The 144,179-nt window shown below is 50.5% G+C and overlaps 2 protein-coding genes across 3 annotated transcripts; one reads left to right on the top strand and one right to left on the bottom strand.

Moving 5' to 3' along the window:
• Positions 1 to 37,570: 37,570 nt before the first annotated feature.
• Positions 37,571 to 84,436, top strand: LOC119974266 (CD276 antigen homolog). Its single transcript, XM_038813037.1, has 8 exons — positions 37,571 to 37,864; positions 41,726 to 41,808; positions 50,612 to 50,664; positions 62,956 to 63,300; positions 65,361 to 65,663; positions 71,032 to 71,157; positions 72,133 to 72,189; positions 84,043 to 84,436. Exons 1-8 carry the CDS (start codon positions 37,571 to 37,573, stop codon positions 84,078 to 84,080), a joined length of 1,299 nt encoding a protein of 432 aa, XP_038668965.1. The 3' UTR covers positions 84,081 to 84,436.
• A 5,414-nt stretch (positions 84,437 to 89,850) lies between these two features.
• Positions 89,851 to 143,875, bottom strand: LOC119975234. Of its 2 annotated transcripts, none has more exons than XM_038814891.1 (8): positions 143,364 to 143,875; positions 131,736 to 131,828; positions 123,846 to 123,956; positions 122,592 to 122,714; positions 112,557 to 112,682; positions 111,542 to 111,598; positions 111,207 to 111,384; positions 89,851 to 90,007 (listed from the first exon to the last, which is right to left on the bottom strand). In XM_038814891.1, the coding sequence occupies exons 2-8, from the start codon at positions 131,782 to 131,784 to the stop codon at positions 89,926 to 89,928; spliced, it is 726 nt and encodes a 241-aa protein (XP_038670819.1). In that variant the 5' UTR covers positions 131,785 to 131,828; positions 143,364 to 143,875; the 3' UTR covers positions 89,851 to 89,925. The 2 variants fall into 2 exon arrangements, with proteins under 2 accessions (XP_038670819.1, XP_038670820.1); XM_038814892.1 differs by lacking the exon at positions 89,851 to 90,007 and adding an exon at positions 106,542 to 107,087.
• Positions 143,876 to 144,179: the final 304 nt, after the last annotated feature.

Below are 144,179 nucleotides of genomic sequence, written 5' to 3'. Positions count from 1 at the left end.
GATGTTGTTTAATTGGAACAGCATTTCCCACATCTACATCATGTATAGCCATTTTCGTACTTCCCAATTTATCTCCACAAACTTGCACATGTGATATCAATAATTCTCTCGGGTCAGTCCGTTTTTCCTCTGGAAGGTAACTCAACAATTTATCCCAATTTTTAAAAACATCCTCATTTTCCAATTTAATTTGAGGTATGTCAAATTCGAATTCGTCTGGATTTGGTTCGTCATTTTGAGTTAGAATCATTAAAACCTCCTCCTTTTGCTCTCCTTCCTTTTCAAAGTACCTTTAAGCATATTCACATGACACACGCGGTGAGTTTTCCTTCTATCGGCGTTCTTACCACACAATTCACCTCACTTAATTTCCTTTCAATCTGATAAGGTCCGCAAAACCTTGCTTTCAAAGGTTCACCTACTACTGGTAACAATACTAAAACTTTATCTCCATTGGCAAAACTAAGAACTTTGGATTTCTTGTCTACCACCCGTTTCATCGCATGTTGTGCAATTTTTAAATGCTGTCTAGCCAATTCACCTGTTCTATTTAATTGTTCCCTAAACTTTGACACGCAATCCAATAATGTAAGTTCCGATTTCTCACTCACTAATTTTTCCTGAATTAATTTAAGTGGTCCTCTTACCTCATGACCAAAGATTAGTTCAAAAGGACTGAATTTGGTTAACCCATTAGGTGCATCCCTAATTGCAAACAGTACAAATGGAATTCCTTTATCCCAATCCTCTGGATAATCTTGACAATAAGCCCTCAACATTGTTTTTAGTGTCTGTTGCCACCTTTCTAACACTTCCTCCGATTCTAGATGTTACACAGTTGATTTAAATTGTTTCATTCCTAAGCTATCCATAACTTCTTGAAATATCTTTGAGAAAAAATTTGATCCTTGATCCGATTGTATTTCTGTGGGTAGTCCATATCTAGTAAAGAATTTAAGTAACTCCTCCACAAACCTTTTAGCTGTAATATTACGTACTGGGATGGCCTCTGGAAATCGAGTGGACACATCCATTAGAGTCAAAAGATATTGATTCCCACTTTTTGTTTTAAGAAGCGGTCCTACACAATCAATTAGGACCCTTGTAAAAGGTTCCTCAAAGGCTGGAATGGGTATTAAGAGCGCTGGTTTTATCACTGCTTGAGGTTTCCCTATCACTTGACATGTGTGACATGATCGGCAAAATTTAACTACACCTGTATGTAGTCCAGGCCAATAAAAATGTTCTTGTACTTTAGTTTGAATTTTACTTACTCCCAAATGACCGCCCACTGGTACCTCATGTGCTACTCACAACACCTCCTTTCTATACCCGACCGGCAATACCACTTGATGAACTTCTGCCCACTTTTCATCCGCCTGCATATGTAAAGGTCTCCAAGACATCACTTTTACAGTAATAACACTCTGGAATACACTCAGATTCCGCTTCCATGTATGCTTTCTGATACATCGGGTTTATTTCTACATCTTTCTGTTGTAACTCCGCCGATTTTCCTCAACTAAAAATATCTGCCTCATCCTCCACCTGTTCTTTTCTAACCATCTGATCAAAAATTGTTTCTGATAATGGCACTTCAACTTTATCTTCACTCTCTGATTTCACCTCTTGTCTTAACCTCTGAGTTTGCGACCTTGTTACTACACAATCCGGAAAAATCCTAGGATACCCGTTCTTCAACACTTCACTTGTCTGATTTTCCACTGGCTTATCAATCATAGTAGGCATCACTCCCACCTGCGATCCAGCTATATTATTACACAAGATAAACTGTATTCCTGGACAAGATAGTTTCTCTATTACTCCTACTACCACTTCACCACTCTTCTCTGGACTTTCTAACCTTACCTTATATAATGGAACACTACTCTTCTCACCCTGAATTCCACATATTACCACCTTTTCTGGCAATATGCTTCCCAGACTACATAACACCTCATCTCTTACCATTAAAGATTGACTAGCTCCCCTATCTCTTAAAATTGTGACTTCTTTACCTGCTCCTTCTGGTACACATGAGTTAACTCTACCCACACAATTAAATTCTTGAAAGAGATCTGGCACCTTCTTATCAATCGCCTCTTTATCAAGCTGTACAATCTTTTTTACCTCCTTCGCTTCACTTGGGCTTTCCTTTACCACTTTAACAAACCCCACTGTCTTATCCCATTGTACCACATCAGCCTTCCCAGTGCTTTGCTTCAACCATCAACACTGTGACTTTATATGGCCTAGTTTATTACAGTGAAAACATTTGAAACTTTTAATTTTCTTCCACCTTCCTGGATTTCTTTTTTAATCTGAGGTACACTCCTTATTATCTTCCATCAGATCTCCTTTACCTCTACCACTTGAGTATTTCTCTTTTTCCCAGTTTCTTTCCCTCACAGATTGAAACTGATGTTGGAAACCAAGCTTCGATTTATGAACTAATTCATAATCATCTTCCACTCCTGCTGCTAACCTCACAGTTTTAACCCTCTGCTCTTCCACATGAGTTCTCACTACATCAGGAATTGAATTTTTATACTCCTCCAAAAGTATAATTTCTCTGAGAGCTTCATACGTTTGGTCTATTTTCAAAGCCCTTATCCACCTATCAAAGTTACTCTGTTTGATCCTTTCAAACTCCATGTATGTTTTACCAGGTTCTTTCCTTAAATTTCTAAACCTTTGTCTGTAGGCTTCAGACACTAGTTGATATGCACCTGAGATTGATTTTTTTCACCTCCTCATACGTCCCAGATACCTCCTCTGATAGTGATGCAAACACTTCACTATCTCTACCTACAAACTTTGTTTGAATCAGTAACACCCACATGGCCTGTGGCCATTTCATTTGTTTAGCTACCTTCTCAAATGAAATGAAAAAGGCTTCTAACTCCTTCTCATCAAACCTTGGCAATGCTTGGACATATTTAAATAGATCTCCACCAAGCCTTCGACTGTGACGCTCTTTCTCTTTATTCTCATCACGATCCTCAAACTGTACGTTTCCCTTTACATACACCAATTTTAACTGACTGTCATGTTTCATGGCCATTTTCTGAAGTTCAACCTCTCTCTCTTTTTCCCTTTCCTCTTTTTCTCTTTCTTTGTTTCTTTCTTCTCTCTCCTTTTCTATTCCCCAGATCTGTATCTCCCTTTCTCTCTCTTTTTCTCTTTCCTCTTTCTCTTTTTGTTCTGCTCGGGTTATTCTTACTTTGTTTCTTTCTTCTCTCTCCTTTTCTTTTTCCCTGATCTGTAACTCCCTTTCTCTCTCTTTTTCTCTTTCCCTCATTGCGTATTCAAGCTGCTTTAATTCTTTCTCATGTTCCAGTTGTTTAATATGTAACTGAATTTTAGTCAGTTCTAATGAGTCAGACTGTATGTCAAGCAATTTTAAATGCTCAGTTAGCGCGTACGTACCTCTTCTTTTCGTATTCTGTCAAGTAATTTTAACTGCAATGATTTTGCCAAATCTAAAAACCTGTTTTTAGTCTCTGTTCGTAAGGTACTGCGTGTGACCGTCTCCACCCCTAAAAACTTCAAGCCTCTGAAAGAGCCATTGTCCACAACAAACTTCCTAATTAAACTGGAATACCATACCTGAAAAGCAACCACAATATGCTCATCTCTCATTGTCTTTAAGTTCACAAAGCCAATCCAATCATGAAAGATCGACTTTTGTCCCTCGAGCCGCCAATTTGTTATGGGCCAGGGTTTAGAGAAACCCAAAGTGTACCATGGAGTTCACCTGACCCACAACTTTGAATAGATTGTGGTTCTGGGGAGCACAAGGGCCTACTTTATAGGTGTGGTACTACAGAAATCTAAAGTACTTTTAAAGCAAAACCATGTTTATTTATGAATCAATTAACACTTTATAAACCGACAGTAAACATCTTAACAACTATCAACACCAATAATCACCGCAGATACAATATTCTATAAGTAACTCTTCATAACTTTCCCAACAACATCCATTCGACCAAAAGTCCATTTCAACAGAAAGACAGCAGGTTTAAATTCTCTACAGAAACAGGTATTACTTTGAAATCCTCAAATGATCTGGCAACAGTCTTTAGATTGCAGAGAGAGATCAATGCAGCTTCTTCAACTCCAAATCGAAACTAAAACACACACCAGCTTTTTTGCTCAAAGTGAAAGTACAAGTACTTTGAAATCCTCAAATGATCTGGAGACAGCTTTTAGATTGCAGAGAGAGATCAATGCAGCTTCTTCAACTCCAAAATGAAAATAAAACCCACAGGCACACACCAGCATTTTTGCTCAAAGCGAAAGTACAAGCAGAGTCACAGCTCAGCTCCACCCACACACTGACATCACTGCAGCTATTTGATAAACTCTCACTTCTTAAAGGTTCATCCACTACAGCTATTTGATAAACACCCAGTTCTTAAAGGTACTCTCACATGACAATTCTCATTAATCGACTGAGAAATGTGAAGTGCTGTTAATGCTAAGCACAGGCAAAACAACAAGATTGGGACCTTTCACAGAGGAAGTGAAACCATTCTTGCTGAGGTGAATAAGTCACTTTGACAGGAGCGGCTGGTGTCATGGCAACCAAAGAGGATTCTCCACAAACAGCCATCCCTGTCTCGCAGCTCCAATTGTGAGGAATGACAACTATCACAAAACACATCAAAAGCATTCCTCCATCACAGTCGCTGCCGCACCTAGACATCCCAAAATGTTACACAGACAATGAGGCACTTCTTCTAAAGTAAGGTCACTGTGATAAGGTAGGAATCGCAGCAACTAATTTGTGCATAGTAAGATCCCACAAACAGCAATGTGATCGTGACCATGATCATTTGCTGTTTTCAGTGACGTTGGTTGAGGAATAAATATTGGCCGCAAGACACCGGCGAGAATCTCCCCAGCCCTACTTGCCAACTGCTCATCTTCTAAATGGTGACCGAGTGATCTGTCACGCCCACCAGACAGGGCAGCCAGGGCCACATTCATGTCTCATCTGACAGTTTGGCACACCCTCCACACTGACCCTCTGACAGTGCAGCACTCCCTCAGTACTGACCCTCTGACAGTGCAGCACTCCCTCAGTACTGACCCTCTGACAGTGCAGCACTCCCTCAGTACTGACCCTCTGACTGTGCAGCACTCCCTCAGTACTGACCCTCTGGCAGTGCAGCGCTCCCTCAGTACTGACCCTCTGACAGTGCAGCACTCCCTCAGTACTGACCCTCTGACAGTGCAGCTCTCCCTCAGTACTGACCCTCTGACAGTACAGCTCTCCCTCAGTACTGACCCTCTGACAGTGCAGCACTCCTTCAGTGCTGACCTTCTGACAGTCCAGCACTCCCTCAGTATTGGCCCTCCAACAGTGCAGAACTCCCGCAGTACTGACCCTCTGACAGTCCAGCACTCCCTCAGTACTGACCCTCTGACAGTGCAGCACTGGCACGGTACTGACCCACTGACAGTGCAGCAGTCCCTCAGTACTGACCCTTTGACAGTGCAGCACTCCCTCAGTACTGAACCTCCAACAGTCCAGCACTCCCTGAGTACTGACACACTGACAGTACAGCCCTCCCTCAGTACTGACCCTCTGACAGTGCAGCATTCCCTCAATACTGACCCACTGACAGTGCAGCACTCCCTCAGTACTGACCCTCTGACAATGCAGCACTCCCTCAGTACTGACCCGATGACTGTGCAGTACTCCCTCAGTACTGACCCTCTGACAGTGCAGCACTCCCTCAGTACTGACCCTCTGACAGTGTAGCACTCACTCAATATTGACCCACTGACACTGCAGCACTCCCTCAGTACATAACCTCTGACAATGCAGCGCTCCCTCAGTACAGGCCCTCTGACAGTGCAGCACTCACTCAGTATTGACCCTCTGACAATGCAGCACTGCCTCAGTACAGGCCCTCTGACAGTGCAGCACTCACTCAGTATTGACCCTCTGACAATGCAGCACTCCCACAGTACTGACCCTCTGACAATGCAGCACCCCCTCAGTACTGGCCCTCTGACAGTGCAGCACTCACTCAGTACTGACCCTCTCACGGTTGAGAGCTCCCTCAGTACTGACCCTCTGACAGTGCAGCACTCCCTCAGTACTGACCCTCAGACAGTGCAGCACTCCCTCAGTACTGACCCTCTGACAGTGCAGCACTCCCTCACTACTGAACCTCCAACAGTCCAGCACTCCCTGAGTACTGACACACTGACAGTGCAGCCCTCCCTCAGTACTGACCCTCTGACAGTGCAGCACTCCATCAGTACAGCCCCTCTGACAGTACAGCACTCCCTCAGTACTGACCATGTGACAGTGCAGCATTCCCTCAAGACTGACCCACTGACAATGCAGCACTCCCTCAGTACTGACCCGATGACTGTGCAGTGCTCCCTCAGTACTGACCCTCTGACAGTGTAGCACTCACTCAATATTGACCCTCTGACACTGCAGCACTCCCTCTGTACTGACCCTCTGACAGTGCTGCACTCCCTCAGTACATAACCTCTGACAATGCAGCACTCCCTCAGTACTGACCCTCTGACAGTGCAGCACTGCCTCAGTACAGGCCCTCTGACAGTGCAGCACTCACTCAGTATTGACCCTCTGACAATGCAGCACTCCCTCAGTACTGACCCTCTGACAATGCAGCACCTCCTCAGTACTGGCCCTCTGACAGTGCAGCACTCCCTCAGTACTGACCCTCTGACAATGCAGCACCCCCTCAGTACTGGCCCTCTGACAGTGCAGCACTCACTCAGTACTGACCCTCTCACGGTTGAGAGCTCCCTCAGTACTGACCCTCTGACAGTGCAGCACTCCCTCAGTACTGACCCTCTGACAGTTTGGCACACCCTCCGTACTGACCATATGATAATGCAGCACTCTCTCAGTACTGACCCTCCGACAGTGCAGCACTCCCTCAGGACTGACCCTCTGACAGTGTAGCGCTCCCTCAGTACTGACCCTCTGACAGTGAAGCACCCCCTCAGTACTGACCCTCCAACAGTGCAGTACTCACTCAATACTGACCCTCCAACAAGGCAGCACTCCCTCAGTACTGACCCTCCAACAGTGCAGCACTCCCTCAGTACTGACCCTCCAACAGTGCAGCAGTTCCTCAGTACTGACCCTCTGACAGTGCAGCGCTCCCTCAGTACTGAACCTCCAACAGTTCAGCACTCCTGAGTACTGACACACTGACAGTGCAGCCCTCCCTAAGTACTGACCCCCTGACGGTGCAGCACTCCTTCAGTACTGACACTCCAACAGTGCAGCGCTTCCTCAGTGCTGACCCTCTGACAGTGCAGCACTCCCTCAGTACTGACCCTCTGACAGTGCAGCCCTCCCTCAGTACTGACCCTCTGACAGTGCAGCACTCCATCAGTACAGCCCCTCTGACAGTACAGCACTCCCTCAGTACTGACCCTGTGACAGTGCAGCATTCCCTCAATACTGACCCACTGACAGTGCACCACACCCTCAGTACTGACCCTCTGACAATGCAGCACTCCCTCAGTACTGACCCTCTGACAATGCAGCACCCCCTCAGTACTGGCCCTCTGACAGTGCAGCACTCCCTCAGTACTGACCCTTTGACAGTGCAGCTCTCACTCAGTACTGACCCTCTCACGGTTGAGAGCTCCCTCAGTACTGACCCTCTGACAGTGCAGCACTCCCTCAGTACTGACCCTCTGACAGTGTAGCACTCACTCAGTATTGACCCTCTGACACTGCAGCACTCCCTCAGTACATAACCTCTGACAATGCAGCACTGCCTCAGTACAGGCCCTCTGACAGTGCAGCACTCACTCAGTATTGACCCTCTGACAATGCAGCACTCCCTCAGTACTGACCCTCTGACAATGCAGCACCCCCTCAGTACTGGCCCTCTGACAGTGCAGCACTCCCTCAGTACTGACCCTTTGACAGTGCAGCTCTCACTCAGTACTGACCCTCTCACGGTTGAGAGCTCCCTCAGTACTGACCCTCTGACAGTGCAGCACTCCCTCAGTACTGACCCTTTGACAGTGCAGCTCTCACTCAGTACTGACCCTCTCACGGTTGAGAGCTCCCTCAGTATTGACCCTCTGACAGTGCAGCACTCTCTCAGTACTGACCCTCCGACAGTGCAGCACTCCCTCAGGACTGACCCTCTGACAGTGTAGCGCTCCCTCAGTACTGACCATCTGACAGTGAAGCACCCCCTCAGTACTGACCCTCCAACAGTGCAGCACTCCCTCAGTACTGACCCTCTGACAGTGCAGCAGTCCCTCAGTACTGACCCTCTGACAGTCCAGCACACCCTCAGTAATGACCCTTTGACAGTGCAGCACTCCCTCAGTACTGAACCTCCAACAGTTCAGCACTCCCTGAGTACTGACACACTGACAGTGCAGCCCTCCGTAAGTACTGACCCCCTGACGGTGCAGCACTCCTGCAGCACTGACACTCCAACAGTGCAGCGCTTCCTCAGTACTGACCCTCTGACAGTGCAGCACTCCCTCAGTCCTGACCCTCTGACAGTGCAGCATTCCCTCAGTACAGCCCCTCAGACAGTACAGCACTCCCTCAGTACTGACCCTCTGACAATGTAGCACTCCCTCAGTACTGACCCTATGACAGTGCAGCGCTCCCTCAGTACTGACCCTATGACAGTGCAGCGCTCCCTCAGTACTGACCCTCTGACAGTGCAGCACTCCCTCAGTACTGACCCTCTAAAAGTGCAGCACTCCTTCAGTACTGACCTTCTGACAGTCCAGCACTCCCTCAGTATTGGCCCTCCAACAGTGCAGCAGTCCCTCAGTACTGACCCTCTGACAGTGCAGCACTCCCTCAGTACTGACCCTCTGACAGTGCAGCACTCCCTCAGTACTGACCCTCTGACAGTGCAGCACTCCCTCAGTACTAACCCTCTGACAGTGCAGCACTGGCACGGTACTGACCCTCTGACAGTGCAGCACTCCCTCAGTACTGACCCTCTGACAGTCCAGCACTCCCTCAGTACTGACCCTTTGACAGTGCAGCACTCCCTGAGTACTGACACACTGACAGTGCAGCCCTCCCTCAGTACTGACCCTCTGACAGTGCAGCACTCCATCAGTACAGCCCCTCTGACAGTACAGCACTCCCTCAGTACTGACCCTGTGACAGTGCAGCATTCCCTCAATACTGACCCACTGACAGTGCAGCACTCCCTCAGTACTGACCCTCGGACAATACAGCACTCCCTCAGTACTGACCCTCTGACAGTGCAGCACTCCCTCAGTACTGACCCTCTGACACTGCAGCACTCCCTCAGTACATAACCTCTGACAATGCAGCACTGCCTCAGTACAGGCCCTCTGACAGTGCAGCACTCACTCAGTATTGGCCCTCCAACAGTGCAGCAGTCCCTCAGTACTGACCCTCTGACAGTCCAGCACTCCCTCAGTACTGACCCTCTGACAGTGCAGCACTCCCTCAGTACTGACCCTTTGACAGTGCAGCACTCCCTCAGTACTGAACATCCAACAGTCCAGCACTCCCTGAGTACTGACACACTGACAGTGCAGCCCTCCCTCAGTACTGACCCTCTGACAGTGCAGCACTCCATCAGTACAGCCCCTCTGACAGTACAGCACTCCCTCAGTACTGACCCTGTGACAGTGCAGCATTCCCTCAATACTGACCCACTGACAGTGCAGCACTCCCTCAGTACTGACCCTCGGACAATACAGCACTCCCTCAGTACTGACCCGATGACTGTGCAGTACTCCCTCAGTACTGACCCTCTGACACTGCAGCACTCCCTCAGTACATAACCTCTGACAATGCAGCACTGCCTCAGTACAGGCCCTCTGACAGTGCAGCACTCACTCAGTATTGACCCTCTGACAATGCAGCACTCCCTCAGTACTGACCCTCTGACAATGCAGCACCCCCTCAGTACTGGCCCTCTGACAGTGCAGCACTCACTCAGTACTGACCCTCTCATGGTTGAGAGCTCCCTCAGTACTGACCCTCTGACAGTGCAGCACTCCCTCAGTACTGACCCTCAGACAGTGCAGCACTCCCTCAGTACTGAACCTCCAACAGTCCAGCACTCCCTGAGTACTGACACACTGACAGTGCAGCCCTCCCTCAGTACTGACCCTCTGACAGTCCAGCACTCCATCAGTACAGCCCCTCTGACAGTACAGCACTCCCTCAGTACTGACCCTGTGACAGTGCAGCATTCCCTCAATACTGACCCACTGACAGTGCACCACTCCCTCAGTACTGACCCTCTGACAATGCAGCACTCCCTCAGTACTGACCCGATGACTGTGCAGTACTCCCTCAGTACTGACCCTCTGACAGTGTAGCACTCACTCAGTATTGACCCTCTGACACTGCAGCACTCCCTCAGTACATAACCTCTGACAATGCAGCACTGCCTCAGTACAGGCCCTCTGACAGTGCAGCACTCACTCAGTATTGACCCTCTGACAATGCAGCACTCCCTCAGTACTGACCCTCTGACAATGCAGCACCCCCTCAGTACTGGCCCTCTGACAGTGCAGCACTCACTCAGTACTGACCCTCTCACGGTTGAGAGCTCCCTCAGTACTGACCCTCTGACAGTGCAGCACTCCCTCAGTACTGACCCTCTGACAGTTTGGCACACCCTCCGTACTGACCATATGATAATGCAGCACTCTCTCAGTACTGACCCTCCGACAGTGCAGCACTCCCTCAGGACTGACCCTCTGACAGTGTAGCGCTCCCTCAGTACTGACCCTCTGACAGTGAAGCACCCCCTCAGTACTGACCCTCCAACAGTGCAGTACTCACTCAATACTGACCCTCCAACAAGGCAGCACTCCCTCAGTACTGACCCTCCAACAGTGCAGCACTCCCTCAGTACTGACCCTCCAACAGTGCAGCAGTTCCTCAGTACTGACCCTCTGACAGTGCAGCGCTCCCTCAGTACTGAACCTCCAACAGTTCAGCACTCCCTGAGTACTGACACACTGACAGTGCAGCCCTCCCTAAGTACTGACCCCCTGACGGTGCAGCACTCCTTCAGTACTGACACTCCAACAGTGCAGCGCTTCCTCAGTGCTGACCCTCTGACAGTGCAGCACTCCCTCAGTACTGACCCTCTGACAGTGCAGCCCTCCCTCAGTACTGACCCTCTGACAGTGCAGCACTCCATCAGTACAGCCCCTCTGACAGTACAGCACTCCCTCAGTACTGACCCTGTGACAGTGCAGCATTCCCTCAATACTGACCCACTGACAGTGCACCACACCCTCAGTACTGACCCTCTGACAATGCAGCACTCCCTCAGTACTGACCCTCTGACAATGCAGCACCCCCTCAGTACTGGCCCTCTGACAGTGCAGCACTCCCTCAGTACTGACCCTTTGACAGTGCAGCAGTCCCTCAGTACTGACCCTCTGACAGTCCAGCACTCCCTCAGTACTGACCCTCTGACAGTGCAGCACTCCCTCAGTACTGACCCTTTGACAGTGCAGCACTCCCTCAGTACTGAACATCCAACAGTCCAGCACTCCCTGAGTACTGACACACTGACAGTGCAGCCCTCCCTCAGTACTGACCCTCTGACAGTGCAGCACTCCATCAGTACAGCCCCTCTGACAGTACAGCACTCCCTCAGTACTGACCCTGTGACAGTGCAGCATTCCCTCAATACTGACCCACTGACAGTGCAGCACTCCCTCAGTACTGACCCTCGGACAATACAGCACTCCCTCAGTACTGACCCGATGACTGTGCAGTACTCCCTCAGTACTGACCCTCTGACACTGCAGCACTCCCTCAGTACATAACCTCTGACAATGCAGCACTGCCTCAGTACAGGCCCTCTGACAGTGCAGCACTCACTCAGTATTGACCCTCTGACAATGCAGCACTCCCTCAGTACTGACCCTCTGACAATGCAGCACCCCCTCAGTACTGGCCCTCTGACAGTGCAGCACTCACTCAGTACTGACCCTCTCATGGTTGAGAGCTCCCTCAGTACTGACCCTCTGACAGTGCAGCACTCCCTCAGTACTGACCCTCAGACAGTGCAGCACTCCCTCAGTACTGAACCTCCAACAGTCCAGCACTCCCTGAGTACTGACACACTGACAGTGCAGCCCTCCCTCAGTACTGACCCTCTGACAGTCCAGCACTCCATCAGTACAGCCCCTCTGACAGTACAGCACTCCCTCAGTACTGACCCTGTGACAGTGCAGCATTCCCTCAATACTGACCCACTGACAGTGCACCACTCCCTCAGTACTGACCCTCTGACAATGCAGCACTCCCTCAGTACTGACCCGATGACTGTGCAGTACTCCCTCAGTACTGACCCTCTGACAGTGTAGCACTCACTCAGTATTGACCCTCTGACACTGCAGCACTCCCTCAGTACATAACCTCTGACAATGCAGCACTGCCTCAGTACAGGCCCTCTGACAGTGCAGCACTCACTCAGTATTGACCCTCTGACAATGCAGCACTCCCTCAGTACTGACCCTCTGACAATGCAGCACCCCCTCAGTACTGGCCCTCTGACAGTGCAGCACTCACTCAGTACTGACCCTCTCACGGTTGAGAGCTCCCTCAGTACTGACCCTCTGACAGTGCAGCACTCCCTCAGTACTGACCCTCTGACAGTTTGGCACACCCTCCGTACTGACCATATGATAATGCCGCACTCTCTCAGTACTGACCCTCCGACAGTGCAGCACTCCCTCAGGACTGACCCTCCAACAGTCCAGCACTCCCTGAGTACTGACACACTGACAGTGCAGCCCTCCCTAAGTACTGACCCCTTGACGGTGCAGCACTCCTTCAGTACTGACACTCCAACAGTGCAGCGCTTCCTCAGTGCTGACACTCCAACAGTGCAGCCCTCCCTCAGCACTGACCCTCTGACAGTGCAGCACTCCCTCAGTACTGACCCTCTGACAGTGCAGCATTCCCTCAGTACAGCCCCTCAGACAGTACAGCACTCCCTCAGTACTGACCCTCTGACAATGTAGCACTCCCTCAGTACTGACCCTCTGACAGTGCAGCACTCCCTCAGTACTGACCCTCTGACAGAACAGCACTCCCTCAGTACTGACCCTCTGACACAATCGAAATGTGGAGTTTTTTCAAGGAACAGCTACTGCGTGTCCTTGATAAGTATGTACCTGTCAGGCAGGGAGGAAGTTGTCGAGCAAGGGAACCGTGGTTTACTAAGGAAGTTGAAGCACTTGTCAAGAGGAAGAAGAAGGCTTATGTTAGGATGAGATATGAAGGCTCAGTTAGGGCACTTGAGAGTTACAAGTTAGCCAGGAACGACCTAAAGGGAGAGTTAAGAAGAGCGAGGAGAGGACACGAAAAGTCGTTGGCGGATAGGATCAAGGAAAACCCTAAGGCTTTTTATAGGTATATCAGGAACAAAAGAATGACTAGAGTAAGATTAGGGCCAATCAAGGATAGTAGTGGAAAGTTGTGTGTGGAATCAGAGGAGATAGGGGAAGCGTTAAATGGATATTTTTCGTCAGTGTTTACACTGGAGAAAGACAATGTTGTCGAGGAGAACACTCAGGTTCAGTCGACCAGGCCAGATGGAATTGAGGTTCAAAAGGAGGAGGTGTTAGCAATTTTGGAAAATGTCAAAATAGATAAGTCCCCTGGGCCAGATGGGATTTATCCTAGGATTCTCTGGGAAGCCAGGAAGGAGATTGCAGAGCCTTTGTCCTTGATCTTTATGTCGTCTTTGTCGACAGGAATAGTGCCGGAAGACTGGAGGATAGAAAATGTTGTCCCCTTGTTCAAGAAGGGGAGTAGAGACAACCCTGGTAATTATAGACCTGTGAGCCTTACTTCGGTTGTGGGTAAAATGTTGGAAAAGGTTATAAGAGATAGGGTTTATAATCATCTTGAAAAGAACAAGTTGATTAGCGATAGTCAACACGGTTTTGTGAAGGGTAGGTCGTGCCTCACAAACCTTATTGAGTTTTTTGAGAAGGTGACCAAACAGGTGGATCAGGGTAAAGCTGTTGATGTGGTGTATATGGATTTCAGTAAGGCGTTTGATAAGGTTCCCCACGGTAGGCTATTGCAGAAAATAAGGAAGTATGGAATTGAAGGTGATTTAGCGGTTTGGATCAGTAATTGGCTAGCTGAAAGAAGGCAGAGGGTGGTGGTTGATGGCAAATGTTCATCCTGGAGTTCAGTTACTACTGGTGTACCGCAAGCATCTGTTTTGGGGCCACTGCTGTTTGTCATTTTTATAAATGACCTGGAAGAGGGTGTAGAAGGATGGGTTAGTAAATTTGCAGATGACACGAAGGTCGGTGGAGTTGTGGATAGTGCTGAAGGATGTTATAGGATACAGAGGGACATAGATAAGCTGCAGAGCTGGGCTGAGAGGTGGAAGATGGAGTTTAATGCGGAAAAGTGTGAGGTGGTTCACTTTGGAAGGAGTAACAGGAATGCAGAGTACTGGGCTAATGGCAAGATTCTTGGTAGTGTAGATGAACAGAGAGATCTCGGCATCCAGGTACATAAATCCCTGAAAGTTGCCACCCAGGTTAATAGGGTTGTTAAGAAGGCATATGGTGTGCTAGCCTTTATAAGCAGGGGGATTGAGATTCGGAACCACAAGGTCATGCTGCAGCTGTACATAACTCTGGTGCGGCCGCACCTGGAGTGCTGCGTGCAGTTCTGGTCACCACATTATAGGAAGGATGTGGAAGCTTTGGAAAGGGTTCAGAGGAGATTTACTAGGATGTTGCCTGGTATGGAGGGAAGGTCTTACGAGGAAAGGCTCAGGGAATTGAGGTTGTTTTCGTTAGAGAGGAGAAGGCTGAGAGGTGACTTAATAGAGACATATAAGATAGTCAGAGGGTTAGATAGGGTGGACAGTGAGAGTCTTTTTCCTCGGATGGTGATGACCAACACGAGGGGACATAGCTTTAAATTGAGGGGTGATAGATATAGGACAGATGTCAGAAGCAGTTTCTTTACTCAGAGAGTAGTAGGGGTGTGGAACGCCCTGCCTGCAACAGTAGTAGACTCACCAACTTTAAGGGCATTTAAGTGGTCACTGGATAGACATATGGATGAAAATGGAATAGTGTAGGTCAGATAGGCTTCAGATGGTTTCACAGGTCGGCGCAATATCGAGGGCCGAAGGGCCCGTACTGCGCTGTAGTGTTCTATGTTCTATGTTCTATGACAGTGTAGCACTCCCTCAGTACTGATGCTCTGACAGTGCAGCATTCCCTCAGTACATCCCCTCTGACAGTACAGCACTCCCTCAGTACTGACCCTCTGACAATGCAGCACTCCCTCAGTACTGACACTCTGACAGTGCAGCGCTCCATCAGTACTGACCCTTTGACAGTGCAGCACTCCCTCAGTGCTGACCCTCTGACAGTGCAGCACTCCCTCAGTACTGATCCGCTGACAGTGTAAAACTCCCTCAGTACTGACCCTTTGACAGTGCAGCACTCCCTCAGTACTGACCCTCTGACAGTGCAGCACTCCCTCAGTACTGATCCGCTGACAGTGTAGCACTCCCTCATTACTGACCCTCTGACAGTGCAGCACTCCCTCAGTACTGATCCTCTGACAGTGCAGCACTCCCTCAGTACTGATCCTCTGACAGTGCAGCACTCCCTCAGTACTGATCCTCTGACAGTGTAGCACTCCCTCATTACTGACCCTCTGACAGTGTAGCACTCCCTCAGTACTGATCCGCTGACAGTGTAGCACTCCCTCAGTACTGACCCTCTGACAGTGTAGCACTCCCTCAGTACTGACCCTCTCTCTGGACCGCATTCCCTCAGTGCAGCCCCTCTGACAGCACAACACTCCCTTAATACTGACCCTCTGGTGAATGCTGAGCATCCTGATCTAGTTGGGGACTGCTGACCATGCCGGTCCAATCCGGCCGGCTCTAGTTGGGGATTGCTGACCATGTTGGTCCCAATCCGGCCGGCTCTAGTTGGGGAATGCTGACCATGCCGGTCCCAATCCGGGCCGGCTCTAGTTGGGGAATGCTGACCATGCTGGTTCCAATCCGGCCGGCTCTAGTTGGGGAATGCTGACCATGCCGGTCCCAATCCGGGACAGCTCTAGTTGGGGATTGCTGACCATGCCGGTCCCAATCCGGGCCAGCTCTAGTTGGGATTGCTGACCATGCCGGACCCAATCCAGCCGGCTCTAGTTGGGGAATGCTGACCATGTTGGTCCCAATCCGGCCAGCTCTAGTTGGGATTGCTGACCATGCCGGTCCCAATCCGGCCCGGCTCTAGTTGGGGATTGCTGACGATGCCGGTCCCAATCCCGGCCGGCTCTAGTTGGGGATTGCTGACCATGTCGGTCCCAATCCCGGCAGGCTCTAGTTGGGATTGCTGACCATGCCGGTCCCAATCCCGGCCGGCTCTAGTTGGGGATTGTTGACCATGCCTTCCCAATCCGGGCCGGCTCTAGTTGGGATTGCTGACCATGCCTTCCCAATCCGGGCCGGCTCTAGTTGGGGATTGCTGATCACGGCGTTCCCAATCCGGCCGGCTCTAGTTGGGGAATGCTGACCATGCTGGTCCCAATCCTGGCCGGCTCTAGTTGGGGATTGCTGACCATGCCGGTCCCAATCCGGCCGGCTCTAGTTGGGGATTGCTGACCATGCCGGTCCCAATCCGGGTCGGCTCTAGTTGGGGATTGCTGCCATGCCGGTCCCAATCCGGGACAGCTCTAGTTGGGGAATGCTGACCATGCCGGTCCCAATCCGGGCAGCTCTAGTTGGGGAATGCTGATCATTCCGGACGCAATCCGGGCCGGCTGTAGTTGGGGAATGCTGACCATGCCGATCCCAATCCGGGCCGGCTCTTGTTGGGGAATGCTGACCATGCCGGTCCCAATCCGGCCGGCTCTAGCTGGGGATTGCTGACCATGTTGGTCCCAATCCGGGCCGGCTCTAGTTGGGGATTGCTGACCATGCCGATCCCAATCCGGGCCGGCTCTAGTTGGGGATTGCTGACCATGTTCGTCCCAATCCGGGCCGGCTCTCGTAGGGAATTGCTGACCATGCCGGTCCCAATCCCGGCCGGCTCTAGTTGGGTAATGCTGACCATGCCGGTCCCAATCCGGCCGGCTCTAGTTGGGGATTGCTGACCATGCCGATCCCAATCCGGGCCGGCTCTAGTTGGGGATTGCTGACCATGCCGATCCCAATCCGGGCCGGCTCTAGTTGGGGATTGCTGACCATGCCTTCCCAATCCGGTCCGGCTCTAATTGGGAATTGCTGACCATGCCGGTCCCAATCCGGGCCGGCTCTAGTTGGGGATTGCTGACGATGCCAGTCCCAATCCCGGCCGGCTCTAGTTGGGGAATGCTAACCATGCCGGTCCCAATCCGGGCCGTCTCTAGTTGGGGAATGCTACCCATGCCGGTCCCAATCCGGGCCGTCTCTAGTTGGGGATTGCTGACCATGCCGGTCCCAATCCGGGCCGTCTCTAGTTGGGATTGCTGACCATGCCGGTCCCAATCCGGGCCGGCTCTAGTTGGGGATTGCTGACCATGCCGGTCCCAATCCGGCCCGGCTCTAGTTGGGGATTGCTGACCATGTCGGTCCCAATCCCGGCCGGCTCTAGTTGGGGATTGCTGACCATGCCGGTCCCAATCCCGGCCGGCTCTAGTTGGGGATTGCTGACCATGCCGGTCCCAATCCGGCCGGCTCTAGTTGGGGATTGCTGACCATGCCGGTCCCAATCCGGGCCGGCTCTAGTTGGGGATTGCTGACCATGCCGGTCCCAATCCGGGCCGGCTCTAGTTGGGGATTGCTGACCATGCCGGTCCCAATCCGGCCCGGCTCTAGTTGGGGATTGCTGACCATGTCGGTCCCAATCCCGGCCGGCTCTAGTTGGGATTGCTGACCATGCCGGTCCCAATCCGGCCGGCTCCAGTTGGGGATTGCTGACCATGCCTTCCCAATCCCGGCCGGCTCTAGTTGGGGATTGCTGACCATGCCTTCCCAATCCGGGCTGGCTCTAGTTGGGATTGCTGACCATGCCTTCCCAATCCGGGCTGGCTCTAGTTGGGGATTGCTGATCACGGCGTTCCCAATCCGGCCGGCTCTAGTTGGGGATTGCTAACAATGCCGGTCACAATCCGGGACAGCTCTAATTGGGGATTGCTGACCATGCCGGTCCCAATCCCGGCCGGCTCTAGTTGGGGATTGCTGACCATGCCGTTCCCAATCCGGGCCAGCTCTAGTTGGGATTGCTGACCATGCCGGTCCCAATCCGGCTGGCTCTAGTTGGGATTGCTGACCATGCCGGTCCCAATCCATCCGGCTCTAGTTGGGGAATGCTAACCATGCCGGTCCCAATCCGGGCCGTCTCTAGTTGGGGAATGCTGACCATGCCGGTCCCAATCCGGGCCGTCTCTAGTTGGGGAATGCTGACCATGCCGGTCCCAATCCGGGCCGGCTCTAGTTGGGGATTGCTGACCATGCCGGCCCCAATCCCGGCCGGCTCTAGTTGGGGATTGCTGACCATGCCGGTCCCAATCCCGGCCTGGCTCTAGTTGGGGATTGCTGACGATGCCTTCCCAATCCGGGCGGCTCTAGTTGGGGATTGCTGACCATGCCGGTCCCAATCCCGGCCGGCTCTAGTTGGGGATTGCTGACCATGTTGGTCCCAATCCGGCCTGGCTCTAGTTGGGGATTGCTGACCATGCCGGTCCCAATCCCGGCCGGCTCTAGTTGGGGATTGCTGACCATGCCGGTCCCAATCCGGCCGGCTCTAGTTGGGGATTGCTGACCATGCCGGTCCCAATCCGGGCCGGCTCTAGTTGGGGATTGCTGACCATGCCGGTCCCAATCCGGGCCGGCTCTAGTTGGGGATTGCTGACCATGCCGGTCCCAATCCCGGCCGGCTCTAGTTGGGGATTGCTGACGATGCCTTCCCAATCCGGGCCGACTCTAGTTGGGGATTGCTGACCATGCCGGTCCCAATCCGGCCGGCTCTAGTTGGGGATTGCTGACCATGTTCGTCCCAATCCGGCCCGGCTCTAGTTGGGGATTGCTGACGATGCCAGTCCCAATCCGGGCCGACTCTAGTTGGGGATTGCTGACCATGCCGGTCCCAATCCCGGCCGGCTCTAGTTGGGGATTGCTGACCATGCCGGTCCCAATCCGGGCCGGCTCTATTTGGGGATTGCTGACCATGCCGGTCCCAATCCGGCCGGCTCTAGTTGGGGATTGCTGACGATGCCTTCCCAATCCGGGCCGACTCTAGTTGGGGATTGCTGACCATGCCGGTCCCAATCCGGCCGGCTCTAGTTGGGGATTGCTGACCATGTTCGTCCCAATCCGGCCCGGCTCTAGTTGGTGATTGCTGACGATGCCAGTCCCAATCCGGGCCGGCTCTAGTTGGAGATTGCTGACCATGCCGGTCCCAATCCGGGCCGGCTCTAGTTGGGGATTGCTGACCATGCCGGTCCCAATCCGGGCCGGCTCTAGTTGGGGATTGCTGACCATGCCTTCCCAATCCGGCCGGCTCTAGTTGGGGATTGCTGACCATGCCTTTCCAATCCGGCCGGCTCTAGTTGGGGATTGCTGACCATGCCTTCCCAATCCGGCCGGCTCTAGTTGGGGAATGCTGACCATGCCGATCCCAATCCGGGCCGGCTCTAGTTGGGGATTGCTGACCATGCCGGTCCCAATCCGGGACAGCTCTAGTTGGGGAATGCTGACCATGCCGGTCCCAATCAGGGCCGGCTCTAGTTGGGGATTGCTGACCATGCCGGTCCCAATCCGGCCCGGCTCTAGTTGGGGATTGCTGACCATGCCTTCCCAATCCGGGCCGGCTCTAGTTGGGATTGCTGACCATGCCTTCCCAATCCGGGCCGGCTCTAGTTGGGGATTGCTGATCACGGCGTTCCCAATCCAGCCGGCTCTAGTTGGGGATTGCTAACAATGCCGGTCCCAATCCGGGACAGCTCTAGTTGGGGATTGTTGACCATGCCGGTCCCAATCCGGGCCGGCTCTAGTTGGGATTGCTGACCATTCCGGTCCCAATCCGGCTGGCTCTAGTTGGGATTGCTGACCATGCCGGTCCCAATCCATCCGGCTCTAGTTGGGGAATGCTAACCATGCCGGTCCCAATCCGGGCCGTCTCTAGTTGGGGAATGCTGACCATGCCGGTCCCAATCCGGGCCGGCTCTAGTTCGGGATTGCTGACCATGCCGGCCCCAATCCCGGCTGGCTCTATTTGGGGATTGCTGACCATGTTCGTCCCAATCCAGCCGGCTCTAGTTGGGGATTGCTGACCATGTTGGTCCCAATCCGGCCTGGCTCTAGTTGGGGATTGCTGACCATGCCGGTCCCAATCCCGGCCGGCTCTAGTTGGGGATTGCTGACCATGCCGGTCCCAATCCGGGCCGGCTCTATTTGGGGATTGCTGACCATGCCGGTCCCAATCCGGCCGGCTCTAGTTGGGGATTGCTGACGATGCCTTCCCAATCCGGGCCGACTCTAGTTGGGGATTGCTGACCATGCTGGTCCCAATCCGGCTGGCTCTAGTTGGGGATTGCTGACCATGTTCGTCCCAATCCGGGCCGGCTCTAGTTGGGGATTGCTGACGATGCCAGTCCCAATCCGGGCCGGCTCTAGTTGGGGATTGCTGACCATGCCGGTCCCAATCCGGGCCGGCTCTAGTTGGGGATTGCTGACCATGCCAGTCCCAATCCGGGCCGGCTCTAGTTGGGGATTGCTGACCATGCCGGTCCCAATCCGGGCCGGCTCTAGTTGTGGATTGCTGATCATGCCGGTCCCAATCCGGGCCGGCTCTAGTTGGGGATTGCTGACCATGCCTTCCCAATCCGGCCGGCTCTAGTTGGGGATTGCTGACCATGCCGATCCCAATCCGGGCCGGCTCTAGTTGAGGATTGCTGACCATGCCTTCCCAATCCGGCCGGCTCTAGTTGGGGATTGCTGACCATGCCGGTCCCAATCCCGGCCGGCTCTAGTTGGGGATTGCTGACCATGCCGGTCCCAATCCGGGCCGGCTCTATTTGGGGATTGCTGACCATGCCGGTCCCAATCCGGCCGGCTCTAGTTGGGGATTGCTGACCATGCCTTCCCAATCCGGGCCGGCTCTAGTTGGGGATTGCTGACCATGTTCGTCCCAATCCGGGCCGGCTCTAGTTGGGGATTGCTGACGATGCCTTCCCAATCCGGGCCGACTCTAGTTGGGGATTGCTGACCATGCCGGTCCCAATCCGGCCGGCTCTAGTTGGGGATTGCTGACCATGTTCGTCCCAATCCGGCCCGGCTCTAGTTGGGGATTGCTGACGATGCCAGTCCCAATCCGGGCCGGCTCTAGTTGGGGATTGCTGACCATGCCGGTCCCAATCCGGGCCGGCACTAGTTGGGCATTGCTGAGCATGCCGGTCCCAATCCGGGCCGGCTCTAGTTGGGGATTGCTGACCATGCCTTCCCAATCCGGCCGGCTCTAGTTGGGGATTGCTGACCATGCCGATCCCAATCCGGGCCGGCTCTAGTTGGGGATTGCTGACGATGCCAGTCCCAATCAGACCGGCTCTAGTTGAGGATTGCCTACCATGCCTTCCCAATCCGGCCGGCTCTAGTTGGGGATTGCTGACCATGCCGATCCCAATCCAGGCCGGCTCTAGTTGGGGATTGCTGACCATGCCAGTCCCAATCAGACCGGCTCTAGTTGAGGATTGCTGGCCATGCTCTTTCCAGGAGCTGGTGCAGACTCGATGGGCCGAATGGCCACCTTCTGCACTGTAAATTCTATGATCTATGCTTATCCCAATCCGGGACAGCTCTTGTTGGGAATGGCCAATCTGCCGGGCTGACTTTTTAGAATTAGTGTCACAAGCTGCCCGACGTGGGAATTCGCATTCCACAATTGGAGGTCGAGTGGGTTGTCCCCGTGGATCTCAAGCAGATTATTCCACTATTTATTCTGTTTCCCCCATCCTTTCCGGCAGCGCCCTCCAGCTAGGGTTGGATCTCTGCATGGAATCGTACTCCAGCTGCTGGAATTCTGTCAGTTTAATTTCACCACGTTCCTGCTTTTGGTGGTGCTCGATGCCCATTTTTAGAGCCCATGATCCCGAGAGCAGGTGTCCAAACATTTGAAAGAGACAGGCTGAAACTGTTGGTGATGATTGAAGGCCTCAACCAATCCTGGGACTGAATTTCTGAGGGGGCCCGGCCAAATGTTCCCTGATCCTCGGAGCACCCCATGTCAAGTTTCTCTCCCCACCCCCACACAACCTCAGGAGGGCAAAACTGTTTGGAATTGAAAAACAAAATCCCCCAAAACTACCTGGAAAGGCCCTGTTACTCATTTTCTCGGGCAACAGGAAAGGTATTTTTGTATCTGACCTGATGACATCATATTGGAACCAGTTGATGAGTTCTGTGGACAAAGTTCACAGTGATTGTTTGTTGAGCTGTGTTAGGGGTTTGGAATAGTCCGGGAATTGGGGAATTTATTTTGCAAGAGGACGCTGTTCTGACACAGGGGCCTATAGCATCCAAGCTCCAGGGCTGATCGCCGTAAGTGCCGAACAATGGCCATCTCCAACAAGAGAGGATCTAACTATCGCTCCTTGGCATTCAATGACATTACTGTTAGATTACTTGAAGTAATATATGTTACTCATTTGTTTATGCTGAGAAGTTCTTAAACTTGATGATAATGAATAGTCGAAATCATCCAGTGATAACAAGTAATTTGTTGAGTAATTAATCAATTAACTTGTGAGTTTGATTCTTTAATACTCTTACTATCAAATTAAAGAACATGATTAAAAATGAACATTATATTATCCTTGCACTCTGAGCTAACTCTACACCTCTATTCTCCAGTCACAACACACCCGAAGAGAGCGGGAAAACAGATTGAGCTTGTATTTATGCCCCCTGTTAGTGTTGCCCTCTCGTGATCATTTAACTGGAATAACTATACATCAACCCCTTATGTATATACATATACAGAGATCACTACAATTACCATCGCTGAGTCCCCCACAATCAACATCCTGGGGATAACTATTGATCACAAACTGAACTAGACTAACCATATTAGTGAAAGCAAATTACTACGGATGCTGGAATCTGAAACAAAAGAGAAAATGCTGGAAAATCTCAGCAGGTCTGGCAGCATCCGTAGAGAGAGAAAAGAGATAATGTTTCAAGTCCGATGACTCTTTGTCAAAGCTAAGCTTTGTCAAACCACATTAATGCTGTGGCCAGCAGAGCAGGTCAGAGACTAGGAATCCTATGACGAGTAACTCACCTCATGACTCCCCATAAGCCGTCTACAAGGCACAAGTCAGGAGTGCCATGGAATACTCCCCACCTGCCTGGATGAGTGCAGCTCCAACAAACTCAACACTAACCAGGACAAAGCAGCCAGCTTGATTGAAACTCATTCCACAAACATTCACTCCCTCTACCACCGACGCACAGTGGCAGCCGGGTGTACCATCTACAAGATGCACCAAGGTAACTCACCAAGGCTACTTAGACAGCACCTTCCAAACTCACAACCACTACCATCTAGAAGGACAAGAGCAGCAGATACCTGGGAACATCACCACCTGTAGACTCCCCCCCCAAGTCACTCACCATCCTGACTTGGAAATATATTGCGTTTCTTCGGTGCGGCTGGGTCAAAATCCTGGAACTCCCTCCCTAACAGCACTGTGGGTGTACCTACATCTCAGGGACTGCAGCGGTTCAAGAAGGCAACTCACCACTACCTTCTCAAAGGGCAGTTAGGGATGGACAATAAATACTCGACTGGCCAGTGACGCGCACATCTTGTGAGAGATATATTTTTTTAAAAGCGAACCCTCTGAAAAATCTTGTTATTTGATCGCAAAGTAGACAAAACCGGACACCATCACGGGAGACACTGTTATGATCTGGAAGGAGCTGCCTGACAGGGCGGTGGAAGCAGGTTCAATAAAATCTTTTGAAGGGGGCAATAAATTCTTGAAGAGGGAAAATTTGCAGGACTATGGGGGGAATAGTGGGGATTTTGGGTAGATTGGGGACTCAATGGAGAGATCTCGCATAGAGCTCGAAGAAACGATAGGCCCAATGGCCTCCTCGTGTGCCATGTAGTCCGCCAAACAAATTCCCTCACAACTTGGCACCTTGTCACCAGCTAACAGGAGAGATTTAGGAGTTGGATCCCAGGTCTGTAGGCACAGTTCGTGTCTCCATCCCTTGTGTGATTCTGCTGCCATCGCGCCGATGTAACCCAGCAGGGTATACGCAACCACACGCACCGGAATCGGGGAGCAGTGAGGAACAGAAGGACATTTGGCCCATCCTGGGTGGACCAGCTCTCCAAATAAGCACTTCACCTGGAGTGCCACTTAAACCTGCCTCCTCCGCATAACACTGCACATTCCTCCTTCATTGGCAGTTAACCATCGAATTCCCTTTGGGAATCTTCGATTGAACCAGCATCCGTACACTCTCAGGCAACGCAATCCAGACTCACTGCGCAAGAAAGGTTCCCCTCCCCAACATCACTTTTAGCTCCTTTTACTTTGTGGGGGGAGGGGGGGGCGGGGGGGGGGGGGGGGGGGGGGCGGTGGGGAGAGGGGGGGGGAGGTGAGGGGTGGCCGGGGGGGGGAGGGGGGGGGGCACAGTGGCGCATTAGTTAGCACTGTGGCCTCACAGCACAGAGACCTGGATTCAAGTCCCAAAAGACATGCTATTAGGTGAATTGGACACTCTTAATTCTCCCTCAGTGCACCCCGAACAGGCACCGGAGTGTGGCAACACAGTAACTTCATTGCAGTCTTAATATAAGTCTACTTCTGACACCAATAAAGATTATTATTAAATTCCAGCCTTGGGTAACTGTTTGCTTGGAGTTGGCACATTTCCCTGTGTCAGCGTGGGTTTCCTCTGGACACTCCGAGTTTCCTCCCACAGTCCAAAATTGTGCCGGTTAGGTGGATTGGCCATGATCAATATGCAGGGATACGGGGATAGAGTCAGGGAATGGGCCTAGGTAGGCTGCTCTTTCAGAGGGTCAGTGTAGACTCGATCGTCAAAATGGCCTCCTTCTGCACTGGATTCTATGGAAATCTGTTGTCCTCTCTGGTTATCCATCGCTCCCCCAATGGGAACAGCTTCTCCCTCTATTCACTCGGAATCCCCCGTGATTTTGAACAGTTCAATCAAATCTCCTCTCCAACTTCTCTGAGGTTCTAAGTGAAATGGGGTTGCTCCATCACATCACAGCAACTCTGTACCTATTTGAAATTGAAATGAAATGAAAATCGCTTATTGTCACAAGTAGGCTTCAAATGAAGTTACTGTGAAAAGCCCCTAGTCGCCACATTCCGGCGCCTGTTCAGGAGGCTGGTACGGGAATTGAACCGTGCTGCTGGCCTGCCTTGGTCTCCGTTAAAAGTCAGCTCTTTAGCCCTGTGCTAAACCAGCCCCTTTGCTAAACCAGCCCCTTGCTAAACCAGCCCCTTTTATGTCGACAATTGATACCAGTCAATCATTGCAGCATCTGATACTGCAGCTGCCTGACAAAAACAGGTTTTTGCCTAGTGTGTCAGGTTTCCGCAATCCACACCCACAATTGGGCTCTTTTATTAACAGTCAAAACCAGTCTCCATCTCAGCAACTTCCTTCCATTTCCGGATCACCATGGCAATCATCCAATACCAACAACACATCCATTTGGTATCGTGAGCAGAATAAAACATTGATCCAACATATTAGGATTTTTGATCTCAAGTTGCAAATAGGTTGAACACAAAACAAACTGTCAGAAATCTCGGGTAAGACGAGGAAGCACCTCACAGGAGCCAGTCAGACAAAAATTTGACCGAGAGATCCATATAACGAGATGTTAGGGACAAATGACCAAATGATCAGTCGGTTTTTAAGTAGGGAGGGCGAGAGGGGACTCAGGGTGGGAAATCCACAGCTCAGGGCCCCTCGGAAGCTGAAGGTACGGCAGCCAATGGAGGAGCGAGAGGAAACCGGGGGCTGAGAGGTCAGAAATGGAAGAGCACAGAGATCGCGGAGGATTCTAGGGGCTGGAAGAGGTCACAGAGATAGGGAGGGTTGTAGGAATTGGAGGAGATTACAGAGATAGGGAGGGTTGTAGGGGCTGGAGGAGATTACAGAGATAGGGAGGGTTGTAGGGGCTGGAGGAGATTACAGAGATAGGGAGGGTTGTAGGGGCTGGAGGAGGTTACAGAGATAGGGAGGGTTGTAGGAGCTGGAGGAGGTTACAGAGATAGGGAGGGTTGTAGGGGCTGGAGGAGGTTCCAGAGATAGGGAGGGTTGTAGGGGCTGGTATAAGGTTACAGAGATAGGGAGGGTTGTAGGGATTGGAGGAGGCTACAGAGATAGGGAGAGGGTGGGGAAGGATTTCGCAATAAATATTTCAATGGCCAAACACTTCCTTGTGTTAACAATGGAACTGGCTGAAGCTCGTATAGTTACTGGGCAGTCGCAGCACAGAAAGAGGCCATCAGGCCCTTCGATTCCCTGCTGTCTCCCTGCACACCAATCCAGTTGGCCCCCAATCCCCCTCATCCGCTCTATCCCCATATTGCTGCGAGTTAATTTCCCTCCAATTCCCCTCCAATTTCCTTTTGAAATAATTCACTGTCTCTGCTCCCATCTCCCACCCCGTATTCCAGGCACACTCGCTGAGTGAAGAAAATTCTTCCCCAAAACCACACACAAAACCTTCAATCTGTTGTCTCCCTCCCCTGATAATGGGAACAGCTTTCACTACCTGATCCAAACCTTCTCACCACCTTATCCACCTCAGCCAGATCGCCCCTAAATCTCCATTTCTTGGCTGTTCTCCATCTGACTCATCGTTAATTGGGTGATGATGAATCATCCTTTGATCTGACATTGACAGAACATCTCAGTGCGGTTAAATTCTCTCTTACTCCCTCTCTCTATCTCTTTCATCCCTCTCTCTCTCACCTGCCCCTTTCTCCCTCGAGTCGAGAGAGAGAGAGAGAGTCGCTGATCTTCTTCGCACACCCAGGCTTTGCACGTGAAGAGATTTATTTTCCTTGAATCTTTTTTGTAATAAATTTAGAGTACCCAATTTCTTTTTTTTTCCCGAATTATGGGGCAATTTAGCTTGGCCAATCCACCTGCTGTGCACATTTTTGGGTTGTGTGGGGTGAACCTGAGCAGACAGGGGTGAATGTACAAGAATGTGCAAGATTCAGTCCAGTGAAGTCTTGTCATTCCCCCACACCTCCTTCCCCCACCTCCCCCCCCCCCCCCCCCCCCCCCCCCCCCCCCCCGGCGAATACTACAAATATGGAGAGAGACCATTTGACCCATCATGCTTGTGCTGGATTGAGGACTGAGGGGTGACCGGGTCGAGGGGTTCCAGACATTAAGGCAACTTGATGGGTTGGACAGGAATGGAGGGGAACATAGGGATGGGGCGGGAAATTGGGTTTGATATATAAGGTCAGTCAATGCAGCGAGACCTGGACAATTTCCAGACTTGGGATGACAAGTGGCACGTAACATTTGTGCCAGGCAATGACCGTCTCTACAAGAGAGGATCTAACCATCGCCCCTCAATATTCAATGGCATTACCATCGCTGAATTCCCCATAATCAATATCTTGGGGGTTACCATTGACCAGAAACTGATCTGGATCCATACATATAAATACTGTGGCTACCAAGGCAGGTCAGAGGCTGGGAATCCTGCGGTGAGTAACTCACCTCCTGACTCCCCACAGCCTGTCCACCATCTACAAGGCACAAGTCAGGAGTGTAATGGAATACTCTGCACTTGCCTGGATGAGAGCAGCTCCAACACTCAAGAAGTTCGCCACCATCTAGGACATAGCAGCCCCGCTTGATTGGTATCGTTTCCACAAACATTCACTCCCTTCACTACCGACGCACATATCAGCGTGTGTACCATCTACAAGATGCACTGCAGGATCTCACCAAGGCTCCTCAGGCAGCACCTTCCAAACCCACCACCATCTAGAAGGACAAGAGCAGCAGATCCCTGGGAACCCCACCACCTGGAGGTTCCCCTCCAAGTCACTCACAATTCTGACTTAGAAATATATCGCCGTTCCTTCGCTGCAGCTGGAAATCTTGGAACTCCATCCCTAACAGCACAGTGGGTGTACTTGTGTGTCAGGGCCTGCGCTGGTTCAAGAAGGCGGCTCACCACCACCTTCTAAAGGGCAATTAGTGATGGCCAATACATGCTGGACTGGTCAGCAACATCTACACCACCTAAATGAATTTTAAAAGCAGTGATCTGGGGCATCACGGTAGCACAGTGGTTAGCACAGTTGCTTCACAGCTCCAGGTTCAATTCCGGCTTGGGACACTGTCTGTGCGGAGTCTGCACGTTCTCCCCATGTCTGTGTGGGTTTCCTCTGGGTGCTTCGGTTTCCTCCCACAGTCCAAAGATGTGCACGTTAAGTGGATTGGCCATGATAAATTGCCCTTAGTATCCAAAAAGGTTGTGTGGGTTGCTGGGTTACGGGGATAGGCGTGGGCTTAAGTGGGGTGCTCTTTCCAAGGGCAGGTGCAGACTCGATGGGCCAAATGGCACCCTTCTACACTGTAAATTCTATGATTGATTGGGCGAATAGACCAGAATGGCTGAATGTCCTTTCCCTGCACCTATTCCCTCAGTTTCCCATAAAATTCTTAAAGTCTGAGCCAGGCAGTTCAGGGAGTGATATCCATAAGACCATAAGACATAGGAGCAGAATTAGGCCACTCGGTCCATCGAGTCTACTTCGCCATTCAATCATGGTGGATTTTTTCTCATCCCCATTCTCCTGTCCTCTCTCCATAACCCCTGATCCCCTTATTAATCAGGAACCTATCTATCTATCTATCAACCTCTGGCTGAAGAAATTCCTTCTCATCCCTGTTTTAAAGGATCGTCCCTTTAGTCTGAGATGGTGGCCTCAGCTTCTAGTTTTTCCTACAAGTGGAAACATCCTCTCCACATCTACGCTATCCAGGCCTCGCAGTATTCTGTAAGTTTCAATAAGGTCCCCCCTCATCCTTCTAAACCCCAATGAGCACAGACTTAGAGTCCTCAACCGTTCTTCATACGACAAGTTCTTTATTCTTGTGAACCTCCTCTGGACCCTTTCCAAGGCCAGCACATCTTTTCTGAGATACAGGGCCCAAAACTACTCATAATACTCCAAATGAGGTCTGACCAGTGCCTTGTACAGCCTCAGATTTACATCGCTGGTCTTGTCATGAAGCACTTCCTCACACAAAGGGGGAGAAAACCTGGGACTTTCTCCAGCCCCAAAAAATACTGTTGAGGTTGGGTGAGGCCAATGACAATTTCAAAACTGAGATATAGATTTTTGTTATGTTAAGGGGATTAAGCATTACAGAACTGAGGAGGGGAGATGGAATTAAGATGCATGGCAGGAGAGGCTCGAGGGGGCTGAATGACCTCCTCCTGGTCCTGTGTAACAGGCTCGAGGGGGCTGAATGACCTCCTCCTGGTCCTGTGTAACAGGCTCGAGGGGGCTGAATGACCTACTCCTGGTCCTGTGTAACAGGCTCGAGGGGGTTGAATGGGCCTCCCCCTGTTCCTGTGTAACAGGCTCGAAGGGGCTGATGGGCCTTGCCCTGTTCCTGTGTAACAGGCTCAAGGGGGCTGATGGGTCTTGCCCTGTTTTTTGTATCAGGCTCGAGGGGGCTGACGGGCCTTGTCTTTTCCCTGTGTATCAGGCTTGAAGGGCTGAATGGGCCTCCTCCTGTTGCTATTGGCCCTCCCATTACCCCACCTAAGTGCATAATCTCCGTGTCCTCTGTTCCGCACTCTTGTCTTTCCCCTCTATTTTTCATTCATTTCCTGCTTTGCTTCTTTTTCAATTTTGAATCGAAACGTAGCCACCCACACCTTGGTCGCTGGTTTCAACATGTGTTTCCTCTCCCGTGCCAAAACACAGGATGTGCCAGATACCAAAACTAAGGAGAGAGGATGATGTCTGTAAAGCGAAAGCCACAATGTTTTGCCACAATGCTGTACGTCACCACAGCCCCAGGCCGTACCTTCCTTATCAAGGAATTGCGTAAACTACTGCTGCTGTTTCTATCAATTTGGTGACAGTCTACACCCCTGACAGGATTAAACTGGCTGCTTCTCTTAACGATTTCACAGAACTTCCTTTTAAACTCCAGTATAGTTTTTTTTAGAATCAAATACAGCAGGAAGGAAAGAACCACTGAGTGATTGGATAAAGCCTTTGAAAAGCAATCATGACCTTGTCAAGCAGCTTTGCAGCCAATGCTCTGCTTTAGTCATTTTCGAAATATCGGAAATTTTGCCAATCCTTCGTCCCCTAACTCTACCATCGAAGACCATCCTTCTAATCCCCTAACTCTTTCATAGAAGATAATCCCTCTAATCCCTTACCTCTCCCATTGAAGTCCATTCTTCTAAACCCTTAACTCTTTCATCGAAGATAATTCCACTAATCCCCTAACTCTCCCGTCGAAGACCCTTCCTCTCATCCCCAAACATTTAATCGAAGACCATTCCTCTAACCCCCCAACTCTCCCATCGAAGACCATCCCTCTAATCCCCTAATTCCCCAATCAAAGGGTGGCATGGTAGAGCAACGGTTAGTCCTGCTGCCTCAAACGCTGAGGACCAAGGTTAGATCTCAGCCCCGTGTGACTGTCCGAGTAGGGTTTGCATATTCTCCCTGTGTCTGTGTGGGTCTCACACCGACAACACAAAGATGTGCACGGCAAGATAGGCCATGCTAAATTACCCCTTAATTGGAAAATAAATGAATTGGGTACTTTAAATTATAACAAAACTCTCCAATCGAAGACCATCTCTCGAACCTTTAACTCTCCCATCGAAGACCTTCCCTCTAATCCCCTAACTCTCCCATCGACGACCATCCCTCTAATCCCCTAACTTCCCCATTGAAGACCTTCCCTCTAAACTCCTATCTCTCCCATCGGAGACCATCTCTCTAATCCACTAACTCTCCCATCGAAGACCATCCCTCTAGTACCCTAACTCTTTCATTGAAGATAATCTCTTTAATCTTCTAACTCTCCCATCAAAGACCATCACTCTAATCCCCTAACTCTCCCATCAAAGACCATCACTCTAATCTATCTCTTCCATCGCACATCATCACTCTAATCCCCTAATTCTCTCATCGAAGACCATCACTCTAATCCCCTAACTCTCCCGTCGAAGACCATCACTCTAATCTCCAATCTCTCCCATCAGAGACCATCCCTCTAATCCCCTAACTCCCCCATCGAAGACCATCACTTTAATCCTTTAACTCTTTCATTGAAGACCTTCTCTCTAATCTCCTAACTCTCCCATCGAAGACCATTACTCTAATCGCTTAACTCTCTCGTCAAAGATCATCACTATAATCTCCTATCTCTCCGATCGGAGACCATTCCTCTAATCCCCGAACTCTTTCATTGACGATAATCTCTTTAAACTCCCAAATCTCCCATCAAAGACCTTATCTTGAATCCTCTAACTCTCCCATGGAAGACCATCACTCTAATCTAATTGTTCCATCGAAGACAATCCCTCTAATCCCCTAACTCTCACATTGCAGACCATCCCTCTAATCCACAAACACTTTCATCAAAGACCTTCCCTCTAATCCCCTAACCCTTCCATCAAAGACTATCCCTCTGATCCCCTAACTCTCCCATCAAAGACCATCCCTCTAATCCCCCAACTCTCCCTTTGAAGGCCATCCCACAATCCCCTAACTCTCCCAGTGAAGACCATCCCTCAAATACCCTGACACTCCATCAAAGACCCCATCCCTCTAATCCTCCAACTCTTCCATCAAAGACCATTTTGCTAATCCCCTAAATCTCCTATCGGAGACCATCCCTCTGATCGGATGCTTTTCGGTCGGAGACCATCTCTCTAATTCTTAACTCTCCCATCGAAGGCCATGCCTATAATCCCCTAATTCTTTCATCTAAAACCATTCCTCAAATCCCCTTTTGGCCCATCAAAGACCATCATCTAATTCCCTAAATCTCCCATCAAAGGCCGTCCCTCTAATCCCCAACTCTCTGTTGAAGACAATCCTTCTAATCCCCCAACTCTCAATCAAAGACTGTTCCTCTAAACGCCTAATTCTCCCATCGAAGACCATCCCTCTAATTCCCTAACTCTCCCATCAAAGACCATCACTCTAATGCCCTAACTCTCCCATCAAAGTCCATCCCTCTAATTCCCCAACTCTCCCTTCGAAGACCATCCCGCAATCTCCTAACTCTCCCACTGGAGACCATTACTCCAATGCCCTAACTCTCCCATCAAAGACAATTCTTCTAATCCCCTAACTCCCCCATCCACATTCCCCCCTCTAATCCCTTAACTCTCCTATTGAAGACCATTCCTCTAATCCTCTAACTCTCCCACCGATGACCATCCATCTAATCCCCTAACTCTCACATTGATGACCATCCCTCTAATCTGAGTTGGTGTGGCCACAGGCAGTGGCTCTGAGGACTCTGAGCCCTCTCACACCCTTGGGGTGTCCCAAGTGGAGGCCACCCTGGGCTATCCAGCTGATGCACATTCTCCCTGTGGGTGCTTGAGCACCCCAGTATGAGTCCTGGAGAAGATGGGGCACCTGGAGGAAGGTCACGGTGCTCCGTCCCTGTGTGGCCCACATCCTGATGGTGCCCACCAGGGTTTGTGGCCATGGGGTGCAGGGTGGAGCGCAAATCCAGCAGGACCTGCTGGACCAAGGTCTCTGAGGTACTTGTCAATCTTCCCTTGGTGGCCTCAAGGTAATTGCATGCCGGAGCCAAGACATCAGACAGAACGCAGAGTGGCCATCCATTGGGCCCTCCACTCTGAAACTCTACCCGATGTTCTGCTGCCTTTCTTCACATCTTCACCAGTGAGCTGGCAGCCGCTTCGAGAGGCTCATCATCTGGCTAGGACTGGGTGGGTGGCTGGGAGCCAGCAGTTCCCCCTACACTCCCCCCCCCCCCTCCCCAGATGTCAGAGATCTGGGCTGTCCCTACCTCTGACTACTGCAGCGAGGTGTCAGTGAGGTATTCTCCGGAGTCTGATCTAGAGCTGCCCTCCAGGTGTGTGGCTCTGCATATCTCTTGGTTAGATCACACTTATTTTGTAAATAAAGTAACCCGGATATGGTTTCCAAGTGGGTGGATTGTGCAAACCGGACATGTCCATTCTCTCAGTCGCCGTTGTCGCAATATCAGATGTTGCAATGACCATATTGGCATCTCGTGAACATAAACAAGCACCGGAAGTTCTCTCTGCTGATGTTTCCCTCACTCGGTTATGTCAGCGAGACAGGAATACAATCACACGAGGGCTAATGAGACTTGGAGGCATGAGCTGACATCTGAACATCCCTGCACCAATCAACCAACATTGAATATGTTAATAGATGCTTCAAGGGGAAGATGCAGCGCTTGCTCTCCAATTCACCCAGCACAGGGAAAAGGCCATTGTGCCCATAAAGATCTCTCCAATTAGTCCCCACTCTTACCCCACCCCCACTCTCTCGCCCTGATTCCTGGTGGATTGGCCTCTCTTTTCAGATCCACCAACAAAACAGAAGAAAGGAAACAAACTGAGGGACTAAGCAAAAAAGGGCCGCTCCTGTTAGGGGCATTGCCCAAACATAACAAAGATCAATGGAAACTTAAAAACACATCAAGTAAGAGTGCAATTAAAAGGGATCAATAAAGCACCCCAGCCCCTGCGGTGCCCATGGGCACGGAAGGCCTCGATGGTGCCCGTGGACACCGCATGCTCCCTCAAAAGATTGGTTAGAAAACTAAAAAGGGAGTGCAGCCTAAGACATGTAAGATTGACATGGTCCACGGACACCACAAGGCCGCAGAAATAGCAGGCTTCTTGGGTGTCCGCGAATCGGTGCAATCCGTGTTTGTACAGCACTGCTGGTGGATAGGCCATGCTAAATTGCCTCTTAATTGGAAAATAAATGAATTTGGTACTTTAAATTAAAAAAAAACTCTCCAAGCAAAGATCATCTCTCGAATCCCCTAACTCTTACATCGAAGACCTTCTCTCTCATCCCCAAACATTTTCATCAAAGCCCATCCCTCTAATCCCGTAACTCTCCCATCGAAGACCATCACTCCAATCTCCTAATTCTCCCATCGAAAACCATTACTCTAATCTCCTAACTCTCCCATCGAAGATCATCACTCTACTCCCCTAATTCTCCCATCTAAGACCATCACTCTAATCTCCTAATTCTCCCATTGAAGACTAGCCTCTAATCCCCTAACTCTCCCATCAAAGACCCTTCTTCTATTCCCCTAACTCCATAGTCTAGAGCTGCCCTCCACCGAGGTGTGTGTCTCTGCATATCTCTTGGTTAGACCAGTCTTATTTTGTAAATAAAATAACCCGGATATGGTTTCCAAGTGGGTGGATTTTGCAAACCGACATGTCCATTCTCTCAGTTGCCGTTGTGGCAATATCAGATGTCGCAATGACCATATTGGCGTCGCGTGAACTTAAACAAGCACCAGAAGTTCTCTCTGCTGATGTTTCCCTCACTCGGTTAAGTCAGCGAGGCAGGAATACAATCACACGAGGACTAATGAGAATTAGAGTGATGAGCTGACATCCTAAACAGTCCCAGCACCAATCAACCAGAATCAGACATGTTCATAGATGCTTCAAGAGGAAGTCACAGCGCTTGCTCTCCAATTAACCCAGTACAGGGGGGAGGCCATTGGGCCCATCAAGATCTCTCCATTTAGTCTCCACTCTCCCCCATTCCCCGCTCTCCCCGATTCCCGCATTTTCCCCCTTTCAATATTTCTCCAATTCCCCCCTTTCAGGCAGCACCTTCCAGATCTCAACAACTCTGTGTAAAATAAAAATTGAATTGATTGATTGATCTGATTTATTGTCATGTGTACCGAGGTACAGTGAAAAGTATTGTTGTGTACAGATCAGACAGATGAAACAACATAGGACACACATAAATACACAAAGTAAATGCATAGACACAGACATCGGGTGAAGCATATGGAGTGCAGTACTACTCAAGAGAACATGTGTGAAGAGATCTGTTCAGTCTATAAGAGGGTCATTCAGGAGTCTGGTAGCAGTGGGTAAGAACCGTTTTGAATCTGTTAGTGCATGTTCTAAGACTATGTATCTACTGCCCGATGGAAGAAGTTGGAAGAGAGAATAACCCGGGTGGGAGGGATCTTCTCCTCTCCCCCTCTCAGGTTCTATTTCCGATTCTCTTCAATCTGTGTCCCTCTGGTTACTGAGCCTCCTACCGCTGGAAAATCTTCCACCTCAATTTCTCCGTCCAAACCCCCCATATGATTTTAAATGCCTCGATTAAAGACCATAAGTAAGAGCAGTAGGCATTTAGCCCATTGTGTCTGCTCCGCCACTGAATGAGAGCATGGCTGATCTGTTAAGCCTCAATTCCACTTGCCTGCCTTAACACCATGACCTTCGATTCCATTACTGAAAAAAATGATTTTCGGGCAGCACGGTGGTGCAGTGGTTAGCACTGCAGTCTCGCGGCGCCCGAGATCCCAGGTTCAATCCCGGCTCTGGGTCACTGTCCGTGTGGAGTTTGCACATCTCCCCGTGTTTGCGTGGGTTTCGCCCCCACAACAGAAAGATGTGCAGAGTAGGTGGATTGGACATGCTAAATTTCCCCTTAATTGGGAAAAATGAATTGGGTGCTCTACATTTTTTTTTTTAAATCTGTTTTTCTCAACCTTGAACATACTTAATGATCCAGGCCCTATCTACAACTTTCTGCGGTAAAGAATTCCACAGATTTATTACCCTCTGAGAGAATAAATTCCTCTTCATCTCTGTCTGAAATGGGCAACCCCTTACTCTGAGATTATACCCTCTGGTCCTAGACTATCAGAATCTACCCTGTCAAGCCCCCTGAGAATCCTATATGTCTCAATAAGGTCACCCCCTCATTCTTCTAAACTCCAATGAGTACAGACCCAAGCGATTCAATCTCTCTTCATAAGAAAATCCCTCCATACCCAGGATCAACCTAGTGAACCTTCTCTGGACTGCCCCCAATGCCAATATATATTTTCTTAGACATGGGGACCAAGACTGTTCACACATTCAGTCTCCCCCTTAACCTTCTCTGCTCTAAAGAAAACAATCCCAGCTTCTAATTATCTAATTGGGGGATATAAGATGCTAAAGGATGTTGTGTTTGGTCCTTTATACCTTACAAAGGAATCTGCCAAACACTTTGACTTGTCCAAACCAGAATCTTTTATTGAGTCTCATGTGGTAAGATAGCAATCTGATACAGAGCCGTTATCATGGAGTCTGCTTATTACTCCTCTGAATCTACACCTAACACTGACCACTCACTTGTATGTCTGATTACCCTCTCAATCTTCTTCTGAAGATGGACGAATGTGTCTCCCCTTATATGGGAGTCGCTGGTCACATGACCTTGGCCTAGAGACTGCATGGTGTGTCTGCACTGCCGCCTGCTGGTTGGAGGTCGGCCACCATCCCTCTATGATATAGCCTAGAGGCATATCACCACAAAGGGTAGACATGGACATTCTAGAACGAGAGGCCATAGTTTCAGGCTAAGGGATGGCAGATTTAAAACAGAAATGAGGAACAATTGATGCATTTACAGGATTGTGAATCTGTGGAATTCCCTACCCCAGAGTGTGGGAGATGCTGGAAAAATGAACAAATTTCAGGAGTAGATAGGTTTTTAATGAGTGGTGGGATGATGAGTTGTGGGAAGTGGGCAGGAAGATGGAGTTGAGACCGAGAGGAGATCAGCCAGGATCATAGTGAATTGCGGAGCGGGTTCGGGGTAGGGGGGGGGGGGGAGCTGAATTACTGACTCCTGCTCCTAGTTCATAAGGTTTTCGTTCTTAAAGGAACAATGGGATTCTCGGTGTGCATACCCATCAATCAAAGAACAATACAGCACAGGAACAGGCCCTTCAAGTCTGTACCTGGCATGATCCCAACTTTGGCCAAACACCTCAGCACTTCCTTGTGTCGTATCCCTCTATACCCATCCTATCCGTGTATTTGCCGAGATGCCTTTTGAACGCTGTTAATGTATCTGTTTCCAGAACCTCCCCTGTCAACGCGTTCCAGGCACTTACCACCCTCTGCGTAAAAAAACCTGCCTTCCACACCTCATCTAAACTTTGCGCCACGGACCTCAAGCGTATGTCCCCTGGTGACTCACCCCTCATTAAAAGTTATGCTCTTCTGTTCTGTTTACTGAAATCTCTCACACCTGGAGCCTAGTAAATCTCCCCTTCATTCCTGTCCAACCAGGGGAATTATAAATTCAAGCTTTGGGCAAATTCGACCTCCTTTGACTGTTCTCAACCATTTAGGGCATAAATTGTTGCCGAGGGTGGAAAGGCTGATTTGAAGGGATACCAGTTTTTAACTCTGCACAATATTCCTCGCTCTGCAGTGTCTGACGATGATTCATACCTCTGCCAGTTTGTCCAGAGGAATCATTTTAGAAGTAACCTCAACACAAACGCTGCACACGTGTTGGTTGGTGATGTCAGAGGAGGGAGGAACCGTCAGAGAGGAGCGGGGGAAAGTCCAGGATGATTGTTCGGTTTCGGTTCTATATGTCCAGGACTCCAGTGGGGGGGATCGATGGGATAACCTGGTCCACATTTCAGTTGCTCCTGAACAGAGTGAGTGGCTCTCCCATTTCACTCCTGCTCGGAGCGGGAACAATCCCTCAGCTCTCTACCCGCCCGAGGTAAGTCAGACCGTCAGAAATTAGTTCAAACCCCCTGCGATAGCGAAGAGAAAAAAATTCTCGTGGGAAACAGCTTGTTAAATTTCTTTGGGAATTTGAGGATATACTATTGAAAGTAAGCTTAAAAATGGAGTCAACTCCAACAACTTCAATCCGAACTTTTGCAAAGTGCTCAGAATGTACTTTAAACCTGAGAGGATTATTTCCGATGTAAATTCAAATTGTTTGATCATTTTCCTGGGCGCGATCATTTCTATCGGGAGGGATAGTTTAATACTTGGGTGAAGGCTTTTTTTTTTGAGAACCATTTAAATCTGAAGATAATCTTTTGTGCACACTTTAAAATTGAAGGTAAACTTTTGACTTGCATCTGAAGCTAAATTTGTGGGAATGGTTTCAGGCAAAAGATTAAATTTGGGGGGTTATTTTTTTAAGACAGGTATATTTTAAAATATCTTAAAACTTTTGGCAAGTCGCTGGATTAAAAAAAATAGATTTGTCGTGCAAAGTGAATGGGTTTTGTTTACTATTTTGTGGGCTGTGGGCATCGATTGCCACTCCAGCATTTTTATGCCCATCTCTAATTGCCCCTTGAGAAGGTGGTGTTGAACCATCTTCTTGAACCGCTGTTAGGGAGGGAGTTCCAGCATTTTGACCCAGCGACAGTGAAGGAATGGCTGACATACTTCCAAGTCAGGGTAGTGAGTGACTTGGAAGGGAACTTCCAGGTGGTGTGGTTCCCAGGTATCTGCTGCTCTTGTCCATCTAGATGGCAGAGGTCATGGGGTTGGAAGGTGCCTTGGTGAATTCCTGCAGTGCATCTTGTAAATGGTACACACTCTTCGTCGGTGGTGGAGGGTTTGAAAGTTTGTGGAAGGGGTTCCAATCAAGCAGGGCTGCTTTGTCCTGGATGGTGTCGAGCTTGTTGAGTGTTGTTGGAAACATGGTATAATTGAGAATTACTGACTGGGAATTGAATGAGAGATGGCCTCGTCTCCAAGTGTTTGAACCCCATTTTTTTGGTACTGCTAACAATTGTTTTGATTTTGCAGTTGATAAACATTCCAGTAAGGGGAAGCAGGAAGGAGTCCAGACAGGGCTTTAATGAGACCACACCTGGAGTACACTAAACCGTTTTGGTCTCCTCATCTCATTATCTCCCTATCCGAGAGGGGCAGCATGGTGCCACAGTGGGTTAGCACTGCTATCTCACAGTGCCAGGGACCTGGACCCAACTCTAACGCTGAGTGTCTGTGTGGAGTTTGCACTATCTCACCGTGTCACCGTGTCTGTGTGGGTTTCCTCTGGGTACTCTGGTTTCGTCTACCTGTGCAGGTTAGGTAGATTGGCCATGCTAAATTGGCACTTAGTGTCCAGGGATGTGCAGGTTAGGTAGGGGCTGCGGGGACACGGTGGGGGTGTGGGCCTATAAATTTGCTACAGAGCATGTTATCATGCTCTTTTAGAGGGTCAGTGCAGACTTGATGGGCTGAATGGTCTCCTTTGCACTGTAGAGATATCTATTCTGTAGATGGAGTGCATTGAAAGTTCATCAGATTGGTTCCTGGAATCTGAGGGTTGTCCTTTGAAGAGAGATTGAATAGATTTGGCCATTGGTTTCTGGAGTTAAGATTGAGAGGTGATCCCATTGAAAGATATAAAATTCTGAGAGGGTGAAGGGTGGGAGAGGTCTCAGGATAAAGAGGTCGGCCATTTTGCAGTCAGATGAGGTGAAATGCCTTCACTCAGAGGGTTACGAATCTTTGGAATTCTCAACCCCAGAGAACTGTGGGTGCTCCGTCACTGGATGTATTCAAGATTGAGATCGGTAAGATTCTTGGGCCCTGAGGTGTAGGGTGGGAATGTGGAACAAGGTGGAAAATCAGCTATGATCTTATTGAATGGAGGGGGAGCAGATGCGAGGGACTGAATGGCCTGATTTTTCTTTATTCCCTCATGGAATGAGGGCCCAGCAATTTTCCCATTCCTAATTGCCCTCAAGTCGAGTGCCTCACTAAGCCATTTCAGCGGCAATCACATTGCTGTGTGGGATCTGCAGTCACACTTAGGCCAGACCAGGATAATGAGGCAGATTCCCTCCCCTAAAGGTGAACCGGATGGGTTTTTAAGGGGAGAAAATCCCATCCCCTGTCACACCCGGTAAGAATTTTGTAATTTTTCCAGTGAGGTTGTCCCTCGTTCTTTGAAATTCCAGGGGAATTTTGGGCTGGCCTAGTATCCTCGATCGAGCTCTCATAAGGACAAGGAGACTAAAACTGTACACAGTACTCCAGCCGAAGGCTCTAAGCAACTGCAGCAAGACATCTTTACTTCGAGCAGAGAAGGTTAAGGAGGAGATTGAATCGAGGCATTCAGAATCATGAGGGGGAGTTTGGGTAGAGTAAATGAGGAGAAGGTTTTCCAGTGGCAGAAGGCTCATAACCAGAGAGATACAGATTGAAGAGAATCGGGAAAAGATCTGGGGGCCGGTGGGGGGGAGATGAGGAGGATTTTTAAAATCTCTCAGCGAGTTTTTGTGATCTGGAAGGCACAAAGGGATTAAAAGCAAATGAACCCTCAGTTCATTTCAGCTATCATGTAGAGAGAGAGAGAGGGAAGGAGGTGACTGAAGATTATAGGGACAGAAGGAGGTCACTAAGGCCGAATGGCCTCCTACTATTATTGTGAATCCATTCAGCCTGCCATTCTGTCAGATCCTGGCTGCTCTATCTTAACCCCATCGCCCCCTCCTCTGTTCAGTAATCCTTAATCCCCTTAACTCAACAAAAAAAAAATCTATCGATCTCGGTTCTGAAATTTCCAATGGGTCCCTCCCAGCCTCTACAGTATTTTTGGGGGGATGGAGAAAGTTCCGGATTTTCTCTCCCCTTTGTGAAAGGAAGTGCTTCTTGACATCACCTGGATGGCCTGGCTCCGATTTTGAGGTTCTGCCCCTGAGTTCCGGTCTCTTTCCCCCACATTCCCACCCACCAGAGCAAATATTTTCTCTCTCTCGACCCTAGCGAATCCTTTAATTATCTTCAACCCCTCTTGATTTGTTCACCCCCTTGATCTTCTTGACTCGAGGGTACACAAGCTGGGTCTGTGCAACCCGCCCTCAGAATTTAACCCGGGTACCCTTCAAAAGGGGGAACTGGGAAAGCAATTGTAAGGAAGGTATACTATTGGGCGAAAATTTCCTAAATAATAGCTAGCAGTCTCCGGCAACCGCGGGACAAATTAATCTGGCTAGTATTGCTGGACTAACATGTTAAGCTGCAGCCAGCAATCCGGACCGATCATGCAGTCCGTCGCTTTGTGGGATCTGACTGTGCTGCAGTTCGTTACCTAACGACGGCGACTGCACCTTCCAAAAAGAGAATTTTCTTGGTTTTATTAATCCAAATTTATCGAATTGAATTTACCTCTGCCAGCTGCCTTGGTGGGATTTGAATCTGGGACCCACTCCCCCCCCCCCCCCCCCCCCCCCCCCCCCACCACAAAGCTTCGTGGCCTGCCTCTGGATCGCTCTTTGCGATATCCTGCGGTGGGGAAAGGCACTATAGAAATGCAAATCCTTCTTTCATTCCATGTTAAATCTGGGATGCTCGATTACAATCTCCAGAGGGAGACCACCAACTATTTAAATAAGAAATTTGAACTCCTGGTTGTTGAATGAAAGAATTCGGGCTGCAATGTTTCATGTTTTATGAAAAACATTTACTCTACAAGAACCAAACAAAGCAAGTATCGCTTATGTCACATTACAGTTTATAAACACTAATCTTTTTAGTCTGAAAAGCTCAACAGGATACTCTGTTTTTTAAAAAATCAGTCTAAGAATTTCCTTGTATTCTACAGGACTTCAAGGATCAACCCAAGGTGTGCCACAGCTCTCTGGAATTCACTTTGATTCTCCTCCGTGTTCCTGCTATACTCTCGAGGTATGAGATTTCTTAGGTTCTTCCAGTAGCATTCAGGCAGGCAACACATTGAACATCTTCTGAAGCATACCACGATTGTGAAGATCCCAGTTTAATCATGGGCTTCACGCTCTTCTTGCCGAGTGAGCTTCTTCTCCAGCCAGCTTTCTTTCTTTTTGCTTCTTTCCAATCTGTTCCAGCTCCAAACATAAACTGCTTTGATTTGATATGTATGTGGATACTTTAAGACCTTCCCTTGTTTACCAGTTGCTATTGTTGATCTAGGGAATTACATGAATAATTCAAACCGTTTATGAAGACAACTGCAGGCATTTTGGGTGGAATTCTCTCAGAGAATGACTATGGGTGGGATTTTCCGTTTCACCGCACCCGTTTTCCGGTGCAGCCCCCCCCCCCCTTGCCGGCAGCAGGATCCTCTGCCCCACCAGCCGGCCAATGGGGTTTCAGAAAATCCGTCAGTGTGAATGCACTGCCAGTGAAGCGGAAGATCCTGCCGATGGAGAGTCCAGCCTCTGGTGTCATTTTGGGCAGGATTCGCAGGGTGATTTCTGCCGGGTGTATGGACGTGATACAGGTCGCAATTCACTCACACTTAGTCATTTTGTTTTGTAGCTTGGCGAGATTCTCAGTGAATCATCCCACTGGAGTGGGAACTAAACTCGCTGGCAACACCAACTCCTCGGAGATTGGGACCCAGGGTGCCCAAACATCAAAGTAAAGTTGAGGGTCCCCCACAACCACCCACCCACAACACTTCCAGATATCACAATCCCCGCAAACATGAGCAACACCTCCAACCCTGGAGAGGCAACTACTCCCCATCACTAAATGTCCACATCACACACCCCTACCCCATACCACCCAGGCATGGGGTGACCCAGCCTCACCCCCATCCATCCACGTCAACATCGGGGCATTACCCCCACCCAAATGAGCATACCCTGCTACAGGGTCAGTGACCCCCCCATCCTGTTTTTCAGCCATCCCGTTCACTTCCCCCCCCCCCCCCCCCCTTCTTCAGCCCCCACTTTCAGTCACTCCTTTCAGTCCCCCTCCCCCGTTCAGGCCCCCTGGTCAGCCTCCCCTCTCAGCACTCCTTTTCCAGCTCCCCCACTCCTTCCAGCCTCACCCCTTCAGCCCACTCCTTTCAGACCCCCTCCCCCCCCCACTAGCCCACTTCAGGCCCACCCTGCACTCCCGCTCGTCATACAACCTCTTCAGCGCTCCTCCCACCCCATCACGTCTGGTACAGATTGGCATTGACCTCTCACTGTGCCGCTGGGGTAGGTGAATCCTGCAAGCCGGAAGACTCCGGTCTCAAATGGGCTGCGCATATTTATATGAGTTTTAAGACTCATGTAAATATGCTGACCTGGTTCACATCCAGTGAGGGTGTGACCCAGATCGCATCGGGTACTGCGGGTCAGGAACATTGCGATCGGTTCGGCGCCTGGCATGAAACCCGCTTTGGGGCTCTCCTACTATTCACCAGGAATAGTGGGATTGGCATTGGGCGCAATGCAGCCAGAGAATCGCACCTTTTGTCTCCATCAAGGAACGCAGAAAGGGATTCTGCTCCACTGTTTAATGCTTTCCCACTTCTAACTCTGACCTTATTAAATAAACAGAGGCTTTCTTTTGAATTGCAATCACTTTATCAACTCCAGTTTTTTTGGGGGGGAATGTTGTTGTAGGCCAGAGGCCTGACGTAGGCCAGAGGCCTACACAGGATAGTGCCTTGCAGTAGGGACAGAGGTCTGACATAAGGCATAGGCCTGGTAAGACAAAGGCGTGTGGCCAGTGGTCTGCATAAGTTAGAGGCCTCAGGTAAGTCAGGGGCCTGTACAGGCCTGAGGTCAATAGGGGGCCAAGACCGATGTATAGGACAAAGATCTTAGTAGGCCTGTGAGTACGGGATGGGTGGAATAGGGAATGATTTCACAGTCCCAGGATGAAGTTGAGACTCATTGTTGAGCTGCAGGCCTCCATTGCTAAGGTTAAGATCCTGCCCCACTTTATAGAGTGCCTCCCATATGGCCCCCAAGCCCAGTTTAGCAGCTGGTGGTCAGTGACCAACCGCCTGCTGGCTTTTCTGAGCTAGGAGGGGCCATGTGTTGCGCACAGGCTGAAACTGGGCTGGGGAAAATCCCTCCGCAAAACGTCAGCAACGTATGTAGCTGTCATGTCCCTGGAGAATAATGCAGACAGTTCTATTGTGGGCCTCACGGGGTTAATTAGGGATTATTAATGTCATGTCTCACTCTTTCTCTGAGTCAGAACATTGTGGGTTTGAGTTCCCAACTCCCCCCCCCGCCCCCCAAAAGACATCTGCACATCCTCAAATACAAAGACAAAGTCGAGCATGTGACACTTCAGGATACACTTCTTTACCTCATACGTCGGTCCACGCTACACAAAGGCCCCGATGATGAATTTAGCCACAAGAAGCAGGCAGAGGAGCATCATGGGTTCTAACTTTGGATCAGGAGGTCAGCCGCTGACGCCTGGCCTCAGGACCTTTGCTTCGAAGGGGGAGGAGGGCGATAGGGTCAGAGCTGGGGAGTAAAATCACTTGGGCTGTCCCTCGTTCTTGGCCACTGAGCAACTCTCACCCGTCATAGTGAACCTTGCTAAAGTTGCGATGCCTGCTGTGGTCGGATTGCCAGTTTAGAGCCCTTTTCCCCAGCGGGTTGTGATAGGCTGTGGAAGAGGTAAGAGGAAGAGTGGGTGGGAGGAGGTAAATAAGGAGAAAGCGTTTCCAGTTGGTAGGAGGTTCGATAACCATAGGGACATAGATTGAAGAGAATCGGTAAAAGAACCAGAAAGGGGAGGTGAGGAGAATTTTTTTTTTAAACAGTGAGTTGTTGTGATCTGGCAGGTGCTGCCGGAAACGGCGGTGGAAGGAAATACAATCTGAGGTCAGAAACTCAGCAAATAACACCCCTTTGGTTCAAATAAATATTTAGGTTTTTGTTTAGATGTGGGGACAGGCCCAACGTAACGTGGGGATTTCCCCAACTCTTGAGCAAGACACTTGTGTAAATTCGGTTTTGATTTTACCTGACTTTTAGAACTGCACCTTTATTTACTTTCAGAAAAAATAGCAAAATCTTACAGAGTGTGTAAAAACAAAGGGCGGGATTCTCCGTCAGCCGATGCCAGAATCAGGAAAGGCAATTGGGCTGAGAATCGGTTCCGATGCCAAAATCGCGGCAGGTGCTGATTTGACGCCAAATCACTATTCTCCATCACCTTGACAGTGGCGCCATTGCATTCCGGAACACGCGTACAGTTGCATGTCATTAGCTGGCCTTACCCAATATTCTCCGGGGCCTCTGCGATTCTCCGCCTCCGATGGGCCGAGTTACTGATGGCATGGTTCACTTTTTAAAATGGTGACTGCTGAGGGGAAGAGAGGAGGTAGGACATGGAGAAGAGCGACTGCGGGCTGCTGGGCCGGACACTGGCTGGGGTGGGGGACCCTGCCAGGGTCGGGGGAGGAGGGGGACAAGGCCCCCCCCCCCCCCCCCCCCCAGACTGGAGCAGTGTCAAAGAACAAGGAACAATACAGCACAGGAATGGGCTCTTCGGCCCTCCAAGCCTCTACTGGTCATGATACCAACCTTGGCCAAAACCCTCAGCACTTCCGTTGCCGTATCCCTCTATACCCATCCTATTCATGAATTTGTCAAGATGACTTTTGAACGCTGTTAATGTATCTGCTTCCACAACCTTCCCTGGCAACACGCTCTAGGCACTTGCCACCCTCTTTGTAAAATACCTGCCTTGCACTTCGCCTCTAAACCTTGCCCACGGACCATCAACCTATGCCCACTGGTGACTGACCCCTCCACCCTGGGATAGAGTGCCTGCCCATCCCCTGTATCCATGCCCCTTATAATCTTGTAGACCTCTATCAGGTCACCCCTCAACCTCCGTCTTTCGAATGAAAACAGTCTGAGTATATTCAGCCTCTCCGCATAGCTAACACCCTCCATACCAGGCAACATCCTGGTAACCCTCCTCTGCATCCTCTCCAAAGCCTCCATATCCTTCGGGTAGTGTGGTGACCAGAATTGTGCGCAATATTCCAAGTGCGGCCGTACCAAGGTTCCATACAACTGCAGCATGACTTGCCAGTTTTTATACTCGGTGCCCGTCCAATGAGAGCAAGTAATCCGTATGCTTTCTTGACTACCTTGTCCACTTGTGTTGCCACTTTCAAAGATCTATGGACCTGCACGCCCAGATCTCTGACTTTCTATGTTCCTAAGAGCTTTGCCATTTACGGTATATTTCCCCTCTATGTTAGACCTACCAAAATGCATTACCTTCATTTGTCTGGATTAAACTCTATTTGCCATTTCTCTGCCCAGGTCTCTAACCTATCCATGTTCTGCTGTATCCTCTGAGAATCCTCAACACATCTGCCACTCCACCAACCTTGGTGCCATCCGCACGCTTACTAATCAGACCCACTACATTTAACTCCAAATCGTTGATGTATACTACAAACAACAGAGGTCCCAGCACAGATCCCTGTGGAACACCTCTCGTCACAACCTTCCATTCAGAAAAATACCCGTCTACTGCTACCCTTTGCCTTGTGACCGAGCCAGTTCTGCATCCATCTTACCATCTCATCTCTGATCCCGTGACTTTCCCTTTTGTACCAGTCTGCCATGAGTCATCTTGTCAACGACTTTACTGAAGTCCATGTAAACAACATCCACTGCCCTCTCCTCATCAATTATCTTTGTCACCTCCTCAAAAACAGTGAGTTATGATCTCTCCTTCACAAAACCATGCTGTTGCTTCACAAAACCATCGCTAATGAGTCCATTTGTTTCCAAATGGATGTAAATCTTGTCCAGGCACCGATCGCGGCCTGCAGCCATCTTGCTGCGCAACCCACTAACCACTCACCCTGGCCCCTGGTTCTACAGGGTGACACAGACCATATGAGCACCCCTGCCACAGGACCCCACCACACACCAGCAGCCCATCAATGGCAACACCCAAAATAGCCCCTACGGGGGTCGCAGTGCCTACCCTTGGCAGGGGCAGCAGGGAAGGGTGCCAGGGCCAGAGACCCCCCCACGGTGCCAGCCACCACCTGGCAGGGGTGCGGGGATGATGGGGTGGGGGGGGGGGGGGGGGAGGGAGGGACATTTGGGGGCGGATCCTGGAGTGCCAACTGAGGTCAGCATGGAGCCGGTTGACACCTGACAAACCCTGGCACTGCGGGGGAATAGGGAAGGGCAGCCACTCCTGGTGGCCTTCAGGGCGACAGTCACCCTGAACCTTTATGCAACGGGGTCCTTCCAGGAGCTGAGTGGGGGTCTGTCCGGGATCTCTCCGACCTCGGTGCATAGGTGCATCCGTGCTGTCATGGAGGCCCTAAATGCCCAGGCAGCTCAAAACATCTACTTCAATATGAACCAAACCCACCAGAATGTGCGGGCAGCGGCGTTCGCTGCCATCAACGGGATGCCTCGAGTCCAGGGGGTGATCGACGGGATGCATGTCCCACCCCATGGCCACCTGCAGATGGCAGGCCGATTTACACCACCCAAAAGGTGTTCCACTCGATAAACGTGCAGCAGATATGTGGCCGTCAGATGCGCATCGTACAGGCCTGTGCCCCATACACGGGCAGTGTGCACGCCTCCTTCAACCTGAAGCACTCGACAATTCCTGACATGTTTGAAATGCCCTCTCGGCTGGCGGGTTGGCTTCTGGGTGCCTGGACCACTCTGGAGGGGCCCTCCAGTATGATGCTGAGAGGGTCGCCCGCATTGTGGCGGCCTGCTGCATCCTCCACAACATTGCACACCAGAGCGGCAATGCGTTGGGGCAGGAGGAACGCTAGGCCTCGTCCGATGAGGGGGAGGATGGGCAGGGCATGGAGTCCAGGCAGGCACGGGAGGCCGCACAATGTGTGCAGCAGGACCAACCCACACAGGACGCTCTGGTCACATCCAGATTCACCAATTGGGGGGGGGGGGGGGGGTGTGTTGGGCTGTCCAGGGGCACGGACACTGCACCCCCACCTCACTCCGTTGCAACTCCCTCCGTGATACATACCTGCCGCACGATGAGGTGTAATCCCTGGGTTGACAGTAACAGCGGGTCTGGGCCCTGGGATGGAGGATGATGCCAACCCGCTCTGTGATGAGCTCTGACGGGAATAGGTGGGGGGGGGGGGGGGGGGGGGGGGAGTCCTGGCCACTCACAGGGTCCGCTTATCCTGCCTCGCCCCCGGCCAGCCCACTCCTCCCACCCATCAGACAGAGCACCGGTACAGGTGGGACGGGAGTGCGAGTGGAGCTATCCCGTGAGGCTCCCCTGCCACCTGGCACTGCCAGTCCTGGACACCCGCTTTGATCTCGACCAGGGTCCGAACGCTCGTGGCCATGGAGCACGGGGACTGCACCACATCACGTTGCGACTGTGCCATCACCTTCTGGGTTTGTCACATCAGCCAGTGACTGGGCCACCTCCCTCTGGGACTGGGCCACCTCCCTCTGTGTCTGCGCCACGTCGGCCAGTGCCTGGGCTATGCCGCCGTCATTCTCAGCCATGGCCGGCTGTGACTGGGCCACACTCAGGAACACCGCTGCGATTTCCAGATGGCTCTGGCACATGGTCGCCTGAGCCAGCAACCCTTACCTGGGCCTTGGCCAGCGCCTGCACAAAATGTCCCAGGCCTTGGACATGCTGATCCATAGCCAAAACCATCACCTCCAATGCCTCCAAGCGGATGCGGTCTTGGCCTGGGTGGCATGCATGGTCGGCACCATCTCCTGCTGCTGCAGGACTCCTCCAATTGCAGGTGCTGGATGCTTGCCAACAACCTCGCATGCAATCCCTGGCTCTACAATTGCATCTCCACTGTGGATGGGATTGTTTGTTCCAGCAGCTCGAGACCCGTCGGCAGATACTCCCTGGGATCGGACTGCCCTCCGACCGTCCGCCCCCTCGGGTGCTCCTACCTTCACCTGCCGGGTCAATTGTGTGGTGAGCAGCAGATAGTGTCGATGGAGCCTCTCCACGAAAGTGCCCAACCGAGGGGTGTGTCTCTGGGGTGGTGGAGGGTGTTGGAAACAGCTGTGACGGACAATCACTGTCATCTGTCACTGTCGGGAGACTGTTAGAAATCCAACGCATGCAGCCCAGGGGGTAGGTAGCTGGTGGCCCCAGTGGCCAGGGCACAGGCTACGGCAGCCAGTATGGGTACTGGCATGTGGTTCAGGGTGGGGGTCAGGCTGTGTTCTGGGTGGGGGGGGTGGGGGGGGGGTAGAGGGGTGTGGGACGGAGGTTAGTTCCAAGGTCACAATGCTGCCGACTCGCCCCAGCCCCCTGAGGAGGTCGTGCAGTTTTTCTCCGGCACAGCAGGCCAGTCCAGGCAGTGTTGCCCATGGCGCTCACGGCCTCTGCCGTCTGTGTGCAGGCACCGTGAGCAGCGGCGGCTGGCAGCCTCCTTCCCCGGCCATGATACAGGGTCACCCTCCTCGCCTCCGCGGTGTCCAAGAGGGTCTCAAGCTCTGCGTCCGTGAACCTTGGTGGCTCTCTCCTTACTGCCACCTTGTTGGCTGGGATGGAATGTGTGGGAAGTGAAGTGTGTATATGCCGCTGCAGCTAGTCAGCCTTGATAGATCAAGTGTGAATCGCGAAATGGGCAAATCCGGCACCGTTTCATGTTGGAATCGATTGTGTTCCACGTAGTGCCAGTGCTAGCCCCCTTAAACAGTAGCAGAATCAATGCAGGTGTGGCGGCAGTTTTTCTGTGTTGGAAGTCCCCGAATTCTGCGAAGGCGTCAACACCTAGTATCAGAAATGGAGAATCCTGGCCAAAAATTCTCCTCCTCCCTCTCTCTCTCTCTCTCTCTCTCTCCCCCACTCCCAGTTCTTTTTCCAATCCCCTTAAATCTGCGTCCTTCTGGTTACCGAGTCTCCTGCCGCTGGGAACGCTTTCTCCAGAACACCTTCTCATTTACTCTATCCAATCTTCCCTGATTTTAAATGTCTTGGTTCAATCGTCCTCTAACATTCTCAACAATCCCAGCTTCTGGGACGGTATGGTGGCACAGTGGTTAGCACTGCTGCCTCACAGCACTAGGGACCCAGGTTAGATTCCAGCCTTGGGTCACTGTCTGTGTGGAGTTTGCACGTTCTCCCTATGTCTGCATGGTTTTCCTCCGGGGTGCTCCGGTTTTCTCTCACAGTCCAAAGATGTGCAGATGAGGTGGGTTAGCCATGTTAAATTGCCCCTTGGTGTCCAAAGGCTAGGTGTGGTTACTGGGGTGGGGAATTGGGCCTTGGGTAAGGTGCTCTTTCAAAGGGTGGGTACAGACTTGATGGGTCAAATGGCTTCCTTCTGCACTGTAGGGATTCTATAATTATTGGCCATGCTAAATTGCCCCTTAGTGTTCAAGGGGTTGGGTGGGGTTGCTGGGTTGTGGGGACGGGGTGGAGGCGTGGGTTTAGGTGGGTTGCTCTTTCCAGGGACCAGTGTGGACTTGATGGGCCAAGTGGCCACATTATGCATTGTAAATTCTATTCAAAAAATTCTCCCAGTCTCTCCAACATTCAAATCATTGGGGGTGCTCTCTGGAAGGGAAGGTTGAGGGGGAGATTTAAATGAGATGTTCAAAGTCATGGGGATGTGTGGCAGTGAAGGAGAACCAGACAAAAGCAGACATTTTGACTAAAACAAATACAAAGCCTGATTTTGTATACCAAGAGCAACGTCGCCCAGATTGACACGTCCATTAACATTCTCGTCCCTTCTCTCCATCAGGATGAAGAGCTGGATTATTGGGCTCCACCTTGCTGTGTTCTGCGTGGCAGCAGGTGAGTACAAGGGTATGCCTTCCTGGTGCTGGCTATTAGGTTTTCACTGCAAGGACTCCGGCTGGAGCTGAGGCCCACGGGAATGCAGACACCGCGGCAGGGGACAGTAAATGAGACACATGAAAATTAGTATTTGGAAAACTGGGATGTTGGGAATATCCTTGGCTATATTCAAATTACAACAACCTGTATTTCTGTAGCAGCCTGGACTGAGAGAGACCGAGAAAAAGTGAAAGTGTGGCAGAGAGAGAGAGACAGACAAAGAGAGAGAGTGGGAGCGAGAGGCAGAGAGGGACAGAGCAAGTTAAAGAGGCAGAGCGAGAGAGAGCCAGAGAGAGAGAGACAGTGAGACATTGGCAGCGAGCAAGAGAAGAGGCAGAGCCAGAGGGAGAGAAACAGAGTGCGAGAGAGAGACACAGAGAAACATAGGGCGTGATCTACGGCCTCGTTGCACTCACGCTCAAGCGTAATGAGGTCGGTGAACAGCGGGAGAGGCCAAAAACAAGATCAGCACCGGGCGCCAAACAGTTTGCAATGCAACCGGCCTACTCCCATAGGTGAAATCAGGATCCGGCCTCAGTGAGGCGAGAAACCAATATATCACTACTTGAGCCCAATTTCCATACAATCAACGAGAGCGACCACGTAGTCAACGGCCTCCCGTCATTCAGTGGCCTCACCAGAAAGTGCTCACGCTGGTGCCGATTAGCACTCCTTTTGAAAAATGCAAACCTGACGGAAGGGCTTCTGGTGGGAGCCGACTGTTGAGGCCTCTGGCTGTCCAACCTGACACCCAGCGCCCCCTCCTCCTGATCTGTGCCATAGGGCCCTGGGGTTCATCTTGGGACAGAGGGGTGATGTACCATCAATTGGACTTGAGTCGTGAAGAAGTTCCAAATATCAGGCTTTAATCAACTAGTTGTGTGCCCGGAAGTCGACTTACAGAGAAAGGCCAACTGCCGGGTCCTACGGGTTCTTATACCCCGCCTCGTAGGTGGGACTACTTGCCTCGGCCAATGGGTGAGCAGTCACATAACTAGCCTCAACCAATCAGCAGAGAGGCACATGACTGACCTGAGCCAATGGGCAGTGCGTGCTCAGCACCAATGGCAGATAGATACCGTAAACCTCCTAGTTATACCACCACATTCATCCCTTGTGGAGAAAGAAGCCGGGGGGGGGGGGGGGCGGGCAGGAATAAGAAGGCAGGGGGTTGCTGTTGGACTGGTGGTATGACTAGAGAGAACGAGGTGTACCGAGGTAAATGGTGGCTGCCCACTGGCTCACGACGACTGTGCAGGTACAATGAATGGTAATAAACAGTACACAAATAGAAAAGAAACAAATAAAATATGTGCAACTTGTACATTGAAACTCTGAATGACACGAGGAGTCCGATAAAAGTCCAGTGGAACATCAGATCGACACGATCAGTCTGTCGGGTGCCCTCGATGTTCTGCTGGACCGTCGCAGCGGTGACGTCGGGGCGGTGGCTGTCCTTGACTCCGGGAGCGGCAGTCGTGATCCTGTGTCCGTAACCCTGGTCGGTGCTAGCAAAGCTCTGGCCGGGGAAGGGGGTTCCTGCGTGCTGGGTTGCGGGGGCGCCGGGTGGGGGGGGGGGGGGGGGGGGGTGGGGACTGGGTGGAGGGTGTTGATGTGAGGGGTTGGGGCCGCATGCCGGCGGGTGCCAGGTCTCGAAGGGAGACCATGTCCTGCCGACCGTCGGGATACTCCACGTACGCGTACTGCGGGTTAGCGTGGAGTAACTGGACTCGTTCCACAACGGGTCGGACTTGTGCACCCGCACATGCTTCAGGAGCAAGATGGGCCCAGGTGTGGCCAGCCAAGTGGGGATCCGGAGGACGACTTCCTAGGGAATACAAGAAGGCGTTCATGAGGCGTTTGGTTTGTGGTAGTACAGAGGAGAGACCGGATTGAATGGAGGGCGTCGGGGATGACCTCTTGCCAGTGGGAGATAGGGAGATCTCTGGACCGTAGGGCCAGTAGGACGGTCTTCCAGACTGTGCCATTCTCCCGCTCAACCTGCCCGTTACCCCGAGGGTTATAACTGGTCGTCCTGCTAGAGGTGATTCCCCTGCTGAGCGGGAATTGACGCAGTTTGTCGCTCATAAAGGAGGACCCCCGGTCGCTGTGGATGTACGTGGGGTAACCAAACAAGGAGAAAATGGAGAGGAGGGCCTTGATGACGGTTGTCGTGGTCATGTCGGGGTAGGGGATGGCGAAAGGGAAGCGCGAGTACTCGTCAATCACACTTGAGAAGTAGGTGTTGCGGTTGTTGGAGGGGAGGGGACCCTTGAAGTCCATACTAAGACGTTCAAAAGAGCGGGACGCCTTTACCAGATGCGCTTGCTCGGGGCGGTAGAAGTGCGGTTTGCACTCTGCTCAAATGTGGCAATCCCTGGTCACGGTCCTGACCACCTCAATGGAGATGGGCAGGTTGCGGGTCTTGATAAAGTGATAGAAGCGGGCTACCCCTGGATGGCGGAGGTCCGCGTGGAGGGTGCGGAGGCGGTCAATCTGCGCGCTGGCGCAGGTACCGTGGGACAGGGCATCAGGAGGCTCGTTGAGCTTCCCTGGACGATACAAGATATCGTAGTTGTACATGGACAACTCGATCCGCCATCGCAAGATCTTGTCGTTCTTGATCTTGCCCCTCTGTGCATTATCGAACATGAAGGCCACTGACCGTTGATCCATGAGGAGGGTAAACCTCCTGCCGGCCAGATAGTGCCTCCAATATAACACAGCTTCGACTATGGCCTGTGCCTCCTTTTCCACTGAGGAATGGCGGAGTTCGGAAGCGTGGAGGGTCCGGGAGAAGAAGGCCACGGGTCTGCCCGCTTGGTTGAGGGTGGCCGCCAGAGCTATGTCAGACGCATCGCTCTCGACCTGGAAGGGGAGGGACTCGTCGATAGCTCGCATCATGGCCTTTGCGATATCCGCTTTGATGCGGCTAAAGGCCTGGCGGGCCTCCATCGACAGTGGAAAAGTGTTGGATTGGATGAGGGGCCGGGCTTTGTCGGCGTAGTTCGGGACCCACTGGGCATAATAAGAGAAGCCCAGACAGCGTTTGAGGGATTTGAGGGAGTTGGGGAGAGGGAGTTCCATCAGGGGTCGCATGCGTTCGGGATCGGGGTCTATCACTCCGTTACGCACTACGTAGCCGAGAATGGCTAGGCGGTCGGTGCTAAACACACACTTATCCTAATGACATGTGAGATTAAGGAGTTTTGCGGTACAGAGGAATTTTTGGAGGTTGATGTCATGGTCCTGCTGGTCGTGGCCGCAGATGGTGACGTTATCAAGATACGGGAAGGTTGCCCGTAAACCGTATTGGTCAACCATTCGGTCCATCTCCCATTGGAAGACCGAGACCCCATTTGTGACACCGAATGGAACCCTTAGAAAATGATAGAGGCGCCCATCTGCCTCGAACGCAGTGTACTTGCGGTCACTCGCGCGGATGGGTAGCTGGTGATGGCGGCCTTATGGTCCACGGTGAAGAATACTTTGTACTTCACGATCCTGTTAACCAGGTCGGAAATACGAGGGAGAGGGGACACGTCCAGCTGTGTAAACCTGTTGATGGTCTGACTGTAGTCAATGACCATTCGGTTTTTCTCCCCAGTCCGAACTACCAGCACTTGGGCTCGCCAGGGACTGTTGTTGGCCTCGATGACTCCTTCCTTTAGTAGCCTCTGGACCTCGGACTTGATGAAGGTCCGGTCCTGGGTACTGTATCGTCTGCTCCTGGTGGCAACAGGTTTGCAATCCAGGGTGAGGTTCGCAAACAAGGTAGGGGGGTCCACTTTGAGGAACACAAGGCTGCAGACGGTAAGGGGGGGAATAGGGCCGCTGAATTTAAAGGTCGAGCTCTGCAGGTTGCACTGGAAATCCAGTCCTAAGAGTGCCGGTGCGCAGAGACGGGGGAGGACGAGGAGTTTGTAATTTTTAAAAACCCTCCCCTGGACCGTCAAGTCCGCTACGCAGCACCCAGTGATGTGGACGGAGTGCGAACCTGAAGCTAGAGCTATCTTGTGCTTGACCGGGTGAACGGGGAGCGCGCAACGTCTTACCTTATCGGGCTGGACAAAACTCTCTGTGCTCCCGGAGTCTAGTAGGCAGCTCGTTTCGTGTCCATTGAGAAGGATCTGTGTCGTCGCCGTGGAGAGCGTGCGTGGTCGCAACTGGTCGAGAGTCACTGCAGCGAGTCGTGGCAGGAGGTCTGGGTCGTCTTCGCTTGCGGAGTAGTCGCTGGTGGGGTCCTCTGCATTGGTCCGAAATGGCAGCGCCCGTTGGCCACACGTGGAGTCGGGGCCCCAAGATGGCGGCTCCCAGGACCCACACGTGGAGTCGGGGTCCCAAGATGGCGGCACCCGTAGCCCGCACGTGGGGTCGGGTCCCAAGATGGTGGCGCCCGGGACCCACACGTGGCGTCCAGGACCCAAAATGGCGGCGCCCGTGGATCACTTGTGGTGGCTAGAGGCAGGGGCAAAGGGGTCCGCGGGTCGCTCGTGGTGGCCGGGAGTGGGGGCAGAGAGGCCTGTGCGCCGCGCGGGGCCCTGGAGGGGCATGGGGGGGGGGGGAGAGATACGTGGTCGCTGTACGGAACAGCAGCGACCGACTTTGATTGGCAGGCCACTGAATAGTGACCTTTTCATACCGCAGCTCTTACAGACTGCGGAGTGGGCCGGACAGCGCGGGCGGGGATGCTTGCGCAGGCCACAGAAGAAACAGCGGGGCCCCGTGAGCTTATCGGGGCGTCCCGCAGCGCAGGCCTGGGGGGTGGTCGGAGTCGGCGGGGGACAGGGGGTTGCGTGCCACATCGCCCAAGGGGCTGCCGCGCGGCCGGGGGCATATGCGCGGGCGTTTCGGTCGGCAACCTCCAGAGAGGATGCGAGGGTCCGTGCCTCAGCGAGGCTTAAAGTGCCCTTTTCTAGTAGTCGCTGGCGTATTGCAGAAGGTTGCATGCCTGCAACGAAGGCATCCCGGATTAGCAGTTCAGTGTGTTCTACCGCAGTAACTTGCGGGCAGGCGCAATTTCTCCCCAAGACAACGAGGGCCCGATAAAATTCATCAAGGGACTCACCGGGGAACTGCTACCTTGTAGCCAGGAGATGCCGTGCATAGACTTGTTGGACAGGCCTCAGAAAATGTCCTTTCAGAAGATCCATGGCCGCGTCATAGTCTTGTTCGTCCTCAATCATCGAGTAGATGGCGGTGCCCACGCACGAGTGGAGGATGTGGAGTTTCTGCTCCTTGGTGGGTTGGCTGTCTGTGGTGGTGCGGTAGCTGTTGAAACACGCCAGCCAATGTTTAAAAGTTGCTGACGTGTTTGTAGCATGCGGGCTGATGCGGAGGCAGTCTGGTTTGATCCGAAGCTCCATTTCAAAATTCTAGTTGATTAAATTGATGTACCATCAATTGGACTTGAGTCATGAAGAAGTTCCATATATCAGGCTTTAATCAACTAGTTGTGTGCCCGGCAGTCGACTTACAGAGAAAGGCCGACTGCCGGGTCCTACGGGTTCTTATACCACGCCTCGTAGGCGGGACTACTTGCCTCTCGGCCAATGGGTGAGCAGTCACATGACTAGCCTCAACCAATCAGCAGAGATCACATGACCGACCTGAGCCAATGGGCAGCGAGTGCTCTGCACCAATGGCAGATAGGTACCGTAAACCTCCTAGTTATACTACCACAAGGAGCAGCTGGTTTGAGCCCCGGCAGCCCTGCATCATCTGGTTCTGCCAGACCTGGCGGTTCCAAATAGTCTGCACCATGGTGTTGACGCCCTCAGCGATGCTCCTCGGTGACTGGGCCACGCTCTGCAGTGCCTCAGCCATGCCCACCTGTAACTGGGACAAGCTCCGCAGCGCCTCGGCCACTCCCATCTGAGAGCGGGACATGTCCCTCAGAACCTCATCAAGGTTAGCCTGGCACTGGGTGACATCCCGCAGTGAGTCAGACATTCGGCCGAGACCCTCAGCCTTGGCTGTAACTGACTGCGCCATGCCTTGGACACCTTCGCTCATGATGCTGACATTGTGCACCAGGCTCTCCACTTCGGTCGCCACCCGAGCACTGTTGGCCTCGGTGCCACTCATTGCCGGGGCCATCTCCTGTGCCTGTCGCCTCTGGGACTCCATCAAGAGACTATGCATCTGCTGGAGTGATGCTGACATCTCCCACTGAATGTCCCTGTCATCTCCATCAGCTCCGTGTAACCCTGTTCCAGAGGCTGTGTCAGGCTGGGTTGCATCCTCCGAGCTCTCCTCCGAAGAGTTCTCTTCTGAGTCAGGAGAAGGAGCTGCCCGGGATGGGCCAGTGCCATCGGCTGGAGGACCTGCAGAAGAATGGACATATGATCAGTGGGAGGGCTGCGTCAGTAAGTAAGGCAACTCTCGTTTGACCAGTACCCCGGGTGGAGCCCAGTGGTTCCTCACCTCTGGGGTATCCGTCAGCCTCCAAGTGGGTGACCAATCGGTCCTCGGCCACTCCAGTCACCTCCAGGGCCTTATGGCTTTTTTTGGCTGGCCCCCCCTCCGCCAGTCTGGGCCCTCTCCCGCCGATTGTAGGAGAGTTATTCCTGAGGGGACACAGAGAGAGCGTTAGCCACATGTGTGGTTAAGTGCTGGGAGAGGGGGTGCGAAGGTGGGGTTAAGGAGGGAGGGCTGTGGGTCACTTGGAAAATTGGAGTAGGGTGTGGCGTTGGTGTCTACTCATTCGTGCTGCGCGGTGTAGGTCGTTGACCTTCTTCCTGCACTGATGGTGAGTCCTCGTGGTTATACTGCTGGAATAACGGCTGCTGCCACCTTATTCCAGGCAGCACTGGCTGATTTGTGGCTCACCCTCCGGGACCCCTGGGGGAACAGGACATCCCTCCTGGCCTCCACCACATCCAGGAGCCTCCCCAGGTCAGCGTCCCCGAATCTTGGGGCTGGTCTGCTTGGTGCTATTGTTGCAGGCTGGTTGGGGTTCGCTGAGCAAGTACCGTCTAGTGCTGCTTGACCTTGTTGGGGGGGGGGGGGGGGTGCTGGCGTGTGCAGTCTTGGCGAATCGGATGGCGAGGCATCATTTGCGGCGAGAAGCCAGTGAGGCCTCATTAAGGGAACCAATTAAAGTTAAGTAGTGTTGCCGGTTTCACAGGGCCAAGCGCCGGGAAACGCGCGGTAATTCCCGTTCGATACAACACTTGGAATTTTTTCTGGAGAATCACGCCTACAGAGAGAGAGAGTTTGATTTAACTAAATGGGAACAAAGTCCCATTGCAAACACATTTAGCTGTGTGTTTCCTGGTGCTCGCAGAGCCGAGAAACACAACGCTATCGAACGGCACTCGGGTTAGATAAACGGCCTGAGCAGGGAATGCGTGGCCAAGGTTGCACAGAGCCCCATTTTCTGCATGGAGGAACTTCACTCAGCGGAACCCCTCAATGTAGAAAGAGATCAGTGGCATCCCAATCTCTGGATACCCCGACGCAACCCCTGACTGCCACAAGCTCAAACTCACTATGAGGGGGCCTTGTGGCCCACCCACACAGTGCACGCTGGCCTGATGCACCGTGCGATAAATGCGAACGTAGCACCGCAGGGCACCAGGTTGGCACTACCAGGTTGACCAGGTGGCACCAGCAATGGCAAGGTAAATGCCCCAAAGGGCATGCACCTGGAGTATTCCGATCCCCTGTGAGACCCCCCACAAGTGCTCTTCCATCTAGTCCTCGTTTGTGGAGACCAGTGCTGAACAGCGCTCGTCCAGTCTCCGAGGCAAAGGGGATAGGTCCCAACGCCTCGGGTGCCTCAGAAAACTGCTCATTCGAGTGAGGCTAATGTGCAGATTTGCCAAAAAGTGATCCTGCCCACATTGGCAGGATTTACATCGCAACATCTCGTTAGATCTCACAAGGTGTTGCAAACAAGTTAAGAGGGGCAGGGAGAGAGAGGGGCAGGGCGAGAAAGAGGGGCAGGGCGAGAGAGAGAGAGGCAGAGAAGCGCAGAAAGAGACAGAGAGAGAGAGAGAGAGGGACACACAGAATTAAACAGAGAGAGAGACAGAGGTTTAACAATGGAATTCCAGAGCTCGGGACCCCAGGCAGCTGAAGGCACAGCCGCCAATGATGGAGCGATGGGAATCCCAGGATGGTCAAGAGGTCAGAATTGGAGAAATGAGGGTCATTTCATCCTTATGTGAAGGGCATTGAATTGTAGATTCCGGAACGAGTGGGCAGAACCTTAAATTCGGAGCCAGGCCGTTCAGGGGGTGATGTCAGAATCTGATAGATTGGTGGGACAAACTCGAGGGGCTGAATGGGCCGCCTCTAGTTACAAAAGACATAGGTAGGGCAGCACGGTGGTGCAGTGGTTATCATTGCTGCCTCACGGCGCTGAGGTCCCAGGTTCGATCCCGGCTCTGGGTCACTGCCCGTGTGGAGTTTGCACATTCTCCCCGTGTTTGCGTGGGTTTCGCCCCCACAACCCAAAGATGTGCAGGTTAGGTGGATTGGCCGCACTAAATTGCCCCTTAATTGGAAAAAATTAATTGGATACTCTATATTTTTTTAAAAACAGAAGACATAGGTGTAGGTGAAGGCCATTCAGCCCCTTCAAGTCTGTTCTGCCCATCAATATGATGGTGGTTGATTATTGATCACAGCTCTACTTCTCTGATCCCTCTTCCAACACACAGCCGGGTCTACCAAAGGGTTCAGCAAAGTGTTTATGCATGATTACCCAGAACACAGAAACAGGCCATTCAACCCAAACAGTCCATGCTGGGGTTTCTGTTCCATTCGAGCTGCATCCCATCAATCCTCATCTATACCTACCATTGTAACCCTCTTCCTCTCTCCCCCATGTGTTTATCCAACTTCCCCTTAAATACATAGAACATACAGTGCAGAAGGAGGCTATTCGGCCCATCAAGTCTGCACCGACCCACTTGAGCCCTTCCACCCTATCCCTGTAACCCAATAACCACTCCTAACCTTCTTGGTCACTAAGGGCAATTTATCATGGCCAATCCACTTAACCTGCACGCCTTTTTGGAATGTGGGAGGAAGCAGGAGCACCCGGAGGAAACCCACGCAGACACCGGGAGAACGTGCAGACTCCGCACAGACAGTGACCCAGCAGGGAATCGAACCTGGGACCCTGGCAGTGCTATCCACTTGTGCTACTGTGCTGCTCACATTGATACTATTCACCTCACCCACTCCCCACGGGAGGGAGTCCCGCATTCTCCCCACGGGAGGGAGTCCCGCATTCTCCCCACTCACTGGGTGAAGAAGTTTCTCCTGAAGTTCCTATTGGATTTAATAGTGACTGTCTGATGGCCCCAAGTTCTGGTCTCCCCCCTCAACAGGAAACATTTTCTCTCAATAAGACATAGGAGCGGAATTGGGCCACTCGGCCCATCGAGTCTGCCCCACCATTCAGTCCTGGCTGATGTTTTCTCATCCCCATTCTCCTGCCTTCTCCCCATAACCCCTGATCCCCTTATTAATCAAGGCACTCTCAAACCACTCAAAGTTTTACGACGTAGATTAGGGTCAACCCTCGGCCTTCTTTTCTCAGGACAGAAGAACTCCAGCCTGTCAATCCTTTCCTGATACGTAAACCCACATTTCTGGTATCACCTTTGTAAATCTCCTCTGCACCCTCTCTGTATCCTTTCTGGTGACCGAATATGGTGACCAAATGCACTCTCCTCCCAAGTTGGGTCTAATCTATGTTTGGTAGTGACAAAGCATGACTTCCCCATGTTTCAATCCTGTCCCTACAGGAATAAATCCTGGTGTTTTGTTTGTGTTTTTCTGACCCTGTGAAACTGTCCTGCAACTTTTAATGATTGACGGGTATGAAGTCCGAGAATCCAGTTGTTCCCTTATGAACAAAAGATCTTAAGAACTAGGAGTAGGAGTCGCGAATTCAGCCCCCTCAAGCCTGCTCCGCCATTAAATTCCATCATGGCTGACCTCATCTTGGCATCTCCTCCACTTTCCTGCTCATTCCCCATAACCCTTCATCCCGCTACTCCGTAAAAACCTTTCTACCCCTGCTTAAATTTGTTCAGTGTTCCGGCATCCCCCAAACTCTGGAGGAGAGAATTTCATAGATTCACGACCCTTTGAGTGAAGCAATCCCTGCTCCGTTTTGTTTTAAATCTGCCATCCCTTAGCCCAACAAGGGGAAACTCTGCTGGGCATCAACCCTGTCGATCCCCTTAAGCATCTCCTACACCTTAATTGGACAACTAGAAGCTGGGATTTAGAGCAGAGAAGGAGTTTGAATGTGTGAACAGTTTTGGTCCTCGTATTTAAGGAAAGCTACATTGGCATTAGATGCAGTCTAGAAAAGGTTCACTAGGTTGACCCAGGGTATGGAGGGATTTTCTTATGAGGAGAGGTTGAGTAGGTTAGGCCTGTACTCATTGAAGTTTGGAGGAATGAGTGGCAACCTTTAATGAGACATATAGTGGGATTGACAGGGTAGATACTGAGAGGTTGTTTCCCCTGTGGGAGAGTCGAGGACCAGAGGGCATAATCTCAGACAGTAAGGGGTCACCCATTCAGACAGAGGTCAGGAGGAATTTCTTCTCTCCAAAAGAGTAGTGAATCTGGGGAATTCTTTCCCACAGAGAGCTGTAGAGGCTGGATTGTGACGTATGTTCAAGGCTGCAATAGACAGATTTTTAATCAGTAGGTGAATCATGGGTTCAGGGGGTTAGGTGGGAAATTGGAGTTGAGGATTATCACATCAGATCAGTCATGATCACATTGAATAGCGGAGCAGACTTGATGGGCTGAACGGCCTACTTCTGCTCTTACTTAATATCTTAATCGAGGCATTTAAAATCATGAGGTGGGGTGTGGTTGGGGTAGATGAGGACAAAGTGTTTCCAGCGGCTGGAGGCTGGTCAACCAGAGAAGATTCTGGTTGAAAAGAATCGGCAAAAGAACCAGAGTGGGGGAGGGGGGAGATGAGGAGCTTTTTTATTTTACACAGCAAGTTGTTGTGATCCGGAAGGTGCTGACTGAAAGGCGGTGGGAGCAGATTCAATAGAAATTTTCAAAAGGGGGAAATTTGAGAAATACTTGAAGGGGGAAAATTTGTAGGAATCGGGGCGGGGGGAGGGGGGGAAGAGAGAATGGGATTAATTGGAGAGATCTTGGAAAGAGGTAGGACAAGCTCGATGGGCCCAATGGCCTCACCCTGTGCTGGGTGAATTGGAGAGCAAGCGCTGCGTCTTCCCCTTCAAGCATCTGTGCCCTATAAACATGTCCGATTCTGGTTGATTGGTGCTGGGACTGTTCAGATGTCTGTTCATGTCTCCAAGTTTCATTAGCCCTCGTGTGATTGTAGTTCTGCCTTGCTGACTTAACCGAGTGAGGGAAACCTCAGCAGAGAGAACTTCCGGTGGTTGTTTATGTTCATGAGATGCCGATATGGTCATTGCGCCATCTGATATTGCGGCGACTGAGAGAATGGACATGTCCGATTTGCACCATTGTCCCACTTGACAACCATATCCAGGTTACTTTATTTCCAAAATTAAGTGTGGTCTAACCAAGTGATATGCAGAAACACACAACTCGGTACCGGGAGGGCAGCTCTAGATCAGACTCCGAAGTGGGGAGAATTCCACAGACTATCCACCCGCTGGGAGATGAAATTCCTCCTCCTCTCCATCTTAAATGGGAGATCTCCTTATTCTCAAACTGTGTCGTCCCCCCCCCCCCACCCCCCAACCTCTAGATAACGCCCCCCACATGAGGGAAACATCTTCTCAGCATCCACCCTGTCAATCCCCACCCCCTCCTCAGAATCTTATATGTTTCAATAAGATCACCTCTCATTCTGCAACGGGCACCGACCCAACCTACTCAAACGTTCCTCATCAGACAGGCCCCCTTCATCCCAGGAATCAGCCCAGTGAACCTTTGTGAACTGCCTCCAATTCCAGTATCTCCCTCCCCAAGTGAGAGATGCTCCCAGTGTGGTCTACCCAAGGCAACTGGAGACCAGAACTGTGCACAGTGCTCCCAAGTGTGGTCCGACCAAGGGATATGGAGACCAGAACTATGCACATTGCTCCAGGTCTCTGTACAGTCACCTGTACCGTTGTAGCAGGACCCCCCACCCCCTTGGTAATAAACAATAATATTCAAATTGGCTTCCAAATCGCATGCATGCTGACATTTTTGTGATTCATGTATGAGGCACCCTGATTGCGATTTAATTGATTGTGATGGTTCTGTCTCCTTCAGTCACAGGTTGGCCCTCAGTGGTGGGGATCATAGGCGAGCGGGTGCTGCTGCCATGTAGCTACACTGTGAACAGAGGGACTGATTTACACGTCCTGTGGCAGACGGAGAAAGATCAATTGGTGCACGCGCAGTTAGGGGATCGTGAATATAGCAAGACCCAGGAGTACAGGTACAGGAATCGCACACGGTTGACTGTGGAGAAGATGACTCGGGGCGATCTGTCCCTCGAGCTTGACGCCGTGAACCTGGCAGACCAAGGGATGTACAACTGTATTGTGTTGGAAGCTCAGCCCAACGACGGGAATCGCATGAAACAAAATACCAAAGTCAACCTGATAACAGCAGGTAAAGGGTCCACAAAACCCGTCTCGGTCAACGTGAACTCTCCAAAACTGCTGCACCCCCACCTTTCCCCTGTGGCCTTCACCCGTCTGCATCCCCCCCCCCCCCCCCCCCCCCCCCCCACCAAACCCCTCTCAACCAGTCGCCTGTGTTGCTCGCTGACTGAGATGATTGGTCATGTGCTGCCGTGGGGAACAGCCTTACCTCCTAGCCAGGAGCTACTGCGCCGAGCCCCACCACAGGACTTCATGGTGAGGCAAATCCTTCCCAACACACAGGAGACGGGGAAATGGGGAGAGATTCACAGCTGGGCGGGAGGTGGCAGGCCTGGTTAAAAGATTCTGCCTAGGGCTACGCTCCCTGGCAAACGCCCTCCTTCCAAAGAGGGACAGAGAGAGAGATTGGTGCCTCCTGCGGCAAAAGCTCCATTGAAAATTATGATTGCGGTTTCCCAATACCTCCTCACCCCTCCATATTTCTGTAACCTCCTCCAGTGCTGACAACCCCCCCTTTCTGTGTAACCTCCTTGAGCCCCTACAACACTCCCTATCTCAGTAATCTCTTCCAGTACCTACAACTCTCCCTATCTCTGCAACCTCCCACAGCCCCTACAACCCTCCCTATTTCTGTAAACTTCTTCCGTCCCCACAACCGCCCATCTCTGTAACTTCCTCCCGTCCCGACAACCCTATCTCTGTAACCTCTTCCTGCACCTACAACACCCTATCCCTGTAACCACCTCCTGTCTCTACAACCCTATCTCTGTAACCTCCTCCCGTCCATACAACCCTATCTCTGAACTTCCTCCAGCCCCAGTCCTCCCTATCTCAGTACCTCCTACAGCCCTTACAACTCTTCCTATCTTTATAATCTCCTCCAGTCCCAACAACCTTCCCTATCTCTGTAACCTCCTCCAGCCCCTACATCCCTCCCTATCTCTGTAAACCCCCCTCATCCCTCCAACCTTTCCTTTCTCTGTAATCTCCTTAGCCCTGAGGGAAAATGTTTAACTGTTTTCCCTCTTCAAATAATGACAGTGTCAAAGGTCTCAGCTTAATGTCTCATCAATAAAACAGCCTAGATCGTGGGACTCAAAGATTCTGGAGTGACACTTACACCGACAATAGAGAAGGAGCGACAGAGTGAGAGAGACAGGCAGAGGGCGCAATCTGCCAGCCGCACCACGTCCCCGGTTGGTCAAACGGGGGTGCGGTGTGGCCCGTGGATGTCAGGAGATCCCACTTCCGGGATCTACCCAGCTCACCACGCCTCGTGAGATCTAGCGGGATCGCACAAGACATTGCGATCTATTGGTATCTGGCAAATCTGCATATTTAGCGAGACTGTCTCATTCTAATATGCACTCCCCTTATCTACTGGAGGCTTTGCGATCCAACCCCTTGGCCTCAGTGACCTTAGGTGAGCGCCGTTCAGTACTGGTCCCCAGGTAGTTGACCTCTGGGCAGGGTGGAAACCTGGCACTGCTGGTGCCACCTGGGTGCCAGCCTGGCACTGCCCATGTGGGGTGGTGTGCGGGGGAGGGGGAACCTGAGGATCCCCTTATAGGTGAGTTGGGAATTGCGTCGGGGGGGGGGGGGGGGGGGGGGGGGGGGGCAAGAGATTGTGACACCATTCTCCTCCAGCATTGAGTTCCGCCGAGCGGAGTTCCTCAATGCAAGAAATGGGACTAAGTGCGGCCTTGGTGGGTCATTCCCCGCTGAGGCCTCAGATTGCAACAAAGTCCCGTTAGATAGCTTGGTGTTTTCCGGCATTACGAGCGCCAGCAAACACCTGCCTAAACGTGCTCGACAGCGGACTGTGTTGCAATTCAGATAGATCGTGCCGAGTGAGAGACAGAGACATACAGAGTGAGAGAGTGCAAGTGGGAGTGGGCCAGATACAGAGGGAGAGAGACACGGACACAGCAATTGGGAGAGAAACAGAGAGCAAGAACTAAACGGACAAATGAAGAGACATATTCTTGCTGTCACTGGATTGAAGGACATGTCAGAAGCATGATGAATGATTGCACTGTAACAGCCTGATGTAATTGTGTGTTTCAGCTCATTACAGCACCCCACTGATCTCAGGACCCAGACAGGAATCTATTCAAGAGGGTAAGGAAGTGAAACTGACCTGCACCTCCTCATCTGGTTACCCAGAGCCGACGGTTAATTGGATGGATGGAGGGGGCAACTTGTTACCTTTGGGAAGTCAAGTGAACACTACAGTACAGTCCGATCCTGCCAGCGGCCTCTGGAATGTGACCAGTGTCCTGAGAGTTAATGTGACCATCAACTGCACCTTCCTCTGTTCCATCTTCAACCGGAGTACCCGGGAGACCAAGTCATCGCTTCATTGGAAATGTAATTTCAAACCTCGCCTTGCTTGAGCTTTCCTTGTACAGCGAAGCTGAAATGTAACCTCCTCTAGCCCCTACTACCCTCCTTCCTTATCTAGTAACCTCCAGTGTCTTTAACTCTCTTTATCTCTGTAATCTCCTCTATTCCCTTTAAACCTCCCTATCTCTAACCTCCTCCAACTCTCCCTATCATTGTAACCTCCTCTAGTCCCTTTAATCCTTCCTATCTTTGTAACCTCCGCCAGTCCCATTAACCTTCCTTATCTCTGGAATAACCTCTTCCAACCCCTACAATCCTCCTTATCTCTGTAACCTCCTCCAGCCTGTACAACCCTCCATATCTCTATCCTCCTCCAGCCCCTACAACCCGCCCTATCTCTGTAACATCCTACAACCCTCCTTCTCTGTAACCTCCTCCAACCGCTACAACAGTGCCTATCTCTGTAACCTCCAGCCCCTGCAACCCTGAGATCTCTGCACTTCTCCAATTCTGGCCTCTTGAAAATCCCATTCCCATCCATCCACCATTGGCGGCTGTATCCCTTCCTAAATCTCTCCACCTCTCTATCTCTCCCTCTTCCGCCCCCCCCCCCTCCCTTTTTTATGATGCTCTTTAAAAGCTGTGCTCGTTGTCCCTGTGGTAGTATGACTATGGGTATTACTGTACCTGGGAGTGTGAGCTGCCATTGGTGCAGAGGGCTCGCTGTCCATTGGCCCAAGTATCGTGTTGTCTGTATCCTCATTGGTCGAGAGGAAGGTAGCTCCGCCTACGAGGCGGGGTATAAGAACCCGTGTTCCTCAGCAGCCAGGCCATTTCTGTACTCCTGCTACTGGGCTCAAAGCCTTTCGATTCGGACTACACCTACGTTTCGTGTCTATTGATTGCGCAACAATTTAATCAGCAAGATTTTAAAGGATGGAGCTCCGCATCGAGCCGGAGTGTCTTCGACTCAGCCCCCACGCAGCCAATGCAACAGCCACATTTAAGCACTGGCTGGCTTGCTTCAACAGCTACCTTAGCACAGGGGAAAACGTCCTGATGAAGGAACAAAAACTGCATATCCTCCACTCGTGCGTCGGCACCGCCATATACATGCTCATCAAGGACACGACAGACTACGACGCGGCTATGGACCTGCTCAAAGGACACTTCATACGGCCGGTAAACCAAGTCTACGCTCGGCACTTACTGGCCACAAGGCAGCAGATCCCTGGTGAGTCACTGGACAATTTTAACGGGTGCCCTCCTTATGCTGGGGAGGAACTGCGGCTGCCCACAGGTGTCTGCGGCTGAGCATACCGAACTCCTAATCCGAGAAGACTTCGTTGCAGTCCTTGCAGATCCGCCAGAGACTGTTGGAAAGAGAAACCTTAAGCCTCACGGAGGCACGGGCCCTCGCCCACTCCCTAGATGTTGTGAACCGAATCGCACGTTCGTACGCCCCTGACGGCCCCCTGGGCAGCGTGGAACTCAGCGTCTCTCTCCCCCACGGACTCGGACTCTGCCCAGGCCTGCGCCCAGAGCATCCCAAAAAACCCGCGGGAACCCGTTGCTATTTTTGCGGCCAGGTGAAGCACCCCCGACAACGTTGCCCAGACCGTTCAGCGACCTGCAAGGGCTGCGGGAAGAAAGGCCACTTTGTGGCCATCTGCCAGGCAAAGGCGATCGCTGCGGTCCCAGGCAGCGACCGCGTGACTCCCCCTTCTCTCTCTTCAGGGGCCCCATGTGGCCCGCGGACCTCGCTACCCCCAACACTACGTGCGATCTCCGGGTACTGCCATTTTACACCCCGATGCCTTGTGCGACTCCTGGCCGCTGCAATTCTGTCCACCCCCCACCATGTGCGACCAACGGGCGCCGCCATCTTGGGTCGGCTCCGAGGACCCCGCGGGTGACTACTCCCTGCCTGGTGAAGACTCTGACTATCTGCCACGACTCGCTTCAGTTACGCTGTATCAGTCTCGACCCCGCACCCTCTCTACAGCAACAACGAAGATTTTGCTCAACGGCCACGAGACGAACTGCCTACTGGGCTCCAGGAGCACAGAGTTTCGTCCACCCCACCACAGTAAGATGCTGTGCTCTCCCTGTCTACCCAGTTAAGCAAAAATCGCCCTGGCCTCCGGTTCTCACTCAGTACAGATCACGGGGTGCTGCATAGCGGACCTCGCGGTCCAGTGGAGGGAGTTTAAAAATTACAGGCTATACGTCCTCCCTCACCTCTGCGCGGCAGCACTCCTGGGGTTAGACTTCCAGTGTAACCTCCTAGAGCCTAACATTTAAATTCGGCGGCCCCATGCCTCCCCTCACTGTCTGCAGCCTCGCGACCCTCAAGGTCGATCCCCTGTCCTTGTTTGCAAACCTCACCCCAGATTGCAAACCTGTCGCCACCAGGAGTCGACGGTAGTGCCCAGGACTAGACTTTCATCAGGTCCGAGGTCCAACAGCTTCTGAAGGAAGGGGTCATCGAGGCTAGCAACAGCTCCTGGCGAGCACAGGTTCTGGTGGTTAAGACCGGGGAGAAGAATGGGATGGTCATAGACTACAGTCAGACCATCAACAGGTTTACGCAGCTGGACACGTACCCTCTCTCCCGTATATCCGACCTGTCAACAGGATCGCGCAGTACAAGGTCTTCTCCACGGTGGACCTCAAGTCCGCCTACCACCAGCTCCCCATCCGCGCGAGTGATCGCAAGTACACAGCGTTCGAAACGGACGGGCAGCTTTACCACTTTTTAAAGGTTCCCTTCGGTGTCACAAACGAGGTCTCGGTCTTCCAAAGGGAGATGGACCGAATGGTCGACCAAAACGGTTTACGGGCAACCTTGCCGTATCTCAACAATGTCACCATCTGTGGCCACGATCAGCAGGACCACGACACCAACCTCCGTAAATTCCTCCGAACCGCAAAACTCCTGAACCTGACCTACACCATGGACAAATGCATGTTTAGCACCGACCGTCTAGCCATCCTCGGCTATGTAGTGCGTAATGGAGTGATAGGCCCAGACCCGGAACGCATGCGCCCCCTGATGGAGCTCCCCCTCCCCCAAAGCCCTCCAGCGCTGCCTTGGTTTTTTCCTCATATTACGCCCAGTGGGTCCCCAATTACGCTGACAAAGCCTGTCCCCTCATCTAATCAGCCACGTTCCCCCTGTCAATGGAGGCCCGCCAGGCCTTCAGCCACGTCAAAGCAGATATTGCAAAGGCCATGATGCGAGCTATCGATGAGTCCCTCCCCTTCCACGTCGAGAGCGACGCGTCCGATTGTAGCTCAGCCAGCCACCCTCAACCAAGCGGGCAGACCCTTGGCCTTCTTCTCCCATACCCTCCATACTTCCGAAATCCGCCACTCCTCGGTCGAGAAGGAAGCACAGGCCATAGTAGAAGCTGTGCGACACTGGAGGCATTATCTGGCCGGCAGGAGGTTCACCCTCCTCACAGACCAACGGTCAGTGGCCTTCATGTTTGACAACGCACAGAGGGGCAAGTTAAAGAATGAAAAGATCTTGCGGTGGAGGATCGAATTGTCTACCTACAATTATGACATCTTGTATCGTCCTGGGAAGCTGAACGAGCCCCCTGATGCCCTGTCTCACGGCACCTGTGCCAATGCACAAGTGGACCGCCTTCGAACCCTCCACGCGGATCTCTGCCATCCGGGGGTCACCCACTTCTTTCACTTTATAAAGATCCGCAACCTGCCCTACTCCATCGAGGTCAGGAGTCACTAGGGACTGCCACATCTGCGCGAAGTGCAAGTCGCACTTCTACCGCCCCGAAATAGTGCATCTGATAAAGGCTTCCCGCCCCTTTCAACAGCTCAGCATGGACTTCAAAGGTCCCCTTCCCTCTACCAACTGCAACATGTATTTCCTAAACGCAATTTGACGAGTACTCCCACTTCCCGTTCGCCATCCCCTGCCCTGACATGACCACACCCACCATCATTAAAGCCCTTCACACCATTTTCTCCGTTTGGATTCCCCACTTACATTCACAGCAATAGGGGGTCCTCTTTTATGAGAGACGAGCTGCGTCAATTCCTGCTCAGCAGGGGCATTGCCTCCAGCAGGATGACCAGTTACAACCCCCGGGGTAACGGACAGGTCGAGAGGGAGAATGGTAAGGTCTAGAAGACAGTCCTGCTAGCCCTACGGTCCAGGAGTCTCCCAGTCTCCCGCTGGCAAGAGGACCTCCCAGACGCCCTCCACTCAATCCGGTCACTACTTTCCACATCCATTAATCAAACGCCTCACGAACGCCTTCTTGTTTTCCCCAGGAAGTCTTCCTCATGGACCCCGCTCCCGACCTGGCTGGCTACCCCGGGCCCATCCTGCTCCCGAAACACGTGCGGGTGCACAAGTCGGATCCATTCGTCGAGAGGGTCCAGCTGCTCCACGCAAACCAGCAGTACGCAGAGTATCCCGACGGCCGACAGGACACGGTCTCCCTATGGGACCTGGCACCTGCCGGATCCCCGCTATTGCACCCAGCGCCCCCCCCCCCCCCCCCCCCCCCGCTTCCAGCAGGCGCTCCCCTCCCTGGCCCGCCGACACCATTATCCGCACTGCCTAGAGAACCGGACGCCCCTTCCCCAGCCCGGCCCTCGCCACTCCGACTAGGGGTACGGACGCAGCCACAAGGACCGTCGCTCCCGGACGCCCGCAACTCCAACGTCTCCAGCGAAGCCCCGCAGGTCGCAGAGGACGTCCAAGGTCCCTGATCGAGTCTATGTGAACTGTTGCTGGACCCTTTTTGCTTGTTCTCGCGTTTTCTTTTTCTCTCAAACCTGTATATAGTTAACGTGTTCTACCACGACCCTGTACATAGTTTCCGGGCCAGTGGGCAGCCACCGTTGGAGAGGTATGATCCAACATCACTAGTCATACTACCAGTCTCTTGCCCACTCACACGGGACACCCCCCCCCCCCTCTCTATGTCCTCATCCCCCCCTACACATGCGCCCCCCCGGTTCCTTTCTCAACAAAGGGTGAATGTGGTAGTATGACATGGGGTATTACGGTACCTGGGAGTGGGAGCTGTCATTGGTGCAGCGGGCTCGCTGCCCATTGGCCCAAGTATTGTGTTCTCTGTATCCTTATTGGTCGAGAGGAAGGTAGCTCCGCCTACGAGGCGGGGTATAAGAACCCGTGTTCCCCAGCAGCCAGACCATTTCTGTACTCCTGTTGCTGGGCTCACTAAAGTCCCAACCAATTTTAATTTCACATTCTGTGGCTCGGAGTCAAATTGTGTTTGGTACCCCTGTTGTGAAGCACCTTTGGGGATTTTATTTTGTGATAGAAGTGGAAGGAAGTAGTTATTCCATCTCTGTGACTGATTTCAATTGGGTGCCTCTCTTGATTTAGATTCCAGCATTCCGAATCATCTGTCTTTCAATGGCTACACACTAATTCTTGTATTGATGGGACTTGGCCTTACTGTCACCTTGGGACTGTTACTCTACAAAAGGAGACGGTCGAACAAATGTTCAGGTGAGCATCAATGAGGACCTGCTCTGAACGGGAGGTCAGTTTTAGTTTTCTTTCCTGGGATATGTGTCTCTGGCTGGTCCAGCATTTGTTACCAATCCCTAATAGCACCTTGAAAAGGTGTTGGTAAGCCGCCACCTTAAACCGCTGCAGTCTGGGGTGTAGGTATACCCACTGTGTTGTTGGGGAGGGAGTTCCAGGATTTTGATCCAGTAACAGTGAAGGAACAGCCAATATATTTCCAAGTCAGGATGGTGAGTGACTTGGAAGGGAACCTCCAGGTGGTGGTGTTCTCAGGTATCTGCTGCCCTTTTCCTTCTAGTTCTTTTAAATTTAAATGCCCAATTTTTTTTTTCCAATTAAGGGGAAATTAGCGTGGCCAATCCACCTGTCCTGCACTTGTTTGGGTTGTGGGGGGTGAGACCCCGCATACATGGGAACAACGTACTAACTCCACACGGACAGTGACCCGGGACAGGGATTGAACCCGGGTCCTTGGCTCATGAGGCAACAGTGCTAACCACTGCCCCACTGTGCTGCCCTCCCTCATCCTTCTAGATGGTAGTGGTCGTGGGTTTCGAAGGTGCACCTAAAAAGTCTTGGTGAGTTCCTGCCATGCATCTTGTAGATGGTACACGTGGCTATCGGTGGTAAAAGGAGTGAATGTTGGTGGAAGGGAGAGCAATCAAGCGGAGTTGCTTTGTGCTGGATGGTGTCGAGCTTCTTGATTAATGTTGGAGCTGTACTCATCCAGGCAAGTGGAGAGTATTCCATTTAATTCCTGACTTGTGCCTTGTAAATGGTAGACCGGTTTTGGGGATTCAGGTGAGTTCCTCGCTGCAGATTCCAGCTTCTGGCCTCCTCTGATACCATTGTCATGCAACTGAGGTGATTTTGAAATGTGTGCTATTTCAGTAAAATTGGAAGCAATTTTCAGATTTTTTACCTGATGGATCGGTGTATTTTTGTCTTTCACAGGAACGGACAAAACTGATAATTGTCTCAACTGTGTATCTTCAGAGTCAAAATCCATCGGTAAGTAGCAAGCCGAGCTCCACTGGTTGATCCCGGGAATGGAGGGACTTTCTTATGAGGAGAGGTTGGGCTTGTACTCATTGAAGTCTAGAAGAGGCGACCTTATTGAGACCTATGGGATTCTTGAGGGAATTGACAGGGTAGATGCTGAGAGGATGTTTCCTCTTGTGGGAGAGTCTAGGACCAGAGGGCATAACCTCCAGAGTAAGGTGTTGCCCATTTCAGGCAGAGATGAAGAGAGAATTTTTCTGAGGGTAGTAAATCAGTGGAATTCTTTACCAGAGAGAGCTGTAGAGGCTGGGTCATTAAGTATTTTCAAGGTTGAGAAAAACAGATTTTTAATCAGTAAGAGGATCGAGGTTATGGGGATAAAATATTATTAACCATAGTATAAACATTTCATAGATAAAGGTAAAATGTTGTATCAACAACATAGTAACAGCAACGTGTAAACATTTTTTAAAAAGGTAAAACCCAAAAGTGATTAACGTATAAATATATATATATATTATATATATATTTCAAAAAAACTTAAACAACAATTCCAAATCACCCTTCCTCTAAACCATGTTTTTTAATAAAATCATATGCCTCTTCAGGTGATGGATCTTTTCCTTTAAATGTTATTCAAAGTTTGGCCAGGTATATGCCAAAACTAATTTTATTACGACAAAGAATCACTTTTGCTCGATTAAAATCACTCGCCACTTGGCTAAGTCTGCTCTAATATTTTATAAATTTGTATTTTGTTGTTCGTGTGGGAGTTATCACGTTATTAAATATGCTAATAAGTGAAAATAAAAAGGGAGCAGGTGTTATAACAGGTTGACTAAAAGGGGGAGGGGAAACAAAGTAATTGTAGGGGAAAGGGATTGGGAGATGGGGGAATGTTGGGTACAATTGGGGATATGAAAGATTGGTGTAGGGTTGGGGGAGGGGAGATGGGGGAGTAGGATGCCAGCAACACTAATGGTTGTATAGCTAATTATTTAAAGATGAGACTGAATAGGACGGACATCCAATTTGTACGGTCTCTAATGGAAAAAGAAAATGGAACTTCCATAATAGAATAAGATGTCAAACTTAAATAAAAGTGGAGGACAGAAGCCCCCATTAAGAATAGTGACCTGGAATGTATAAAGTTTAAACGGACCGGTGAAATGTTCCAGAATTTATACATTTCAATAACTTGAAGGCGGAAGTATTATTTCTTCAAAAGATACATTTATTGATTAAAGACCAGGTTTGGTTATAAGTGGAATGGTGGGACAGACATTCCATTCGCGATTTAATCCTAAATCAAGGGGGAGGGGGGCGCTGTCTTTGATAAGGTGTCATTTGTACTGACCAGGGAGGTGCAAGATCCAGAAGGTCAATTTATAATGGTTAGTGGAATCTTAGAAGGGGTCCCGGTTGTGCTCATAAGCATTTACGTGCCTGATTGGGATGGATAATTTATTAAATGAATGGTAGCTGGCATCCAAGACCTGGACTCGAGCACATTGATCATGGGTGGTGATTTTAATTGTGTAATGGATCCTCAACTAGACCAGTCTTGCCCAAAAACATTAATAAAACAGTGAATGGCAAAGAAACTGGGGCTATTTAAGGACAAGCTGGGGGTGGGGAGTAGATGCTTGGAGATTTCAAAATCCAGGAGGAAAGAATTTTCATTCTTCTCCCATGTACATGAGGTACATTCCCGCATAGAATTTTTAATAGTGAATAATTAATTCTCCCAGAAATAGTCGTTGGAATGGAAAATGGGGTGATTGTAGTCTCTGATCATGCTCCACATTTGATGAATATTAGACTGAGAGAAGGTTAATCTTAGGGACTCTCATGGAGGATGAACTCTATTATTAGCTGGTGAAAGATTTTGCGTAAAAATGACTTTGGTCATAAAAGAATACATAGGGCTGAGTTCTTCTGCCCCGCTCGCCGTAGGAATGCCATGGATGAGAGGTGGACAATGGAGAAGTCCATTGACCTCGGGCGGGATTCCCTAGTCGGCAGGCAGACATGACCAGAGAATCTCCCCCAATAGCAGCAACAGTCTCGGTAGGAGAGCATTTCGTTGACAGTGACCACAATTTCTAGTCATGGAGAGGGATTGGAACAGACAGTCTGGGAAGGTATTTAATTGGGAGAGGGAAAATTATATTAGACAGGAGCTGAGGAGCATAAAGTGGGAACAATTGTTTTTGGGGAAATGCACAACAGTAATGTTGGGATTGTTTAAGGAGCACTTGCTGTGGAGTGCTGAATAGTTTTGTCCCACTGAGACGAGGAAGAAATGGTAAGGTGAAGGAGCCGTGGATGACAAGAGAAGTGGAGCTTCTAGTCGAGAGGAAGAAGGAAGCTTACTTAAGGTTGAGGAAGCAAGGATCTGACTGGGCTCTAGAGGGTTACAAGGTAGCCAGGAAGGAACTCAAAATGGACTGAGGAGAGTTAGAAGGGGGCATGAAAAAGCCCTGGCGGGATTAGGGAAAACCCCAAGGCGTTCTACACTTACGTGAAAAATAAGAGGATGATCAGAGTGAGAGTAGGGTCAATCAGGGATAGCGGAGGGAACTTGTGCCTAGAGTCTTAGGAGATGGGGAGGCCCTAAATGGATATTTGCTTCAGTATTCACTAGAGAGAGGGGCCTTGTTGCTCATGAGAACAGTGTGAACCAGGTTAATAGACTCAAACAGGTTGCTATTAAGGAGGATGTGCTGGAAATTTTGAAAAGCATCAGGATAGATAAGTGCCAGGGCAGCACGGTGGCCAGGTGGTTAGCACAACCGCCTCACGGCGCTGAGGTCCCAGGTTCGATCCCGGCTCTGGGTCACTGTCCGTGTGGAGTTTGCACGTTCTCCCCGTGTCTGCGTGGGTTTCGCCCCCACAACCCAAAAATGTGCAGAGTAGGTGGATTGGCCACGCTAAATTGCCCCTTAATTGGAAAAAATAATTGGCTAATCTAAATTTTTTTAAAAAGGATAGATAAGTCCCCTGGGCCTGATGGGACGTACCCAAGGTTACTACGGGAAGTGAGGGAGGAGATTGCTGCACTGTTGGCGATGATCTTTGCGTCCTCCTGCTCCACTGGAGTAGTACCGGATGATTGGAGGGTGGTGAATGTTGTTCCCTGTTCAAGAAAGGGAATAGGAAAATCCCTGGGAATTACAGACCCATCAGTCTTACATCTGTGGTGAGCAAAATATTGGAAAGGATTCTGAGATAGGGGGTGGGATTCTCCCATCGGGCGGCTAAGTGCCGACGCCGGCGTAAAGAGTGTTTTACTCTGGGACATCATTCTGCAGCCCACAGGGGGCGTGCATGGCCCACGCCGCTCCAGCTGCCGATCCCGGCGCCGCAGGGTCCATGCATGCGCAGTTGGGTCTGCGCCAACTAGCGCATGCGCAGTGGCCTTCCTCGCGCCAGCCCCAACACCAAATGGCGCTGGGCTACAGGAGCCACGCGGAGGAAAGGAGGCCAGGGAACAGAGACCGGCCTGCCGATCGGTGGGCCCTGATCACGGGCCAGGCCACTACGGAAGCCACCCTGGGTCTGACCCTTCAACGCCGAGGTCCTGCCGGCTCAGAGGATGTTAGAATGGTGCCGGTGGGACTCTGCTTTTTTTTAAAGAATAATTTTTATTAAAGTTTTCACAAAATATCAACAACAAAATGTAAAAGGAACCCAATAGAGTTAAATACAAAACAAAACAAAACTCAATGCCCCCCTCCCCCATACATAAATAATAAATTAAGACCCGTCGAAACACATAGCAAATATATACACCCCCCTCAAATCCAATACAGAAAAACAAAATAAAATAAACCCCCCCCCCCCAACCAGGTTGCTGCTGATGCTGACCATTGTCTACCGTTCTGGCAGGATGTCTAAGAACGGTTGCCACCGCCTGAAAATCCCTTGCACCGATCCCCTCAAAGCCAATTTCACCCGTTCCAATTTAATAAACCCCGCCATGTCATTGATCCAGGCCTCCATGCTTGGGGGCCTCGCATCCTTCCACTTAAGAAGAATCCTCCGCCGGGCTACCAGGGACGCAAAGGCCAGAATACCGGCCTCTTTCGCCTCCTGCACTCCCGGCCCCTCTGCAACCCCAAATATTCCAAGCCCCCAGCCCTGTTTGACCCTGGATCGTACCACCCTCTACACCATCCTCGCTCCGCCCTTCCAAAATTCCTCCTGCACTGGGCATGCCCAGAACATATGGGTGTGGTTTGATGGGCTCCCTGAGCACCTAACACACCTGTCCTCACCCCCAGAAAACCGGTTCATCCTTGTCCCGGCCATGTGTGCCCTGTGCAGCACCTTAAACTGTATGAGGCTGAGCCTCGCGCACAAAGAGGAAGAGTTCACTCTCCCTAGGGCATCTGCCCACGTCCCCTCCTCGATCTCCTCCCCCGAGGCCTCATCCTCCTCCTGCCGTTTTTAGTGGGAGCTCGCCAATCCGCCTCTCCTGGTCCCCTGGGTAAACCACAAACAACTCGCTCTTCCCCATGTTGAGCTTGTACCCCGAGAAATCTCCGAACTCCCTCAGGATCCTCATTACCTCCTGCATCCCCCCCACCGGACCCGCCACATATAGCAGCAAGTCATCCGCATAGAGCGACACCCTATGCTCCTCACCAGCCCCCTACAGTTCCTGGACTCCCTCAGTGCCATAGCCAGGGGTTCAATCGCCAGTGCGAAGAGCAGGGGGGACAAGGGACGCCCCTGCCTCGTCCCTCGATGCAACCGAAAGTACCCGGACCTCCTCTTGTTCGTGGCCACACTCGCCATCGGGACCTCATATAACAGCCTAACCCACCTGACTAACCCCTCCCCAAACCCGAACCTGTTCAGCACCTCCCACAAGTACCCCCACTCTACCCTTTCAAAGGCCTTCTCAGCGTCCATCGCCGCCACTATCTCTGCCTCCCCCTCCCTCGCCGGCACATAATGTTCAGGAGCCTCCGCACATTCGCGTTCAACTGCCTCCTCTTCACGAACCCCGTCTGGTCTTCGTGGATGACCTGCGGCACACAATCCTCAATTCTCATAGCTAAGACCTTCGCCAGCACCTTGGCATCTACATTTAACAACAAAATCGGCCTGTAAGACCCACACTGCAGGGGATCCTTGTCCTGCTTCAGGATCAAGATCAGTGCCCGAGACATCGTCGGTGGTAAAGCGATGTCCTTTGCCTCATTGAAGGGCCCAATAGGTCCATATATTTTTTGTAAAATTCGACTGGGAAACCGTCCGGCCCCGGTGCCTTCCCCACCTGCATGCTCCCTATCCCTTTGGCCAGCTCCTCCAGTCCAATTGGGGCCCCCAATCCCACCACCAGTCCCTCGGGACTCGGCTTTTTGATGACGGCTGCTCGGCCCATCTGGGCCAGAGAATCGGCGCACATGCCCGTGCCGGAGAGTCGTTGTATACCCCTAATGGCGCCTGTGTCCCGGTATCGGGCCGGTGTGGTACGTTTCGCGCGGCCCGCCGTCAATTCTCCGACCCGGCGAGAGGTCGGAGAATCCCGCCCAGGATTTATGATTATTTAGAAAAACATAGTTTGATTAAAGATGGTCAGCATGGCTTTGTGAGGGGCAGGTCATGCCTCACTCAAGCCTCAGTGAATTCTTTGAGGATGTGACGAGACACATTGTTGAAGGTCGGGCAGTGAATGTGGTGTATAGATTTCAGAAGGCATTTGATAAGGTTCCCCATGGTAGGCTCATTCAGAAAGTTAGGGGGCATGGGATACAGGGAAATTTAGCTGTCTGGATACAGAATTGGCTGGCCGAAAGACAGCGAGTGGTAGTGGATGATAAGTATTCTGCCTGGAGGTCGATGACCAGTGGTGTCCCGCAAGGATCTGTTCTGCGACCTCTGCTCTTTGTGGTTTTTATAAATGATTTGGATGAGGAAATGGAAGGGTGGGTTAAGTTTGCCGATGACAAAGTTTGAGGGAATTGTAGATGGTGTTGAGGGTTGTTGCAGGTTACAGCAGGACATTAACAGGATGGAGGGCTGGATTAGAAGTGGCAGATGGAGTTCAACCTTGATGAATGTGAAGTGATTCATTTTGGAAGGTCAGATTTGAATGCTGAATACAGGGTTAAAGGCACGATTCTTGGAAGTGTGGGGGAACAGAGGGATCTTGGGGTCCACAGACATAGATCCCTCAAAGTTGCCACCCAGGTTGATAGGGTTGTTAAGAAGGCGTATGGTGTGTTGGCTTTCATTAACAGGGGGATTGAGTTTAAGAGCCATGAGGTTTTGCTGCAGCTTTATAAAACTCTGGTTAGACCACACTTGGAACATTGTGTCCAGTTCTGGTCGCCTCATTATAGGAAGGATGTGGATGCTTTGGAGAGGGTACAGAGGAGATTTACCAGGATACTGCCTGTACTGGAGGGCATGTCTTATGAAGGGCTTTTCTCACTGGAGCGAAGAAGGCAGAGAGATTTCTTGATTCAGGTGTACAAGGTGATGAGAGGCATGGGTAGAGCGGATAGCCAGAGACTTTTCCCCAGGGTGGAATGGCTGCCACGAGGGGACATAATTTTCCTTTTTGGAAGAAGGTATAGGGAAGATGTCAGAGGTAGGTTCTTTACACCGAGAGTGGTGGGTGTGTGGAATGCATTGCCAGCAGAAGTGGTGGAGTCAGAGTCATTCGGCACATTTAAGCGACTCTGAGACAGGCACATAGATAGCAGTAAATTGAAGGGGTGTAGGTTAGGTTGATCTTAGATTAGGATAAATGGTCGGCACAACATCGTGGGGTAAAGGGCCTGTACTGTTCTATGTTCTAATCCTGCCCAAAGAATCTAACCAGAATGGGGAAGTCTCCCCCTCCATGTTCTGGGAAGCATTGAAGGCAGGGGTACAAGGAGAAATTATTACATTCAAATTACATAGGGATAAGATGGAGAGATCAGAGAGGCAACGATTGATTGATACAATTCTAGAAGTAGGTCGGCGATACTCTCCCAGCAGGGAACTCTTAACAGAGCGGAAAACACTACAAGGGGAATTCAATTTAATAATGATAGGGAATGCGGTGAATCAGCTTCGTAGAACAATGGGTGTTTTTATGAGTATGGGGGAAAAAGCTGGCTGCCTGCAGCCACACCAACGACGACAATACGATGCCTCAAGAGAAATAATATAAATGAGGGAAGAAGGAGAATTGGTCACAACACCAGAACATATTAATAAAGTATTTGAATCATTTTATAAGAGACTATACAAATCTGAACCTCTGGGGAAGGGGATGAAATGAGAAGATTTTTTGAGGGATTGGTTTCCCCGGAGGTTGAAGAGGAGAAACGGCAGGAAATGGATGCTGTGCTGAAATTACAGGAAGTGCTCGATGGAATTCGCACAATGCAGTTAGGGAAGGCGCCAAGCCCAGATGGATTTCCAATTGAATTTTATAAACTGTTTTTGACAGTATTGGCCCCAATCTCTTAAATTTGTTTTCTGATTCTTTGGCATGGGGGGAATTATCAACCACTCTTACTCGGGCGTCTCTTTCATTAATCCCCAAGAAAGAAAAAGACCCAGTGAATGTAGATTGTACAGACCCATCTCCTTATTGAACACAGATGTAAAAATTCTTGCTCATGTTTTAGAACTACAGCTCAAGGGGTGTGTTCCAGATGTAGTGATGGTATTTAAAACATCAAAAATTGTTGAAATGGAAATATTACCTGGGTCTCTTGAAGCAATTTTTGGAGTGTCAGAAATACCTGGACTGACTTCCGGTTGCGTGATGCGGAGCTAAGCCGCACGTTCAGCGGCTCTCGCTATTTTCGGACTTTTGGGCTCTTTCTAGGCGCTGGACGGACTTTTCCTGGTGTGGGAAGACATCAGCTACGCTTCTCTGCCGGTGGATGGACTGGACCAGGAGCGGGGCGGTCAAAAAAATCGGCTTTGGAGCAGAGAAAGGTGCGAGGGAGGAAGACCAAGATGACGGTAGGGAATCAGCAGCATGGAAGCAGTGGGCGCAGGAGCAGCTCCATCGGGGAGCTGAAAGCTGAGCTTCTGGAACCGCTAAAGGCCTCACTTGACAAGCTCATGGCGACTCAGACGGCCCAGGGGGCAGAGATCCGCGAGGTCCGGCAAAAGGCCTTGGAGAATGAGGACAAAATCCTAGGCCTGGCGGTGAAGGTGGAGTCGCATGAGGCGCTCCACAAGAAATGGCAGGCGAGGCTGGAGGAAATGGAGAACCGCTCGCGGTAGAAGAATTTGCGGATCCTGGGCCTCCCGGAGGGGCTGGAGGGATCGGACTTGGGGGGCCTACGTGGTCACGATGCTGAACTCGCTAATGGGAGCGAAGTCCTTTTAAGGGCCCTTGGAGCTGGAGGGGGCCCATCGAGTGTTGGTGAGAAGGCCCAAGCCCAACGAGCCACCAAGGGCTGTGCTGGTGCGGTTTCACCGGTTCGTCGACTGGGAATGTGTGCTGAGGTGGGCCAAGAAGGAGAGGAGCAGCAGGTGGGAGAATGCAGAGGTCCGAATTTACCAGGACTGGAGTGTGGAGGTGGCGAAAAAAAGGGCTGGTTATAACCCGTCGAAAGCAGTGCTGCACAAGAGAGGGGTGCAGTTTGGCCTGTTACAACCGGCGCACCTCTGGGTCACTTATAAAGACCGCCAGTAGTACTTTGTCCAGGCAGACTCGGACTGAGGATTGGGGACTGATGTAGTGATCGGAGGCTCTGTTCTCCCTTGCTCTTTGGTGCTAGTTTTTGTTTTTGTTTTTCTTGTGGGAAAGCTTGGGGGATGTTGTGGCGCGGGCCTTCTCTTCCCGTGTTTTGGGTCGAGGGGCAGGGTTTAAGCTGGAAGCGCAGACTTTTTCCTGCGCTGGAGTCGGAATGGGAGGGTGGTAGTGTTACACCGGGGGGGGGGGGGGGGGGGGGGTCATTGGGGTGGAGGGAGCAGCCGGGGTCAGCTGACTTACGAAAGTACGACGAGAGGGGCAACGCAGCTGGGGGGGGGGGGGGGGGGGGGGAGAGTACCGGGTTGCTGCTGGAAGGGCTGAAGGGGAACTGATGGTATTAGGAGGGGTCGGGACGAGGATCTGCCACTGTGGGGAACCGGCCGTGCGGGGACTGCGGTCACGTGGTTGGCCGAGGAAGAGTTATGGCTGACCGGCGGAGAGGGAGGGTGAACAGCCCCCCGATTCGGCTGGTCACATGGAATGTAATGGGGCTGAATGGGCCGGTCAAGCGGGCCCGGGTGGTCGCACATTTGAAGGGGCTGGGGGCGGATGTGGCTATGCTCCAGGAGACACACCTTAGGGTGACAGATAAGGTAAGGTTGAGAAAGGGGTGGGTTGGACAAGTGTTCCATTCGGGGTTGGATGTGAGTATCCGGGGGGTGGCGATTTTGGTGGGGAAGAATGAAATGAAAATCGCTTATTGTCACGAGTAGGCTTCAATGAAGGTACTGTGAAAAGCCCCTAGTCGCCACATTCCGGCACCTGTCCGGGGAGGCTGATACAGGAATCGAACCGTGCTGCTGGCCTGCTTTAAAAGCCAGCGATTTAGCCCAGTGAGCTAAATCAGCCCCTTGTCGTTTGTGGCGTTGAGTGTAGTGGCGGATAGTTGTGGCAGATATGTGATGGTGAGCGGTAGGCTCAAGGGGGAGCGGGTGGTGCTGGTTAATGTGTACGCCCCAAATTGGAACGATGCAGGCTTTATGCGGCTTATCCTGGGCCGGATTCCAGACCTTGAGATGGGGGAGTTTCCACTGTTGCCGCCAAGGGGGGTTCAGGACAGGGTGCTCTTGGGGACGTGGGTCGGTGAGGGGAGGATCTCGGCAATCTACCAAGTGATGCAGGAGGGGGAGGAGGCCTCGGTGGTAGAGCTGAAAGAGAAGTGGGAGGAGGAGCTGGGAGAGGAGATCGATGAGGGGACGTGGGCGGATGCTTTGGGGAGGGTGAATTCCTCCTCCTCTTGTGCGCGGCTTAGTTTAATCCAACTAAAGGTGCTGCATAGGACGCATATGACTGGGACAAGGCTGAGCTGGTTCTTTGAGGGAGGACAGATGTGGCAGGTGTTCGGGGAGCCCAGCAAACTACACCCACATGTTCTGGGCGTGTCCTGCGTTGGAGGGTTTTTGGAGGGGTGTTGCGGGGACCTTGTCAAGGGTGGTTGGCTCCGGGGTGGAGCCGGGCTGGGGGCTCGCAATTTTCGGGGTAGCATCGGAGCCGGGAGTGCAGGAGGCGAAAGAGGCCGGTATTCTGGCCTTTGTGTCCCTGGTAGCCCGGCGCAGGATTCTTTTACAGTGGAAGGATGCGAAGCCCCCAAGTGCGGAATCCTGGATCAACGACATGGCTGGGTTCATCAAACTGGAGAGGGTCAAGTTTGCCCCCAGGGGGTCGGTGCAAGGGTTCTTTCGGCGGTGGCAGCCGTTTCTAGACTTCCTGGCGGAGCATTAGGGGGTGGTTAACTTCAGCAGCAACTCGGGATTGGGGGGGATTACTTGTTCGCTATGGGGGATGGGTTTCATGTTTTCAAGCTCATTATTTTTGTTAATTTATTGCTTTTGTACCGGGGGGGTGGGGGGTTACTGTTTTTTCTTTGTTCTGTAGGTTAAAATTTGTTGAAAATTTGAATTAAAATTATTTTAAAAGAAATACCTGGACTAACACAAGGGAAAAGAGCCGATGCGGTGGCCTTGGCCACACTGATTGTCCGCATACAGATTTTGTAAGACTGGAAATTATCCGCCAAAAATATTGGCATGGTTGGGGGATGTTGTGGAATTCCTTAAACTTGAACAAATTAAGTTTGATCTTCATGGCTCAGATGGGAAATTCTAGATGAGATAGAAGCTGTTCTTGTTTCTATTCACTATTTGTTGCCAGCAGGTGAAGAAGGGGGTTAAGGGAGATGGGATAAGGTGGGGGGGGGGGGGGGGGGGGGGGGAAGGGAATTGTTTTAATAGAAATAAGAGAAAAAATCTCAAATGAGAAGAATTGTAGTTTGTTTATTTTATTATTGAATGATTGTTTATGTTATGTATATTAGTTATATGAAAAAATATGTGTATTTTAAAAATTGAAAAGGAAGATTAATCACAAAGCTAGTAATCCCTGGAATTGTGATGGTTAAGGGGGGTGGGATTGGATCAAAGTTTTTTTTTAGATAATATGGGGAACAGACAGGGGTGGGTAGGGAGAAACTATTTACAGCTGTTGGGGCAAGTCTCGGACAAGGGGGAAAGAGTGTGACAAGGGGGACAGAGTCTAAGAAGGTCAGGTCGACCTTTCAGGAGTGAAATTGTAGACAAACTTCCACACACATTGGGAGAAGTTTGGAATTCTCTCCCCACATAGACTGATCCAATCGTTCATTTTCAATTTGAGATTGAGTGATTCTTATTATCAAAAGGTATTCGGGGACACTGGGTAAATGGAGAGATCACAGATCAGCCCTGATCTCTGAGTGGAGGAACAGCCTTGAGGGGCAGAATGGCTTCATCCTGTTCCTGAGTAACAAGCGCAAGGGAGCTGAATAGGGCATCCACCTGTTCCTGTGTAACAGACTTGAGCGATTGAATGGGGGATTCTCCTGTTTCTGCATAACAGGCTCAAAGGGACTGAATGGGGCCTCCTCCTGTTCCTGTGTGACATCCTCGAAGGAGCTGATTGGGGCCTCCTGTTGCTCCTGCGTTTCTCGTGTTACAGAGTCCTGTTTCTAACATTGAATTTAGGAAGGCTAGACTAAACGTGTGAATGATGCACCTAGGAATTCGAGGGGGGGGGGGGGGGGGTTCGGGACGAGGCTGCTGTACAAAAGCACAATGGAGTATTGGACCTCATTGTAAAAATCCTGTCTTCCTTTCTTTCAGAAATGGAGAAGATGAACCAGAACAAGAATTGTGTGTGATCTTGGTCTTCACTAAGGGCCGCCCCTCTGGTGGCAATGGACATGATTCTTCACTTCCCCTCCACACAGGAAGTGATAGATGGACTGCCCCCTGGCGGGGAGTTTGGGATAGGTAATAGAGACAGACCTGGGACGTTTTCTGGCTGCATCAGACCAATGGCGACCCCAATGCTGAACGTGGAGAGGTTCATCACGCCCCGGGCCTTTGCGTTATCCATCCTGCAACACCCTCCATTAGTCGAACAGCCGTAGGTACAGGAAGATAACCGAGCAGGTCCCTGGTGGGAGCGGATGGGGGGTTGGAGAAGGGTGGGCTGCAATTGACCTGTTACAGATGCCACTGATCGTCACTGGGTTGGGGGGGGGGGGGGGGGGGGTGAGGAGTCTGCTCAGGCTGCCCATCATTAATCCGCCACCCCCGAAAAGATGACCGTGATGCCACTTAAGTCAAATAGCACATCTAGGCTCACAAATCTAGGCTGAGATACTGGATAAATACTGGAAGGGGAAAGATTTGCTGAACTGAGTGGAAAGAGCAAGAAGAGTGAGTGAGGACAAATTGGAAAGATCGTTCAAAGAGCCAAGATACACATGATGGGCCCAATGGCCTCCTTCTGCTGCTATGAAATCCTGTAAATGTTGAAAGAGCCCTACAGCAGGCTGTAGCCTTTGTACATAAATAATAATCGTGAATATATTAATAAATGATTATCTTTAACTGTTTGGAATGAATCTGGTACCATGTTTGAGAATCTAGAACTCGGAGTCATTGTTTAGAAATAAGGGTTGTTCATTTAAGGCAGATGAGGAGGAATTTATTCACAGGGTCAAGTCTCTGGAACTTTCTTCCTCAAAAGGCAGTGGAAGCAGAATATTTAAATATTTTTCAGGCAGAGCTGGATAGATTCTTGATTAACAAGGGGGGGGGGTGAAAGGTTATCAGGAGTGAGGCAGGAACGTGGGGGCTGGGATTGATGGAATCATCAATTCAGCAAACACATGTAGTTGGATCTGAACAGAGGCTTTAATACATTTACAATAGAGCCAGCCTATTCTTCGTTCAACTTCAGGTGAACTGGCAGGCTGGCTCTAAGGCACTGATCTTTATACATCGGTCCCAGGGGGAGGAGTCCTGGGCGGAGCCAAGGGAGGAGCCCAGTACAAACTCTCGCATACTCCCAGAGCGGCTTCCCCCTGGTGGTCGGATAGTGCAACTGCACTTACAATGGGTAGATAACGAACATATATACATGGAGTGATATTGGCAACTATATATAGTGTGAATCACATTCACCACATTCACCCCCTGTTTAAAAAATCAAGTCCGGCGGGGGTGATGGCTCAAAGAGTCAGTCTGTCCGGTGGACGAATTGTCCGTTTTGATCTGCGGAGCACCGGGGTTGCAGCCTCTTGCGGTGGCTGGGCGGGCGTTGAGGTCTGGGGTACAGTTGCTGGCTCCGGGGCGAGTCTTGTCCGAGCCTCATACACCTCCTGCTCGAATGGAGACTCGGGGGGGGGGGGGGGGGGGGGGGCTGGTGCTGGCACTCGGGACTGGTGGGGTGAGCTCGCAGAATCGGGGGCGCAAGGGGGCGGCCGCATAGGGAACGGGGAAAGGAGTTCCTCGGTGGGGGTAGATGGGGGGCTGGATCCAGCGGGTGCCAGGTCCCGGAGGGATACTGTGTCCTGGCGACCATCCGGGAACTCCACGAATGCGTACTGGGGGTTGGAATGGAGGAGGCGCACCTTTTCAACAAGGGGGTCAGTTTTGTGCCCCCTGACGTGCTTCCTCAGGAGGACCGGGCCTGGTGTCCTCAGCCACGCCCGATGTGAGACCCCTGTGGTAGTGCCCCTGGAAAAAATGAAGAGCCGCTCGTGGGGGGTTTGGTTGGTTGCTGTACACAGGAGGGATCTAATTGCGTGGAGCGCGTCAGGGAGGACTTCCTGCCATTGGGAAACTTGGAGGTTCCTAGACCTGAGGGTCAGTAGGATGGTCTTCCAGACCGTCGCGTTCTCCCTCTCCACCTGTCCGTTCCCCCTGGGGTTGTAACTGGTAGTTCTGCTCGAGGCGATGCCCTTGTCGAGCAGGTACTGACGCAGTTCATCACTCATAAAGGACGCACCCCGGTCGCTGTGCACGTAGCTGGGGAAACCGAACAGGGTGAAGACACTATGCAGGGCCCTAATGACTGTGTGGGAGGTCATATCGGGGCATGGGATGGCGAAGGGGAATCTGGAGAACTCGTCAATAATGTTAAGGAAGTAAATGTTTTTGTTAGAGGAAGGGAGTGGCCCTTTGAAATCGATCGCAAGGCGTTCAAAGGGCCTAGAAGCCTTGACCAGGTGACCCCTGTTTGGTCTATAGAAGTGCTGTTTGCACTCCGCACAGATCGGGCAGTCCCTGCTGACCGTTTTTACCTCCTCATTGGAGAAAGGCAGGTTTCGGGCTCTGATGTAGTGGGCGAGCCGGGTGACCCCTGGGTGGCAGAGGTCATCGTGGATGGCTTTTAGGCGGCTGATTTGCGCGCTGGCGCATGTCCCGCGGGATAGGGCATCCGGGGGCTCGTTGAGCTTCCCCGGTTGATATTTGATATCCTAATTGTAGGTGGAGAGTTCAATCCTCCACCGAAGAATTTTGTCATTTTTTATTTTGCCCCTTTGCGAGTTGTCGAACATGAAGGCGACCGACCATTGGTCGGTAATGAGGGTAAACCTCCTACCTGCGAGGTAGTGCCTCCAGTGTCGGACAGCCTCCACGATGGCTTGTGCTTGACACTGAGGAGTGTCGGAGTTCTGAAGCGGATAGGGTACGGGGGAAAAATGCAATGGGCCACCCTGCTTGGTTTAAAGTGGCTGCTAGTGCTACTTCTGAGGCGTCGCTCTCAACCTGAAAGGGAGTGGATTCATCCACCGCCCGCATGGCTGCTTTGGCGATGTCGTCCCTGATGCAGCTGACGGCTGGGCGGGCTTTGTCCGCATATTGGGGGACCACTGGGCGTAGTACGAAAAGAGCCCCAAGCACCGTTTGAGGGCCTTGGGGGAGGGGGAGGGGCGGTCCGGGTCTGGGCCCAGGACTCCGTTCTCCACGACGTAGCCGAGGATGGCTAGTCTGTTTGTGCGGAACACTCATTTCTCCTTGTTATATGTACGGTTTAATTTTTGGGCCGTCTGGAGAAAACGGTGGAGGTTGGCGTCGTGGTACTGCTGGTCATGGCCGCAGATGGTAACATTATCCAGATACGGAAACGTGGCCCGCAGCCCGTACTGGTCTACCATTCGGTCCATTGCTCGTTGGAACACCGAAACCCTGTTAGTGACGCTGAAGGGAACCCGGAGGAAATGGAAGAGGCGGCCATCGGCCTCCAACGCCGTGTAGTGGCGGTCCTCCGGGCGGCTTGGGAGCTGGTGGTATGCAGACTTCAGATCCACCGTGGAAAATACCCGATATTGGGCGATCTGATTTACCATGTCTGTGATTCTGGGGAGGGGATACGCGTCTAGGAGCGTAAAGCGATTGATGGTCTGGCTATAATCGATGACCATGCGGAATTTTTCCCCAGTCTTGATGACCACCACCTGAGCTCTCCAGGGACTGTTACTGGCCTCTATGATCCCCTCACTGAGCAGCCTTCGGACCTCCGTTCTGATAAATACCCTATCCTGCAGGCTGTACCGTCTGCTGCGGGTGGCTACCGGTTTGCAATCCGGGGTGAGGTTGGCGAAGAGAGGAGGGGGGGCGATGCGCAGCGTGGCGAGGCTGCAGATAGTGAGTGGGGGCAGGGACCCTCCGAAGCTGAGGGTGAGACTCTTGAGCTTACATTGGAAATCCAAGCCTAAGAGGAGTGGCGCGCAGAGGTCGGGCAAGACATACAGTTTAAATTTGGAATAGCTAGCGCCTCAAATCGTTAGCGTTGCTGTAGTGCGGCCTTGGATTTGGATGGAATGGGAGCCCGAAGCGAGGGCGATAGTTTGGTTGACGGGATAAATAGGGAGGGAACAGCGTCTTACCAGCTCTGGGTGTATGAAGCTCTCTGTGCTCCCGGAGTCGAAGAGGCACGACTTGTTGTACCCGTTGATCTGGACCTCCATCATCGAATTTCTCAGATGCTTGGGGCGAGATTGGTCGAGGGTGACCGTGATGAGTTGCGGGCCGCGTGGTGGGTGCCCTGGGGAGTCGAATTCTTCCGATCGGGCGTCCTGTCGAGTAGACGCCGAGCTTGATGCAGGAACACTGAGCTGAGTTGCGGGCCATGTGGTGATTGCCTGGGGAGGTCGTACTCCTCCGATGAGCTGTTTGAGTCTGGGGATGCAGCTAGGCCCCGTGGATCGCACATGGAGGGTGGTGATGAAATGGTGTCCAAGATGGCGGCCCCCATGAATCGCACGTGGCCGGCCGCATGGTGGAGGTTTGCCAAGATGGCGGCCCCCATGGATTGCACGTGGCGGGAGGGGGCGGAGCCTGAGCATAGGCCGCAGCGTTTCGGGCCCCGCGGGCCTGCTGGTGCTGGGGGCGATGTTTTTGGACTGTTGGGGTGTTGAGGGCTGGGGCCCTTCTGCCGAGGCACACTTTAGCATAGTGGCCTTTCTTCCCGCAGTTGCTGCAGGTCGTGGATCGGGCTGAGCAGTGCTGCCGCAGGTGCTGGCTTTGTCCACAAAAGTGGCAGGCTGGAGCAGTTGAATAACTGGTTTGGCGAGCTGGCTGGGGGAGCTGAGTAATTAGCCGAGCAGCTGGATAGTTTGAGTAGTTGACTGGGACAGTAGGACCGGCTGTGGCAGCGCGATAGCTGGGGGGACTTGCGGCACAGGCTTGGGGGGTCCTCAGGTGGGGGGCCCATGCGGGGTCCGCGGGAAACGAGTTAAGGCTGCGGAAGGAAACTTCCATCGTGATAGCAGCCTCTACGGTAGTCTCTATGCCCTGGGCCCCATTTCCTAATAGTCTCTGGCGTACATAGCTAGATCAAAGGCCCGCTACAAAAAATCCCGCACAGCAAGCTCCCTATGTTCGGCCACGGTTACGGCCTGGTAATTGCAGTCATTTGAGAGATTGTTCAACTCGCGTGCAAATTCAGCTAAAGTTTCAGTAACCCGTTGTCGGCGAGTCGTGAACACATGGCGGGCAAAGACCTCGTTCATGGGCCTAATATACATTTTGTCCAGAATTGCCAGCGCAGCGGTGTAGGAACCGGCTGGATTTAATTGTGTAGAAATTCTGTGGCTTACCCTCGTGTGCAGTAGGCTGAGCTTTTGTTCCTCCGTAGTTTCAGCGGTGCTGATTTCGGCCAGGTAGGCCTTAAAACATTTCAGCCAGTGGCAGGTTTCTTTCGCCTCTGCATCCGGCAGATCGAGTTCTAGACGTCCTGGTTTTAGAGCAGATTCCATGCTTTACTTCGGCAGCTTCTTAAGTGTATTAAATTGATGGAACCATCAATTCAGCGAACACGTGTAGTTGGATCTGAACAGAGGCTTTAATACACTTACAATAGAGCCAGTCTATTCGTCGTTGAACTTCAGGTGAAATGGCAGGCTGGCTCTAAGGCACTGATCTTTATACATCGGTCCCAGGGGGAGGAGTCCAGGGCGGAGCCAAGGGAGGAGCCCAGTACAAACTCTCGCGTACTCCCAGAGTGACTCCCCCTGGTGGTCGGATAGTGCAACTGCACTTACAGTGGGTAGATAACGAGCATATATAAATGCAGTGATATTGGCAACTATATATAGTGTGAATCACATTCACCACAGGGATCACAATCAGATCAGACACAATCTTATTGAATGTGGCAGCAAGCACGAGCGGCTGAGTGGACGCCTCCTGCTCCTCATTCCTATGTTCGTCTCCAAGGGTGTGAGTTCACAGCGAATTGATATTCAATTCTTGTACAGTATTCGGCAAGCATATTTCATCCGGAGTATCAGAAATGGAGATAAGAGACCTGCATTTAGGCAGAATGGTGCATCAAATCTTTACCTCCAAGGTCCATAGCTTATCCCCCACCCCTAAACCTCAATCTCAAGCCAGTTACAATTGATGTACACAGCTACCAGCAACAATGGCTCCAATCACAGTCGCACCAACCCAATAAGAACAGCCAAGCTGGAAATTATGGGGCAAAGACATTCCATGATTCTATGAAGTGTCTCCTGCATTCCAAGAGATTTGCAATGATAAGGATAGTATAGAGGGAGCTTTACTCTGTATCTAACTTCAGGCTGTACCTGTCCTTGGAATTTTTGATGGGGGCAGTGTAAGACCATAAGACATGGGAGCAGATTTATGCCGCTCAGCCCATCATAGAACATGTAGTGCAGAAGGAGGCCATTCGGCCCATCGAGTCTGCACTGACCCACTTAAGCCCTCACTTCCACCCTATCCCTGTAAACCAATAACCTCTGCTAACCTTTTTTTTTGGTCACTAAGTTCAATTTATCATGGCCAATACACCTAACCTGCACGTCTTTGGACTGTGGGAGGATACCGGAGGAAACCCACGCAGATACGGGGAGAACATGCAAACTCCGTACAGACAGTGACACAGCGGGGAATCGAACCTGGGACCCTGGCGCTGTGAAGCCACAGTGCTATCCACTTGTGCTTCCCCATTCCTGCTCCTCCATTCAATCATGGCTGATATTTTTCTCATCCCCATTCTCCTGCCTTCTTCTCATAACCTTTGATCCCCTTATTAATCAAGACCCTATCTATCTCTGTCTCAAAGACACTCAGTGATTTGGCCTCCACTGCCTTCTGCGACAAAGAGTTCCAAATTGAACTTGGCCCGGTTGGTGGATCAGATGAAGGAGGATTTCCAGAGATGGGATGCGCTCCCATTGTCTCTAGCGGGCAGAGTCCAAACGGTGAAAATGACAGTCCTCCCGAGATTCCTGTTTGTATTTCAATGTCTCCCTATCTTCATTCCGTGGTCCTTTTTTAAGCGGGTCAATAAAGTTACAGCAGTCCCCGTGAGTGAGGAGGGTAATTCTTGAGCAGAGTCGGGGAGAGGGCGGGCTGGCGCTGCTGAACTTTAGCAATTAATTACTGGGCGGCTAACATAGCCATGATTAGGAAGTGGCTGATGTATTTGGGGGGGGGGGGGGGGGGGGGGGTCGGCATGGGTGCGTATGGAGGTGACTTCTTGCATGGGCCCAAGTTTGGGGGCACTAGTATCTGCGCCTCGGTCGTTCCCGCCGGTGCAGTACTCCACCAGCCCCGTGGTGATGACGGCCTTCAGAGTCTGGGGGCAATGGAGGAGACGTGGGAGCAGTGGGAGTGTCGGTCTGGTCCCCAATCTGTAATGATCACCGGTTTGCCCCAGGGAGGGTGGATGGCGGGTTCAGAGGGTGACGGAGAGCAGGGATTGCGAGGATGGGGGGGATATGATTATAGAGGGGAGCTTTCCGAGTATGAGGATTTATAAGGAGCTTATGGGATCAGAGGAGACGCAGAAGAAGAGCTGAAGGAAAAGTGGGAGGAGGAGCCGGGGGGGAGAGATAGAGGAGGGCGCGTTGAGTAGAGTCAACACGACCGCAATTTGTGCCAGACTCAGCCTGATTCAATTCAAGGTCGGTCACCGGGTTTGCATGACAGTGGCCCGGATGAGCAAATTCTTTCGGGTGGAAGATAAGTGCGCAAAATGTGCGGGAGGACCAGCGAGCCATGTTCACATGTTCTGGGCATGTCCAAAGCTAAGGGGATTTTTGCAGGGGTTTGCTGACGTCATGTCCAAGGTATTAACAACAAGGGTGGCATTGAGTCCAGAGGTGGCGATTTTCGGGATGTCGCAGGATCCGGGAATCCAGGAAGAGAAAGAGGCAGACATTCTGGCCTTTGCTTGCTGGTAGCCCGGAGGCGGGATATTACTAGCATGGAGGGACTGAAAGCCCCCGAAGTCGGAGACCTGGCTATCGTACATGGCTGGCTTCCTCTGCCTGGAGAAAATTAAGTTCGCAATGTAAGGGTCATTGTTAGGGTTCGCCCAGAGGTGGCAACCATCCATCGACGACTTCGCAGAGAATCGTCAGCAGAAGGGAGGGGTTAGGTTAGCGTAGATTAGGGGGTTAATTAATGGTGGGACCTGTGGGGGAGGGAGGTGGTATTTGCGCTATGTTTATATTTTTATGTACATTGTTTATATTGCTGCTGTTACAATGCCAAAAAAAAACCTCAATAAAATGTGTGCCTCCATTCTTTTTAAAGTTCATAACCTCACACTTTTCCACATTGTATTCCATCTGCCACTTCTTTGCCCACTCTCCTAGTCTGTCTAAGTCCTTCTGCAAGACCCCTTCTTCCTCAATGCTCCCTGTCTCTCTGCATATCTTTGTATCATCTGCAAACTCAGCAACAGTGCCTTCAGTTCCTTCTTCCAGACCATTAATGTATATTGTGAAAAGTTGTGGTCCCAACACCGACCCCTAAGGTGCACCACTAGTTACTGGCTGCCATCCTGAAAAAGGCTCCTTTATCCCCACTCTCTGCCTTCTGGAGTCAGCCAATCCATGCCAGTATCTTACCCTTCACACCATGGACTCTCCTCTATGGCATCTTGTCAAAGACCTACTGCAAATCTAAATAGATCACGTCCACTGGTTCTCTTTGTCTAACTTCCTTCTTACCTCCTCAAAGAATTCTATCAGATTTGTCAGACATAACTTCCCCTTGATGAAGCCATGCTTACTCAGTTCTATTTTAACATGCACTTCAAAGTACTCCACAATCTCATCTTTCATAATGGACTCTAAAATCTTACCAATGATCAAAGTCAGGCTAGCCGGCCTATAATTTCCCGTCTTTTGCCTCCCTCCCTTCTTAATCAGGGGTGTTAGAATAACCATTTTCCAGTCCTCTGGGACCATTCCTGCCTCCAGTGACTCCTGAAAGATTACCACCAAAGCCTCCACAATCACCTCCGCTATCTCCTTTAGAACTCTGGGGTGGAGTCCATCCGGTCCAGGTTATTTATCCACCTTCAGACCTTTGAGTTTCACCAGAACCTTCTCCTTAGTAAAGGCCACTACACTCTTCTGCCTTATTATCCTGGAGTTCTGGTATCCCACTGGTGTCTTCCACCGTGATGACTGATGCAAAGTAACTATTCAGTTCCTCTGGCATTTCCTATTACTACTTCTCCAGCCTCATTTTCCACTGGTCCAATGTCTATTCTTGCCTATCTCTTACCTTTTACATATCGAAAAAAACTCATATTATTTTTCTATATTATTCTATTAAATTATAATATTTTATATTACGAGCTAGCTTACACTCATATTTCATCTAGTCCCCCCTTATTGATTTCTTGGTTGTCCTCTGCTCGCTTTTGAAAAAATAAATTCAGAGTACCCAATTCTTTTTTCTCCCTCAATTAAAGGGCAATTTAGCGTGGCCAATCCACCTATCCTGCACATGTTTAGGTTGAGGGGCTGAGAGCAACACCGACACGGGGAGAATGTGCAAACTCCAAATGAGCAGTGACCCGGGCCAAGATTGAAACCAGGTCCTTGGCGTCGTGAGGCAGCAGTGCTAACCACTGTGCTGCCCCTCTGCTCGTCTTTAAAGGCTTCCCAATCCTCTTGCTTCCACTAATCTTTGCCACATTGCATGCTTTTTATTTTTCTTAATGCTGTCCTTGACTTCCCTCGTCAGCCATGGATGCCTTGTCCTCCCCTTAGCATGTTTCCTCCTCTTTAGGATTAATTTCTGTTGTGCCTCCCAGAAAAAAAAAACTCCTGCCATTGCTGTCCACTATCTTCCCTGCTAGGCTCCTTTTCCAATCAACTCTGGCCAGCTCATCTCTCATGTCTTTGTAGTTACCTTTATTCATTTGTAAAGTCGTTATATCCGATTCCAGCTTCTCCCTCTTAAACTGCAGGGTAAATTTTATCATATTGTGGTCACTGCCTCCTAAATGTTCCTTCACCTTAAGTTCCCTAATCAGGTCCGCCTCATTACACATCACTAAATCCAGAATTGCCTGTTCCCTAGTGGGCTGTCACAAACGGCTTCAAGAAACCATCTCCTTAGACATTCCACAAATTCCTTTTCTTGGAATCCACTACCAACCTGATTTTCCCACTCCACCTGCATATTGAAGTTTCCCATGATTATTGTAATATTGCCTTTCTAATATGCTTTTTCTATCTCTTGATTTATTTTCTGCCCCACATCCTGATTACTAGTAGGGGCCTGTACATAACTCACATAAGGCCCTTTTTACGTTTGCAATCCCCCCACTCTACCCACAGAGATTCTATGCCTTCTGATCCAATATCCACATCTTGCTATCGATTTAACTTCATCCCTTACTAACAATGCAACCCTGTCCCCTTTGCCCATCTGCCTGTCCTTTCATTAAGACACATCCTTGTATGTTTTAAATCTCAGCCCTGAACCCCCTTGTCTCTGTGATTCCCACATCGGACCAGCCAATTTCAATCTGCGCAACAAGCTCATTTACCTTGTCCTGTATACTGCATGCATTTAGGTACAACACCCTCAGTCCTGCATTGACCACTTCCCTTCTCATATTTGTCTGAAGCGAGATTTTTGTCAACTTCCCTACTCACTGTTCTATTACGTGGTCTGAAAACTTTACTGACCTCTCCTGAGCCCTTGGCTCCTTTAACTGGTTTAAAGGCCTCATCATTAACCTGCACTTCTACCTTCTCATTTAACTTTGATTTTCTAATTCTCCATACAACTGAACCCCCCCCCCCCCCCCCCCCTCCTCCTACTATTTCATTTAAAGCTCTAATGTAGAGGGAGCTTTACACTAATTCCATGCTGTACCTGTCCTGCGAGTGTTTGATGGCGACAGTGCAGAGGGAGCTTCACTCTGTATCTAACTCCATGCTGTACCTGTCCTGGGAATGTTTGATGGCGATGGTGTAGAGGGAGCTTTACTCTGTATCTAACCCCCTGCTGTACCTGTCCTGGGATGTGTTTGATGCGGAGAGGATGAGCGGGGACAGTGTTCGATTCTCTAATTCGTGAGTACTGACAGGGAAACAGTTCTTGACTGTTTTTAGGATGTGGCTCCTCACATCAAGGAGAGATGTTGAGAATAAAAATGACATTTGGAGCTTCCTCTTTTTGCTGAATCTCGGGCCTCAGTGGAATTACCGAGGACCACTGTTGATCCATTCTCTGAATCAGTGAACTTCCCCCACCTCCACATTACTCATTCTGAGGACCCATCACTCACAGATTATTTCCAACCACTGTCCCCGCAGCCTGTCCAATTCTACCTATCATGGTTTCTGGGTATTTGGACACATAAACGGGCCATTTGTCCTGACCAATCCCTGTTGGTGTTTATACTCCAGGCAAGTCTTACTCTGCTAGGTCGCTGTTGCACTGGACAATTTTTCACGGGGACCTTTGAAGTCTTTCCCCTCGCCCTCCTGGTGGACCATTGCAACCCTGTCCTCCCCGTTCAGTTTTCCTCTGTGAAAACGTGGCAGGAAATTCCTCCACTTGTCTTTGGGGGTATCTCAAACTCACACTCTGTATGAATTAGAACAGGAGTGTGCCCCTCAGGCACTGGAGCCTACATCGCCTTTCAATAAGATCATGTCTTATTTCAACCCTCACTTTCACTCCCTTTGCTTATCAAGATATTATCTCCTGCTGCCTTAAAAAAAAATTCAATGAATTCCAAACTTCTTCCACCCTATGTGTGTGGAAGTCTTTCCAGAATTTCACCCCTGAAAGGTCGGCCTCTCATTTTTGACTCCGCCCCTTCATCCCAGACTGCCCCCAACAAGTGTAGTTTCTCTCTAAACACCCCTATCTGTTTCCCTCAAAAACTTTGATCAAATCCCACTCCCATTAACCTTCCTTTTGATGAAGAACATTCCAAGAGATTCATGACCATCAGAGAGAAAAATATTTCTCCTCATCTGTCTTAGATGAGTGACGCCTTATTTTTAAACAGTGACTCCGGGTTCTAGATTCTCCGTAGTAGGAAACATCCTCTCCACATCCACCCTATACCAACACCCCCTCAGCATCTTAAAGGTTTCGATCCAGTTGCCTCTCACTCTAAACTACAGTGGATACAAACCTAACCTCACCAACCTTTCCTCATCAGACAACCTACCCATTCCTGGAATTAGTCGAGTAAATCATCTCTGAACTGTTTCTAATACATTTACACCTTTCCTTAAATAATGAGACAGATACTGTAGACAATATTCCAGATGTGGTCTCACCAATGCCATGTACATCTGAAACATAACCTCCCTCCCTTTGCAATCAATTCCCCTCGCAGCAAGAAATATTAGATAGCGAGGTTAGACAGCACTTTTCATAACCACCGGATCTCTCTAAGAACTTTGCAGCCAGTGAGGTCCTTTATGGAGTGCAATCACCATTGTCATGTTGGGAAATACGGCAACCAGAAAGTGCATAGTAAGCACCAACAAACAGCAATCCAATACGATTGCGGTTGACATTCTGTGACTCCACCTTCTCCTATCCCTAGGGTGTCCATAGTTCTGTCAATCTGTTACTGTAATAACTAGGTTTCCATAAATATTCACATCCCTCTTGGGATAAAGAATTATTATTTCACAGGATCTGGCGTCACTGGCTAGGACCAGCATTTATTGCCCATCCTGAAGCGATATCTTCCCGGTGAACCCGCAAGGCAGAGGGGCAGCAGGGGTTTTTCAGGAGATGGCAACCATTCCTAGATCTCCTGGCAGAACGGTAAAATCAAAAGGTCAGCAGCAGCAGCAACCCGGGAGGGGGGGGGAGCTGTCTCTTTGTTTTGGGTTGAATATCTGCTTTTTGCCAACGACGGGCGTTAATTTACTGTTTCTCTTTCGGGGGGGGATTCTGTTCTTTTTGTTCTTAGAATTTTCTGTTATTGTTTTCTTTTTTGTGAAAATTTGAATAAAAATTATTTAATAAAAAAAGGCAGAGGGGCAGAGCTGGTGGGGCTGCCATTTACATAGGCCCGACACAAATTCCGCTACCTGAGGATCCAAATCGCCTACGACTGGATAGGTCCACAAATGGAACCTGACCAGTCTGACAGAGGAACTTAAAAAGGACCTGCAGAGATGGAACACACTCCCACTTGACCAGAACCTGAATGAGCAGGTTCTTCCCAGAGGTGGAGGACAGATACGAACGGTGCCCGGATATCGGCTGGTAGTGGCGGGCATGCCCTGCCAGGGCCGGGGGAGGGGAAGGGTGGGCAGAGCAGCCGAGGTGCCCGCCCTGGGCCTGGGGCAATGCCCAGGCATAGACTGCCATCTTGCTGAATACCCGCTTACTCTCTCCCCCCCCCCCCCCCCCCCCCCTGCCCCGCCACAGCACCCCCTTCCTTCGGCACTGAACATCCATCTAACCGACAGCCACCAACCGGGTTAACACCCAGGGCCACACCCAAGGCAGCCCCCAGTGAGGGCACTGCCAGCCAACAGTGCCTCTGGCAGCAGGGACAGGCAACAGGGTACCGGCGGATAACAGGCTGGGTGTGAGGGATGTGGGCAATCAAAATGATTGTCCGAACAGATCGATGGGACAGTTGGCACCACATGGACACAGACGGGCTGCAGCTTCCAAATGTACAAAGCTCAGATGGTGCCTCGGGACATAGCGGTTGAACGCAGGAGGCGGCCATTCGGACCCTCAAGTCTGCTCCGCCATTCGCTTTCTTGATCACCGACGGCAACAGCGGTGATACTTTCACTAGCCAAGGAGATACGGACATAACTGCTCTGTACTTGCCAGTCACCGGGACATGAAGTTAGGGTCATTCTTGTGTCTTGGTTTAGAGTGCAACTTGTACGTGTGTGTTCACTGTGTGTGCGGGTAATAAACTATTACCGTATAAAATAACTTGTGGTCATTTGTCCACCGTATACGGGTTACAGACACACACTGTGGTTTAGAAGGTACAACAGGGGTCAAGGGGATGTGGGCTGAGAGGTGTGTGTGGGGAGGTGGTGGCAGTAAGGGGGGGGAGGGGGGGGGGGGGAAGTGTCCACACGTGTCATTGGATGCGCAACTATGCAGGGTCTCAATTGCTCACCCGCTGCCGACGTCCACCTCGGTGACCTCCCTTTCCTCCGGGCCTCCGACCACGTGCAGTGCCCTCTGCTCCATCACAGTGAGGGCCACAGGTCTGGTGGACTACCTCCAGTCATCTCCCGCACCCGGCGCTTGTGTGCGGCCTTCTCCTGGGGGGGGGGGGGGGGGGGTCAGTGCTCAGGCTGCCCATCGTTAACCCGCCACCCCCGAAAGAATCTGAAAAGATGACTGTGATGCCACTAAAGTCAAATAGCACATCTGGGGAGGGGGGGGGCAACACAAACAATGACACCGTTCGACGTTCCGACGCATGCAGCCCAGGGGTTGGGTAGATGATGGCATCAGTGGCCAGGGCACCCAGCCATTGCGGCTGGCATCTGGGGCAGGGTGGGGGTTTGGCTGTCTCCTTGGGGGGGTGGGGGAGGGGGTAGGGTTACAGGTGTGTGGGACGACTGTGTGCCAACTCACCCTGGCCGCCCTGAGGTCGAGGAGGCTCTCCCGGCACTGCTGGCCAATCCGGACGGCATTGCCCACGGCGCTGACCCCACCTGCCACCTGCGGCCAGGCACGCCAAAAGGTAGCACCTGGTGGCCTTCTTCCCGTGCCGGGGTACAGGGTCATCCTTCTCTCCTCTACGGCATCCAGGAGGGTCTTCAGCTCAGCATCCCTGAACCATGGCGCTGCTCCTCTCGCAGCCATCTTTTCGGCTGATGGTGTGTGTGGGGGTTCATTCAAGTGTGGCTGGATGCGTGGGCCTCATGTGGTTCAATCAGGGGCTGTTTAGCACAGAGCTAAATCGCTGGCTTTGAAAGCAGACCAAGGCAGTTCAGCAGCACGGTTCGATTCCCGTATCAGCCTCCCTGAACAGGCACCGGAATGTGGCGACTAGGGGCTTTTCACAGTAACTTCATTTGAAGCCTACTTGTGACAATAAGCGATTTTCATTTCATTTTATTTCATCATGGACCCAGCGAATCCGCCGCCGTTTCGCATAGAACCGGTTGTGTTCCATGTGGCAATGGTGCTAACCCATTTAGAGTTGCTGAATCGATGCACTTGTTGCACTGTTTTTGCTGTCATAAAACACCAGTTCCACGCCAGTATCAGCACTTAGTCTCAGAAACAGAGAATCCAGCCCCCATTTTAATTTAATAAAAAAATTGCAACCCTAGAATGTCCCTATTTTTTGTTCAATTAATTCACGTTTTATCCTCCAGATTTAATTAATTATTTAACCATTCAGGTGATCAAGGTGAAAATTGACCATGATTTGGTTCGAGAATCTATTAATTACCTGGTTCTGTGTACGGCGCCGATGGAATCCTATCACCACAACCTGGTCTCTTGGCCTTATTACATAGTCATACCCCATTCATGACTGAGGGAAACTAATACACAGGAATAGGAGGAGGCCATTCTTCTCCTCGAGACTCTTCCTCCACTCTATGAGATCAGGGCTGATCTGAGATCTCTCTCCATTTACCTGCCTTCACCCTGTATTCCCCAATACCTTTGGAAAACTAAAATCTCAATCTCACCCTCAAGTGTGTGGAAGTCTTTCTAGAGTTTCACTCCCGAAAGGTCGGCTTCTCGTTTTTAGACTCTGTCCCCTCGTCCCAGACTTCCCCCAACGAGTGTAAAGTTTCTCTCTCTTCACCCCCATCTGTTTCCCTCAATATCTCAAAATCTTTGAGCAAATCCCATCCACTTTAACCTTTGAAATTCCAGGGAATATAAGCCTCATTTGTATTTAATCTCTCCTAACTTAACCCCTGGAGTGGTGTTATCATTCTGTTAAATCTACACTGTGATCCCTCCATGGTCAGTATATCCTTCCGAAGGTGTGAGGTCCACAATTGTTCACACTGACTGCGGAAATGGTCTAACCAGGGCTTTGTATTGCCTGAAGCGTGATTCTACCCCATCGAAAATGGAGGAAGCATTTGGGTTGATATGGGAACAGGAGTAGGCCATTCAGTCATCGAACATATCCCTCTATTCAGGATAGGGATCCACCACGTTCAGCTCCCCTCCCCCCATCCAGATCGATTTTGTTCATGAAAGTTGCTGTCCAAATGATCTGGGAGGAGGACTGACATGCATGCACAGCAAGATCCCACATTCACAGCCACCAATATACAAGGCTGAGCTTCCTGTCTGTGCCTCACCCCTTTGACCCCATGACCCTCCCGTCAGCATGGAATCATCACAATTCACGGGTGGAGGCTGGGAAAACCACATTAGCACCCGGGGAATCTCCAACCACAGGCATTGGGGGAAGTGCAGTCCAAAATATATTTGAAAGGGGAAGTCAAGAGGCTATTGTGTAAAGGAAAATCTAAAATGGTTTGGAGGGGGGGGGGGAACAGAGTTAACACCAACAGCAAACTGATTTTAGACTGCACCTTTAACTTAGTAAAACTTCCCAAAGGGACTTATACCAAAACCTGATGCTGAGCCAGGTAAGGTGATACCAGGGCAGGTGGCCAACAGCTTGGCGAGGGCTCAGAGATTTTAAGATGGCTCTAAAAAGAGGGAACAAGGGGACAGATGATCAAGGAGGGAATTTCAGAGCTGAGGGCCCCCCAGGCTCCGGGTCACTGTCCATGTGGTGTTTGCACATTCTCCCTGTGTTTGCATGGGTCTCATTACCACAACCTGAAGATGTGCAGGGTAGGCGAGTTGGCCACGCTAAATTGCCCCTTAATTGGAAAAAAAACGAATTGGGTACTCTAAATTTATTTTTTATAACTTCTGTGTCTTTATATTCCAATCCTCTAGATATAAAGTTCAGCATTCCATGAACCTTCTTGAATATTTTCTCCACGTGTTCGTGGCATTTTAAAAAACAGTGCATCTGAACCCCTAGGTCTCTTTGGACATCCACTGAATTTAGCTCATTATATTTAATGACCCAGCCTCTACAGCTCTCTGCGGCAAAGAATTCCACAGATTCACTGCCATCCGAGAGAAGAGATTCCTCATTTGGCTTAAATGGGTGACCACCTTACGCTGAGATTATGCTCTCTGGTCCTAAGCTCTTCCACAAGGGGAAACAATCTCTCAGCATCTACCCTGCCAAGCTCCCTGAAAATCCAATAAAGTTGCCTCTCATTCTTCTAAACTCCAATGAATACAGGCCCAAACCACTCAACCTCTCATTAGAAAATCCCTCCATACCCGGGATCAACCTAGTGAACCTTCTCTGGACTGCCCCCAATGCCAGTATATATTTTCTTAGATAAGGGGATCAAAACTGTTCACAGCATTCCAGGTGTAGTCTAACTCGTGCCTTGTATAGTTATAGCAGGACTTCCCTATTTTCATACTCCATTCCCTTTGAAATAAAGGCCAAAATTCCATTTGCCTTCCCAATTACCTGCTCAACTTAATGGGTATCTTTTGTGATTTATGCATGAGGACCCACAAATCCCTCTTTGCTACAGCTTTCTGCAGTCTTTCTCCATTTAAATAATATTCAGCTACTTTATTCTTCCCACTAATGTTAACTTCACACTTTCCAACAATATATTCCACCTTCCAAGTTTTTTTCCACCCGCCTAACCTGTCTATATCCCTGTCATCCTCACGACTTGCCTTCCCACCCATTTTTGTGTCATCAACAAACTTGGCAAGAGTGCATTCACTTCCCTTTTCCAAGTCATTAATATAGATTGTGAATAATTGTGACCCCAACACAGATCCCTGTGGCAACCCACTAGTTACAGTTTGCCATTTTGAAAAATGCCCCTCTTATCCCAACTCTCTGTCTTCCATCAGTTAGCCGATCCTCTATCCATGCTGATATATTACTCCATCATTATGGGCTCTTATCTTATTAAATAGCCTTTTGTAATACCTTGTAGAACGCTTTTTGGAAATCCAAGTATATTGCATCTACTAGTTACCCTTCATCTACCATGCTCGTTATCACTCAAAGAATTATAATAAATTTGACAGGCTTGATTTCCCCTTCATGGAGCCATGCTGACTCTGTTTGATTATATTATGTATTTCTAAATGCTCTACTATTACATATGTTATAATGGGCTTAACATTTTCCCAATCATAGAAGTTAAGCTAACTGACCTGTAGTTACTTATTTTTTGTCTCCCTCTTTTTTTGAAGAAAGGTGTTACGTTGGCAGTTTTCCAATCATAGAACATAGAACAGTACAGCACAGAACAGGCCCTTCGGCCCTCAATGTTGTGCCGAGCCATGATCACCCTACTCAAACCCACGTATCCACCCTATACCCGTAACCCAACAACCCCCCCTTAACCTTACTTTTTAGGACACTACGGGCAATTTAGCATGGCCAATCCACCTAACCCGCACATCTTTGGACTGTGGGAGGAAACCGGAGCACCCGGAGGAAACCCACGCACACAGGGGGAGGACGTGCAGACTCCACACAGACAGTGACCCAGCCGGGAATCGAACCTGGGACCCTGGAGCTGTGAAGCATTGATGCTAACCACCATGCTACCCTGCTGCCCCATCTGCAGATGCTGCCTCATCTGGTATTTTTACAGAATTTAAGGATTCTTGAAAGATTACTACCAGTGTATCCACTATCTCTGTAGCTACTTCCATTAATATCCTGGGATGCAACCCATCAGGCCCAGGGGACTTATCGGCTTTTAGCCCCATTAGTTTCCCTGGTGATTGTCCTTGTATTTATTTCCTCCCGCCACCAACCTCCCCTCTTCTGTCCCTTGAATACTTATTTTTGAAATGTTATTAACTGACATATATAATTTGTTTAACTCTTCTGCCATTTCCTGCTTCCCCATTATTATTTCCCCAGTCTCATTTTTGAAGGGGCGATGTTCACTTTGGCCTGTCTCTTTTTTTGTATACATTTAAAGAAATTCTTGCTGTCCGTTTTAATAATCCTTGCTCTTTTACCCTCATAGTTTATTTTCTCCCTCTATTATTTTTTTTGTTTGGTTGTTTTTTATATCTTTCCCAATCCTCTGCTTTTCGCCAATCTTTGCCAGATTAAGGGCAGCATGGTGGCACAGTGGTTAGCATTGCTGCCTACGGCGCTGAGGACCTGGGTTCAAATCCACCCCCCCCGGGTCACGGTCCGTGTGGAGTTTGTACATTCTCCCCATGTCTGCGTGGGTTTCACCCCCACAGCCCAAAGATGTGCAGGATAGGCGGAACGGCCACACTAAATTGGCCCTTAATTGGAAAAAATAATTGGGTTCTCTAAATTTAAAGAAGGAAAAAAACATTGCCACACTAAGGGGTGAATTCTCCGTCAGCAGGATTTTCCATTCCACAAGCAGCAAAGCGCCCCACCCCCCCCCCCCCCCCCCCCAACCCACACCCCAGTTTGCAGGTCTCCCGATGGCATGGGGTGGCTACAATGGAAATCCCACTGGCAAGCAGCACAATGGATAATCCCACTGCCAGTGACGGCTCACCGCTGAGAAACATGCACATGAAGATTAAAGCCCCCCCATAATTATAATAAAGCATTTTACACATACCCCAATTAGCTTCTGATTTATTCTCCATCCTACAGTATAGCTACTGTTAGGGGGCCATTCCCACCAGTGCCTTCTTCCCCTTGTTATTTCTCATCTCCACCTATATGAATTCTACATCTACCGACCCAAGATCATTTCTTGCATTTGTACTTATTCCATCTCGTACTAACAAAGCTACCCCATCAACCTTTCCTTCCTGTCTGTCCTTACAGACTCCTGAATATTTAGTTCCCAGCTTTGATCTCCCTGTAACCACATCTCTATAATCATACCTATTAATCTCAATTTGTGCCATTAATTCATTTATTTTATGCCGAATGCTACGTACTTTTAAGTAAAGAACCATCCATTTTGCTTTCTTACCATTATTTCCCTTTTTGACCCTATTTGTTGCTGCTTTTTATGTTTACACACTTTGTTTCTTCCTGTCACACGCTGGGAATGATTAGCTAAATAGCTGCCTTGTAATGCTGTCATATCATTTTGCTTTGTAAGCCTACATAGAATGTCATAGAACCTACAGTGCAGGAGGCCATTCGGCCCTTCATGTCTGCATCAGCCCTTGGAAAGAACACCCTTCTTAAGTCCTCACCTTCATCCTATCCCCGTAACCCAGTGACCCCACCTAACCTTTCTGGATACCAAGGACAATTTATCATGGCTAATCCACCTAACCTGCACATCTTTGGACTGTGGGAGGAAACCGGAACACCCGGAAGAAACCCACACAGACACTGGGAGAACATTCAGACTCCACACAGACAGTAACTCAAGTCAGAAATCGAACCTGGGATCCTGGAGCTGTGAAGCAACTGTGCTAACCACTGTGCTGCCCCTCCAGAACCGGCTCCCCCTCTATGTATTTTAAAGCCCTCTCTGAATGGCTCAAATATTCTTGGTTGCAAATGATCACCGACAGTTCACGAGACAAAAAGATGTGGAGGAAGAGACCAAGAACCCAAGGGAAGAAAGACAGGAGGGAAGAGACAAATCAGGAATGTACAGTGTGAAAGAAAGGAGATGGATATTTTGGTTGGGAGCATGACTCAGAATGTTACTTTTCTCATGAATGTTGACAACTTGTTTTACCTCTCCGAGATGTGTCTGAACACGGTGCTTCACTGCCCTCTGATGCCCGTACTGCAGCATTGCCATGTTATATTTAAGCTCAATCGTTCCTCTGTGAGTAGGCTGAACACAACGGACTGGTGGCTTCAAGCCGGAGGGGCAGCGCCAGGCCACCCAATCTTTAATCAACAATGGGCAATCGATCAGTGCCTTCACTGAAAGCCGGCAGGAAATTGATTCTAGCATATTAGTGTGATGGCCCCTTGGATACCGCAGCCAATTGAATCATACAGTCAAGTGGACCAATCGTGTACTGCGTTGACCCTTTACCTTTGACCCTTTTCTCTCCCCCCGCGCTTGGCGACAGAGCTAGAGAACCACAGGTTCGAACTGGAAATCACACAAAGACTGGGATTCCGCCCCCCCCCCCCCCCCCCCCCCGCCACAAAGTGTTTTCCAGGTGGCAGACGGCTTGCCACTGGCCATCGGTGGGATCTGCCGCTCCTGCCGAAGTTGACAGCATTTTGTATGGCTCACCCGCACTACGTCTGGGGAACCCACTTCGGGGAGTTTGGGGTGGAGGGGGTCACCCTTCGGTGAGACCGGAATATCCCACAGGTTGGAAGGGCTGGAAAACCCCACCCACAGTCTCAAACACGTGTGGCCTTTGGCCTATAATCTCGAACAGAGCAATTGTCAAAAGGAAATGGACAAAAGCATGACTCATATTTCTCAAGCGCCTTTCAAAATCTCAGAATGCTCCAATTAAAATATGATCATTTCTGTGAAGAGGAAGTGCCAATTTGAAATCATAAGAGTAGAAATAGGAGCAGGAGGGGCCATTCAGCCCCTCAAGCCTGCTCCACCATTGGACAAGATCATGGCCGATCCGATTGCGATCTTAACTCCACGTTCCTGCCTGTCCCTTCATAAGCCTCGACTCCCTCATTAATCAAATCTCTTAACTCGGCCGTGAACATATGCAATGAGCCACAGCCTCGTCTATTCTCTGGGGGACGGATGATTGAATTCCACAGACTAACCACCCTCTGGGAGAAGAAATTCCTCCTTATCTCCTTCTTCAATGGGAAACCCTCTTATTCTCAAACTGTGTCCCCCTTGTTCTAGAAACCCCACCCCACAAGGGAGAAACATCCTCAAGCATCCACCCTGTCAAATCCCCCTCCCCTCAGAATCTTATCTGTTTCAACAAAATGCCCTCTTTCTTCTAAACTTCTTTGGGCACCGACACAAGCTGCTCAAACTTTCCTCATCAGACAAACCCCTTCATTCCAGGAATCTGTCCATTGAACCCTTTCTGAACTGCTTCCAATTTCAGTATCTCCCTCGCTAGGTAAGGAGACCAGAATTATGCACAATGCTCCAGATGCAGTCTAACCAAGGGATATGAAGACCGGAACTGATCACAGTGCTCCCTATGTGGTCTGACCAAGGGATAGGGAGACAGGAACTGAGCACAGTACTCCTGTGTGGTCTGGCCAAGAGATATGGAGACCAGGAGTGTGCATAGTGTGGTCTCATCAATACCCTGTAAAGTTGTAGCGAGACTTCCCAACTCTTATCCGCACCCCATATGTATAGTGCATAGCAAGCTGCCACTGAAAAAAGTCCCACCCTACTTTGCCCTGTAGCTTTGCAATCCTCTTTGGAGAAGATACTCAATTCTCTTCAGAAAGAGCTGCATTAGTTCTGAAATTACCTTGAGATGAAAATTATATGGAACACAAAGTCCTGGAGCACTTTCAGTCGTCCCACAAGACGACCAACTGAAAGGGGAAGGCCGATGTCCGCTTGATACAAACATGCAAGGCACAATCCCGAATAAATACAACACATCCGTCAGGAAATAACTAATTTCATTTTCAAAACATCATTAAAAAAAGTGTTCAGAAAAGTACCAAAAACAGAATCGAAGTTTCAAGTCTGAAAACAGTTCCAAAGATTAGTCAACAATGGTCGTTTTATACATTCTACGGAGAATGTTATTAATTCCCAAGTACCTGCTCAAACCAGGAGATTCCCTGCAACATTCCGTTTGAGAAACCCAAGAATGAAATGTCCAACGCTGTTTGATGGCTCATTTAATCAAGGTTGAGGTTTCACTCGGAGCAGAGAGTTGGAAGAGGCTTTGTGAGGAATGTCTTGTCGAGACGTCAGTACAGTTCATAGCTGACTTTCCAAGCATACCGTTAACTGCAGAAGCTGCTCGCTATCATACACACTTGAAGAGGCACTGTGTCAGCCTGGATAGTCATGTCTCAAGCACGCCGCTCCAACCAAAAGTGGCCGACCTGCATCTGCTCAGTGCCTTTCACCACCTCTGCACGTCCGAAAAGGTTTCACAGCCCGTGAAGTCATTTTTTGTTGCAGTGGATCGAATCGGAGCTGCAATGCACAGATCTCATCAGCCAACTTGCACAGGGCAAGCTCCCAGACAACCACACTGAGGGAGCGCTGCACTGTCAGAGGATCAGTACTGAGGGAGTGCTGCACTGTCAGAGGGTCAGTACTGAGGGAGAGCTGCACTGTCAGAGGGTCAGTACTAAGGGAGTGCTGCACTGTCAGAGGGTCAGTACTAAGGGAGTGCTGCACTCTCGGAGGATCAGTACTGAGGGAGCACTGCACTCTCCGAGGGTCAGTATTGAGGGAGCACTGCATTGTTTGAGGGTCAGTACTGAGGGAGTGCTGCACTGTCAGAGGGTCAGTACTAAAGGAGTACTGCACTCTCGGAGGGTCAATACTGAGGGAGGGATGCACTGTCAGAAGGTCAGTCCTGAGGGAGTGCTGCGCTATCAGAGGGTCAGTGCGAGGGAGCGCTTCACTGTTCGAGGGTCAGTACTGAGGGAATGCTGCACTGTTGAAGGGTCAATATTGAGGGAGCGCATCACTGTCAGTGAGTCAGTACTGAGGGAGCACTGCACTGCCTTAGGCTTAGTACAAAGGGAATGCTGCACTGTCAGAGGGTCTGCCCTGAGGGAGGGCTGCACTGTCAGAAGGTCTGCCCTGAGGGAGTGCTGCACTGTCAGATGGTCATTACTGAGGGAACACTACTAATACAGTAGTCCCCCTTTATAACGCGGGTGTTGGGGTCCAAGACAGCCACCCGCGTTGCATCCGAGCCGCGGATATCCATGATGGGGGTTTTAAATTTATTTTAAAATCTATGCTAGCGCTTCCCATTGTGAGTCTACGGGGGGCGGGGGGAGAGGTCAGACCCCTGTAGACTCACAATGGGAAGCGCTAGCATAGCTTTTTTAATAAATTTAAAACCCCCATCGTGGATCTAATTAAAAGAGTGTCAATTTCAGCGGCCGGCTCACTTTGATCCGGAGAGGGAAGCTGCTCTCACTGAAATAATCAGCCGGCCGCTGAAATTGACACTGCCGGCTGCTCTCTCCCTCCAATCCAACTTTTAGTTTTAATGTTTCTGATTGGAGGGAGAGAGCAGCCGGCAGTGTCAATTTCAGCAGCCGGCTGATTATTTCAGTGAGAGCAGCTTCCTTCTCCGGATCAAAGTGAGCTGGCCGCTGAAATTGACACTGCCCGCTGCTCTCTCCCTCCAATCAGAAACATTAAAACTTAAAAGTTGGATTGGAGGGAGAGAGCAGCCGGCAGTGTCAATTTCAGCGGCCGGCTGATTGTTTCAGTGAGAGAGCAGCTTCCCTCTCCGGATCAAAGTGAGCCGGCCGCTGAAATTGACACAACTGACAGTTGGGGTCCATAAGCCCCCCCGCGGTATATCGCGAACCGCGGTATTGCGGAGCGTGGTATAACGGGGGACTACTGTATACGGAGGCTCTTGAACGTTATTATGATGCCGGCGGTGGAAGGGGTGGCGGAGATAGTGGTGGCGCTAGATGCGGAGAAGGCCTTTGATAGGGTCGAGTGGGGGTACTTGTGGGAGGTGCTGGAAAGGTTCGGGTTTGCGGAGGGGTTTGTCAGTTGGGTGAGGCTGTTGTATGAGGCCCCGATGGCGAGTGTGGCCACGAATAAGAGGAGGTCGGAGTATTTTCAACTATACCGAGGGACGAGGCAGGGGTGTCCCCCCTACTTTTTGCGCTGGCAATTGAACCCCTGGCTATGGCGCTGAGGGAGGCGGGGGATTGGAGGGGGCTGGTCTGGGGTGGGGAGGAGCACCGAGTGTTGCTCTATGCGGATGACCTATTGTTGTATGTGCCGGACCCGGTGGGGGGAGTGTCGGTGGTGAGGGGGATTCTCTGGGAATTTGGGGATTTCTCAGGGTATAAGCTTAACTTTGGGAAAAGCGAGCTGTTTGTGGTACACCCGGGGGACCAGGAGGGGGGGATTGGGAGGCTCCCACTGAAAAGGGCGGAGAGGAGCTTCAGGTACTTGGGGGTTCAGGTGGCCAGCAGCTGGGGGGCCTTGCTAAACCTCAAGGCTGGTAGAGCAAATGGAGGAGGAGTTTAAGAGGTGGGACATGCTGCCGCTGTCTTTGGCGGGTAGGATGCAGTCAGTCAAGATGACGGTGCTCCCGAGGTTTCTGTTCCTGTTCCAGTGCCTCCCCATCCTTATCCCGAAGGCCTTTTTTAGGTGGGTTAACAGGAGCATTACGGGGTTTGTGTGGGCACACGGGACTCCAAGGGTGAGACGCGTGTTCTTGGAGCGGGGCAGGGATGGGGGAGGCTGGCGTTGCCCAACCTCTGTGGGTATTATTGGGCTGCCAACGCAGCGATGGTGCATAAGTGGGTAATGGACGGGGAGGGGGCGGCATGGAAGAAGCTGGAGATGGCATCCTGTGTGGGTACGAGCCTGGAAGCGCTTGCAACGGCGCCGCTGCTGCTCCCTCCGACGAGGTATACCACGAGCCCGGTGGTAGCAGCTACCCTCAAGATTTGGGGGCAATGGAGGCGGCACAGGAGGGAGGTGGGGGCCTCGATGGGGTCCCCGATACGGGGGAACCACCGGTTTGTTCCGGGGAGAATTGATGGCGGGTTCCTGAGTTGGCACAGGGCAGGTGTCAGGAGGCTGGGGGACCTGTTCATAGACAGGAAGTTTGCGAGCCTGGGTGAACTGAAAGGGAAGTTCAGGCTCCCCCCGGGGAACACTTTTAGGTACATGCAAGTAAGGGCGTTTGTCAGGCGGCAGGTGGCGGGGTTCCCCCTGCTGCCACCACGTGGGGTCCAGGACAGGGTGCTCTCGGGGGTATGGGTTGGAGAGGGGAGGATCTCGGAAGTGCACCAGGTGATGCAGGAGGTAGACGAGGCCTCGGTGGAGGAGCTGAAAGATAAATGGGAGGAGGAGCTGGGTGAGGAGATTGAGGAGGGGACGTGGGCGGATGCCCTAGAAAGGGTGAACTCCTCCTCTTCGTGTGCGAGGCTTAGCCTCATACAGTTTAAGGTACTGCATAGGGCTCATATGACCGGGACAAGGATGAGCCGGTTTTTTGGGACCAAGGACAGGTGTATTAGGTGCTCAGGGAGCCCAGCAAACCATGTCCACATGTTCTGGGCATGCCCAGCACTGGGGGAATTTTGGAAGGGTGTAGCAAGGACGGTATCAAGGGTGGTAGGATCCAGGGTCAATCCAGGCTGGGGACTGGCAATATTTGGGGTTGCAGTGGAGCCGGGAGTGCAGGAGGTGAAAGAGGCCGGTGTTCTGGCCTTTGCGTCCCTAGTAGCCCGGCGGAGGATTCTTCTTCAGTGGAAGGATGCAAGGCCCCCAAGCGTGGAGGCCTGGGTCAACGATATGGCAGGGTTTATTAAATTGGAGAGGGTGAAATTTGCCCTAAGGGGGTCAGTGCAGGGGTTTTTCAGGAGATGGCAACCATACCTAGATCTCCTGGCAGAACGGTAAAAACAAAAGGTCAGCAGCAGCAACCCGGTGGGGGAGAGGGGTTGTCTCTTTGTTTTTGTGTTGGGTTGAATATCTGTTTTTTTGCCAATGACGGGCGTTAATTTATTGTTTTTTTTGTTCTTAGAATTTTCTGTTATTGTTTTCTTTTTTGTGAAAATGTGAAAATTTGAATTAAAATTATACAAAAAAAAGAAAATCTGAGGGAGGGCTGCACTGTCAGAGGGTCAGTCCTGAGGGAGTGCTGTAATGTCAGAGGGTCAGTACTGAGGGAGAGCTGCACTGTCGGAGGGTCAGTACTGAGGGAGTGCTGCACTGTCAGAGGGTCAGTAGTGAGAGAGCGCTGCACTGTCAGAGGGTCAGTACTGAGGGAGAGCTGCACTGTCAGAGGGAGTCGGCCATTTAGAAGAGGAGCAGGGAGCGAGATCTCTCCTGTCTTCTGAGGTGAATGCTTATCCCTCACCCGGTCACTAAAAAAAGTGATCTAACCATTATTGGTTGCCTACATGACAACAGTAGCTACAGTTAAAATGTTTCTCATCGGGTGTTGAAGCACCGGAGGGAAAACTGAGGTCCTGAGAGGAAAAACAAGGCACTTGTTTCATCTTCATTCCCTCGACAAGGTTTTTAGATGAGGTTGTCCAGATTAAATTTGGTCATTTGATGCCTGTGGCTACTTAGCTTTGCACTTACATGACGGCTTTGAGAGTAGAAAGTAGGGCCGACACAAGGAGGGAGACACTGCACTGTGTACTGGCGCTCCTGTTGCACTGATCCCCACAACAGCACCTTATGAAGTGGATTGAAGGAAAGGGTATCGCGCAAGCCTCCAAACTCGCGCAGCCTCGAAACGGGTAACGTTCTGTGCGACCTATCGAGCATGAAAGATGAAAATACTGTTAGGGCTGTGTTCTTCAAGCCAGTGCCCAGGCCGCGCTGAAAAAGTTCTCAGAATATTCTAAAACTGCCAAATTGAAATGAGGGAAGTACCTTATTATAACAACAGCGGTAAGGTTTAGATAGCTTACCTGTAGAGCTGACCTCCGAAATATTATGGCTTGAAAGCGTCATCAGACTGGGAGGACCTTAAAAATGAAAAAGGTGAAGGAAAATGAATGAGCAGAACAGGTCAGGGAACAAACAAAAAAGGGTGTGGAAATCCAGAATTCCACCAGGCAGGTGTCAAGTGGAAATCTCAAAGCTCAGGTCGGTAGATGGTCTTTGAGTAAGGGGATTAAGGGATGTGGAATCAAAGCTGGCAAATGGAGTCAGGCTCAAGTAGCTGAATAGTTCTGTTCCTGTGTAAGAAGCTCGGGGGGGCGGCTGAGTTAGGCCTCCTCGTGTTCCAATGTAACAGGCTCAAGGGGAATGAACGAGCCTCTTCCTGGTCCCATGTAACAGGCTTAAGGGGCTAAATAGGCCTCCTCCTGTTCCCGTGTAACAGGGACGAGGGGACTGAATGGGCCTCCTCTTGTTCCTGCGTAATAAGCTCGTGGGGCTGAATAGGGCCTCCTCCTGTTCCTGAGTAACAGGCTCGAGGGGGCTGAATAGGGCCTCCTTCTGTTCCTGAGTAACAGGCTCGGGCACTGAATGGGCGTTAAAGGGAACTAAATGTGTGAGTATTTGCAAGCAGATAATCATCGGCAAATTGAGATTGCTGGTTATGGAGATAAATACATTTGAATCCTGGCACACACGGAGAGGATTGCTGTGTGTTTTCAAGGGAGGAACTTTACATCAGGGTAATGCAGATGTTGTGAGGATGGTTTGACATTTGAACGCAATGCTGGATTTAAGTTGGAAGCGCACACACTAAGCATTGCTTCGGGAGATTGAGTAATGTCTGCGGTATTGCACAGATTCAGTGGGGCCTGTGCATCAAGTGGGTTTGCTGGGCATACAGTCTACCTCTGGAGTGAAGTGAATTTCCTGAATCCTCGTGGCAAGTATGGCACGAGGCAGGGCAGTCTCAAAACAACTTCAAGTCGGCAGAAAAAAGGGGGCGGTTTGGTGAATAATGCAAACTTTAGGAGGAGTACTTACTCCGATAGGTTCCTTTGAAGTAGCCCCAAGCACAATATTGCTGATTCGCAGTGCACTTGATCAGCTTTAACTCCGACTGGCACTCAGGACCAGTACATCCGTAGCACTGATTGCTATTTTCAAGTTCTGTATTATAAATCAGACCAATGTTAGTGCATATTACTTGCTGCTTTCCATCCCTCTCAGTGAAAGCAAAGATTCCCATTTCGATTGTGCCTTTCACAACCTCCGCCAGCCAAAAGCATACACAGAGGAAGATGTGAATATGATGACGCGTAGTGTTGTAAAGTAGGAAATGCGGTAGCCAATTTGTACATAACAACCTCCAACAAACAGCAATGTAAGAAGGCCCAGATCGGGGACTTCTAGTAGCTGCCATGGAGGGAGTGGTCGCACATTTGGGGCTCCTGCTTGAGGTGGAATTGATTGGTCCTTGTTCCCCTTTCGCAGGGGTACAGTAGAACAGATAGAGCTAAGAATTCTTCTTCGGGTGGGCTTGTCTCAGCCCTATCAAACAAGGAGTACAACTGTAAAGGGGCAATAGTCAGACCAGAAGCTTTCGAGGAGTGCGACAGAAGGAAAGGTGGCAGAGAGCTCTGTGACGTTTTTGCCCGCTCAGTGGTCCACGGACAGTTGGTGGAGTTTATGACGTTCAAGTTAGGGCAACAAAGGCAGCAAGGGGCAACACGGTGGCGCAGTGGGTTAGCACTATGGTCTCACGGCGTCGAGGTCCCAGGTTCAACCCTGGCTCTGGGTCAAAGTCCGTGTGGAGTTTGCACACTCTCCCCGTGTTTGCTGGGTTTCGCCCCCACAACCCAAAAGATGTGCAAGCTACGTGGATTGGCCACGCTAAATTACCCCTTCATTGAAAAAAAAAATGAATTGTGTACTCTAAATTTAAAAAAATAAAATAAAATAAAATAAAATAAAATAAAACAAAGGCAGGAGGCCTCAGCAGACTTGGTCTAATTCGGGCAGCCATTGAGAGAGTGGAGCAGAGATTGGAGGCATATAGTGCGTCACCCAAAATAGTGGAAGAGTGGGTGAAGAACGATGAGGACTGGTGAGCTTCGTTGGAAGCAGAGATTACACTGGTGGCAGAGGGCCAAAGGAAGCTGAGGGAGAAAGTGGAGGCCTTGGAGAATCGGTCAAGGAGGCAGAATTTCAAGATTGACGGAACGCAGGCCACAAAGTATGTAGGTAACATGCTTGGGAAGCTGGTGGCCTTTTTGACCGACACCCAGAGGTGGATCAAGTGCATAGGTCGCTGAGGAGGAGGCCGAAGGCAGGTAAGCAGCTGAGGACGCATGTGGTCCGACTGCACAGATATCTGGACAAGGAGAAGATTCTGCGGTGGGCAAAGGAGACAAAGAAGTGCACCTGGGAAGGGAATGTGATTCAGGGGCAGGATTTTCCCGCAATTGGCGGGGCGGCCTGTACTGCCACAAGAGCGGCGCAAACCACTCCAGCGACGGGCCGCCCGGAAGTTGCGGGGGTTGGCGCCGCGCCAACCGTCGTCGTTGGCCGGCGCAAGTTGGCCCATGCGCAGGACTGCCACCATGTTCTGGCGCATGCGCAGAACTGTCAGCGTGTTTCCTGTGCATGCTCAGGGAGTTTCTTCTCTGCGCTGGCCATGGCGGAGCCTTACAGAGGCCGGCGTGGAGTGGAAGAGTGCCCCCACGGCACATGCCCGCCCGCAGATCGGTGGGCCCCGATCGCGGACCAGGCCACCGCGGGGGGCCCCCTGGGGCCAGATCTCCCCGCACCCCCTGGGGCCGTATTCCCCCGGCGGAAGGTCGGAGAATCCTGCCCCATATCTACCAGGACCTGGGTGCGGAGCTGGCGAAGTACCGAGCTGGGTTTAACAGGGTCAAAGCGATACTGTTCAAGGAAGGAGTGAAGTTTGGGATGCTGTACTCAGCCCGGTTGTGGGTCACGTACCAGATCCAGGAGTTCTCCATGGACACGCCAGAGTAAGCGAGCAGGTTTTTCTGAGAGCATAGATTTGGAGACTTGTAAGAACTTTGGACTATGAAGATACCAGTGAGGGGGAGTGTTGGCAATTTTCAGTTGGATTGATGTTGTATCAAGTTACATGTCATGTGGATTATGAGCATAAGTGGGGTGGTGGAGGTCTGGGTCCGAGGGATCGGGAGGGCAGGTTTGGGGGAAGGTAGTTGCCTGGAGCTGAGGCCACTATGCTAGCAGATAGGCTAGTTAACAGGAGTGAAGTGGGAGACAGATTTTCACTTTCTTTTTCTTGGTTGGGGATGATGGTGGGGTGGACAGCCTTGGTGTGGGGCAGTTGCTTAAGGGGTGATGGCGGTGGACATCTTGGGGAGGCCCTAGAAGGACGCAAACCTGGAGGAGCTAGTTAAAGCGGAAATATGACTGACTGGAAGTGGGGGCTGTGTGATGGGGACCTCCCCCTGCAATGGAATGCCGTAGGCTGCTGTGTCTGCGCCCCCCCCCCCCCCCCCCCTCCTCCTCCCCCCGACAATGTTCGGGGACTAAATGGGCTGGTTACGAGGTCACATGTGTTTGCGCATTTGGAGAGTCTGAACCCGGACATTGTGTTTGCAAGAGACTCATTTGAAGGTGATCGATTAGACGAGGCTGAAGAAGGGATGGGTGGGCAGGTGTTTCATACGGTGCTGGATATGAAGACAAGGGGGGGGTCGCGATGTTGGTTAATAAGAGGGTGTCCTTTGCGGTGGGGAGCATAGTGGCAGACTCTGGGGGTAGATTTGTGATGGTGAGCGCGAGGTTGGATGGGACACCTGTGGTGCTGGTGAACATTTATGCCCAAAATTGGGACGATGTGTAGTTTATGAGGCAGGTCCTGGCAAAGACTCCGGCCTGGACACGCACCGGCTGATCATGGGAAGGAATTTTAATATGGTGTTAGATACGAGGCAAGACAGGTCGTGCTCGAGGTCTATGAGGGTGTCAGTTGTGGCGAAGGAGTTGCTGGGATTTATGGATTGCCTGGGAGTGGCGGACCAGTGGCGGTTTGAAGAACGAGGGCAAAGGAATTTTCAGTTTTTTTTAAATTTTGCGTTCCCAATTCTTTTTGTCCCAATTAAGGGGCAATTTAGTGTGGCCAATCTACCTACCCCGCACATCTTTGGGCTGTGGGGGTGAGACCCACGCAGACACAGGGAGAATGTGCAAACCCCACATGGACAGTGACCCAGGGCCAGGGTCAAACCCGGGTCCTCAGCGCCATGAGGCAACAGTGTTGTTCTTTTTTGCATGTTCAAGGGGGTACTTCTGGATCGATTTCTTTGTCCTGGATTTGAGGGTAGAGGGAGGGAGCTCCCAGAGGCCGCAGTGGAGGTTGGATGTCAGTTCTTAGCCGACAAGGAGATGTGTGAGAAGCTAGGGATAGCTATCCGGAACTACTGGAGCATAAGACGGAGGAGGTCTCGGCGGCTACGCTGTGGTAGGCGTTGAAGGTAGGGATTAGCGGGAAGTTTATTTTGATTAGGGCGTATAGGGTGAGGGCGGAGTGGGCAGAGAAGCTGAGGCTGATGGAGGCCATTCTGGCGTGGACCGGAGATACTTGGTGGCACCTGAGGAGGCGCTGCTGAAGGAGAGACAGAGGTTCCAAATTTAGTTTGGGCTATTGTCGACTGAGGTGAGGGTGGAACAGCTGCACAGGGCCAGAGGTGCAGTTTTGTGCATATGGGGAGAAGGCGAGCAGAATGGGGAAGAGGGGGTGCAGGCTGGGCTGGAGGAGGTAAATGAGAGTGTTTAAGACATATTATCGGAAGTTGTACAGTTCGGAGTCCCCAGCAAGGGATGAGGGCATGAGGCGATATTTAGATGGTCTGGAGTTCCCAAGGATAGATGAGGCGAGGATATGGGGCTGTGGTCCCAATTGGTCTGGGGTGGTAATGGAGTGCGTGGGAGTGATGAAGTCGAGGAAGGCCCCAGCCTCGGACGGGTTCCCTGAAAAGCTTTATAAGAGGTTTGGGTTGGAGCTGGGACCCCTGTTAGTGGAGATTAGTCAGTGAGGAGGGGTGAGCTTCCTCTCACGTTGTGTCAGGCAGCCATCTCGCTCATTTTAAAGAAAGATAAAGAACCAGAGCAGTGTGGCTCATACAGCCCGATATCGTTGTTAAACGTGAATGTAAAACTATTGGTGAAGGTGCTGGCGGTGCGTATAGAGAATTGTGTGCCGGAGGTGATGAGGAGGACCAGACAGGGTTCGTGAAAGAACGGCAGCTATCGACCAATATTTGAATGTGACAATGATGCCCTCAACGGGCCAGAAGGTAGAAGTGGGGTGTCCATGGACGCGGAGAAGACCGTACTCATTCGAGATGCTAGAGCGTTTCGGGTTTGGACAGGCGTTTGTCAACTAGGTGAGATTATTGTGTAGGGCTCCTAAGGCGTGTGCGGACCAATAGGGCGGGATTCTCTCAGCCCAGGGCCGGACCAGAGAACCTCCGCGACCGGCACGAATCACGCCGATTCTCGATTGCTCTCAGCCGGTGAACCGCTGGCAATGGCACTTAGGAATTTGGGATCTTGGAGGAATTCAGCCTTTTTTTGAGATACAAGCTCAATGTGGGGAAAAGTGAGGTATTCCCCAATATGGGGAAAGGTGAGGTATTTTGGCACTGCCAAATCTGCAGAATTAATATCGGGCGGCAAATATAGCTGTAGTATTTAAGTGAACAATGGAGGAGAGGTCAGTGTGGGGACAGATGGAGGATGCTTTGAGTAAAGGGACCAGTCTGCGGGCGCTATTATTGGCACCTCTTCAATTCTCGCCAGCCAGGTACAGCTTTAGCCCGGTGGTGGTATCAGCGTTGAGGGTGTGAAATCAGTGTCGGCAACACTGTATGATGGAGGGCACGGATTTGTGGCAACCACTGGTTTGTTACAGCACGGTTGTATGCAAGATTTCAGAGGTGGAGCCGGTTGGAGATAGAGTATTCAGGACCTGTTTGTGGGGGCTACGTTTGTGGAATTGGAAGGACATTAAGAGGTGTACTTACTGCCAAAGGCGAATGGGCTCAGGTACCTGCAGATGAGGAACTTCTTGAGGAAGGAGTTGGGTTCATTCTTGCAGCTGCTGCCTCCAGCGTTACAAGACAAGCTGCTGCTGGAGGATTAGCTAGGTGAGGGCAAGGTGTCAGATATGTATAGGGAACTGATGGTGAGGGAGGGTGCCCCAGTGGAGAAAGTGGGAGGAGGAGCTGGGTGGGGTGATGCAAGCCGGGGTGTGGAGTGAGTCACTGGGGAGGAAAAATAGTCTTTGTCGTGTGAAAGATTGAGTATCATACAGTTTAAGGTGGTACATAGGCTCATATAACAGGGTCCAGGGTGAATCGTTTTTTTCCAAAGGTGGAAGATAGGTGTGAGCGGTGTGCACGGAGTTCAGCAAACTATGCCCATATATCTTGGGCATGTCAAAAGTTGGAGCATTTCTGCAAAGAGTTTGCGAACGTAATGTCGAAGATCTTGGGAGTTGAGATGCGCCAAGCTCGTGGGAGGCTTGGGAGTGGAGATGGCGCCAAGCCCGTATGTGGCGGCATTTGGGGTGTCGGAGGATTCGCGAGTGCAGGTGGGAGAGAGGCTGACGTGGTAGCCTTTGCCTCCCCGATAGCCCGGAGGTAGATCTTTATGTGCTGGCTGGACTTGGAGCCGCCAAAAGCAGGGGCATGGGTGAGCGACTGGCAGTTTCTCCATCTAGAAAATAATCAAGTTCACCAGAAGATGGGCAGAGAGGGGTTCTCCTGCTCGTTGACTTCTTTAAAGGACAGTAACACGTCAGTTGGGTGGGTTCTTGGTGTTTTATTTAAATTTGGGGAGGGGGGGGGGGGGGGGGAGAGGGGCTGGATATAAAAGGAGAAAATCAAAGGGGTGGAATGAGGGAATAGTGGCAATTGTGCCTGGTTAATGGCTGATGTTATTTTCTCGTTTCTGTTCTGACTATATTTCCAAAATACCTCCAATAATATATTTTTGCAAAAAAAGAGTTACCAGATCACCAGTTTATACAATGATGTTTGTTGGTTAAGGGATAAATCTTGTCCCCAGCAACGGGAACAATTTGATCACCCACCACTCATCTTCCAAATAGTGACCGTGAGATCTTTAACACCCACCGGAGAGGGCAGACAGGGCCTCGGTTTAATGTTTCATCTGAAAGACAGCAACTACGACAGTGCAGTGCTCCCTCAGAACTGGCTGACAGTGCAGCGCTCCCTCAGTACTGATCCTCTGACAGTGCGGCACTCCCTCAGTACTGATCCTCTGACAGTGCAGCGCTCTCTCAGCACTGACCCTCTGACAGTGCGGCACTCCCTCAGCACTGATCCTCTGACAGTGCAGCCCTCCCTCAGCACTGACCCTCTGACAGTGCGGCACTCCCTCAGCACTGACGCTCTGACAGTGCAGCGCTCCCTCATTACTGACTCTCCCGACACTCCTCCAGTACTGAATCTCCAACAGCAACACTCCCTCAGTAGTGACCCTCCAGCTGTGCGGCACTCCCTCAGCACTGACTCTCTGACAGTGCGGCACTCCCTCAGCACTGATCCTCTGACATTGCAGCACTCCATCATTAGTCACTGTCCGACATTGTAGCACTCCCTCAGTACTGACCCTCCCTCAGTACTGACCTTTTTTTTTAATAAACATTTTATTGAGGTATTTTGTGGTATTAGAACAACAACACAATAAACAATGTATATGAAAATATAAACGTAGTACAAAAGCCGTCTCCCTTCCTTACAGGTCCCACCTTTATTAACCACCTACTCTAAGCTAAACTAACTCCCCCCTCTCCTCTGCTGACGATTAATTTTCCGCGAAGAAGTCAACGAACGGTTGCCACCTCCAGGCGAACCCTAACAGTGACCATCTCAAGACGAACTTAATTTTCTCCAAACAGAGAAAGCTAGCCATGTCCGATAGCCAGGTCTCCGACTTCTGGGGCTTTGAGTCCTGTGCTGAATTATATACCTCGTAATTCACACTGTATTGTATTATATGTATTGTGTCCTTGTGCGCTCTGTATACGAGCCGTTGCGCGGCTCTGCCCATAGGGGGAGATGAGGAGTTTGTACTGGGCTCCACCCTTGGCTCCGCCTATGGCTCCTCCCACTAACCGGAAGTATAAAGCACAACAGCCGTAAGCCTGCTCTCAGTTCATCTCGTCGCAGGCAGGCTCAGTTGTAAGACTACTAAAACCACTGTTTACTTCCAATCATGTGTCTTGTGAATTGATGGTCTCATCAAGTCCCGCCAAGCTAATAGTATCCGTCGCCGGGCTACCAGGGAAGCAAAGGCCAGAGCGTCTGCCTCTTTATCCTCCCGGATTCCCAGGTCTTCCGACACCCAGAAAAACACCATCCTTGCTCTTAACACCGTGGACATGACATCTGCAAACCCCTGCCAAAATCCCCTAAGCTTCGGACATGCCCAGAACATGTGGACATGGTTCGCTGGTCCTCTCGCACATTTTGCACATCTGTCTTCCACCCCAAAGAATCTGCTCATCAGGGCCACTGTCATATGAGCCCAGTGAACGACCTTAAATTGTATCAGGCTGAGCCTGGCACATGCTGCGGACGCGTTGACTCTACACAATGCGTCCACTCACAGACCATCCTCTATCTCTCCTCTCAGCTCCTCCTCCCAATTGCGCTTCAGCTCCTCACTCTGCATCTCCTCTGACCCCATAAGGTCCTTGCAAATGTCCGAGACGCTCTCTTCTCCTACCCACCCTCTGGAAACTACCTTGTCCTGAATCCCCCTTCGCGGTAGGAGCGGGAAGGTTGACACCTGTTTACATAGGAAGTCCCGCACCTGCAGATACCTGAATTTGTTTCCCCTCGCCAACCCAAACTTCTCCTCCAGCGCCCTCATACTCGGAAAGCTCCCCTCTATAAACATATCCCCCATCCTTGCTCTCCGCCATATCCGGAACACCCCATCCATACACCCAGGGCAAACCTGTGATTATTACAGATTGGGGATCAGACTGATGCTCCCTCTGCACCCTCTTTTCTCCACCATTGCCCCCAGACGTTCAGGGCCGCCACTACCACGGGGCTGGTGGGGTACCGTGCCAGTGGGAACAGCAGAGGCGCAGTTACCAACGCCCCCAGACTGGTGCCCTTGCATGAAGCCGCTTCCATACGCTCCCATGCCGACCCCTCCCGCACCACCCACTTCCTGATCATGGCTATATTCGCCGCCCAGTAAGTTACTAAAATTTGGCTGCGCCAGCCCGCCCTCTCTCCGACCCCGCTCAAGCATTACCTTCCTTACCCGTGGGGTCTTGCCTGCCCAGACAAAGCCAGAGATCACTTTGTTGACCCGTTTAAAAAGGGACCACAGAATAAAGATGGGGAGACATTGGAACCTGAAAGGAATCTCGGGAGGACCATCATCTTCACCCTCCCAGCTAATGACAACAGGAGCGCATCCCATCTTCGAAAATCGTCCTTCATTTGGTCTACTAGCCGGGCCAGATTTAATTTATGCAGCCGGTCCCATTCCCGCGCCACTTGAATGCTTCGGTACCTAAAGCTTCCCCCTACTAATCTAAACTGCAGTTCCCCCAATCGCCTCTCCTGTCCCCTCGCCTGGACAGCAAATATCTCAGTTTTCCCAGATTTAGCTTATACCCCGAAAACCGGCCAAATTCACCTAGAATCCTTATGACTTCTTCCATCCCCTCTAACGGGTCCAACACATATAGAAGCAGGTCGTTTGCATAGAGCGAGACTCTGTGCACCACCACCCCCCCCGCGACCAGCCCCTTGAGGCTCTCAGAGCAATTGCCAACGGCTCTATAGCTAGCACAAACAACAATGGGTTGAAGGGGCATCCCTGTCCTTGCCACAGGAGCCTGATACAGCAACCTGACCAGTCAATAAAGCCCTGCCCAATTCCGAACCGTCCCAGTACTTCCCACAGATAATCCCATTCTACCCGATCAAAAGCCTTTACTGCATCCATTGCAATCACTAACTCCACCTCCCTACCTTCCGGTGCATCATGATCACATTTAACAGCCTTCTCACATTGGCCACCAACTGCCTACCCTTAACAAACCCCATCTGGTCCTCCCCAATAATGTCCGGAACACAATCCTCAATGCTGGAGGACAACATTTTGGTCAGCAGTTTGACGTCCACATTCAACAGGGATATTGGCCTGTAGGACCCACACAGCTCCGGGTTCTTGTACCGCTTCAGAATCAGCAAAATCATGGCCTGTGACATTGTCGGGGGCAGCACCCCTCTTTCCCTTGCCTCATTGAACATCCTCATAACACCGGCCCCAATATCCCAGAGAACATTTTATAAAACTTCACTGGGTACCCGTCCGGCCCCGAGGCTTTACCCGCCTGCATGGCCTTCAGACCCTCCACTATCTCTTCCAACCCGATCAGGGAACCCAGCCCTTTTACTAGCTCCCCTCCACCTTTGGGAAATTCAGCCCCCCCAAGAAGTGCCTCATCCCCTCCGCCCCGTAGGAGGTTCCGACCTATACAGCCTACTGTAGAAATCCCTAAATGCCTTATTCACCCCTGCTGAATCTCCAACCAGGTTCCCATCTCCGTCATTTACTTTCCCTATCTCCCTGGCTGCCTCCCTCTTTCTAAGCTGCTGTGCAAGAATTCTGCCTTCTCTCCATACTCATAGATAGTACTGACCTTCTGACATTGCAGCACACCCTTGTCACTGACCCTCGAACAGTGCAGCACTCCCTCAGTACTGACAGTGCCCTCTGCATACCCTCAGTCCTGACCCTCTGTCAGTCAGTGATTCCCTCAGTACTGACTCTCCAACAGTGCAGCACTCCCAGTGTTGTCTCTCCAACAATGCAGCATTCCCTCACTGCTGCATCTTGACCATCGAGTCAGGTTGAGTGATCAGGTTTTGGGATTGGGACTCAGTCCCGTGACCCATGGAGTCAAGAGGAGAGGGCGTTGCCCACCCTGCATAGTGACTAGTGCTCCAGTCCTGTCAAGTGGAACGCAGCTTCCTGGCTGCCCAGTATTACCTGGCAGGGTGTGATTGTTGCAGAAGTCAGTCCGGCAGCATATGATGCTCTGTGTGACGCTGCCGGTGTTTAAGGATGTGCCACAGTGCTCCACAAACTCACACGCCCTCCCAGTGTAATTAGCTGGAAAAAAAAATGCATCAGTGTCAAAAGTTTTCCTCAGCTCATTCAGGCCCTTTTGCAATGCTTTCTCCAGTCTCCAAATCTTGTTTGGAAACAGGGGCTGGATTCTCCACCCTGCTGCGCCACATTTCTGCCCCGACCCGCCGACGGGATTCTCCGTTACGTCAGTTGTTCAATGGGATTTCCCATTGTGGGGCAGCCCCACGCCGTCGGGAAACCCCCGGGCGCCGGCAAAACTGAGAATCACGCCAGCTGAGAATCTTGGCAGGGTCCCTATTGGTGTACCATTACAAAGCTAAGATCATTTAAATATGTACAGCCAGCTCCTGGTGTGAGGGGACACCCTTTGGATGCTCATTGCGTTAGCACAGCTTTGTGGAGGCAGTGGCGCAGCGGTATTACCACTGGGATAGTAATCCAGAGACTAGGCTTCAAATCCCACCGTGGCAGCTAGTGAAACTTGAATTCAATAAAAATCTGGAATTAATTCATGGATGACCTTGTCGCTAAAAACCTATCTGCTCCTTCACAGAAGGAAATGTGGCATCATTACATGGTCTCATGGACCTGCATCTCCACAAACACTTCCAAATATGGTTAACTCTTATACACTCCCAATGAGGGATGAGTAATAACTGTTAGCCTTGCCAGCAATGCCCACATCCCATGCACAAAGGAATACAAAGTGTAACGGGATGTTGTTGCAGCAATGTAAAGGGTGCCGCAGCGGTGGAAAATAGCAGTGATGCGGAATACTGTGCAATAGCATTTATTGTTGAGATGAACGACCATTGGCACTCAAGAGTTATCTGTGCAGGTGGTGCGGGAGCGTGACATGCTGCTGCATTTTAGCATCATAGCCGGTGCAGGCAACGGGGTGCAGGCAAGGGTCGAGGTCAGAGGTCATGCAGGCCTACTTGACCGTCAAGCATGGGGAGGCAGGAGCCGGTCATGCATGCCTGCCAGGTAGCATTCAGCGGGTGCTGGTGTGCGCAAGGAGTGAAGCATTGATCTCAGTGTCTACAGGAGGAGGTCATTCAACGCTCATGCAGAGGGAAGCTGGCTCGGCCCTGAGTGGCCTGTTTCTCCACAGGGATGAAGTTGTGACAAATGTCCCCTCCCAAACCTTACCTTCAGCTGCCTGTGACAAGACTGACACGCAGACGTCAGGGCTTTCGCAGTTGACATCCTCACATCTGGGATTAGGCAGGATCAGACACTTCTTGCATTTGAATGCAAACACTAGAACAGGAGGAGAAGCGAGGAGCAGTTCGGATGAAGTGGGTCAGAAAAGACCATTCAGAAACGGCCCAGTAAGCCAGCTCACAGAATCTCCCCAGTCCCCCAGGCTGCGTGTTTCCCGGCAGCGCACCGTTCGCTGGTGGCATGATTCTCTGCTCCCGCCGCTTGTCCATGGGATTTCCCATTGAAGCCATCCCACACTGCCGGAAATCTGCAGGGCAGGGGTGCACTGCCAACAGGAACAGAGAATCCCATCGCAAGCGAACACTGGAGAATTCCGTCCCAAATCACTTTTCCTGTCAAACGTTCATAATTAAAGGAAAGACATGCATCTCTACTGCACTTTCAGAAGGTTGGGATTTCCGAAGGCACTTCACAGCAACTGATGCACCTTTTGAGGCTTAATTATGAAAAATACCACAGGCAATTTGCTTATACAAAGCTCCTACAAACAGCGGTATGCTAAAAATCTGGGAGGTTTGCTAGAGTCACTCGAGAGGATTTAAACTAGGATGGCAGGGGGTTGGGAACCAGAATGTTAGCTTAGAAGGTGTCATAACTGAAGGGAAAATGGAGAACAAAAATAAGAGAACAACATCACCCGCAGGCAGAGCAAAAATGGTGACAAATGTGAGAAGGGAAGTATTCAATGCAGGACTGAGGGTGTTGTACCTAAATGCGTGCAGTATAGGGAACAAGATAAATGAGCGTGCTGCGCACATTGAAATTGGCCGGTATGATGTTGTGGGAATCATAGAGACGTGGCTACAAGCGGATCAGGGCTGGGATCTAATATACAAGGATATGTGTCCTATCGAAATGACAGGCAGATGGACAAAGGGGACAGGGTTGCATTGTCAGTCAGGAATGAAGTTAAATCGATAGCAAGGAGTGATATAGGATCGGAAGACATAGAATCTCTGTGGGGAGAGTTGAGGAATCACAAAGGTAAAAAGACCCTGATGGGAGTTATGTTTAGGCCCCCTAACAGTAGTCAGGATGTGGGGCAGAAAATAAATCAGGAGATAGAAAAGGCATGTAAAAAAGGCAATATTACAATAATCACAGGAGACTTCAATATGCAGGTGGACTGGGAAAAGCAGGTTGGTAGTGGATTCCAAGAAAAAGAATTTGTGGAATGCCCAAGAGATGTTTTTTTGGAGCAGTTTGTGACAGGGCCTACTAGGGAACAGGCAATTCTGGATTTGGCGATGTGTAATGAGGCAGACTTGATTAGGGATCTTAAGGTGAAGGAACCTTTAGTGACCACAATATGATAGAATTTACCCTTCAGTTTGAGAGGGAGAAGATGGAATAAGATGTAATGGTATTACAATTAAATAAAGGTAACTACAAAGACATGAGGGAGGAGCTGCCCAGAGTTGATTGGAAAAGGATCCTTGCAGGGAAGACAGTGGAGCAACAACGGCAGGAGTTTTTGGCGGTTATTTGACAGGCACAACAGAAATTCATCCCAAGGAGGAGGAAAAATGCCAAGGGGAGGACAAGGCATCCATGGCTAATGAGAGAAGTCAGGGACAGCATAAATGCCAAACAAAAAACCATACAAAGTGGCAAGGATTAGTGGGAAGCCAGAGGATTTGAAAGCCTTTAAACGAGAGCAGAGGACAACTAAAAAAGCAATAAAGGGGCAGAAGATGAAATGTGAGTGTAAGCTAGCTAGTAATATGAAACAAGATAGGAAGAGTTTTTTTTCTATTTAGAAAAGGTAAGAGAGAGACAAAAATAGATATTGGACTGGAAAAAGTGGCTACAGAAGCAACAATAGGAAACAAAGAAATGGCAGAGGAACTGAATAGTTACTTCGCATCAGTCTTCACAGTGGAAGACACCAGTGAAAATGAAAAAATGAAAATCGCTTATTGTCACGAGTAGGCTTCAATGAAGTTACTGTGAAAAGCCCCTAGTCGCCACATTCCGCACCTGTCCGGGGAGGCTGGTACGGAAATCGAACCGTGCTGCCGGCCTGCTTAGTCTGCTTTAAAAGCCAGCGATTTAGCCTGGTGAGCTAAACCAGCCCCAGTGCTCCAGAAGAATCAGGAGGCACAGGTGAGTGTTGTGGCCATCACTAAAGAGAAGGTTCTGGGAAACTGAAATCTCTGAAGGTGGATAAATCACCTGGACTGGATGGACTACAGCCCAGGGTTCTAAAAGAGATAGCTAAGGAGATTGAGTAAGCATTGGTGGTGATCTTTGAGGAATCACTGTAGGCAGGGAGGGTCCAGAGGACGGGAAAGTGGCTAATGTACACTGCTGTTTAAGGGAGGGAGGCAGAAAAAAGGAAATTATAGGCCGGTTAGCCTGACGTTGTTCATTTGGTAAGATTTTAGAGTCCATTATTAAAGATGAGATCGCAGAGTACTTGCAAGTGCATGATAAAATAGGACTGAGTCAGCACGGCTTCGTCAAGGGGAGGTCATGTCTGCCAAATCCATTAGAGTTTCTAGAGAAGATAACAAGGAAGTTAGACAAAGGAGAACCAGTGGATGTGATTTATTTAGATTTCCAAAAGGCCTTTAACAAGGTGCAGCTAAGGAGACATTTAAATAGGTTAAGAGCCCATGGTGTTAAGGGTAAGATCCTGGCATGGATAGAGGATTGGCTGACTGGCAGAAGGCAGAGAGTGGGGATAAAGGGGTCATTTTCAGGATGGTAGCCGGTGACTAATGGCGTGCCTCCGGGGTATGTGCTGGGACCACAACTTTTCACAATTTACATTAATGATCTGGAAGAAGGAACTGAAGGCACTGTTGCTAAGTTTGCAGATGATACAAAGATCTGTAGAGGGACAGGTAGTATTGAGGAAGCAGGGGAGCTGCAGAAGGACTTGGACAGGCTAGGAGAGTGGGTAAAGAAATAGCAGATGGAATACAATGTGGAAAAGTGTGAGGCTATGCAATTTGGATGGAGGAATGGAGGCATAGATTAGAAATCAGAAGCACAAAGGAACTTGGGAGTCCTTGTTCAAGATTCTCTTAAGGTTAACATGCAGATTCAGTCGGCAGGTAGGAAGGCAAATTCAATGTTAGCATTCATGTCAAGAAGGCTTGAATACAAGACCAGGGATGTACTTCTGAGGCTATATATGGCTCTGGTCAGACCCCATTTGGAGTACTGTGAGCAGTTTTGGGCCCCGTATCTAAGGAAGGACGTGCTGGCCTTGGAAAGGGTCCAGAGAAGTTTCATAAGAATGATCCCTGGAATGAAGAGCTTGCCGTATGAGGAACGGTTGAGGACTCTGGGTTTAGAAGAATGAGGGGAGATCTTATTGAAAATTACAGGATACTGAGAGGCCTAGATAGAGTGGACATGGAGAGGATGTTTCCACTTGTAGGGAAAAACTAGAACCAGAGGATACAATCTCAGAAGAAAGGGACAATCCTTCAAAACAGAGATGAGGAGGAATTTCTTCAGCCAGAGGGTGGTGAATCTGTGGAACTCTGCCGCAGAAGGCTGTGGAGGCCAAATCACTGGGATCTTTAAGATAGAGATAGATAGGTTCTTGATTAATAAGTGTATCAGGGGTTATGGGGAGAAGGCAAGAGAATGGGGATGAGGAAAATATCAGCCATGATTGAATGGCAGAGCAGACTTGATGGGCCGAGTGGCCTAATTTTGCTCTATGTCTTATGGTCTTAAAAATCAGATCATCACTTTGTCTAAGTGATGCTGGTGCAGGCTAAATACTGGCTTCAGGGGTTCTGACACCACTCCTGCTCATCTTTCAAGTAAAAGTCAGGTAGAAACTTCAACCCCCAGCCCAGAGGACAGGCAGGGGCCTCAATGCAATTACCTCATCCGAAAGACGACACCACTGACAGAAATAGGAAGAGGCCCTTCAACCCCCTCGCGTCTGTTACACAAGAGCAGGAGACCTCATTCAGCCTCCTCGAGCCTGTTGCACAGACCAGGAGGAGGCCCCATTCAGCCCCTCGAGTCTGTTACACAGGATCAGGAGAAGGCCCCATTCAATCCTCTCCCTGTTACACAGAACAGGTGACCTCATTCAGCCCCCTCGAGACCGTTACACAGGAACAGGAGATCTCATTCAGCCTCCTCGACCCTGTTACACAGGAACAGGAGGAGGCCCCATTCAGTCCCTCATGTCTGTTACGCAGAATCAGGAGGGTAAACCTGGGGTGGGATGCGGTAAGGAAATTACTCCTTCTTCTCACAAGTGTATACACTGTACTCGTGAATTGATCTCTGTGTGGTGAGCCAGGTGGTGCTGTTGGGGTAGTGGGGGAGGAGTTTGCGGGAATTGTGATATCCAATGACGCAACGCATTGGCTGAGGTGAGGCTCAGTGAGGGACAGGTCCAGAGGCCGGGGTGGAGGCTAAATTCGGGTTTGTTGGCAGACAAGGGGTTCTGTGAAAAGGTGAGGTTGGCAATCTGGGGGGTATGTGGAAATAGATCAGAATAGTGAGATGTCGGCAGCCACATTCTGGAAGGAATTGAAGGTGGTGGTCCGAGGGGAGATTACCTTGTTAAAGGCACAAAGGGGCAGGAGGCAGTGGGAGGAGTATGGACGGCTGTTGGATGAGAAAGTTTTTTACGTTTCTTTTATAAATTTAGAGTACCCAATTCATTTTTTCCAATTAAGGGACAATTTTAGAGTGGCCAATCCACCTATCCTGCACATCTTTGTGTGCAGCATGGTATCACAAGTGGATAGCACTGTGGCTTCATAGCGCCAGGGTCCCAGGTTCAATTCTCAGCTGGGTCACTGTCTGTGCAGAGTCTGCACATTCTCCCCGTGTCTGCGTGAGTTTCCACCGGGTGCTCCGGTTTCCTCCCACAGTCCAAAGACTTGCAGGTTAGGTGGATTGGCCATGCTAAATTGCTCTTAGTGTCCAAGAAGGTTAGGATGGGGTTATTGAGTTACGGGGATAGGATGGAAATGAGGGCTTAAGTGGGTCGGTGCAGACTCGATGGGCCAAATGGCCTCCTTCTGCACTGTATGTTCTATGTTCTGACAATGACCCAGAGCTGGGATTGAACCTGGGACCTTGGTGCCGTGAGGCAGCAGTGCTAACCATTGCACCACCATGCTGCCCGTTGGATGAGACAGTTGAGGTGGACAGAAGATGCATGGGGCCCCCCATTGGAGAGTTGTTGGCGGAGAGGAAGATGTTGCAGGGCAGTTTGATACGCTGACTACGGGGAAGGCAATGGAGCAGTTGAGAGTGCGAAGGGGCTCAATACGAATATGGGGAGAAACGAGCCACATGTTGGCCCATCAGCCGAGAAGGCAGACTGCGCCACGGAGATTTTAACGGTGAGGACGGAGAGGGGGGGAAATAGTGTCAGATTCGGGGAAGATAAAAGAGGTGTTCCGGGAGTACAATGAGAAGTTATGTAGGGCGAAGCCAGGTGGCAAAGAAGTCGATATGGGACGGTTCCTGGACGGATTGAAGTTTCCGAAGGTTGGAGGAAGAGAGGAGGCAGGCTTTGGAGAAACCGCTGGGTATAAGTTGAATGCCAGGAAGAGTGAGGTGTTTCCGGTGATTGCGGCGGGGCTGGGCAACTTGGGGGCTTTGCCATTTAAGGTGGCTAGGGAAAGGTTTAGGTATTTGGGGAACCAGGTGATGAGGGAATGGGCTACGATGCACAAGTGGAATTTGACAATGTTGGTGGAGAAGATCAGGGGGATTTCAAGAGATCGGGAGATGAGATACACTACACCTGACACTGGCAGGGAGGATGCAGGTCGTTAAAATGAATGTGCGGCCAAGGTTCCAGTTTGTTTTCCAGACCCTCCCGATCTTTGTCCCCAAGGCCTTCTTTTGGAAATTAGAGACAAGTTTGTATGGAGGGGAAGCTGCCGATGGTAAAGAGGCCCTGTTACAGAGGTAGAAAGGGGAGTTGAAAGTGGAGAAAGTTCCGGATTTCTCTCCCTTTGTGTGAGGAAGCGCTTCAACGTTCTGCCCCCCTTATTCCAGACTCTCACCTGACCCACCAGAGTAAATAGTTTCTCTCTTTCGACACTATCAAATTCTTTAATCATCTTCAACCTCCCTCAACTAATCTTCCAGACTGGAGGCATTACAAAAGCCTGGTCTTTGCAACCTGTCCTCAGAATTGACCCCTTTTAGCCCCGAGATCGTTCTGGAAAATCAGCGCTGCTGCCCCGGATGGCACGTTATATCTTTCCCAAGGTACAGAGCCCAGAGCTGAACACCAATACTCCAGATGAAGTCTCACCCCTTTATATGCCAGTCCACTTAGGTGAGAGCCAAAATTTCAATAGCCTTTTTCATTACCTCAGCTGCAGAAGGTGGGCATGTGTAATGTTTTCAGCCCACCTTTTCTGTCAACAATATCTCAAAAAGTAATGGATAGATTTCAATAAAACTTGGTGCACAGATAGGATACAACCAAAGGAAGCATTGATTATGTTTTGGATAAGATGCAGTTCCTGGGATTTTTTTTAAAGGAACCATTAATGGAGAAATAGGGCGAACTGACTATTTTTGGGGAGGGATCGTCGTACTAGGCTTGGTTTAGAATGTTGTTCATTGATTTAAGATGTTGTGGACTGTATCAGCTGCTATGGGTGAATTGTCACAGCTGTCAAAACATGAGCAGAGTTTTCAGAACAGGTTATTGGATGTGGACTGACCTAAAGGCCTACACCCCCCACCCCCAGTGAGATGAAAACTCCGAATAAAAATCTTTATTTTCTTTAGTTTTGCAGTTACTGAGCATCAATCAGACAGAGGGAAAGCGTCAAGGAAGAGCTGCATCATTGTAATAACTTTGAGTTAATGGGGGCATGCGCTACACTGAGGTGCCCTTTCTATACATTTTAAACTGTAGCTGCCCAATTTAGAATTTTCATCTTGCAGCTTTGACCAAGTAGATGATAATTTATAATCTTTAGATAATCTTTTTAAAATAGGCTTCATGCTCTGTCCCACCAGTGGCAATCATTTCAAGATTATTTTGGCTGTTGCTTTCCTTCTCTCCAATCCTACCACTTTACTCTTGTCCATCTCAACCCATTAGTCAATGATGTAGCATAAGGCAAAGTCACTGTTGTAATGCGAGAAGCACGGCAGCTAATCTGCGCACAGAAAACTTCCACTAGTTTAATGATTACACAACATGATTAATGATTCAGATTGTTTGCCTTTCAGTGATGCCGGTTGAAAGACACGGATTGGACGTCAGGACATTGGGGAGGGGTCAGCAGGGGGGGCTGCTAAGCAACCTCTCCCCATTCCCTCTTCTTCAAAAAAGTGGCCACAGGATCTTCTTTCCATTCCACCGGAGAGGGTGGTCATGGCCTAGGTTTTCAAGGCTGGCACCTCCTACACACTCATGGAATGGGTTGCTGGTGCAGTAGCCAAGATTTTGGGTCACGTCACCGAGGCTAGTGCTCGAATCCCCGCCGCCCTTTTCTCTCAAAGGCGAGGGTGAGCCAGAGCTGATGAGCTACCGAGAGGCCGGGAACAATTGCCCTTCTCTGGCCAATTATTCTCCGATGCCAAAAAGCAATAACCAGGTAAACCCACTTCCCACATTTTTTTTTCTAATAAATTTAGAATACCCAATTATTTTTTTTTAATTAAGGGGTAATTTAGCATGGCCAATCCACTTAACCGGCACATCTTTTGGGTTGTGGGGATGAAACCCACACAGACATGGGGAGAATATACACTCAACACGAACAGTGACCCAGGGCCGGGATTCAAACCTGGGTCCTCAGCGTCGCAATCCCAGTGCTATCCGCTGCTATGATCAGCAATTCTTACCTCGAAGATGGACATTGCAGAGAATGGAGGCTACCAATAAAATCTTCATTGTATTTTGTTTCCTTCTCGTCCCTGTCTGGTGGTTTATCCGTACTGAATATACAATGGGGAGAGATCAGGTAACGTACCTTATAGAGAATTAACATTAAAGCAGGGTACTGTTAAACAGAATTAACGGTGCAAGGTGTCCGGACATGGCCAATTCATCAGTCTTAATTTATTTCCCAGTCCAGCCTTGCCAGGTGGAGTAAACCTGTTTTCTTCCTTTATGAGCTTGATCGAGCCGTTTTGCTCTGCTTACATAAGAAGGGATAGATTTACATCGGATGAAAGGTTATCTGCTGAGGAAAGATTGAGCAGGTTCGGCCGGTAACCATTGCAGTTTAGAAGAATCAGAATTGATCTTATAGAAACATACAAAATTCTGTTGGGGGCTTTGCAGGGTGGACACGGAAAGGATGTTTCATAGAGACATAGAAAATAGGAGGAGGTGACTATTCAGCCTTTCGAGCCTGCTCCAACATTCAATACAATCATGGTTGATCCTCTATCTTAACACCACACTTCCGCACTCTCATTAAACACCTCGACATCTGTAGGATCTAGAAATCAATTTCCTATTTCAATATAGTCAGGCCTCACCAGCCCGTAAATAATTTCACAGGTTCACCATCCTCTGAATTAAATGGTTCCTCCTCATCTCAGTCCAAAATGGCCAGCACCGTACCCCGAGACTCTGATCCCTGTTCAGTGACAGACAACCTGGGCTAGTGAGTGGGCTGCACGAGTGGTCCTCCTTCATCTCAGTAGGCCATAAGATTGAAATTGAGCTTTTTCACTCACCGTGACCCATGAATAAGATTAAATACATTTAATACACGCTGAATATTTCATAGTGAGTAAAAGAAAATGCTCAATCATTTATATATTAATGGAACTGTTATCAACTTCAAATGGTAAAAATAAAATAAATATTTACTTTGGAAACAGAAGGAGCACATGGCTATCACACTGAATGTTGTGAACACGGCTCATGCTCAATGTTGTGAACACGGCTCTCACGGTCAATGTTGTGAACACGGCTCTCACGGTCAATGTTGTGAACACGGCTCTCACGGTCAACGTTGTGAACACGGCTCTCACGGTCAATGTTGTGAACACGGCTCTCACGGTCAATGTTGTGAACACGGCTCGCACGATCAATGTTGTGAACACGGCTCGCACGATCAATGTTGTGAACACGGCTCTCAGTCAATGGTATGAACACGGCTCTCACGGTCAATGTTGTGAACACGGCACTCAGTCAATGTTGTGAACACAGCTCTCACAGTCAATGTTGTGAATATGGCTCTCAGTCAATGTTGTGAATATGGCTCTCACAGTCAATGTTGTGAATATGGCTCTCACAGTCAATGTTGTGAACACGACTCTCACTGTCAATGTTGTGAACACGGCTCTCACGGTCAACGTTGTGAACACGGCTCTCACGGTCAACGTTGTGAACACGGCTCGCACGGTCAATGTTGTGAACACGGCTCGCACGGTCAATGTTGTGAACATGGCTCTCAGTCAATGTTGTGAATATGGCTCTCACAGTCAATGTTGTGAATATGGCTCTCACAGTCAATGTTGTGAACACGGCTCTCACGGTCAATGTTGTGAATATGGCTCTCACAGTCAATGTTGTGAATATGGTTCTCACAGTCAATGTTGTGAACACAGCTCACGGTCAATGTTGTGAACACGGCTCTCACGGTCAACGTTGTGAACACGGCTCTCACGGTCAACGTTGTGAACACGGCTCTCACGGTCAACGTTGTGAACACGGCTCGCACGATCAATGTTGTGAACACGGCTCTCACAGTCAATGTTGTGAACATGGCTCTCACAGTCAATGTTGTGAATATGGCTCTCAGTCAATGTTGTGAACACGGCTCTCACAGTCAATGTTGTGAATATGGCTCTCAGTCAATGTTGTGAATATGGCTCTCACAGTCAATGTTGTGAACACGGCTCTCACAGTCAATGTTCTGAACACAGCTCTCACAGTCAATGTTCTGAACACAGCTCTCACAGTCAATGTTGTGAACACGGCTCTCACAGTCAATGTTCTGAACACAGCTCCTGCAGTCAATGTTATGTAATCAGCTCGCACCTCACTTCACTCGCCTTCGCTTTACATCCGAATCACCTCAGTAACACCAGTCAGAGCCCAGCTGGACCTCATGGGGTTCCCAGGTCACAGGCTGCCCACCGCACGTTTTGACTAAATTTAGCACTGTTGCTTCACAGCGCTCAGGTCCCAAGTTCAATTCCCCGTTTAGGTCACTGTCTGTGAGGAGACTGCACAGTCTCCCCGTGTCTGCGTGGGTTTCCTTCCTCTCACAAATCCCGAAAGATGTGCTGTTGGGTGATTTGGGCATTCTGAATTCCCCCTCACTGTATGGAACAGGCGTCGGAATGTGACGACTAGGGGATTTTCACAGTAACTTCATTGCAATGTTAATGTAAGCCTACTTGTGACACTAATAAGGATTATTATAAACTCAAATGAATACAGACGCAGTCGACCCAATCTCTCCTCATACAACAATCCTGCCATCCCAAAAATCAGTCTGGTGAATTTCTGCTGCTCTCCCTCTGTGGCAAATATATATTTTCTTAGGTAGGGAGACTAAAACTGCACACAACACTCCCAAGTGCAGTACAGCTCTGTGGGGGAATCCAGAATTGAAGGAATCAGTTTCAGAGTAAGGGGGCCTCCCATTGAAGACGAAGATGGGGAAGAATTTCTTCTTGCAGAGGGTCATTAGTCTGTGGAATTCTCTCCCCTCAGTGAATAGTGGAGGCTGCTACTCATTGAATATGTTCAAGGCCAAGTTAGAGTTTTGATCAGCAATGGAGTGGAGGGTTATGAGGCGACAGGTAATAATGTAGAGTTGAGGACGGCACAGTGGCGTAGTGGTTAGCACTGCTGCTTCATGGCTGAGGACCTGGGTTCGACCTGGCCCCAGGTGCTAACCACTGCGCCATTGTGGCACTGTGCCCATCCAGGCACTTATTAAAGGATGTGAGGCAACCTGCTTCTGCCACGCCACCCTCCCAGGCATTGCATTCCAGAAGGTCACCACTCTCTGGGCAAAAATGTTTTTCCTCAAATTCCCCCCAAAACTTCCTGCTCCTGACCTTGTGTCCCCTCATAATTGACCCTGCTCCCTATCCACCCTGTCCATGCCCCTCATAATCTTGCCACCTCAACCAGGTCGGCCCTCAGTCTTCTATACTCTAGCGAAAACAACCCAAGCCTATCCAACCTCTCTTCATAACTTCATTGTTCCATCCTGGGCAACATCCTGGTGAATTGCCTCTGCACCCACTCCAGTGCAATCACATCCTTCCTATAATGTAGTGACCAGAATTACACACAGTACTGTGGCCTCAGCAAAGTTCTATACAATTCCAACATGACCTCCCTGCTTTTGTAATCTCTGTGTTAATTGATAACGGCAAGTGTCCCATGTGCCTTTTTCACCCTATTAACCTGCCCTTCTGCATTCAGAGGTCTATGGACAAACAAGCCAAGGTCCCTTTGCTACTCAGAACGTACCAGTGCCATGTCATTCATTGAATACTTCCTTGTCACATTACTCCTTCTAAAGAAGTGTTTCACCTCACACTTTTCAGAGTTAAATTCCATCTGCCCATTTGTATTCCATCTTCCTGTACCCAAGACACTCAACCTCAGTTAACCATCCGCAAACTTAGTATCATCCACAAACTTACTGATCCTACCCCCCCATAGTCATCTACGTAATTTATATAAATGACAAAGAATAGGGGACCCAGCACAGATCCCGGTGGTAAGCCACTGGACACTGGCTTCCAGACACTAAAGCAGCCGTCTGTCATCACCCTCTGTCTCCTACAGCTAAGCCAATTTTGAATCCACCTTGTCAAGGTACCTTGTATCCCACGTGCATTTGCCTCTTTTGTAAGTCTTCCATGTGGGACCTTGTCAAACTACATCAACTGCACTACCCTCATCTACACACCTGGTCACACGTTCAAAAAATTCAATCAAATTTGTTTGGCATGACCGCCCTCTGATTAAGCCATGCTCACTATTCCTGAACAAACCTTGCCTCTCCAAGTGGAGATAGATTCTCTCCTTCAGAATCTTCTCCAATAGTTTCCCTACCATTGGTGTGATGCTCATTGGTCTGTAGTTCCCTGGCTTATCTCTACAACCTTTCTTAAATAGTGGGACCACATTAGCAGTTCTCCAGTCCACAGGCACCTTCCTTCCCCAAGGCCAGAGCGGAATTAAATATTTGAGCATGGCAGCGCGGTGGCACATTGGTTAGCACTGCTCCCTCATGGTGCCGAGGATCTGGGTTCGATCCCGGCCCTGGGTCACTGTCCGGGTGCAATTTGCACATTCTCCCCGTGTCTGCGCAGATCTCACCCCCACAACCCAAAAACATAGGTGAATAGGTGAAGGGTAGGTGAATTGGCCACGCTAAATTGCCCTTAATTTGAAAAACATAATTGGATTTTTAAAAAGGGCACAGTGGTGAATATCACTGAAATGATGCCCGATCGTAGTACCTCCTGAGCTTGGTCTTATGAAAGGTTGTTGATCTCAGAACAGACATACCAAACTTAGCCCATCCTTTAGTTCCACTGCCTGGGACAAGAAAGAGTGAACATGTAACATTGGCAAAAATGTCCAAGAGAAGATCTTGGAAGAACCCCTCAAACTCTTTTAAAACGGATGAGAATGCCGTTCCTACGGGGAGTGGGGAAAATGTGGGAATCGTTCCCGCAGCGAGTGAAGAGAATGCAAAGTGGAGAGAATGTGGACTCGCTGCCACGGGGAGTGGGGAAAACGTGGGACTCGTTCCCACAGGGAGTGTGGCGAATGCGGGACTCGTTCCCACAGAGTGGGGAGAACGCAGGACTCGTTCCCACAGAGTGGGGACTCGTTCCCACAGAGTGGGGAGAACGCAGGACTCGTTCCCACAGAGTGGGGAGAACGCAGGACCCACTCCCACAGAGTGGGGAGAACGCAGAACCCGCTCCCACTGGGAGTGGGGAGAAAGCAGGGCTCATTCCCACATGGAGTGGGGAGAATGTAGGACTCATTCCCACGGGGAGTAGGGAGAATGCAGGACTTGTTCCCACGGGGAGTAGAGAGAAAGCAGGAATTGCCCCCACGGGGAGTAGAGAGAAAGCAGGAATTGCCCCCACAGGGAGTGGGGAGAATGTGACTCGTTCCCATGGGGAGTGGGGAGCATGCGGGGCCCACTCCCACGGGGAATGGGGAGCATGTGCGACTCACCACCGCCCCCCACCCCCCAGCGAGTGGGGAAAATGAGCAACTCCCTCCCACGGGGAGTGGGGAGAACGTGGGACTCCCTCTCATAGGGAGTGGTTGAGCTGAATAATATTGACGTATTTAAGGGGAAGCTGGATAAACACATGAGGGAGAGTAGAGTAAAAGGAGATGGACATGAGATGGAAAGGGTGGGGGTGATGAGGATGGGGCTGATGCAAGACAGGAACACTGGCCCAGAGCAGATGGGCTAAATAGCCTCTTTTTGCAATATGCATCCTATGTAGATTCCAACAATATTCCACCTCTGTATTCTAAAAGCTTTCATGTGCAAAACCATTTGAAATGGGAAGTGGAGTTTTAAACAGAAGTGAATAAAGATGGAGTAGGTGAAAGAACGCGGGAGTGACTTCAATCCATCCGCAATCATGTACATGGGGGCAAGTGGTCTAAGGAATTAAAAACCTCCACACTGCATGAACACTCGACTCACAGTCTAAAGTTTCTAGAACACGGTCTGCACAATTTTCTGGAACCCGTCCCCTTTTTTGGGAACACTGCCGTTTTTCTAGAACACGGTCTGCCTGGCAAGCTTTCCTATAACATGGTCTCGGCAGTTTTCCTAGAAAACAATCCGTCTGGGCAGTTTTCCTAGAACCCAATCTGGGCCATTTTCTAAAACACAGTCTAGCCCATTTTCCTCGAACAGGATCTGTCTGGGCAGCTTTCCTCGAACACGGACTGCACCATTTTCTAGAACACGGTCTGTCTGGGCAGTTGGCTTGAACACAGTCTGCCTGGGCTGTTTTCCCAGAACACTATCCGTCTGGGCTGTTCTCCGCGAACACAGTCTATATGGGCCTTTTTCCTAGAACACGGCGTGCCTGGGACGTTTTCCTCGAACTCTATCTGGCTGGACCATTTTCCCAGAACAATCTGTCTGGGTAGTTTCCTAGAACACAGTCTATATGAGCCATTCCCCTAAAACACTAACTGCCTGGGCAATTTTCCTAGAACGTGGTCTGTCTGGGACATTTTCCTAGAACAGTCTGGGTAGTTTTCCTCGAACACTGGGCTGGATTTACCGCGGTTTTAAAATTCTCCGCCCCCCCAAAAATTGGTGTATCCGTGGAGTATGCCACGCCAAGTATCCACCGCCTCAGGCCATTGCCCGAGGCCCGCCCCATGATGCTCCTTCCCCGAACGTCCGAATTCACAACAGCGTGGGACTCGTGTGGTCCCACTATCCAGGATCCTGCGGACTCAGTCCGGGGCCGCCACAGTCGGGGGGGGGGGGGGGGGGGGCTTCATTCGGGGTTGGTTTTTCCAGGAGACACATGCGGAGTGAGACTCATCCAGAGTGGGGATTGCAACTTGGTAATCTGGTGCAGTGAGGTAATTCGGTGCAGAGTGTGAGGAGGTGCTTTTTAACCCTGGTAAGTGACTGGTAAGTAGTTTCTCTTTTTCTTTTCATTGTCTAATTTATTTATTTTTACTTTGAAATTCTAGTTGTTTTAGTTACCTAGGGTTTAAGACATGGCAGGAGATCCCAGACCCGTGTCATGCTCCTCGTGTGCGATGTGGGAGCTCAGGGACACGTCCACTGTCCCTGGCTCCTTCACGTGCAAGAAGTGTGTTCAGTTGCAGCTCTTGTTAGACCGCTTGACGGCTCTAGAGCTGCGGATGGACTCACTTTGGAGCATCCGCGATGCTGAGGAGGTCGTGGATAGCACGTTTAGCGAGTTGGTCACACCGCAGGTAAAAATTAATGAGGGAGATAGAAAATGGGTGACCAAAAGAAAGAGCAAGAGTAGGAAGGCAGTGCACGTGTCCTCTGCGGTCATCTCCCTGCAAAACAGATATACCGCTTTGGATACTGTTGAGGGAGATGGCTCACCAGGGGAAAGCAGCAGCAGCCAGGTTCATGGCACCGTGGCTGGCTCTGCTGCACAGCAGGGCAGGAAGAGAAATGGCAGGGCTATAGTGATAGGGGACTCGATCGTAAGGGGAATAGACAGGCGGTTCTGTGGACGCAATCGAGACTCCAGGATGGTATGTTGCCTCCCTGGTGCAAGGGTCAAGGATGTCTCGGAGCGGCTACAGGACATTCTGGGGGTTGAACAGCCAGCTGTCGTGGTGCACATAGGCACCAACGATATAGGTAAAAAACGGGATGAGGTCCTACAAGCGGAATTCAGGGAGTTAGGAGTTAAACTAAAAAGTAGGACCTCAAAGGTAGTAATCTCAGGATTGCTATCAGTGCCACGAGCAGGTCAGAGTAGGAATGTCAGGATAGATAGGATGAATGCGTGGCTCGAGAGATGGTGCAAGAGGGAGGGATTCAAATTCCTGGGGCATTGGGACCGGTTCTGGGGGAGGTGGGACCAGTACAAACCGGACGGTCTGCACCTGGGCAGGACTGGAACCAATGTCCTAGGGGGGGTGTTTTCTAGAGCTGTTGGGGAGGGTTTAAACTAATGTGGCAGGGGGATGGGAACCGATGCAGGAAGTTGGAAGGTAGTAAAACAGGGACAGAAGCAAAAGGAAGTAAGGGGAAAAGTGCAAGGCAGAGAAGACATAGTTAAAAATCTAAAAGGGCGACAGTACAAGGTACAGTGACTGAGGGGAGCTCAGTGAATAGGCCCAGTAATAACAAAAGGAATAAAACTGGAGATGTTAAGATTCAAAACAGAGGTAAAAAAACCAACATAAGTGTACTTTACCTGAATGCTCGTAGTATTCGGAATAAAGTAAATGAGTTGATGGCACAAATCATCGTAAATGACTATGATTTAGTGGCCATTACTGAAACATGGTTAAAGGATGGTCACGACTGGGAGTTAAATATCCGAGGGTATCAAACTATTCGGAAGGACAGAGTGGATGGTAAGGGACGTGGTGTTGCTCTGTTATTTAAGGATGACATCCGGGCAATAGTGAGGGATGACATCGGTGCTATGGAGGATAAGGTTGAATCCATTTGGGTGGAAATCAGGAATAGTAAGGCGAAAAAGTCACTGATAGGAGTAGTCTATCGGCCACCAAATAGTAACGATATGGTGGGGCAGGCAATAAACAAAGAAATAACTGATGCATGTAGAAATGGTACAGCAGTTATCATGGGGGATTTTAATCTACATGTCGATTGGTTTAACCAGGTCGGTCAAGGCAACCTTGAGGAGGAGTTTATAGAATGTATCCGTGATAGTTTCCTAGAACAGTATGTAATGGAACCTACGAGGGAACAAGCGGTCCTAGATCTTGTCCTGTGTAATGAGACAGGATTGATTCATGATCTCATAGTTAGGGATCCTCTCGGAAGGAGCGATCACAATATGGTGGAATTTAAAATACAGATGGAGGGTGAGAAAGTAAAATCAAATACTAGTGTTTTGTGTTTAAACAAAGGAGATTACAAGGGGATGAGAGAAGAACTAGCTAAGGTAGACTGGGAGCTAAGACTTTACGGTGGAACAGTTGAGGAACAGTGGAGAACCTTCCAAGCGATTTTTCACAGTGCTCAGCAAAGGTTTATACCAACAAAAAGGAAGGACGGTAGAAAGAGGGAAAATCGACCGTGGATATCTAAGGAAATAAGGGAGAGTATCAAATTGAAGGAAAAAGCATATAAAGTGGCAAAGATTGCTGGGAGATTAGAGGACTGGGAAATCTTTAAGGGGGCAACAGAAAGCTACTAAAAAAGCTATAAAGAAGAGTAAGGTAGAGTATGAGAGTAAACTTGCTCAGAATATAAAAACAGACAGTAAAAGTTTTTACAAATATATAAAACAAAAAAGAGTGGCTAAGGTAAATATTGGTCCTTTAGAGGATGAGAAGGGAGTTTTAATAATGGGAAATGAAGAAATGACTGAGGAACTGAACAGGTTATTTGGGTCGGTCTTCACAGTGGAAGACACAAATAACATGCCAGCGACTGATAGAAATGAGGCTATGACAGGTGAGGACCTTGAGAGGATTGTTATCACTAAGGAGGTAGTGATGGGCAAGCTAATGGGGCTAAAGGTAGACAAGTCTCCTGGCCCTGATGGAATGCATCCCAGAGTGCTAAAAGAGATGGCTAGGGAAATTGCAGATGCACTAGTGATAATTTACCGAAATTCACTAGATTCTGGGGTGGTCCCGGTGGATTGGAAATTAGCAAACATGACGCCACTGTTTAAAAAAGGAGGTAGGCAGAAAGCAGGAAATTATAGGCCAGTGAGCTTAACTTCGGTAGTAGGGAAGATGCTGGAATCTATCATCAAGGAAGAAATTGCGAGGCATCTGGATAGAAATTGTCCCATTGGGCAGACGCAGCATGGGTTCGTAAAGGGCAGGTCATGCCTAACTAATTTAGTGGAATTTTTTGAGGACATTACCAGTGCAGTAGATAACGGGGAGCCGATGGATGTGGTATATCTGGATTTCCAGAAAGCCTTTGACAAGGTGCCACACAAAAGGTTGCTGCATAAGATAAAGATGCATGGCATTAAGGGTAAAGTAGTAGCATGGATAGAGGATTGGTTAATTAATAGAAAGCAAAGAATTGGGATTAATGGGTGTTTCTCTGGCTGGCAATCAGTAGCTAGTGGTGTCCCTCAGGGATCCGTGTTGGGCCCACAATTGTTCACAATTTACATAGATGATTTGGAGTTGGGGACCAAGGGCAATGTGTCCAAGTTTGCAGATGACACTAAGATGAGTGGTAAAGCGAAAAGTGCAGAGGATACTGGAAGTCTGCAGAGGGATTTGGATAGGTTAAGTGAATGGGCTAGGGTCTGGCAGATGGAATACAATGTTGACAAATGTGAGGTAATCCATTTTGGTAGGAATAACAGCAAACGGGATTATTATTTAAACGATAAAATATTAAAGCATGCCGCTGTCCAGAGAGACTTGGGTGTGCTAGTGCATGAGTCACAGAAGGTTGGTTTACAAGTGCAACAGGTGATTAAGAAGGCAAATGGAATTTTGTCCTTCATTGCTAGAGGGATGGAGTTTAAGACTAGGGAGGTTATGTTGCAATTGTATAAGGTGTTAGTGAGGCCACACCTGGAGTATTGTGTTCAGTTTTAGTCTCCTTACTTGAGAAAGGAAGTACTGGCGCTGGAGGGTGTGCAGAGGAGATTCACTAGGTTAATCCCAGAGTTGAAGGGGTTGGATTATGAGGAGGTTGAGTAGACTGGGACTGTACTCATTGGAATTTAGAAGGATGGGGGGGGATCTTGTAGAAACATTTAAAATTATGAAGGGAATAGATAGGATAGATGCGGGCAGGTTGTTTCCACTGGCGGGTGACAGCAGAACTAGGGGATATAGACTCAAAATAAGGGGAAGTAGATTTAGGACTGAGTTTAGGAGGAACTTCTTCACCCAAAGAGTTGTGAATCTATGGCATTCCTTGCCCAGTGAAGCAGTTGAGGCTCCTTCATTACATGTTTTTAAGGTAAAGATAGATAGTTTTTTGAAGAATAAAGGGATTAAGGGTTATGGTGTTCGGGCCGGAAAGTGGAGCTGAGTCCACAAAAGATCAGCCATAATCTAATTGAATGGCGGAGCAGGCTCGAGGGGACAGATGGCCTACTCCTGCTCCTAGTTCTTATGTTCTTATGTGTGCGAGCGGTCCAGGGCGTGCGAGCGACCGATGCGGGGCACTATTTTGCCGGTCCAGATCCACGGGTTGAGTCCGCCATGGAGCACAGCTTAGCCGCTGCAGGCCGCCGCCGTGCGCATGCGCGGCCTCTAACCCGGAAAAGGGGGGGGGGGGGAGAGAAAAGAGAGGCTGTATCGGCAGCTGGAGCTGCGGGCGCTACAGCGGCTGCCTGCTAGCCCCCTGCAGAACAGGGAATCTGTGGCCTTTTGGCGGCAGTTTTCCTGCGTAAAAGATCAGTTTTCCTGACGGCATGGGGACTTAGTTCCAAAAATGGCGAATCCAGCCCACTGTCTCTCTGTACAGTTCTAGAACATTACGTTTTTGACCTGGCTTGGGAACAGGCCAGGAGATTGAGAGAGAAGTAATGTCCCGGGATCTGTGAATCTTGAGGAGGAGGAGGGGGAGGATGAGGCGGGGGAGGGGGGGTTACTCTCAGCAGGCCCACAACCCCACCAAACCTTTGTAAAGCGGCTGAATGACCCAGCGCCAAAGAGGCTTGCTCCCTGGCTTCCCTTTTGGCGAGGGATCAATCCCAATCCAGAAACAACGTTGCCGTTTTCTCCTCGTCCGTGGGCCAAACGCACCGTGACAATTTGGCGGGGGTTGGGGGTGGCATGTAACTCCTGCCCTTTCCTCTTACCTGGCTAGCTCGACGCTCAGAGATGGTTCGCGGTCCCGCTTCAATTTGACAGCATGCCGTGGTTCCCGCGCCCCTTTTGAATGTGGCACGCCTCTCTGACTTGCGCTACAACTTCATCTCAATTTCTCCCGTCCCTTAAGTCTCCTCTTAGGGGCGGCAAATTACTCCTTACAGTCCAACGGTTCTGAGAGCCACATTAGTTGTTCTGCCTTGGCCAATTTTTTGTTGACCTTTGACCCCACAAGAAACTGGCATCCAGATGGAACCTCGGGGTTGCCGTTTATTTTGGGTGCGCTTTCATTTAAAAAAAACAGCCCTCTCCTAACCAGAGTAAGTTCATGCTTAGAAAGAGTGCGCCTTCTTTGTGTTTTACGTCTTGCCACGCAACCCCTGCCTCGGCCTCTTCCTCGCACCTCCTAATAGCGTCTGTCCCTGAACCCACTTTGGTCCCCACGCCTTAAATAGCCGGACTGGCCGTCAGACCCCCGCCCGCCCGCCGATCACGACGCGGCTTTCCGCCTCGCCCCACGCGCGAGGCAGAGCTGCCTCCAATCAGCTGCCCCCAACATTCCCGCCCCTCACATCCTGCGCGCGCGGCGGGACTCGGCCTAATGCCAAAATTCAAATGGAGAACGTGTTCGGGGACGGTTATTAGGCCCCTCGCACCATGACTAAAACCCTTGCCCCTTAATTTGCTTCTCAAAAGGGGCTCAGGGGGAAGGACTGTCTCTTAAAGGATATAAGATAAGTCCGTGAGATGACTAAAAAGAAACAAAATGGACATATGTTCTCAAAAGGCATTAAAGACTAAATAGA

This window comes from Scyliorhinus canicula, chromosome 12 (genome assembly GCF_902713615.1).
Source record: "Scyliorhinus canicula chromosome 12, sScyCan1.1, whole genome shotgun sequence".
Classification (NCBI taxonomy): Eukaryota; Metazoa; Chordata; class Chondrichthyes; order Carcharhiniformes; family Scyliorhinidae; genus Scyliorhinus; species Scyliorhinus canicula.
The sequence above is the reverse complement of the archived record's forward strand: the minus strand, read 5'-3'. Positions and strand labels throughout refer to the sequence as shown.

What these genes read in the sequence shown, in the direction of transcription:
- LOC119974266 (XM_038813037.1), top strand. Translation starts at nt 37,571, where the DNA reads ATGATTCATACCTCTGCCAGTTTGTCCAGAGGAATCATTTTAGAAGTA. An exon ending in CAGCTCTCTACCCGCCCGAG is followed by an intron (nt 37,865 to 41,725) that starts GTAAGTCAGACC and finishes TGTATTCTACAG; the next exon opens with GACTTCAAGGATCAACCCAA. An exon ending in TGTGTTCTGCGTGGCAGCAG is followed by an intron (nt 50,665 to 62,955) that starts GTGAGTACAAGG and finishes TGTCTCCTTCAG; the next exon opens with TCACAGGTTGGCCCTCAGTG.
- LOC119975234 (XM_038814891.1), bottom strand. Translation starts at nt 131,784, where the DNA reads ATGAAGATTTTATTGGTAGCCTCCATTCTCTGCAATGTCCATCTTCGA. An exon ending in CTTGTCACAGGCAGCTGAAG is followed by an intron (nt 122,715 to 123,845) that starts GTAAGGTTTGGG and finishes TTTTTTTTCCAG; the next exon opens with CTAATTACACTGGGAGGGCG. An exon ending in CAACAATCACACCCTGCCAG is followed by an intron (nt 112,683 to 122,591) that starts GTAATACTGGGC and finishes TTTATAATACAG; the next exon opens with AACTTGAAAATAGCAATCAG.